The 144,179-nt window shown below is 42.5% G+C and overlaps 1 protein-coding gene across 8 annotated transcripts; it reads left to right on the forward strand.

Annotated features, from left to right (window-relative positions):
- Positions 1 to 338: 338 nt before the first annotated feature.
- On the forward strand, positions 339 to 69,074 carry CSNK1G3 (casein kinase 1 gamma 3). 8 transcript variants are annotated; one of them, XM_084833971.1, is made up of 16 exons: positions 339 to 773; positions 8,614 to 8,670; positions 9,075 to 9,136; positions 11,457 to 11,531; positions 18,724 to 19,149; positions 24,519 to 24,559; positions 29,513 to 29,582; positions 37,526 to 37,674; positions 38,611 to 38,845; positions 41,986 to 42,071; positions 42,173 to 42,257; positions 43,910 to 44,058; positions 45,090 to 45,185; positions 47,166 to 47,261; positions 56,767 to 56,873; positions 66,291 to 69,074. In XM_084833971.1, the coding sequence occupies exons 5-16, from the start codon at positions 18,972 to 18,974 to the stop codon at positions 66,343 to 66,345; spliced, it is 1,347 nt and encodes a 448-aa protein (XP_084690097.1). In that variant the 5' UTR covers positions 339 to 773; positions 8,614 to 8,670; positions 9,075 to 9,136; positions 11,457 to 11,531; positions 18,724 to 18,971; the 3' UTR covers positions 66,346 to 69,074. The 8 variants fall into 8 exon arrangements, with proteins under 8 accessions (XP_084690097.1, XP_084690100.1, XP_084690102.1 ...); XM_084833974.1 differs by lacking the exon at positions 47,166 to 47,261 and adding an exon at positions 58,100 to 58,123 and having other exon boundaries at positions 66,291 to 68,640; XM_084833976.1 differs by lacking the exon at positions 47,166 to 47,261 and having other exon boundaries at positions 66,291 to 69,072.
- Positions 69,075 to 144,179: the final 75,105 nt, after the last annotated feature.

The following is a 144,179-nucleotide window of genomic DNA, read 5'->3' on the forward strand; positions in this document are numbered from 1 at the left end:
CTCCTTGAACGTTTTAAGCGCCGTCCCTTCTTGCTGATTGGTCCGAACCCCTGTCTTTCAAGGTAAGGAGAGAAACCGCCCCGCCCCAGAAACTCCACAGCCCGCTCGCGCCCCTTGCCCCGCGTTCTCGCAGTTCTCCCCTCCGTCCCCGAGGCTCCTCCCACCTCTACTTTTCGTGAGCCATAGCCCCCCGCCCCGCCCCGCCCCGCCCATTTCCCCATTGATTCGAGTTTTTTTTTTTTAAGCATTTCCTCATGGCCGGCTCGCTCGTGGGTGCGTCTCCACCCCTTTGAAGCGGCCCCGCCCCTCCTCTCTAGGCCGCCGGCCGGAGCGGCTGCGAGGCGGGGCGAGGGGGATCGACCGAGCTACTGCGTGTCTTGTCGCTGCTGCCACCGCTGGGGCAACTTCCGCCGCGGCGTCCGCTCTGAATCGGAACCTCCCGCCCAGCCACTCCGTCAGGTTTCGGCCGTCAGCCGAGCAGGAGCGAGGACGGCGGCGGCTCGCCGTTGTTGCCTACGGTCGTCGGGACTGGAAGCCCGAAAGCGCCTCCCCTGCCTTCGTCCCTGCGCCGGCCAGGAGCAGCCGAGGCTCCTCCCCTCCCCTCTCCCTCCCCTCTCCCCACCGCAGCAGCGCCACCTTTCTTCCTACCTTCCCCCCTCCCTTCTCCCGGTTCCTGCCGCCCCCGCGCCCGGGAGACACCTGCACCCTCCCCGCTCCTCTGCCACAGCGAGAGAAGGACAAGGCCCGGAGTCGGCCGCACTCTCTCCCTCAAGGTAGAGTCGCCTCGGAGCGCGGCGCGGGGAAGGTACAGGGGAGGATGCGGCGGCGGCGCGGGTTCCTGAGGAGGACGAAGCCGAGGCGGGAGAAGGGGGCTCTCATTGAACGGTGCACAATGGAGGAGGTGGCAGAAATCGTCGGGGCGGAGGAGGAGGTGTGGGATCGGGGCCCTGCCTGTTGGTTGTGAGGCATGTTGTTGCTTTTGGGAGAAGGATGATGGAGGCTCGTGCTCTGCGGGTGACTTGAGGATGTGTGTGTGTGTGTGTGAGAGAGAGAATGTACCGTGTGTTTTTGAAGAGAGGGAGGCTCGGCTCGGTTTCGTCTCACACGGTGTAAACGGGAGGCTCCGGATCTGGTTAAGGGTGGGAACAAACGTTATGTGCTTTCATAGCCGTGAGTCAGTCTGTTGTGCTGTGGTGTAGGGATGGTGGAAGGGACTGTGTTGTATATGCATAATACATGAGGGTGGATATCACACACACACACACACACACACACACACACGCTCGCGCGCGCGCGCATCTGCCCATCGCCTTGCGGAGGAGTGTTAATGGGGCGGAAGGTAGGGGTGAGGGGAAGGCTCGCGGTTTGGCTGCTCCTCCAACCAGAAAGAAACTGGCAGCGTAATCTTGTCCCTGTGAGGGACGACCCTCAACGGACGGGATTTATTACCGTGTTAAGAAGAGTGTGGGCTGTTGCGAGATTGTTAGATTCCCTCCTTTCTCCCGTCGTCTCCCCGGTAGGGTAGTTCAGTTTGGATTACTGATTCTTGTACTTGAAAACAGGCTCATTTCCTGTAGAGCTGTTTTACTGTTGAGCGTTCTGTGTAGCTGCAAAGAATTGATTGCAGCATTGAAAACAATCCCGAAGAAGTCTCTTTATGTAGGCCTACACCTATATTTCTGCCTGAACGATTGGTTTATTAAGGTGCTGTGCTGGACTAGTGAACTGGTACAACCAGTAAGAGTGAATCGCTTACAAATTGATACTGTAGTGTATTTTAAAAGGGAATATTTTATTTGATTTTCTTTCTGAAAAGTTTGATGTATGCATGCATTTTATCTGAGCCTGTCATATTCAAAGTTGTTGCCTGCAATTTTTGTGTGTCATGTCCAGAGTATTTGGTATGCCTGAGTGCCTAACAACTTAGAATTCTTCTTCCTCTCACTCCCAGACTGTAGACACACTGTGTGTGTGAGGGATGTCCAGTTCTTTTAAAGAGTTTTGTATACCTTTGAGTCCTCATTAATGGAAAAACTTGCCATGGAATCTCAAGAAACACCAGAAGCATAATAAACCAAAATAAAACACCCTTACAAGACAGGTTGTTGTTCAGTTGTTAAGTCGTGTCTGACTCTTCATGACCCCATGGACCACAGCACACCAGGCTTTCCTGTCCTCCCTTCTCTCCCGGAGTGTGCTCAAGTTCATATTCATTGCATCAGTGATGCTATCTAGCCATCTCATCCTCTGCCGTCCCCTTCTCCATTTGCCTTCAATCTTTCCCAGCATCAGGGTCTTTTCCAGGGACTTTTCTCTTCACATTAGGTGGCCAAAATATTTGAGCTTCAGCTTCAGTATCTGTCCTTCCAATGAGCAGTCAGGGTTGACAGGTATACAGCAATATTTCAAACTTAGTAATGATTTTTAGTTCTGAATGGTGTTAGAGCCTCTTCATATGTCACTTTTTTTAGTCCGTACATGTTATAGATATGCCTTGAATACCCACTAAACAACTCTAACCTTTGAAGCAGCTACATCTCTTTAAATACTGAGGGTATCCACTAGAAATTTATCATGTGAAGTGGTCCTGAAACGTCCTGCTTCAGTAAAACTACTGAAGAAGTAGTTGTACTAAGACTAAATCTTGGATTAATATGAAACATTAATTTGTATAACACTTCCCTACTTGTGGCAGTATCAAGTGCTCCTTGGTCATGCTACCTTCATAATATCTCTTTATTAAAATCTTCTTCCTTGTGTCCTCTTCCATGTTTGTAAAGCAAGTTCAGTTTTATATGATTTCTTCCTAGACTACTAGGACAGGTTATGCGACAAATTCCAAAGCTGCTTCCATCTTTTAACTGGTCCTACATCATAACCTGCATTACACTTTATCTTTTGGCACAGGAGGCAAAAACAATATGTACAATTTTGCATATGAAAGTGTATGCAAATCAGAGCTAGAACTGTTTCTCCGTAGTCATTGCTAATATAATTGTGCTAAATAACTTCAGGTGTTCTCTGTAATATAAATACACTGCTAGATTACTGTGTATGAAAGTGGGCAGTGACAAAGCATGTGTAAGAATAATGCTTGGAAAGTTATGGTGTAACAGCATTTAGGCTAGCATCTTACTGGAACTCAGCTTATTGATACTTGCCTCCCATGTGATACTGTAAGTTCAAGGAAGCCCTTGACTATCCTCAAAACTTTGTGTGTGCTAAGCAGAACAGTGAAAACGAATGTTGCATGAGTTGAATTCCACCTGCACAATGGGTTTTCTCCTCTCCTTCTGCCTGCAGCCCTCCCTGCACCCTGAAAATCTGCTCTGGGAATGGTCCCCCAAGTCTCTGGTGCAGATTTTGAGGGTGCAGGGAGGGTGAGCAGCAGTTTTGTCAGCAGGAGAACTTAATTGGATACCACTCAATGTTGTGTAGAGCTTTGAAGCTTTATATAACTTGTACTAAAAATGTGTACCTCAATCCAATAGGGGCATATCCAAAGCTGTGTGTGGTTCCCTTTTGGAAAATGTTGTGTCTTTCATCAGAAAATCCTGTTGGGACCAGACCATAAGCTGATCTGGTCCAGTATCTTGTTTCTAAGAGGGGTCAGTTAGATTTTTTTGTGAAACCCACAAAAGCAGAGCATTAAAGTAACATCAACTTCTGTTTTCTCCCCAGCGACTGGTATTCAGAGGGAAACTACTTTTAAACATGGAGGTTTCATTTAGCTGTTATGGTTAATAGCAGTTGATAGACAAACTCATGGAAGATAGAGTTAACTCACTGGAGCTGCTTGGTCAGATTCTTATGCTTGATTGGATTTGTGTGTCCTTGGAATGATACTTCTTTTATTTTAAGGATTTATAACCTGCATCTTCTTTCAAAGATGGATATAGATTTGATAGGGGAAGTGAAAACTGAATACAGCTGAAACTCCTTTCTTGAGCACATGATTGGTATTGTCAAATCATTCCACACTGACTACCTGCTAGATGCATTCCTAATCTGTGTAAGCCGTTCTATGCGTAACACTTTGCAAGGACTTGGAAGCCACATTAACAGAAATAATACAGAGCAGTCCTGGCATGTACAGTATGGTCCTCTGCCTCCACTCCAGGTTGTGACTGTAATGAGAGTCTCCTTTGGGAGTTGTACAGTGGTCACATAAACATCCCAGGATATAGTAGTAGTACACCCCAGTTGTGACGCAAACATCAGCGGATAATGAAGATATATTTCATATACGGTAGAGTCTGTCTGACTAATACTTTAAAATAGTTGTATCTTGTGTATGATAAAGTCATCCTTGCTTTTAGTCACCAGTAATGGTAGAATTCCATTATATTTGAAAGCAGTGGGAATTATCTTGTAGAAATAGAGATCCTTTTAAGAGACTTAATGGTAGACAGATTCACACATTGTTGGTTGAATGCTAATTATATGACATACCTTTAAGAAATAATGCTTGAACACTATATAAATAGAAGGCTATATATGCGAAAACTACCCTTAGTCTTATAGTTTGATTTGATGCAAATTCTGCTTCAAGTTGTCAGTAGTACTTGTGTCACCAGTATTATGTCTTTTGTATAAAAACATTGAAGCAAAGTTTGTTTGCCTCACCTGTGTAACAGAAATGCCATAGTTGGGATGTTTTTGTCTAGCTCTCAGAAGACTGAATTTTGATTTCCCCAGTTCCCAGCTGTACAATTCTATACAATAACTCTCATTGAACTCAGTGGGACGTACTTCTGAGTAGACATGCATAGGATTGTGCTGTTTGTTAATTTTTCCAGGAAGCACGACTGGCTCCTGTTGACTTTAGGTAAGCATGCTAAGCTTGAGTAAATTTGTATGCTTTGCATGAACTGCTTATTGGATGTACATCCAGCTCTCTTTTTTTGAGGAGCAGCATGGCAATTTAGATTTACAGAAACCCTGTAAGGGAGGACAGGCAAAGACACTGGGCCTGTTCTCATATAACAGTGGCAAATTGTGGGTTAATTAATACAGCATTTGCCATGCCAGGTGTGTTCCATGGCCATTTTGCATGTTCAGCCTCTCATCGGAAGTAGCTGCATGACATCCAGATATGGACACTATAGGTTAATTGTGGGTTAAGCAACCTACAGTTGACCTAACTACTAATTGTAGGTTAACTGTGGGTTGTTTAAGCCACAATTAACCTATAGCTTCTGGGGACAGAAGTCACATAGCAACCTCCAATCAGAGGTTAGTTATTCAAACTGGCCACACAACGTGCTGTGGCAAATCTTGGGTTAAATAACCCACAATTTGCCACTATTACATGTGAACCAGATCATAGTCAAAGCATATCCATGTTCACAGTTGTACATGGCACAAACATAGCTATAGCTATTCTAGGAGAAGCAATAGAGAGGGCCTAAAGAATTACCTTTCATCATACTTCTAAATATACTACCTCTTCTCTTCCAATGGAGGCCCAAAATACTATTAGCTAGACTGAAGAGTTTCACTGACTGCCGTTCTTCTGGTTTCTGAGCCCAATTATAAAGCTCCAAGTCTTGGGACCTAGGAGTCTAAATGAACACCTGCTCTTATACCAACCTGCCTGTTTACTAGGGTCATCTGCTCTTCTTTGGGTGCCCCATGATCAGAAGTGAGGTGGGTGGTGATCGAAATGGGCATTTTAAGCTGTGGCACCACTTTGGCACCACTTTGGCACCACGTTTGTTATCGTTTTGGCACCAGGTTAAGATCTTTTGTTCATCCTGGCTTCTTAGATATGTTTGCCTATTTTAATATAACTCTGTCTTGTGCTGTTCTGTTGTAATGTAATGGATTTCTTACTGATATATTTTTATATGTTTGTAACTGCCCTGAAATCAAATGGTATAGGATAGTATATGATCTTAAAAAAAAGATAGATATAAAAGTGGAGAAACGAAATTGTAACCACGGTAATTACTTAAGTGATCTTTAGTTCTCTTTGGTTGCAGTGTTGTTGCTGGGTCATTCCATACCATATTTTTTGCTTCTGATTTGTTTTACATTAGTTCAAATAGCATTATTTGCTTCTATAATGTTGTTAAGGATGTAGACCTTGCTTCAGTTTGGCTAATGCTTTTTAAAAACAGAAGTACATAATGTTATCTTTTTCTCTAGGAGGATTTTGTTCAACTAAGGTACTGTAGAGAGAACCCAGAATTTTTCATTACTTCATTCAGTGTATGTACATAGCCATTCAACCTGTGGTGAACGGAAGTACCTTGGGAGGGTGTAGGATTTGCTCCCATAGTTTTCACATTAACAAACAAAGAGAAAGCTTTAAAGAAGACTTACTTCTGTTCCTTTGCTTCAACCCTACTATAGGTGAACAGCAAAGGATACAAAGAATGTCAAGGAATTAAAGTGTATTTTAGTAAACTGAAATAATTATGTAACTCTGGCCCAAAGGTGTTTCCAGATGAGACTTTTATTGTACAATTGCCCTGACTCATTCACAGAATTTTACAGAGGATCCACACGTTGTCATCTTCCATTTTAAACCCTTTCATGTTTTCACCACTGCCTCTCCCATCTATTTTCTTACTATAAAAATCTGTTAAGGAGAAAAGACAGAATAGCTGCACAATGTATTTTGATTAGTAGTGCTATGAGCCCTCATTCTCAGAGCACTACCAAGTTAGAAAATTCAGGGAAAATTACGAAACCATAGAAAAGTGTGCAGCAAACTCCATAACAGAATGAAGTATTTCCACATCAGATTTATACCAACCTATTAAACAGAAAATAAAACTGATATATAAACATTAGCTGCTATTGATCCACAGAGTACAAACAGGAAATACATATTTTATTAGAATAGATTCTGTTGGCATTCAGACTTTGCAGTTTATGTAGAATTCATAATCAAACTAGAAGGAAAGATGGCTAATGATCAGTTATAGACATCAAGGTTATTGAGCAATGATTATTGAATAGTTCAGGTAGATAGTAGTTAAATCATGAAGCAGTCTTCAAAAGAAATAGACCACCATGTTGGCAGTTAAATTCTTCAGTTAAAAAAGTTCTACCAGAAGAATTTGTATCTCAAAGGCATTTTAATGTGCGGTAGACTAAGGGTGACAGTTGAATGTCCTAAGTAAAAGTGAAGACTTTGGCTCAGGTGATCACCAGGGGAAACAACGCAGTGTCAGTTGTTTTCCCCCGCCATTCGCACCACTGGGATTACCCTAATTACTTGGGCTGCAGGTTGCTGTGTTGTCTGAACCCGGCGTGCAGTATGGAGATAGTTCATTTTCACCCACCCTACAACCCCACGCCTTGCAGGATGGATTGTAGGGTGGGTGAAAATAAACCATGCCTGTGCTACATGCCACATTTGGACGACACGGCAACCCATAATATAGGTAATTAGGGTAATCCTAATCGTGTGAGTGGTTGGGGCAACAACTGACATCACGCTGTTTCCCTTGGTAATCGTCCAAATGCAGCCATCCTTTTTCTGTAACTGTCAAATTACTTAAATACAGTCTGTTTCAATAGTAGGCATGAACACTCTGCTTCCTAAAAACACATGTAAAAACTTGTAGAACCGCTAGAGTTGTGCAGTTCTGCTGAACACTGTCTTGGTTTTTAGATGTTGCTTTTTAGATCTCTTTAATTGTAAATTAACATGTGTTAAGTACATAACTTAATTTATGAGTGTGTATCATTGGAGAAGCCAATTGATTTCAGTGATATTGAGCAGTACTAGGTCATTTACTTGTATACGAACACCCCAATCCAGCATGGAAGGTAGGTTCACAAGAAGTAGGCTTCCACACATGCAGTTGATGCAGATTCAGATGAACGTCTCCATCCACATAGCAGTGCTTATCTCGGTGTAGATTCACAGCATTGCAGCCAGTTGCTATGCACAATAAGAGCTGAATGAGGATCAAAAGCAACAATCTGAAGAAAAGCTGAGTAGATGTAACAAGCTTCTTACAAGTATATTACAAATATAAGAAATTGCATATACAGCATGGATAGGGAAACTCCGGGCCAGCATTGGCCCTCCAGGCCACCACTTACGGCACACAGTGGTTTTGTATGATACCCCTCCCCCCAAAGGCCCACCAGCTCAGAGTAGGGAAAAGGAGTAAGCTGCTCCTCCAGGCGCTGGCTGAGTCTACTTCACCTGCTGTCCTGATTAGGTATGCAAAACTGGTGCACAACTCAGCTAGTGCCTGAAGTAGCTGTTCCTTGAGGCACTAGTTGAGTATGGTTCACTTCTCTCTTGTTTTCCCCAATTGTGCATGCACACACTGGGCATACATAGGGGCAGGCATGAGACTGTGTGTCTGGAGAAGTGTCTGTGCTTGGGACAACCATTTTGGCAGCCCTGCCTACTGCTGCCATGTGGCCCTGACACACATGTCTGAAACCAATTCAACCCCCGAACTGAAATAGCTTCCTCGCCCCTAATATCCTTCTATTCCTGCATGTACATACCATAAGCTCCCGTAGTTTACATGATGTTACTGTAGTGTTGCTTTGAAAAGAGCGTCATTTCTTGGAGTGTCTTAAGCACAGGGATGTCTGAGTGTTTGTTTTCTTCTTTGCACTTGTTTCCTATTTTAGTTTGACATCCATTGTGATCTGTCACAGAAACACCTGTGCGAAGTAGGAAACCAGGAGGTGAGATGAATAGCTTTTATATTGACCTGTGGCATTAGTAGTAGAAAAGCAGCCAACCTTCAGGGGCATGGCTATGTAAAGAATAAATGAGAATAAATGTTTAGATTTTTTAAGAGTTCAGTTGCCACTATTTGTCAATGCAAATAAAACTGTATAAACCTTTGAACTGAACTTGCTTTACAATGCAGTTCATGACACAGTAGATAGTTTTTGATGTTTTTAACTATGGGGGGTTTTAATACGAGAAATTTGGACTAATTATGTGCTTAGACAATATAATGTAATCTGTTTCAGGGTAGCACTTCACATAGATTTGTAAGTTCAGGATTCAAGAGTGTAGTTTTCTTGGGGGAAGATAAAGAAATATGTTTTTGAAATTGGGTATCTTTTTTTTTCCATTGCAGAAACAGCTAATTCTGAATAAAACTTATTTATTCACTTTCACAGAAGTTAATGTGATGGTCAGGTAACAGTTGTGAGCTGTTCATTGTACAGTTGTGTATATTTGGAATACTGTATTCTTTTGTTTATATCAGTTTTGGATAATATCTGTAGCATAAACTGTGGTGCAATCCTATTCACATTTACCTGGGAATAAGCTCTACTGAACACAGTGGGGCTTGGATCTGAATAAACATGCATAGGATTGTGCACTCAGTGTAATATGTAATGGTTCAAAATTGATTAGTTCAGATTGCTAGAATAAAAATTTGAAAGTATAACAACTATATTAATGGAATGAAGGTACCACTGATTACTCAAAGTATAAACAGTCTCTTTTCAAGTTTAGTTCCCCTCACCTCCCTGCTGAAATTTTAGGCTTTGTATAATATAAAATATAATTTATTTATTCTAATCAGTTTCTAGAAATTGAACTGAGTACTGGTATATAGAATAGCATTTGTGTATTCAGAAGGAAATGTCTGGAGTAATCATAGAATATACTTATTTTGTTAGTTTTCTGTTTATAGACATAACTAATCTTGTGCCATATATCCGTAAACTTTGACTACTTGTTAAACAATAACAAATAAAACATGCGTAATAGGAGACAAGCGCACTTCTTTGAACACCTTGTAGCAGGTAAGAAAGTATTCAGAATAAGGCTGCAATCCTATACCTACTTACCTAGGAATAATTCCCATTGTACTCAGTGGGACTTACTTCTGTGTAGACATGTATAGGAGTGTGCTGTTAGTCTTTCTAAATAGGTTTTTGAGAATTTAGTGCTTTTAGGAGTAAAGTTTCATTATTAAATTGAGAAGTTCTGTGTTTTGAGGAAGGAATCTGTGAAGTTACTTCACAGTTGGTTAGTATCTTCACCTATTTTTAAGCTAAATGCTATTTAGAAAAGCATACAAAATGTTCATTAACATTGGCTGCTTTATTGTGGCATGCACATTTGGAACCACTGGCCACATTCACACATTACTTTAAGACAGAAACCTTGGGTTGATAAACTACTATGACCTAGTTTGCACATAATGCTAACCCATAGTTTAAATAACCCATGGTTAACCCATGGGTTGCTGCTCTACCGAGGGTTTGTCTGGCAGATGTTATGGTTTATTTTTTCAGTTCTTGGATTGTTTGTTTATCTCCTTCACCCACTCCATTTCTGTATCTCAACTGCCTTTCTGGCACTGTAGTTCTGGCATGTAGAGCAACTGGTGTTTTTTAACCACTGTTGCTCGCTGCTTCTATAGCATAGTGAAACAATCCACGAACAGTCCACACATAATGACAACCCAAGGTTTAAACAACCCAGGGTTCACAACCCAATAACAAGCCATGGGTTCTCTTACTGGGTTGTTTGTGGTTAACAAACCATGGTCATTCAAAGATAAACCCTATACGTTTAGCCATCCTACACACAATCGGGATGTGGTTAGTGGAGTTACAATGGCTTTTAATACTGATGAACTTGGTATATCTGACTTAAGAGGTAAAAGATTGAACAAAGACTCATTTGGAGTCATTAGAAGAGCCATGCTGGATAAAGGCCATCCAGGTGTCTCTGGGAAGCCCACAAATGGCATGAAGGCAATAATCCTCTCCTGCTGTTGCTTTGCAATAACTGGTATACAGTGGCACACTGCCTCTGAACCCTGAGGTTAAATCTATCCATCGTGATTAGTAGCCATTGCTAGGCTATCCTCCACTTAAAAAGTCTAATCACTTTTTAAAGTAGGGGTGGGGCACCTGTGGCCCTCCAGATACTCTTGTGCTCTTCCTGCTTGGGGAAGGTAGCGAGAGCAGCAGCCACTTCCCTGCCCGAGCAGGGAGAGAAGAGCCTTTGCATGTTGATTGCTAAACAAAGAAAATACAAACATGTACCTCTCAGCTTCGTTGTAAAAGGTGCTCTGCTGAGAGAGAAAAACAAAAATCACAGCCACAGCATTCAGGAGAGAGAGAAATGGGAAGAGGGGCTAGCACTGTGTTTGGGAGCTGCCAGTGGCATGTTTGGGAGCTGACAGTGCCCTGGGGGCCTTGCAGTGAAGAACACTACTCTATTACGATGGAGAAATAGGGGAATAGAAGCAAGGCCAGGTTTTCAGGGAGCCTAAAGTACGATGACAGTGTAATGTTCCGTACAGCCTCTGGAAAACGTATTGCTGGTGTACTTCAGTTTCTGTTTACCCACATTATAGCAAGTTTACAGAAACATATTGGCGGGACTGAATTGTAAAATGCTAACGGTATCAGGATTTTTCATGGTATTTTAGTGTAACAAAATACTGGATTGGATTGATTGCTAATATTAAATATTTTTTTTTTGTTTTCAGAATGTCTACATATAAAATAGTGTGTGAATTGTGATGGAAACCCCTCCCCCTATGAATACTGGAATATTTTTTGCGGTAAGTGTGGCTTGTAAATTCTATTTTATATGGAGTGTTTATGGAAAGCTGGGAAAGTGAGTGTGTTAGATCTTAAACATATATGTAAGGACTCTGGAGTATATTTGGGGAGTCCAAAGAAGGGAATTAAAATGAACAGCTGGCAAATGAGCTAGTTTTGTTGCAAAAATGTTGAAGTAGCAGTGGGACTATTCAACGAAGTGGTAATGGGAAAGCAAAAGCAATGAGAAGTTTGGTTTTGACTGTGTGTAACTTGATGTTGGTTTCCCTAGCTTTTCGGGAAGTCGTGGTATGCTGGGAAGGCAAGTAACATTTTGAAAGGACAAAGTTCAGAGGCAAGTTGGCTCTGTAGAAAAAGTAAATAATATAATACTAAGATAAATCCCTGGTGCCTTAAAAAAGGTGTTGGTATTGCCTAACAATTTAAAATCTAGTTACAGCTGTACATGATTATTCACACTGGTTTCTGTTAATGTTGAGCATCTGAAAATAAGTTCCAAGTAATTTCACAGTGTGTGTTCTTGACATTGACTCTCCTGAACAAATGTCAGTAGTTGGTTGTTGATGAGAAATAGATTATTTAGCTTTTCTAACTTCTCAAAATCCTTTCCGCGTTGTTGGAATGCCTAGGACTCTGCTTCACTAGTGATATTTTGATGACTTATTACTTTAAATATCAGAGCTCCTTTTCCTCTCATCAAATGCCTACTCTACTGCTTATTCAGCCTGTGGGTTTAGCTCCAGTGGGATTTGGTAGATAGTAAAGGGTATATTAATGACAATGGCCAGAGATAGGCCTGGTTTGTATGATCACCGCAGCCCACCGTGGCTTAAAAAAGCCACAGTGGTGCGCGCCAGCTGCCATTGTGAATATTCAAGCTACAATGAGTGGTTGCCGCAGCCTCCCACGACGTCTAAACTCAGTGCAAGGTGGGTTGTTGCCATGGTTAACAAACCGCCCCCCAACCAAAAACAGCCATGGAAGAGCCTCTTCGGGCATTCTAAAACGTGGCCAAAATGGAAAAGGGCCTTTTCTTAGTAGCCACCCATTTCACTTCATTTGGCAGGAGCATCCAGAGAAGGGCCTTAGAAGACAATCTTAGGGTCCAGGCAGGTATATATAGGAGGAGATGATTCTTCAGGTAGCCTGGCTTTAAGCCATTTAGGGCTTTGAAAGTTAATACCAGCACTTTGAATTGGGCCTAGAAATGGACTGACAGCCAGTGCAGATCAAAAAGTACTGGTGTAATATGTTCATATTGATCAGTCCCCATTAACAATCTGGCTGCCCTGTTTTGGACCAGCTGAAGTTTCTTGACCATTTTCAAAGGCAGCCTTTGAAAATGAGGTTATCAGAGCATGGATAACAGTAACTAGGCTATCTCTGTCCAGATAAGGACATAGTTGGTATGACAGTCTAAGCTGATAAAAGCTCCTCTGTGCCATTGAGTCTACCTGTGCCTCTAGTGAAAAAGCTGGATCCATGAGCCCCCCCAAACTACAAAACTGATACATTAGAGGGAGTGCGGTCCCTTCCAGAACAGGGTGAACATTACTTACCTGGGCAGACAAACCATCACTAACAGTACCTCCATCTTTTCTGAATTTCTCAATTTACTGACACTCATCCAGTCCATTACCATGCCCAGGCACTGATTCAGAACACCCACTGCCTCACCAGGATTTGGTGAAAAGGACAGCTGGAGCTAGATGTCATCTGCATATTGATGACACCTCAGCTCACATCTCTGGATAACCTCCCCCAGTGGTTTCATGTAGATGTTAAACAGCATGGGGGATAGAATAGAGCTCTGTGCAACCCCATAGCATAGCTGCCAAGGCACAGAGCAATAAACCCTCAGCACCACCTTCTGTAATCAGCTATTCAAATAGGAACAGAACCAGTGCAATGCCATACCTCTGACTCCCCTCCTAGACAGCCTGAAGGATGTATCTAGAAGGATACCATGGCCAATGGTATCAAAAACCACTAATAAGTCCAAGAGAATCAACAGGGTCACACCCCCTGTGTTCCTTTCTCAGCAAAGGTCATCCCCATAGGGTGTCGCATAACAATGTTAGCAGTGAGGGCCCTTGCTTCCCAGCTGCTTTCCAGCTGTGTATCCTACAGTTCCCCTTCATGGATCACTGCCTTGTTGTGGCGAAGGGGCTTGCGTAACTCAGTGAAGCCATAAGCTATGCCGTGCAGGGCCACCCAAGACGGACAGGTCATGGCAGAGAGTTCTGACAAAATGTGGTCCACTGGAGAAGGAAATGGCAACCCACTCCAGTATTCTTGCCAAGAAAACCCCATGGAAAGTATCACAAGGCTAAAAGAGATGACGCCGGAAGATGAGCCCCTCAGGTCGGAAGGTGTCCAATATGCTACTGGGGAAGAGCAGAGGGTATCTCCAAGTAGCGCCAGAAAGAGTGAAGCGGCTGGGCCAAACCCGAAAGGACACTCAGCTGTGGATGTGTCTGGTGGTGAAAAGAAAATCGGATGCTGTAAAGAACAATATTGTTTAGGAACCTGGAATGTCAGATCAATGAATCAAGGTAAGCTGGAGGTGGTCAAACATGAGATGGCAAGATTGAACATCGACATCTTGGGAATCAGCGAACTAAAATGGACAGGCATGGGCGAATTTAATTCAGGTGACCATCATATCTACTATTGTGGGCAAGAATCCCTTAGAAGAAATGGAGTAGCACTCATAGTCAACAAAAGGGTGGGAAAAGCAGTATTGGGGTACAATCTTAAAAACGATAGAATGATCTCAGTACGAATCCAAGGCAAACCATTCAACTTCACAGTAATTCAAGTCTATGCCCCAACCACTGAGGCCGAAGAAGCTGAGGTTGATCGGTTCTATGAAGACCTACAACACCTTCTAGAACTAACACCAAAAAAAGATGTCCTCTTCATCATAGGGGATTGGAATGCTAAAGTAGGAAGTCAAGAAATCACCGGGATAACAGGCAGGCATGGCCTTGGTGTACAAAATGAAGCAGGACAAAAGCTAATAGAGTTTTGCCAAGAGAACATGCTGATCATAGCAAACACTCTTTTCCAACAGCACAAGAGGCGACTCTACACATGGACGTCACCAGATGGTCAATATCGAAATCAGATTGATTATGTCCTTTGCAGCCAAAGATGGAGAAGCTCCATACAGTCAGTAAAAACAAGACCTGGAGCTGACTGTGGCTCAGATCATGAGCTGCTTCTTGCAAAATTTCGGCTTAAATTGAAGAACGTCGGGAAAACCACTAAACCGTTCAGGTATGACCTAAATCATATCCCTGATGAATATACAGTGGAGGTGAGGAATAGATTTCAGGGATTAGACCTGATAGACAGAGTGCCTGAGGAACTATGGACGGAGGTCCGTAACATTGTTCAGGAGGCAGCAACGAAATCCATCCCAAAGAAAAAGAAATGCAAGAAAGCCAAGTGGCTGTCTGATGAGGCTTTACAAGTAGCTCACGAAAGAAGGGAAGCGAAAAGCAAGGGAGAAAGGGGAAGATATAGCCAACTGAATGCAGAGTTCCAGAGAATAACAAGGAGAGACAAGAAGGCCTTCTTAAATGAACAATGCAAAGAAATCAAGGAAAACAACAGAATGGGAAAGACTAGAGATCTCTTCAAGAAAATTGGAGATCTCAAGGGAACGTTTTGTGCAAAGACGGGCATGATCAAGGACAAAGAAGGCAGGGACCTAACAGAAGCAGATGAGATTAAGAAGAGGTGGCAAGAATACACAGAAGAACTATACAGGAAAGATCTGAATGTCCCTGATAGCCATGATCGTGCGGTCACTGAACTTGAGCCGGACATCCTCGAGAGTGAAGTCAAGTGGGCCTTAGGAAGCATTAGTAACAACAAAGCTAGCGGAGATGACAGTATTCCAGCCGAGCTATTTAAAATCCTAAAAGATGATGCTGTTAAAGTGCTGCATTCAATATGCCAACAAATCTGGAACACTCAACAGTGGCCACAAGACTGGAAAAGGTCAGTTTACATTCCAATTCCAAAGAAGGGCAACGCCAAAGAGTGTTCAAACTACCGCACAATTGCGCTCATTTCACATGCCAGCAAGGTGATGCTCAAAATCCTACAAGCTAGGCTTCAGCAGTATGTGAACCGAGAACTACCGGAAGTGCAAGCTGGGTTTAGAAGAGGCAGAGGAACTAGAGATCAAATCGCCAACATTCGCTGGATCATGGAGAAAGCAAGAGAATTCCAGAAAAACGTCTATTTCTGCTTCATTGACTACGCTAAAGCCTTTGATTGTGTGGATCACAACAAACTGTGGCAAATTCTGAAAGTGATGGGAGTATCAGACCACCTTACCTGTCTCCTGAGAAACCTGTACGAGGGTCAAGAAGCAACAGTCAGAACCAGACATGGAACAACCGATTGGTTCAAAATTGGGAAAGGAGTACAACAAGGCTGCATATTGTCACCCTGCTTATTTAACTTATATGCAGAGTACATCATGAGAAATGCCGGGTTGGATGAATCAGAGGTTGGAATTAAGATTGCTGGGAGAATTATCAACAACCTCCAATATGCAGACGATACCACCCTAATGGCAGAAAGCGAAGAGGATCTAAAGAGCCTCTTGTTGAGGGTGAAAGAGGAGAGTGCAAAAGCTGGTTTGAAACTCAACATTAAAAAAACTAAGATCATGGCATCTGGCCCCATCACTTCCTGGCATATAGAAGGGGAAGAAATGGAAGCAGTGACAGATTTTACTTTCTTGGGCTCCAAGATCACCGCAGACGGTGACTGTAGCCATGAAATTAAAAGACGCTTGCTCCTTGGGAGGAAAGCTATGGCAAACCTAGACAGCATAGTAAGAAGCAGAGACATCACCTTGCCGACAAAGGTCCGTCTAATCAAAGCTATGGTTTTCCCAGTAGTAATGTATGGCTGTGAGAGCTGGACTATAAGGAAGGCTGAGCGCCGAAGAATTGATGCTTTCGAAGTGTGGTGCTGGAGAAGACTCTTACGAGTCCCCTGGACTGCAAGGAGGTCAAATCAGTCCATCCTAAAGGAAATCAACCCTGACCGCTCATTGGAAGGACAGATAATGAAGCTGAAGCTCCAATATTTTGGCCACCTAATGCAAAGAGAAAACTCCCTGGAAAAGACCCTGATGCTGGGAAAGACTGAAGGCAAAAGGAGAAGGGGATGGCAGAGGATGAGATGGCTAGATAGCATCACTGATGCAATGAATATGGACTTGAGCACGCTCCGGGAGAGAGCGCAGGACAGGAAGGCCTGGCGTGCTATGGTCCATGGGGTCACGAAGAGTCGGACACGACTGAACGACTGAACAACAACAACATCCTACAGTTCTCATCAGAAAGGTTCTGCCCTCTCTCTTCCAGTTAATCCACATGACAGTTTCTTCTACTAGCCATGTACTATAATTGCTGGTATTTCTGTACAAGAAAACAAGGCTCAAGATGAAACATATGAGGCTGTCTCTGGGGTTCAGACGTCATGACTAACAATCCAGGAACGAGACGTTTCAGCAAGCTGATGCAAAGCGGAAGTGATGAGCAGGCAGGTGGCAGTGTGCTTGCTCACTCCCATGCAGCCCTGCCAATTAATGCCTTGTTTAACTCATGAACTGGCATCATGTGTGAACCAGGTCTACACAATTTACGGGTACCTGGAAGTCAAGACTGCTACTGAGTCCATTGCATTTGCTGTGTGGAGGAGGATTTCTATGCAATCTCACATGGTGCTCTGTTAAACCTCTGGAGGGTTGGAACTCAGGAATCATAGAAGACAGTTAATCTGTAGTTAGCATGAAGCTGTTCTGTGTTTACTATTGTAATAAATCAGTGCTTTAAATATTTGCCCACTGTTTGGTAACATTTGATTGGTCAGTTGACAGTGTGTTTTTTGTGTTAGAATTATGTGGATTTTTTATATATTTTGTTCTGTAGAGTGTGTATACTCAGAAGACTTTGTAATGTGAACATCAACTGGTATAGCTAAAACAAAAAAACTAAAATTATAAACTCCAGTAGCCCAAATTAATTTTAAATTTAAAATGTCATAGTACCCTAAAACTGTGCACAAATTTGAATAGAGGTGGGCATTGGTTATTTGTTGCATGTTGATGCAAGTATTGAAGCTGTGTTCTTGCCAGTTCATGAAAATGTATTAATGTATGTTATGTGAAATATAGCTTGTTTATAAACATTTGTATATACTGTAACATCTGATAGCTCTATTACTGAATAAATTCTTTTAGCTGCCACATTTTTTGCAACTTTGTCTGAAGAACCTTAAAAACTGCTGTTGGCACGTGTTGGTGGGTAGCATTTTTACTTGGTGTGGAATCAAATAGAGGGCAGCATCCAATAGGGGTGCTGACTGTGTCTCCAGCACGTGTGCGGCCCATATCACGCACGGCTGCAATGTTGCACTTCTGGGTGCAAGCCCAGCAACCAGCAAAAATGCTCATTTCCAGAAGGGTCAGGCTGCGTCCCTTCCAGAAACAAGTGTTTTCGCTGGTTATGGGACTTGCCCCGGGAAGCATGACATTGTGGCTATGTGTACTACAGGCCACGCACATGCCGGTGTTGAGGCATCTGTTCAGTGCCCCTGTTGGATGCTGCTGTAGGTCTTTGACCTGATGGAACGGCTTCTGTCAGCAGAATGGGGTGACGGTGCTTTCTCCCTCTCTCCTGTAGTCCCCTGCGTTTCCTCAAAGTCTGTTCTGGAGCATTGGGGGCTGCCGGGCGGCGGGAGGGGAAGGAGAGGAGAAGAAAGTCTCATCTGGCAAGTGGAACTTAGTTTGGATTCTGTCTTTAGAAATCAGCAAATATCTTAGTGCGTTGATTTGCATTAATGGGGAGCTCAGCAAATCTTTGAATGTATTTTGAAGGAAAGAGCGACTTGTATATATTGGGGTACTCCAAAGAATAGTTAATTGATGGATCAGCCTGGATATTTTCCTTTGCAGGTATTGTAATGTTCAGGTACAACTGTGGTACAATTAAAAATATACATACAAGACTATGGTATTCTATGAGTTTATTGTTAAAGTAATAAATAATTCGTAAAAAGCTTTTAATTGTTAGTTGTAATATACACCTGTACTACCCAGTAGCATATATAACTTTGTACTCACCATGTTTGTTTAATAAACTGTTGTTCTTGTTACAGAAACACTTTAAATACCAGTAAATGGTGCTAATAGAAGATCTGAAATATTTCTCTCTGTCAACTACCAAGGGAAAATACTTTGCGAATGGGATGAATATACAAACAGTGACTGCCTGCAGCAGCTTCCTGACTCACAGTAACTAGCTGGAGCACTTAACTAGTGATGTTTCCATTTCTACTTTACCCTGTTTGAGTTTGCCTGTCTTGATTGGGGAAAGAAATTCAAAGTGGAGTACCATAAACTTGATATGGATAGCAAAAAGAAAGACAAGGACAAACCGGATGATAGAATGGCAAGGCCTGGTGGACGATCAAGTCACAATCCGCGAGGCAGCGGCTCTTCAAACTCTGGAGTGTTAATGGTTGGACCTAATTTCAGAGTTGGGAAAAAAATTGGATGTGGTAATTTTGGGGAGCTACGATTAGGTAAGACTTTCTTCATCTAAGTTATGATGTACATGCCAGTGTATATGTAGAAATGTATATTGTGATGGCTAGTTGTATCAAAACCTTGTAGTTTAACAGTTCAGTTGGACTGTGATACAGAGTTGGAACTTACTAGTAGTGTAAACATGTGAGCTTAGTCTAGGGACAGTAGACTTTGATTGCAGACATACCAGAAAATAGTATAGCAATTAAATGTAATAGGTCGCATGAATGAGCTCGTACCTGAGTTGTGGTTGGGACAGTGATCTGGGAGTGTACAGTTACAGGCTGACTCCTTGTGTGTGAGGTAGAGTACTTTGATTAACCAGTAGTGGTTGGTCTTGATTTGTGTTGAGTCCCAGGAATAGAAATGCCATTCAGACTTTTTGCTATGAAGCCCTTGTCGGGTAACATGTTTATTTAGTAGATTTGGAGTTAATGATCCTCACATGGAAACACCCCCCCCCCCCAGTTTATTAAGCTAGGAACGAGCATCAAAGTTGCTCCTTCCCTCCATCTCTTGTGCATCGACTTTAGCACTTCTGTTGTAGTTTCTTTAAACCACAGTTTGCCTTTATGTCTGAAATAGGGAACTGTGGTTTAGTTAGTATCTGTTTACTAACTAGATTATGAAATTATGTATCCTGGTTTCAGGTCCTAGTTAGAAAATCAACATTAAACTGCAGTTCCCCATTTCAGATGCAATGGGGAAATTGTGGTTTAAGCAAACTACAATAGAAGCACCAAGGTCAGTACGTGGGGGAGAGTGCAGCCCCAATGGTCATTCCCAGCTTAATAAATGATAGCTTATTAAGGCAGGATCTTTGTCAAAACAAGCCCAGTAGCCGTGCTAAATGTTGGTTAATTGCTATATTTTCTAAATTATTAGCAGAAAGGTGCGGTGTGAGAAAGTATCCAACGATGGGTTAACTCCCACTATCATTTTAAAAAGGCAGGGATCAGTGCTGATAGTTTGTTACCTTTCGCCCAGGACAAAGCCTCTTACTTTTGCTTCAGTCTCTGATAATATCTTTACCTAGCATATTTCTTCACTTTTCTCATACCTGTTTTTTTTGTTTTTGTTTAAGTCTCTTCTGTTGGCTTCCCATTCACCTTCCATTTCCTCCTTGCTGTGTTGTGGCTCTAATGGAAAGCAAACTACTCCTAAATTGGTGAAAGAAAAACCACTCTTTATGTAGTGTGAAAAAATGTGTGGTCTGAAGTAAACAATGCTCTGCACAAGCTGCTCCTGGGATTCTTACTGAGAGTACCCTGAGCATGCTTCCTTCCACCTTTTAGCTCTTATCAGAGACCGTCCCAGAGCCCTTACTTGCTGGCTGCTGTCAGGGCTTTCCCAATACAGATTAGAGACACTGCTCAGATTTCTCCAGAGCCTACCCAAACTAGCTCAAGACACCAATCAGAGTCTTTGTTGGAGCCCGCCCAAGCCAGCTATTGCTGCCATTGGAACCATCAGTTAGAGCTTGTTTCTGAATCCATCCATGCCAGCCTCAGCTGCCATTTGGCCCTTCCAAACTTAGAAAACCTCTGTGGACCATGTCAGGAGCTCCTTGGGCACAATAGAAACATTTTCAAGTGGGAAGCTGGGCTAGTGATTTTTGCCCAATTCCAGCTTTTTTTGTGCCAAAATGAGATGCTGTGTTGGGAGGCACAATTTTAGCATGCCTTTTTCTACAACCAATTTGAATCAATGTTTTTCATTAAGGATTGCCCTCATGGAAATCTGTAGGGCTGCCACATGGCCTGTTTGAAACACCTTCACCAGATCTTACAGATAGGACACTTTTGCCTCCACAGAGGCAACCTTTGGGAGGTGGGTGCTACAGGATGTTCTACTTCTCTTATAGTCTCATCCACTTTAGTTCCCACCCTAGTATTTAGGTTAGGCATCCCATTGTTCAATGCATCCTCACACCAAACAGAAAATAAATTATTGGGCACTTATTGTAAGGTTCCTTCTGGTTTGGTGTGAAGGAGGCATCAAAATCACACCCTGTTCACAAGTTGCTGAATTGCATAGACCACTATAGGACTATTCTCTTACCTTAATGCCACATTCCAACTTCTGTTGCACTCTCTCGGTGGGACAGAAGATTTTTCTATCTGCTGTGTAAGACTGCTCAGGTTATACTGTGTCTAAAGTTTGGTTACGGGATGGAACTAGGGAAGAGCATCTTGGCATTGAGCATAATGCAAACATCTACATTATGTGATCCCTGCCTTTTCATGGGGAGCTAACCATACCTCCTTCACAACAAACCAGAAGGAACCTTCACTTTCAAGTGTCCAATGTTCCATTCTCTTATTAGAATACTATCACATTTGCATCGTACTCTTTCTCCAGAGAACTTGAGGTGACTCAATTAGGTTTATGTCAGTTTACCTTTATAACAACTTCCAGAAAATAGTGAGGCTGAGAGAGAGTGACAAGCCAAAGGTTACCTGATGAGTTCCATTGTTCAGTATAGATTTGAGCTTAAGCTCTTCCAATACAAGTCCAACACTCAATATGCTATACTGCACTATTGCTCTGGAACATTTTTTTAAACAAATTTCATTAATTTCATATTTTCCTTTGTAATTGGCGAGACTTGTCTCACTATTATGCCTTTTTCATTCTGCTGAAATTATTTTCATTCATGTAATCTTAAAGTTAATTTCTTTTAAAGGAAGAAATGAACACATTTTATAAAATGGTATTCTGTAATGTGCTGGATAAAAGCACATGTGCTATCTGCATGCCTATAGAGACCTGGTTTGGATGACACGACAGTGCATCATGGGTTAATTTATGCTCGAGGAGCTGTGTCATATGCTGGTCACCATTATGTTGTAGGATTATTTGAGGGTTGTTTAACCCTCAAATATCCCCTGCTGGCCATGTTTGCATGACATGACAACCTTCTGTCGGGGGTTGCATATTCATAGTAGTGGTTGGCATGCGCCACAGCTCCTCAAGGGTAAATTAACCCACAATGGGCTGTTGTGGTTGTGTGAACCAGACCAGTGTCTGCCTATCGTGTCTTTCTGAATTTTTGTCAGCAGCTATCCTTACCAAACTTCCAAACTGACAGTCATTCCATCAAATGTAAAACAGTATCTTGTACAGCCTTGTCAATAAGTCTACAAAAGGTACTAGCTTGCTTTTTACTCTTCAGCCTGGCAGAGGAGGGACTCTTTTAAAAAGGCAAATAAAAACATTGGCAGGCTTGGTTATCCGGGGGCAGGGGGTATTCACCATCCATGCCCCTTTGGTTTCTGTGTGAGACTGGGAGGGCAGTACTTTGCCTCCGCCATGCCCAGCATAGAATAGCAAGAAGCTGCTGAAGGGAGGGAAAGAGTGCTCTGTCCAGCAGTCTGCTTGGTTTCTACATTCACTATGGAGGAGAAAAAGAGATTCATGACCATTAAGAGGAAGTACTTCTTCAAAAGGCATAGTTAAACTATGGAATTGGCTACCAGAAGATGTAGTTATGTCCACCAACTTCTTTGGCTTTAAATCATGGGTGGGGAATCAGATTGGTTCCAGGGACTAGATGACATCAGGGGGCAGGGCCTCCTCCTCCTCACCTTCCCCATTCAGGGAGGGTGAGGGATGAATGGAACACACTCTGTTGGTGCTTCCAGGAGCTGGCTGAACCCTGTGGTTGGAACTTAGCTGCCTCCTGAAAGTGTGGGTTGAGTGTGCCGCTGACATAGCTTGTCCTTCACCTCCACTCGGGGAGCAAAGAACAAATGGAGTGCACTTGGTCAGTGCTTCCAAGGGTTCCTGAAAGCGCCAGGAGCTTCACTTGTTCCTCTCCTGCCCTGTGTGGGTAGACTGAGGGATGAGCAAATTGTACTTGGCTGTCGCTTCTAGGACTTACTGAAAGCAATGACCAAGTACACTGCCAGCTTTGCTTGTCTATTGCCTGTACCACGTGGGGCAGGTGATGGACGAACAAATACAGTAGCGTTCTCGGCTGGAATCCCCTTGTTACCTCGCCTTTCCCATTGTGCTGTTTCCCCTCCCATTTGTTGTCCTCTGCTGCTCTAAGTCCTTGTTCTTTTTTTCTAGGTAAGTAACACTGGGAGTGGTGTCACTTTGGGGGCTGGCGGGAGGTGTTTCTTTTTTAATTTTGTATGTGTTAAAAATGTGTATCCTGCCTTCCTAAAAAAAAAAATCTCAAGGCAGCTACAGAATATAAATATAACAAGTGCAAATGCAGAAGGAAGAAATGGCCAAACTTCAATAGTTCTAATGTTTTAACATTAAACAAAAAAAATATTTATTGGACAGGACACTCATTTCTGACAATTTGCTGTCAAAGTTAAATGCTACTGATCTACTTAGGAATGTTGAAATTAATTTTAGTTTTAGAAATTAAAGTACTTCAAGTTAACATAAAGCTCTTCATTAGCTCCGAGTTCTTATTAAGAGAAACTTACATTACGCTGAATTGATATGGATTGTGATGAAAAGCTTTAAGTATGGTTTTATTTTAAGAGAGTTATAGTTTAAAATTGTAAGCATTACACATATTTAGGGTTGCTTAGAATGTTATGTGCTTGCATACTATTTTGAGTAGTTCTAATTGTTGACTGAAACATTAAGTGAATTAGAGTAAAAATTGGGGGTTCAGAATAATCAGTTAAGCTTCCTATGACTGTCTTATTTTTTACATGGCTCAAAAGCTTGAATAGTTAATGATGTATTAACAAAATACAGACATTGATTATCTACTCATTATGGCTTGGATCCTAGGGTGCTCCATTACTGATGTAAGAGGGAGGCAATTTTCACCAACTTTCCATCCATCTGCAGCCCCCATACCATTTCTAAGGGTTCCCAATCCAGAACAGAGTTTCAGAGGCCACAGGTGTCTACAGAGGGAAGAGGGAGGTGGGAAAACCCCATTTCAGGAACACTGTTCCAGTCACAGAATGAAAGTGAGGATCCAAACCAGTGTTCTTAGGTTTGTTAATAATTGTAAGCGTGGTGTGGTTTTGTGTGTGCTGAATTATTAGCTGCTGTGGTAGAGGCTAAAGGAGGCTATGCGTTTTAAAATAATGATACATTTCAAATATTGAAATAATAAGATGAACAAATAGATCAAGGTAAAAAAGTGTTAACCTGCCAGCTACTTGACATAAGTTTTGCTTAACTGCTGAGGTTTCTTTACTTCAGTTCCAGTACAGTTTGCTACCGCACTCATTAAATGTTGTTTTTCATTGACAGTTTGATAAATAGAATCCATTTATTGAGGTAAACTAGCACTGCACAGTTTCATCAGCTTTTTATGGTAATAACGTTTTTTCTTGGAACACAAAGGCATAAAGTCTGACATTCTTGTCTTTTATCTTTTAAGGAAAAAATCTATATACAAATGAATATGTGGCAATTAAGCTGGTAAGTTGGCACTAGTTGATATTTGAAATACAAACTCCTAGATTTTCATAAACTTAATGTTTGCTTTTAACAAGTTCTGTTTATTTAGAATAAAAGAGTTGCTTAACATGTTCAAACATACCACTCTTACCAGGGTTGTGGAATTGCACTGTTTACCATATTATAGTATTTCAGTGGTATGAGTGGGGATAACTTCCCTCCTCTCACTTCAATATCCATCACACCCTTCCCCCGGTCTGGGTCCTACAAAATCTTGAAAGCTGCTAGTATTGCACCCCCCAACAAAACACCCTCTCTCCCCAAATTACAGTCCTGGATATATCACATGATCAGATCCCATTAAAGAACACTGACAGCTTGTGTACCTAGATGTGCTGACTGCATCAAATAAATGGTTGACTTCATGGAACAATTCTGTAAGCAATATATTTTCAAGCTTCAAATCTGAATATCTTAACTGTTAATAAGGATGAGATACATTTATTTTATTTTAAGGTTAGCATTTTTTCTTCTGGAGTGACTTACCCATTATGCTTTCATAGCACTACCGTGCTCCATCTTTGATAGCGTGATAATTGTACAAATATAATGGGGAAAATGTTTGCTCGATTTTTTTATTGCATCCCCTTGCACTGTATAGTTTCCCAAATTATGTTCTGGGGCACAGTGATGTGCCATGAGAGGGGCTGAAGTGATCCTTGAGAAATTGAACTTCATGCCATCCCTCATTCTGTTCATGCAGCCATTATTACCCTCCCCATCTCTGCCAATATATAGGTAGAGACATAATCCCAGGAAAGTGAGTAAATATGCACTGGGACACTCTGACACAACCTGCGCTACAGTTGTCGGGGAGTCTTTTAAGTGTCCAGAAAATGCAAAGGCATCCTTGAACCATGACTCACTGGATGAAGAGGAAAGTGGATGTTGAGAAGCAATGCTAATTGGGCTATTGACTTGTAAGAAGGATGCAAGTGTGTGCATTTATATACACACACCTCTCTCCCTCTCTCTGTATATGTAGTGGGTGTCCGTGTGTATGCATGTGCATTCTTTTCATTTTAAGACTAGTGTTTCTCCAGTTTTAACCCAGAAAAATATATGGTGTCTTGGGTAGCAAAGCTTGAGAAACAGCCATAGTTGGATACAAATCCACAGAAAAGTCTTTCCAGGTTGGGGGGCAGGCAGAGCATTTTGCTTGTTCTGGATAATATCCAGTAGTTGTCTGTTTCTGTTGCACTAAAAGGTGTAAATTCCTACTGTGGGGGCTATTTTCAGCTTTTCCACAGTACAGCTATAGCCAAAGGGTAAAGTTATTGATTGCTCAAGATAACCATAGTTAAACTATTTTTTTAAAAAAACAAAAAACTTGGAAGTCTAAAAGTATGACTCACCTTTCTAGATAGATATTTGCCTCTGCTCTTTGATCAGATAATTTCTTTTAATATTCTGGCTTGTTACTTTGCAAATGTAAGCTTTACATAACTGGATCTCATCTCAAGGGTTGAAACTTCTTTCTGAAAACCTGATAGGGTTTTATTGATATTTCCTGCTTTATCTGACAAACCTGTTACCTACCAGTAACTATCTTGGTGTAGCAAGATCATAATATATGATTGGTTCCCTTTTGTAATGAATGGAAATATTATATATGGTATCTGATTAATAAATGTTTATAAATGATAAAGAAATATTTTAGATGTTTCTGTTGTTGAAATCTTTCATATTTAGGTATTGTTAGTTCACAAAGTGATGACATGAGTTGGATATAATTTTATGATTTGAATTAATTTAATTAAACTTCATCAAAGTTTTTTGTTAATCTGAATAGCATTAATATTTTCAAGCTCCCCACTACTGCTCAGATGGTTGGTTCAACACTGAAGTATTGGCAGCTTCCCAAAGGCACCAACATTTCTCCAAGCAGTTTCTGGCAGTGAGATGCAGCAACAGTACAAATTTTCGCACCCTGTTGCTTGCCTACAGGAAATGGCACATAGTACCCTGATGATAAATACCAAAAAATAAACTCCCTGATATTATATAGATCATATCTAAACAGATTCTCTGGGTAGTTGTCTTTGTCTTCAGAAACACATGCACAATCTTCTCCATTCATTATCATAGCATACTAGTGACAAAATCTTTTTACAGGAATAATATCACTGCTTCTAGCTCTCTCCAGCCCCCCCGGCCTTAAGGCTGCAATCAGCCATGTGCACATTTACTTGGGTATAAGGACGATTGCACTCAATGACTTGGTTCGCATGATCATCATAGGCTAAACAAGCCACAGCGGCTTGCTTAAGCCATGGTGCATGCTGAGTGCACTTTGCATAACCACTCATCCTGCTGCAGCTTGTCTTATCATCTGAACCCAGGCGGCATGGCTTGTTTGAGGCTGAAACAACCCTCAACCCAACAACAGCTCATAGGTTATTTGAGGGTTGTTTCCCTCCACAAGCCATGGCGGGGTGGGTGATCATGCAAATCCACACCTGGCATGTGCTGCGGCTTACACATGTTTAGTCTACAGTGATTGTGCCAATCACACCAATGATACGGTATGTACTTCTGAGTAGACATATATAGATTGCACTGGAAGTGCCATTACCAGCAACTAGAGAATGATTTTAAGAAAACATCATGCCACTCATATTACAAGGAGGACCCGTAGAGTAATTTTTGTCACTTTATTAGTATGATCATATCTATAATTTGTCCTGGTTTATTTTTCCTGCTCTGAAAAGATTTAAGGATGTTTTTGAAGTTACGTAGTATTGAACCATTGCTTTTAGCTTCCCCTTCCTCAGGTGTTTCTAGAATTCCAGCCCCCTGCAGTGCTGTGCTAAAGCTGTGAAGTAGCACTATCCTTCTTCCATTGCTATAAACCTAGAGACCCACAGTAATTTCCACTAGGAGAAGGCATTCTTGTGCTTCATTGTGCCAGTTGAGTAATGGTGAGATTACTAGTTTTAGGGATAAAGTTGCTAGTCAGTCCTTTTACCAGTGAATAATATGGAGCAATCTTATTTTCCCCATTCAGTGTTACATAGTTGTTTATATTTCTGCTAGATCTGAGCAAGAACTGCTTTTTTTATCAGGTTTGTGGTCAGGAATGGAGGAGGTTTTTGGTTTTTTCAGCCTGTGGTTTTTTACAGTGCGATGCAAGCCTTTATAGGAGATAGAAGCATTTGCCAATGTGGTGTGAGCTTCTGTGTGACCTTTCCTAGTGAGTCTTGTAGTTCAGCCATGAGTCCCAGGAGTTCACTGAAGTACTGTGTGCTCCCTCCATTGTAGTATTGGTTTATATCTTCCAAAGTTTTTTGGTTTCCTATGATCCCTCCCTCAGAAACTTTTTTGAACTGTTTGGCCTTCTTGATATTCCAGCAGTGTTATTCTGGTGGTATTACCTAAGGCCTTGGATTTTGGGCATGGAGATCTTTATCTTCTTGTTAATAGAGGGAGAAACATAGGCACACATTCCTTTTACCCAGTCTTTCTTGATATGGGCTTTGGGAGAGGATCTGGGGAATTGCACCATGAAAGTAAAATCCTTACTCTCCCGCTACTGCCTTTTCTGAAGTGGTATGATGTGAAAATATGGACTGCCAGAGGTTCTGGAAAGATGAGGGGAGCTGTGCTTCTAGTGAAGAGGGTTTTCTGGAAAATTTTGAAAAGGAAAAATTTCCTATGCAAATTAGGGTAATTTGAACAGGAAATTTTTCTGATGCCCTAGAGCAGCCTTCCCCAATCTGGTGCTCTCCAGATGTTTTGGACTGCAATCCCCAGCATACTTACTATTGGTCATGCTGGCTGAGGCTGTTGGGAGTTGAAGTCCAACATGGCTGGAGGGCATCAGGTTGGGAAGGCCTAGAGAGTGATCTAATTAAGTAAGTTTATTTTACTTGTATTTGGTTAACAACAAAGCTAAAAAAAAGTGCCCCATGTTAATCTTTTGTCCCGAGGGAAAAATTAATGGACACTTGATGTGATTTAAATGTTATATTATGTAAACAATTTATGAGAATGCTTGTAAAAATTCAAAGACAATAGCATATACTTCCCTTAAATTGTTTAAATTTAAGAAAAAACAAAGGTGCAGAAAACTGTTGCTAATGCATTTTAGCAGCCCAAAGAACTGTGCATGATATGCTGACAACTACTCATCTTTAACTTTTAAACTGCCAAGCTTTCCTAATGCTGTATTTGCAATTGGCATCCATTCTTTGTTACTACTGAACTTATGAAACAGAACATTTTATGCAGAAAAATAAAGGCAAGGATATTTTCCGTTTCACGTCACTGTGTACCTCTCTGAACTGTTTCCTTTACCTGTTTCAGAGTTCAGGCCGAAATATTATCTATACTACATTTATTTAAGCATGTATCGGAGGCTCTTAAGTTGCAGGATGCACAAACAGTTGTGTGTCTTGGAGAAGGATCACTTTAACAGCAAATAGGGGTTATATCACTTGGGGCAGATACTAGAGCAGCAAATGCATGCCCGTATGCTTTTCCTGCCTTATACTGGCTTGTGTTCTTTCACTGTTCACTAAATTATGACTCTTCTTGACATTCTAGCTAATTTAATCCTATCTTTGGAATCCTAATGCTTCCTTCTTGTACTTATATGTGTCTCACTCTCCCAAATGTGAGAGAACTCTTTATGAAAGAGCAGTTTTGAAATGGACAGTTCTGTATGTAATATGGAGTACAAATAAAAGGAGTTGTAAAAATAATTGAATTATCAATCTTGTACTATTACAATAAACAGCGTCAGGGATGAAAAATGTCTGGGAAGGAAAGCATGTAAAAATTGGAGAGGCTTCTCGGAGTCCTATACTAATTATATACGCAGGTATAATTATCTTAATTTGTATTAGTATCGTATTAATGTAAGCGCTTCAGTGAAATCTTAGGTTTCATAATTTAAAATCTTGGTCTCTTCAGGAGCCAATGAAGTCAAGAGCACCACAGCTACACTTGGAATACAGATTCTACAAGCAATTAGGATCTGGAGGTAAGTATAATTTAGGAAGTTGTAGCAGAATGTGAATTATTATAAAGAAACAAGCTTATATATTGGTGCATAGTAACACATAATTAATTGGTATGTAAATGCTAATTAATTGGAGTATTTGTGTGTTTTACCAGACATTCGTATGTTTAATGTCTTTAGTACATATTAATGATCACAATTGCTTGTCAAAGATTAAGGGCAAAATTGCACATTTCACTGCAGCTGCATGTAACATCAACCTGATGACCCATTCTCTATAGAAAGAATCCACAAAATTGCTTCTACTCCTGCCAGTGTTTGACATCTGTGTTTACTTTGTGAGGGTGTTCAGAAGACACTTTTTCAAACAGCTGCCAGGGGAAAGTTAAGCACCTCCTTTCTCACATTGCATTCCTAGGCTGCTTTGCAATAGAGAAGGAGCTGTTGGGCTTCCACTGCACGTGGCTGCAATGTGTAGTTGTTGGCCCTATGTGAGTAGTATCAAAGTATAGTACAAAGACCAAACTGCAGTACAACTTGATTAGACAGCTGCTGATCACAGAAGATGCTTCAGTTTTTGGTCATCAGCAGAGATGTATTCAAACTTTATGGGCTATATTACATGTGTGTCTCATATCTAGCATTATGGAAATCATAATCATGGGACAAGGTGTTGCACAGCAACTTTTAATAAACTTGGATAGTACTCCTGTTCAGGGAATTAATAACTTGTTACCTTGGATACAATTGGAAGGTGAACATGTTTCCATTTAGAAACAACAGAGAAACTGAGAATTGCCTCTGTAAAGTTTGAAACTCAAAATGTATATGGAATCCGCTTAAATAAAGAAGATAAGCCAGAACTTCAATATTTCCAATGTGGATTGGAGCAAAAGGCATTGTTTCTTTCTTTCTTTCCTTCATATTTATTTATGATATCTATGCCTCACAAAACCTCTTTGCCTCACAAAACCTATGTCTTCATCTGTGCCTCACCAAACCTCTTTTCATTTCTTTCAGTATTGTTTACTCTTTTGTATCTTTAATTATAGTCCAGTGAAAAATTGCAGGGGATTTGATTACATCAAAATTTCAAGGTGCTGCTTTACATGTGAAAAAGTATGAACACATACACATGGAGGTATTATGTAGATTCTGTATTCTGCTTGCTTATGTTTCATGTTCTCCAAAACCTGAGATGTCATAGTAGTTATGAAAAATGAGTTTCTAGTCTGTCTTTCTGCTCAAAATGGCAGTAGATTAGATGTTTGACATGTAACACAGTTCGGGTTAACATTCTTCATACAGGGTAAACACTTCATGAGTTAGGTAGCTTGTAAACATGATGAATCCACTTCTTATGACTTCTTCTGTGCTACTGTTGCTGTAAGTAAGGCAGATGCCTATTGCAACTGACTGCCTTGGTTGGCATTGATTGTAGAGGAGTTGCATAATTGTGGGCTACCTGAGTTTGAACCACTATAGTGAAGTTCTATAAAAGGGCATAGTTGTACATTGTGTTTTCCACTGTATTAATTATGATGTCTAGACTGTAGTTCTGTGAATAAAAAACTGGATGACAATTCTGACAGCAAAACAAATTTACATGCCAAAAGTATCTTGGAGATGGTATTCAGCTTATTAGTATTATGAATGTTATTTGTTCCTATTCATCTTATGTAGATGGATTTCACTTAGGTATATGGACAGTTTTTCCAATTAGTTGGAGTTACTGGATTTATCTGTTAACCAAATCTGGTTATTCATCTGTTGTGAAAATACTACCATATTTTCAGTCATGGCAGTACAAGATATTTGGCCTCTTTTTTCACTTCCATTTCATCCTAGCTATAATACATGCAGCATGGACCTATGTATGTAGTCCAGTCAGGAGGCGTGCAGGAGCAGCAGTCTTTTGTAGCTAAGGATCTTCTGGATGGTTTTCATAATCTCAGGGTGCCCGCAGCATGCAAACAATGGGCAGGTAGCTGAAGTGGAAGGCATCTAGGCTGAATTCAGGTTTCCCTTGGCTTTGGTGGACTGTGAGAGGTTTTAAGTCTTTGGTCCTGCTTGGCTCATGGTATCTAGTTCTCTGAGTTGGTCTCTGTTGGGATGGCCTGTAATATGTTTGTAATGCTTGTAATATGTTAACAAGCTCTTCTTTCATACTTTACAGTATTGGTCAAATACATAAGAAGGTGCTAAACCATGGGGTTAGTCTCCAGGGGGAAATTGAGGTATTGGTACACCCCCTTAACTAGACAAGACAGATGCTTATCTGTTTTAGCCCTCGTTTAGTGTCATGGTGGAGAATCCATCATTTAGTACTTCAGTGGTACTAAATGCAGCTGCATGACTACTGGTAGGTGCTAAGTGGTCAGACGATGTGAAACCATATTGTGCCAGCCGCACTGGTTGCCATTGTGTTCATGGGCCCAGTTTGAAGTGATGATATTAGGTTTTAAAGCCCTAAACAGTTGGGTCCAAGTTACTCCAAGGATAATCTTCAAGTAACTTCGAAGGATCATCTTCACCCCTACCAACCTGTATGTACTCAGAGATCAGCATTGGAAGCCGTACTTGTGTGCTTGGCTGTAACGGCAATTAGGCCGGAGGACATAGAATCATAGAATAGTAGGGTTGGAAAGCGCCTATAAGACCATCAAGTCCAACCCCCTGCTCAATGCAGGAATCTAAGTCAAACCATCCCTGACAGATGGCTGTCCAGCCTCATCTTGAATGGCTCCAGTGTGGGAGAGCCCACTACCTCCCTAGGCAATTGGTTCCATTATCATATTGCTCTAACAGTCAGGAGGTTTTTTCCTGATGTTCAGCTGGAATCTGGCTTCCTGTAACTTGAGCCCATTATTCCGTGTCCTGCACTCTGAGATGATCGAGAAGAGATCCTGGCCTTCCTCTCTGTGACAGCCTTTCGGGTACTTGAAGAGCGCTATCCTATCTCCCTTCGGTCTTCTCTTCTCAAGGCTAAACATGCCCAGTTCTGTCAGTCACTCCTCACAGGGCTTTGTTTCCAGTCCCCTGATCATCTTCGTTGCACTCCTCTGAACCCTCTCCAGTTTGTCTGCATCCTTCTTAAAGTGTGGTGCCCAGAACTGGACACAGTACTCCAGATGAGGCCTAACCAGTGCTGAGTAGAGGGGAACTAGCACTTCACGGGATTTGGAAGCTATACTTCTATTAATGCAGCCCAAAAGAGCATTTGCCCTTTTTGCAGCCACATCACATTGTTGGCTCATATTCAGCTTGTGATCGACAACAATTCCAAGATCCTTCTTGCTTGTAGTATTGTTGAGCCAAATATCCCCCATTTTGTAACTGTGCATTTGATTTCCTTTTCTGAGGTGCAGAACTTGGCTTTTATCCCTATTAAATGTCATTCTGTTGTTTTCTGCCCAGTGCTCCAGTCTATCAAGATCACTTTGAATTCTGTTTCTGTCTTCCAAGGTATTAGCTATTCTGCCCAATTCTGTGTGATATGTAAATTTGATCAGCATTCCCTGCATCTCCTCCTCCAAGTCATTAATAAAAATGTTGAAGAGCACTGGGCCCAGGACTGAGCCCTGCGGCACCCCTCTTGTTACCTCTCCCCAGACATGAAGGATAGGGCTTTCTCAGAAGTGATCCCCTGCTTGTGGAACTTTGTTCCCATTGATATCCACCAGGCCTATCATTATGGGCCTCTAAGCAGACCCTAAAGACCTATTTGTTGTTGTTGTTCAGTCATTCAGTCGTGTCCGACTCTTCGTGACCCCATGGACCATAGCACGCCAGGCCTTCCTGTCCTGCGCTCTCTCCCGGAGTGTGCTCAAGTTCATATTCATTGCATCGGTGATGCTATCTAGCCATCTCATCCTCTGCCGTCCCCTTCTCCTTTTGCCTTCAGTCTTTCCCAGCATCAGGGTCTTTTCCAGAGAGTTTTCTCTTCGCATTAAAAGACCTATTTACCTTGGCATATAATTACCTTGGTATATAAAGTTAGGACTTTATTGGGTGCTGTTGTGTATATGATGCTGTCTGGTCTTGCTAATTTGATCTTTTATTCTTACCATTGTTACCATTGTTTTATTATGTTTTGTAGGTTTACATATTGCTATGCACCACCTTTTAGGGAATGTTTACCTTAAAACGTGGTTTATAAACCTTTTTAATGAATAAATAAAATAGCAGTAAACATAGGAAGCTGCCTTTTACCAGTTCAGACTATATGACAATATTTTTATTTATTGCATTCCTATGCCGCCTTTCTGGAACCAGCCAAGGCGGTTTACAGAAATTCAGAAAACAAAAATCATAACAAAGACATTGTAAATGATTAAAAACAACTTAAACCATAACAGTTAAAAAGATTAAAAGATTAAAATTCTATCCAGCATTGTCTACTGTGAGTAGCAGAGGTGTTTGCCATCACCTGCTACCTCATCCTTTTAACGGGAGATGGCAGGGATAACATGCTGTCTATCACTGAGCTATGGTCTCTCCTTGGGAAGAGAGCAGGGGATGAATCCTATACATGGTTGTATGAACAGAGGCATGACTGAAATAGAGCATTCATTGAAGAATTTTGGTTATGCAGTGAATTCTGAGAGCATCACAGAGGACAGCATGCCATTTTTCTCATCACTGCACCTGCTATATTTTTGGCATACAGCTTTCAAAGGTGTTGGAATCCTGCATGATCACAAATGTGGCATCATACTAATGGCTGGCTTCTTGCTGATCATTTCTGCTGTAGACTTCGCTTGTGATCTGTGTGGCATTAAGTGAGGAACTTCCTTGCCTTCTGAGTGCTGGATGGCTGTCTCGCTACCTATATGGAGAATAGAAAAACATGGTGATACTGGTGCAGAATGGGTAGCTGTTTTGGGACTGGGTCCCAGCTACTGGGTCTGATTATATTAAGACAGTGCACACCCATGTAGTGTATGGAACTCTGTCTTCAACTACTGTTTGTTTATTTTGTTCTATGTATCCTGGATCTGATCCTGAATGGAAGAGTACATAATAAGTCTTTGGCCAGCACTAACATCAAGCAAATTATTTGTTAATGAGAAAAAGTAGCTTTGCCCCCCACCTTACTCAGTGCATGGGGGAGCGCACCTGGGTTTGGAGAGGTTTGTGGTCAACTAGGCATCTCTTCATGTGCAGTGCATACTTACCCTATGTTTGCTATGGAGGAGACGTTGCTGCTGCTTGTAGTGTAGTGTCTTGTTAAGCCAGTACATACTTTCCACTTACTGGAAGGGAGCTGAAGGTACTCTGTGTGGCCATATGTGTTCGTGCCTAGCATCCCTTGGAATGCTCAGGGAGGAAGGATAAGGGGTGATCAGGAGCCCTACTTTGAGAGATGTAATCTTTCCACCCACCCTGCATTCCCAGTGTGCCTTCACCTTTTTTCTGTCTGTGAGGGGCTTTCTCCTTTCAGCCTGAGTTGGAGAAGTAAAGTTGAGGTTCATCTCAACTGGTTCATCTTTGCATCTGGAGTTCTGTAACAGAATACCTTTTAGGGTTCTTGGAAGACTAGTACTTGTTTGCCTTCTTACTTCGTCGCTAGCCTTGGCTGTTGGTTTGTACAAAGGAAGGACTTGGGGACAAAATGCCTTTCACTACCTCCGCATCACCAGGCCTGTAGTTCTGTAGACAATAATCGACTATGTAGCCCAGTGCTTCTCAAACTGAGGGTTATGATGTGGTTCCTGACTGTGTTGCACAATGAAGGGGTTTTTTTTTTTTTTCATTCTAGGGGCTTTTTGCTTTTGCTGGGCCAAGAGCTCACCACTACTACTGTGAAATACCTTTAAGAGACAGACTTGCTTGCTCCCTCTATGTCATGCTTAATTTCAAAAAATACATACTGTCTATATACATACCTATATTAATATTTTAAAATGAAAAAAATATAAATGTGTTGACTATTGATGTGTCAGCTGTATTTTCTTTTGTAGAGGGGGAGGCAAGGCTTGAAACATAGTTTACAAGTGGGTCCTGTAAAGTTGAGTAAGTTTATAGCTGGATCCCACTTCAAATCAAGATATGCAGAAAGGGCTATATCAGTGCTTCTCAAACATTTTGAACTCTCTTCCCCTGTTGTAGCTTATATACTCCTAGTGTTATGAGTCGTGACTGGCTGCAGAATAGAATTCTGACCTTCAGCATGACTGGGAGAGGTGTGTGTGGGCAGTCACCTTGGGTGAATTTGGTGCCAACAGCTACGTTGCTGACAAATCTTATCCATGACAAAAGGATAATAGGGTACCAGTGGGGCATCAACTAAATGTATTTATTTAATTAAAGTATTTTTACCCTGCTCTTTAGCCAGAAAGGTTCACAGAAGAGCTTACAGATATCAGCGGTAAGTCAGGCCCTGCCTTTAGGCTTATGATCTAAAGACATAACACATGAGGAAAGGGGGATGGGAAGGGAGGAGGAAAAAAGCAAGCTTAATCACTCAATCTTAAAACGTACAGTTCTTATAAAATCAAGCTGGAATAGAAATAGTTTTGGTAGCCTGATGGAACTATCCATTCTTCCCCACCGTGCCCCAGTCTCTGGTCATAGTAGTTGAGTCTAGCTTGGTTATAAGAGGTAACTATTTCAGAAAAACAGCGTAACTTCACTACACCAGTAGAATCTGCAGTTACATCAGCATAGGGGATATAGTAGCAATCCTGTCTTTGTCCAGCTGGTGTAACTCGAGGATAAGGCTGCAGTGTTACCTAACCAATGGTCCTACTTTGATTCCCCCTTCCATTTCTTTACAATAAAGGTAAAATAGATTTTAAAAACTGTGCAGAGAGACCTTTTAGCTTTAAAAATAGTATTGTATTTCTTTGCCCAAAGGAAATTAGTATGCTAGGTTAATTAGCGTTAAGATGCATGATAGCTCTTTATATCTGCTATTGATAAGTCCAGTTTATTGTGCCTTGCAATACCTAATCTGATAGGTACTTAAAAACAGTACTTAAGTTGTATGTCTGTGCTTACATTTCTTTCCCCAGATTTTTAAACAGTACTGATGTTGACACACAGAGATGCAGAGGCATATCATATTGATGTACCTCTAAGAATGATCAATTGAAGAATTTGTGCACTACTAAAATGTGACTATATACATGATCTCCTATAGCATGCTATCATAGCTAGTGTTTCAAAAAATTGCCAGGGGTTAGTTTACTTTTCAGAACAGCTGGCTTGGAGCAAGTAAAAGCTTTAGATCTGGTCTGTACATAAGGGTGGGCTAAAAAAACTCTCACTTCTATTAGAGCAATGTATTATTAGATTCAGGTTGGCTTGGCTGTTCCAATACAAAATGAAATGCTTACCGTAGTGTTCCATGGAATTTAGCATTAGAAATTTGCATAACCTTGATTCTTTTGTAGCAATTAGAAGATGATAAACAATACTAAATCAAGGCACTTAGACAAAATGCTGGAAATTCTAGCTTGCTCTGGTAAATGTTTAAGCGTGAACATTCCAGTGAATGTTCTAACTTGGTATTTCATCTCAATGGGAGTTCATGATAACAGGTAAGTAGACAAGTAATTTTTCTAGGTTAACTGAGGCACTTTAAAAGCTGGGCTTGATAAAGCTTGTGCGTGCATGATTATTTTTGCAGTCAAGTTACTGTGCATAATTACTATCAAGTGGCATATTAAAAAGCCATGATTTAAGTCTGCATACTCGTAGGTTTACAATATTTTAAAGATGGTCCAAGCTACCATGGAAAAGAAGAACTTAAACATTCTTTAGTGATTTAAATCTTTTCTGAAAATTGGCATGTTTTTCCCAGAAGAAACTTAATAGTGATAAGTAGTTTAAAGCTCATGGAAATGTTAGTGTAAGATAAGTTTTTAAAGTATTCTCCACTTGATATATGAGATTCTTTAAGGATTTGAACACAGCTATGTTGCAATTATTGAAATTAATGTTACTTTTTACTTTCCCAGATGGAATACCTCAGGTTTACTATTTTGGCCCTTGTGGCAAGTATAATGCCATGGTGCTGGAACTACTGGGACCTAGTTTGGAAGACTTATTTGACTTGTGTGATAGGACTTTTTCTCTGAAAACTGTTCTTATGATAGCCATACAGTTGGTGAGTATAGTTTCTTTTTTTTTTTTTCCTTAAATGGGCTTTTGTACAACATTAGCTTAGATATTCTTTGAGTAAATGCAGATCAAAGGATTGTTCTCCACTATATTTCTAGTTTAAATGTTTGAAGACAAAGGGTTGAATCCAGAGATCTTATGAGCAGAGAAAACAGTTTTCACTTATTCTCCCACACCCCCTGAAAATCTGCTCCGGAGGATTGGAGGACCCTCAGGAACAGTGTAGGAGGTAGTTTTAGAAGGAAAAGGGAATCCATGAGAGACAGCCGCTGTTGGATCACCAGCCATTCTGCAAATGGAAGGATATCTTCTTTTCATGGAAGGGTTATTCTGAATCGAAGTCAAAATCTTTGTATCGCAGTAAACTCATCAAAAGCAAAACCTAGATCCGGCATAAAGCCACATCTTGAGGATTCTGTATAGTCATTGATAGAAAACGTAGACTTCTGGATCTAGAAAAGCTGAATTCTGTGTGGTGTGTAGGTATGCCTCTCCTAGTCATAGAAACTGCCAAACAGCAATGCAGACAACTCGCACCCCATCCCCTGACCACTGGAAGCTCTCTGGGCTTGTCCTGTCTGAGCTTCTGGCACTTGACACTGCAGCTAGATTTTTCTTAGGTATTAAAGCTTAAAAGTGTCCTCCCAATATGAAATATTTATGGACAGCACAGAATGCCAGGCACTACCTATTTTAACAGAGGCATTAAAAAAACCCTGCCATGTTTACTCACTGAGCATATAACACCGCCTATTCTTGTACCCTGAGCTAAAGCAAGATTTAATAAGAGGAAAGCCTCCATTTTTAATTTGACCCATGAGGAAGCATGTTCCTTCAAGACGGAGAATGCTTGCTTTTATTTGTTCTGTTACTATAGTTCGGGTTAAAAAACACACACCTTTCTTTTTGTTCTATTTAATAGATTTCTCGAATGGAATATGTTCATTCAAAGAACTTAATATACAGAGATGTAAAACCTGAAAACTTCTTAATAGGACGACCAGGAAACAAAACTCAACAAATTATTCATATTATAGATTTTGGTTTGGCAAAAGAATATATAGATCCAGAGACAAAGAAGCACATACCGTACCGAGAACACAAAAGCCTTACAGGAACTGCTAGATACATGAGTATAAATACACATTTAGGAAAAGGTATGTATTCCTTTTTAGAACACAAATTTAGCAGCTTCACTAGATTTCTGTGGCCAGTTCTTTGCGTATTAATAATCACTTTTGCAAACTTGAGTTTTTTCTTGAAAATTTTTGTTTGGTAGTTTAAATATGCTTCGTTTGTTTTATTGAAGCATGCTCAGTGAGGATTACATGTCAAGTTCCAAAATATTAACTCCATTGAGTGCTCAGCTTTTAAAACCTTTTAATTTTGAAAACCTTTTAAAAATGACTAGATAGTATCTTTTCATTTTGTGAAATTTGATTGGCATCAGTGACCAGACCAAATCACGTGCACCACCTTCAGTCAAGTTGTTGCCTTTTTATATTACGGTGCTTCCATCTCTTCACATTAAAGGCTTTATGGAGCAGTAATGAGGGCCTGATAATTCCCACTTCTGCCAATTTGGCCAAGATTTAGACTTCAAAACCATGGGATTGGTACAAAATGTCTATAGCCATAATCTATTGTAATGAAGGAGAATTGGAGCTTCCCAAGTAGAACAATTATTTAATAAACTGCCCTGGAAACTGTTGAATGGCATCAGAAAAATCTATTACAAATTAAAAATTATGCAAATTGCAGCTTTAATATGTGATTGGGAAAGATGCCTAAATATGGTGCATAGTTAATTTAGAAAGAAAGATAAAGTGCATCGATGGATAACTAGTTTCAGCTCCATAAACCATATCAAATATATTTGATGTAATAGAGAACTATAGCTACTTTGCATATCTGAGCCTCATTCAGCAAGCACATGTTGGAAGCTGAACGAGAGTGGATGGCCATCGGCCTTTTTTCCAAGTTGGAAATTGTCCTCAAAGATGAAAAATATGTGAGCTAGTCTGGAACAAAATCTTTATTGAAAATTGGTATGTTTACTTGTCTTACTGTTATCTGTTTAGTAATCCCTCTGCCTCCCCTCCCCACATTTCTGTAGCCATCAGAAATAGGAAAACAATGAAAGCTTGGAGTCATAGAATTCTGACTGGCTCATGGGTAGAATCATGCAGTGGGTTAATATTTTTACACTTACTTGTCACTGTCTTAAATAGCATTTGGCAACTAACCTGGTGTGAAGGACTAATTGTAAGTTTGCTATTTATTTATTTATTTATTTAACAGTTATTCCAATTTTCAACTACAGTTGTTGAAGCAGCATACAACACTTACAAACATATAATAGATACACCAAAAACAACACACTTAAAACAAAAATAATAGAAAAACAACCTGCTCAAGTAGGAACTAGCACCTGTTAATGCCTCCCATAGGGCAGTCAGTGTTAAATGGCCATGTGGTGAAGGGTAAGAATAGTCCCGCTGGAAGAGAAGCAAATGTCTGGTGTTGTCTTTGTCTGCCTACCTATCTTTCTCCAGTCTAATAAAAAAGATTAGCATGTAAATGCCAAGTACTTGTTCCATGTGCTTGAGGATTCCTCCTTCCCTTCCTATCCTTGCAAAGTATACCTTTTCTTTTGAGCTATATCTTTACCCCTCTCCTTTCATTCCAGCACAGAGCAAAGGAATAATGAGGGGAAGCAACCGTTACTGCTATGAAGTTTTGTACACCCTAATACTAATAGCATCTGCGACATACCTTGCATGCAGTTTCCATTATTTATTTACTTATTCAAAATACTATATCCTGCCTTTACCAGTATGTGCCTATGTTACAAAACTCAAAACAAGAAATTATAAAACCAACCCAAATAAACCAATCTTGATCAAAACCATATGAAAACAAGCAGCAGTAAAAATCCAGTTGGGTAAAAGCCTTGAAAATAGAGTCTTTACCTGACTTCTAAAAGATACGTTTTATGTACCAGACAGATGTCTCCGGGGATCCTGTTCCAGAGATGGAGTTGCACCACAGAAAATGCCCTATTCCTAGTTGTCACCTGCCTAAACTCTGAAGGCAGACCACCCAAAGCAGGGACTCTGAGGATTCAAGTGAATAGGCAGGCTCATATGGTTGAAAGCCTCCTGTCCCACTGTTAGAAAGACTGCATTATGAAAGGCATGGCTTGCTTTCCCCCCTTCCTACGATGAAAGTTAACCCTCTAGTTCAGAAGGACTCAACTGTACAGTGTTCTGGGGTTGTATTCAACAGTGGCTTTGCCTTGGCATAAAGCACTTCTGCCTGCTTAAGTCAGTATCCTCCATTTTCACTGATCTCCCATTCTACTGCATCCCACTGTGCCATATTCCATTCTGTTGCAGAGGGTCCCCCAACCGTCAAGGAACAGTAGTTTGGGGTGGGGGAAAGGGTCATAAATGGGTAGGGGGTATTGGAATAAAGTGGGTCCCCCAACTTAAATGAGCAGAAACCTTTTCCGCCAGGGCAAAGTCACCACCGGATACCAGCCCTGGTTTTCTCCTTTCCTAGCTCTAGATCTTATAGATCTAAGCCACAAACAGCTTTCAGAAGCCAGTGCATGGAGTTGTTCCCTGCTTCTTCAAAGAGGAGAAGATGGTGTGCTCCTTCAGAATGCAACTATGTTTGTAAAATATAGGACAAAACTAAAGATGCAATGTACATGCTGTTCTATTCTTCCTTCTCTCTTCCCCCCAAACCCCACCATCCTGAAAGGAGCTATGAACAGCTCTGCATGTAGCCTTGGAACGCAGTCCCTCCTCCCAAATCAGGAAGGGGAAGGCAGGTTTGTAAATGCAGTAAGCTGGGCTTACTTGTTTCCAGGAACAGGGAGAGAAAAAGTCACTGTCCTGCACTATCAGAACACAGCCTCAGTGGTTTTAAGCCTCAAATCTAGTTCGTTGTTTGTTGCTGTACCAAGGCAGCAACACAGTCAGGCTCCTTTCTAGGCAACTTTAAATATATGACTTAGGTAGTGTACAAAAGATAATAACAACAGCAACAACAATAATAATAATTCCTAACTTCTCTGTACTAGGCACTCAAGGATTTTAAGATATATTTTATAGTAAAGAATAGCTTGTTTTCTTTACAAAAGATTTTTAGCTGGAACTATACTCAAGAAAAAGCTATAAAATATACAATACAGTTCTTAAATAATTGTACAGCTTATTTGTATCATTGATTTCTTATGCATCGCATCATAATTGCTTGTTAGTCTTAATATTTTCAATTTACTTTTCAGAACAAAGTAGAAGAGATGATTTGGAAGCTTTAGGTCATATGTTCATGTATTTTTTAAGAGGCAGCCTTCCATGGCAAGGGTTAAAGGTAGTGTGTTAATTCTTTGAATTTGTCTTGTTTCTCCAAATATTGTCATAGTTTCATAAAATGTTTTTGAAGCAGTCATTTTGATGTCTTTTCAAAATTAGGCAGATACGTTGAAAGAACGGTATCAGAAAATTGGAGACACAAAGAGAGCAACCCCCATAGAAGTACTGTGTGAAAACTTTCCAGGTAATAAGTTCTGCTGTTAAAGAACAATCTTTATAGAAATTGCATTGACAACTTTTCAGGCTGGTCACTAGGTTATGTTCCTAATTATTTGTACTTGTAATATCAATCTTAAGTATACATATTTCCACCTCTTATCACTGCCATCTTGGTTGAATTGCTATTAAAAATGTTGACAAGGAAAGAGTTGGTGTTCCTTCTGTTCCCTCGCTGTTTTCATTACTTCTAACAGCTTTTATGAATTGGTGGCTGTTTAAAATTGCTGGCTATTAAATGCTGTAGAGTAAATTCATGGGGGAGACCTTTGGAAGGATCTGTGTGGCCACCAAATAGCTTCCATTGCTAATAATCCAAGAGTGCATCCTGAAATAGTTAACTCATAAGGAGCAAAGGTTTTGGTTATTTAAATAGCATAGCGCGTACACTGTATTCCTGGGGAAATAATAAAACTTGTGGAAAGAGAGGGATGGAACATACAGTGTTGGGATGAAGAAAGTAAAGAACAAGTTAGAATAAGTGCATATCCCTCTGTCATATGAATTTTTCCTTTGTATTTATGGGCAGGCGCAGTAATTTCAGAGTCTGGAAATTTAAAATCTGTTAAGTTTGAAAATACGTGAATTCATTCAGAAGCTCTAAATAATCATAGTTATTGTAAAAGCAGAAGAATGTTTTTCGATAAGGGAATAAATACATGTTTAATAGTCACACTCCAGCCTCTACTACCTGATACAACAATATGGATCATAGTCCTGCAATTTTATAGAATGGGATTAATTAAAATGTATTAATTTTCTTTCTGTAATAATTTTCTTGCTGTAATCTGTTATATTCATGGCATGGAATTGAAATCTTTATCTGCATATATTATGGATGTGTACATACAAAAAGATAGAACTCCCCTGAACATGATCAAAGGAGTAAATGAGCATAGTATGCTACTATGAAAGCTCATTATCCTACATAAATTAATCTAGACAAATTTTGTCCATAGAATCCGGAACACAAAATGTTCCAATACAAAAAATGGATGACACAACAGAGGCTCACAAGAACCTAGACAGAATATTGGAAACTACAAGTGCATGCAAATGGTTTGATGTGGTTCAAGTGCCCCTATCTCTTGAAGACCGAATATATGAAACCAGAATATTTATTACTTGAAGTCAGATTTCAATTCTATGCCATGAAGATGATGCAGAAGAACATCTTCCCTGTGGTTAAAGAAAATGACACAGACCACAGTAAGGAAGATTAATAATCAGTGCTGTAAAGATTAGACAAGTGCCCCAGGGTTCTACATTGTGTGGGGAGCCTCTACAGATAGAAGAATCTCCCCACTTCAGAAGTTCACCCTGAACATGAGGAGGGTAAAGAGAGGGTGGAGTTAATGTGCTTATTCTCGCTGTGTAAGTAAGATTACGAATATCCAAATAGGGCTAGTATTGATACTTATGCTGTGATTGGGAAAAAATTTATTCTCTAGAATCTCTATTTAAATATGAATTGTCAGTTTAGTCTCCACTTGAACTAAATTACACTTTGTAAAAAAAATACTTTTCCTTACTAGGAAGACATAAGTTAAGGATTAAAGTAACTTAACACTTCTGTTTTTCCTAACAGTTAAAATAATAAACATATATTTATTCATGTAGAGGAAATGGCTACATATCTTCGTTATGTGAGAAGACTAGATTTTTTTGAAAAACCAGACTACGACTACTTAAGAAAGCTCTTTACAGACTTGTTTGATCGGAAGGGCTATATGTTTGATTATGAATATGACTGGATTGGTAAACAGCTGGTAAGTACAGTTTAACAAATGCTACTTAAATGCTCCTGAAATTTATGACAAAACCCAAGGGTTAGTACAGAGACTACTTGTCTACAGTATAGCAAATATAGCACTGTAGATAGTTGCAGAAGACACTCCATTTTAATCTCTGTTACTCCTGTTTTAGGCAGAAATTTGATAGACCCTTTGTGTCTTTGAGAGGAATACTGGGGTTATATTTGTCTTTGATTGTATGGAGGACAGATACTGTTTACTCTTTAAGCAGGACTACAGCAGTAGGAACTATAAAAGCTATATCCTGTTTCACATTCTATTGTATGTACCTGACTCCTACCGCTCTGTTTTGCTTCTGTGGTTTAACCATAGGAGCTAATGAAGTCTTGTTTACAGAAACTAACACTGAATTCTTAAATTCATGTTCCTTGAGTTTGAGAATATGGGAAGCTATACAATGTGAACATTTAATCGTGATCTTGTATGTTCATAAGCATTAGTGAAGTTCACAATGTATTAAATCCTCAAGGTTTAGATAGATTTAAATGGCAATTGTATTTTGTGAGCTTTCAGATGCCACTTGCTGCAGTCATGGAAAACTTCCCGTCCTCCTGATTAGGTCATTAACTGAATCATCTTTCTAAGTAGTTTTCACTAGTGCATTCTAATAAAATAGTGTGCTTCCCGACAGTAAGTTTAAACTATTTAATGAATGAATGCTTCTGAGTTAAATGTTTGGAGAGTGCCTTCTAGGATCCTAGAAGAAAATTGTTTAAGATATAAGTAAGTTAAGCTCACATTAGTCTTACAGATAGGTCCACAAAGTTACTAGCCTTCCTTTCCACATATACCAATCTAGTAATTTACATGAGTAATCTTCGTTACAGTGATTATTACTTAACAAAGGCTCCCAGGTGAGTGTGGCTGGCTTAAGTTATGCTATGGATTTTTAAAATACCTTCGATCAGTTTTTCAGAATAAATGTTGGTATCTTTGAAACCTACAGTTTTATTTTACCAGTATTCAGCATAATGTATTGTTTGTAGCCTACTCCAGTGGGTTCAATCCATTCAGATCCTGCGCTATCTTCCAACAGAGAAGCACATCCACACAGAGATAAGATGCAACAGTCCAAAAATCAGGTATGCTGTCCACCAATAATGTGTGCCAGCTTTGTACTGTAATAGTTTTGCTATAGTTTATGGTACCAATACAACAGAAGTGTTAAACATTTACCTTTTGGTTGTATTTATTGAGTATTTTCATGTTAGGCTTTAAATATTTAAATTTATTGTCTGTATAATTCAGTTTGAGCCTCAGTGTTTCAGTCTGTATTATATAATATTAAATCTCCTGCTGTCAGTGCAGACAGAATAAAGAGGTGCTCAACAAATACTGGTACCAAATACTGGTACTAGGTGCAAGATCATCCTCCTTCCACCCCAGCCCCTCTCTTTAGAGTGAATTTCCCCACTTACCTTCACCATGGTTAAATATTATATCAACACTGACATAACTGTGGTTACAGCTAACCAGGGTTCCTGCTAAACCAGGATTTGAACCCAGCTTCAAACTCAGATTTCAGATCTGATTTAGAGAGAACTCTGGTTAGCTTTCTGTTTTTGATGTTATTTCTCATGTAATGATTAATCATTCACTCTTGAGGAGGGAGTACATTGCTTTGTTGCCTCTCTCTAGAACCTAATTTCAACATTAGGTGTTAGCAAAGGGTTTGGAACTTCTGTATATCTCTGTGTTTTCTCATAGTGATGTGTCTTTTCTTAGCAAGAACTTTGTGAAACTCAAAAATAGCTACATGGAAATTGTTTCAGCTCAGCAATAACAATTGTTTGTTGCCGATAAAGATTCCCTTGTGAGAATTTCCCATGTTGCTATAACCAAAAAACCCTTAACTTCTGAACTATATAGTATAATTTTATAAATGTTCTTGAAATAATTGGTTCAGTGCTTGCTCATAGTCTGTGAGGTGCTCTGTAGCACTTACTATATTTTACATTTTCTGAGGTGGTTCAGCCATTTGAGCTGAACTATATTGATTGGCTTTACAACAAGAGCTGAATAAAAATACATAAGAATATCAGATATTAGCAGTAGCTAGCATTCTCACAGTAGCTAGTATTTTTCAGACCCAAGCTAGTGGGTAACAGCCTGGTCTGGCTCCATCTATTCTTTGGTTTCCCTCAGCAGGACAGATAGTCAGTCCCTTTCAAGCCCAAGATGGTGGAAAGGGCATGGTCCAGCTGAGCCATTGTAAAATGACTAAAGGTAAAACTGGGGCTCACTTATGCTTATAAAATACAGGTTGTACAGCCTGGCCCAAGAATCAGTGGGGAGACTAAGAAATGTACATTACTGCAAGGGTAAGGAAACTGGCTTACCAGATGATGTTAAACTGCTACTCCCATCATCCCTGCCCATTGGCATATTGGTTGGAGTTGTTGGGAGTTGATGTCCAAACGCATCTGGAGGGCTGCAAGTTCTCCATCCCTGCATTAATCCTTATAAATATAAGAAATATGGATGCGTAAAAGCTTTAGTTCAAAAATGTCATTTTCCACATACTCTTAATTTTTCTATACAAAATTATGTTACTGTGAACATTAAGTTTTTTATTTGTTAAAAATGTGAAGTTCATTACTACTTTAAAAAAATAGTTTGACAGATTTTATTTTTATTTTTTTAACATTCAGTGTTACAATGACAAAATCTATACTAGTTGAGTGTGCATGTCATGGAAGTACTGAAGCTCTCACTTTGTTTGTGTTCGTCTGTGATATTATGTTGATATTTTTTACAACGGAAAGCTTTTCCCACCCCAAATGGCTGCCCCCGGATATTCCTATTCTGCATGGGGTTTCATGTTTGAAGTTTTTGTTGAGTGACCCCAATTAATTTTATGGTCTGTAAAACAAACAAACTTTAAACATGTCTTTCTGTATTCAGATACATATGTACACGTGTTGCTACATGTGCATAGGTGCCCATGTCTTCTTGTGACGTCTATGTAGAATACAGTTTAGTAGCCGCATGAAGTGTTTAATATGTTCTGGGTTCTTATTCCTCCTCTTCCATGCATGCTTAATGCATTATATAACTGGCAGTCGACAGACCACAGGGCAGCTTGGGACCCCCATCAGGCCAATCCCCATCACTTGAGAGCTCACCTAGCAGCTGACAGACATGGTGGCTCGGTACAGGTATTTTCTGTTCTTTGCATGACTATTTCCACATCTTGATATCCTTGGACACACATGGCATGTGTCTATAGTTTTCTGTTAAAAATTCTACTTCATAACTATGCCCATAACCCAATTTCTTTGCTCATAATAGCCATACTGAAAAGTCATGCAAAATTTGACTTGTTTTCTATGAATGCTTGTAGAACAAGCCATCTGACTTTTGAATGAAATACGTTGGTATGGTTGACTGGATTAGTCTCAAGCTCTGAAATTGTCACTTGGTGGTAATAGAAATGGCAGTACTATTGGGACCAAATGAATTCTGACTAGTGGTACTATTATTTTGTCCTTAATAGTAAAACAAACCAGCCTGTATAATATTTGCAAACTATTGTGCTACTGGAGCATACTTAATTAGGCTTTTTGTCAGTGAGAAACTATTTTGGTATTTTTCTTTTCCAGTCAATCAGATGGAAATGTAGTCAGATTCCAAAAACGTGTTTCCCTGATTCAGGAAGCTGTAAGAACAGTAGAAATCCACATATCAGTTGTACTGTGCTTGTGTAGCTGTCCCTCCGTCAAAAACAGATGATCAGTGCTTTTGGCTCTCACCTTGCTGGCCCTTTTTAAACAGTCAGGAGGAGAATCTCTGGATTGCATTTTCCAGCTCTCCGTATAATAGATGGGTACTGTCAGAGCCACAAGCATTGATTAATTTCTTAGGTGGTGCATGTGTGGTGCGGTAGTACCATAGTTCTCCCAGTTCTGAACGCAACATCCTTTTCCCATGCTCATACTTAGCTGCTTATGGGGAGATACATGAGTTCAAACCTGTTTTCCACTTGGAGAGGTCTCACTCAATTACACTATTGTATTTTTAAAGGTTTCTAATGTTTGTATACCGCCCAGAGACCTTTGGCTATTGGGCGGTATAGAAATGTAATACATGAAATGAGATTAGATTGAATGAGTATAAAAGTAGGTTGTGACTCTGCATCTCCACTTGCAAAATGAAGAAAAAGCAAGTTAATGTATTTATTTCACTTTTACAAGAAGGAATCCCCACAAGGGGTAGACCATATAAAATGTGTGGGGAACTGGCAGCCCACAGTGTCTCCTTGGCTACCCTTTCCTTGCCCCTTCAGCAGTTACGCTTGAGAAAAGCCTCCCGTTGGAGTCAGACTGACTACTGGGTAGGGTTACGTTTTCCGTCCCTGCACGCTACAGTGCCCACAAACATCCTGCCCCTCCTCTGGTGTGGCAGTCAGATTGGAAAAAAGCCTAATGGAAAAAAGCCCATTGATTCCAGTGGGAGGCTTTTTCATGCCTAATTGCTCCAGAGGGGGCATCATCGTGAGTCTGAATGGAGGTAGTATTTGGATGGATGGATGACTGGGGTGTGTATGTGGCTTTGGTCCCACTCATCACTAGCACACGGCCATAGAAGGTTACTGATGAGGGAATGCTGCCGTCAGTATGAAAAGGTTACCCCACTGCAGATACAGTGACACTGGAGAGAAAATTAATTTTTACTGACCTTCTCAAAGTAAGTATCAGATGGAGTGTGAAGATGTATGAAACATATAGAAGCTAATCATTAGAATCCTCTAGCCCTTTAAATGGACTCCCCCAGTCCCTTAGGAAAATTGAGTGGTTGCAGTTGTAACTCCCTGGCACCCCGCCCTCTCTTCCCTGTATCTGAAATAAGGACTTGCATAGACTACTGCATCTTTCCCAGGAACCATATAGGCCTCTGATTGATTGGTGGTCTTCCCTGCCCACTGCCAGCACTCTGTCTCAAATTTTTATCACTAATACCTATCCAAAGCTAATTGAAGCTCTGCCTTTTTTATTCCTCAGCGGCCATGTGTCAACTACAAATCACTCAGACACACGAAGGATACCTTTTTGACATCTTTTATGTAGCCATAGTCAGGATTGGCTGAAATCTGCTATTTGTCCGCAGTGCTAGACAACAATGGAAACAGAATCCATGTCTCATACTGAGTGATTTTAATCAGCATCTGAGACAGGATTGGGAATGGATGATTCAGGGTATAGAAGTAGAGACAATAATAATAATCACTTAACCTCTGGCTTGTTAAAAGGAAATGAAAGGGTTAAATGTTGCTTCATATGTTACCATTTTTTACTTGACCCCAACATCCATGTTAGAAAAGGGATGTGCATTGTAACTAACTGAACTGTAGTTTGTTAGTTTTTTCTGTTGGGCACTGCTGATCTTCATGAAGGACATGGTGACTTATAATGCTGCCCTTATTTTTGCTGTTTCTGTGAGGTGAGAGAACATCCTTGCTCCTCACAGCAGTAGAAATGAAATTAAGAATACTGATACTGCAATAAAACAGTCTTTTTGAGTTGTATTATTTGTCTAAGGACCTAATTGCTATTGTTCAGCAAACTGTTACATGGTTCAGTTCTGTAGTCTTATTCTCTGTGACAAAGATCACAAGCTAGGCCAGTGTTGTCATAGTGATTATTTTATTTATTTCATTTCATTTTTTTCTGCCCAATAGCTGAAGCTCTCTGGACAGTTCACAAAAATTGAAACCAAAAAGTACACAGTAAAACAATACAAAAATATAAAAAATATTAAAATATTAAAACCACAATATAACAATACAACCAAAATAAAACCAGGATAAAATCTAGCAGCAATGCAGAGATTTAAAATACTGATTTAAAACAGCAAAGCTAAAAAGACTAGAAAGCTAAAATACTAAAATGCCTGGGAGAATAAAAAGGTCTTCACCTGGCGCTGGAAGGAATACAATGTGGGTGCCAGGCGAACCTCACTAGGGACCTCATTCCACAGCCGGGGTGCCACAGCAGAAGAGGCCCTCTTCCTGGTAGCCACCTGCCTCACTTCCTTTGGCAGGGGCTCACGGAGATGGACCGCTGAGGATGATCTTAAGGTCCAAACAGCCACATATGGGAGGAGGCGATCCTTCACATAACCTGGCCCCAAGCTGTTAAGGGCTTTGAATGTTAATACTACCACTTTGAATTGGGCCTGGAAATGGACTGGCAGCCAGTGCAGCTGGAAAAGTACTGGCATGATATGAGCTCATTGGCCAGTCCTGGTTAACAATCTTGCTGCCCTATTTTGGACCAGCTGAAATTTCTGGAATAATTTTCAAAGGCAGCCCCATGTATAACATATTGCAGTAATCCAGACAAGAAGTTATCAGAGCATGGATAACTGTAGCTAGGCTATCTTTGTCCAGATAAGGACGTAGTTGGGATACCAGTCTAAGCTGATAAACAGTGCTCCGTGCCACTGAGTTCACCTGTGTCTCAAGTGACAGTTCTGGGTTCAAGAGCACCCCCAAACTACGAACCCGATCCTTTAGGGGGAGTGTACCCCCCTCCAGAATAGGTTGACTATCATCTAGCTGGGCAGACGAACCACCCACCAACCGTACCTCCATCTTGTCTGGATTAAGTTTCAGTTTACTGGCCCTCATCCAGTCCATTACTGTGCCCAGGCCTGATTTAGAACAGCCACTGCCTCACCTGGGTTTGATGAAAAAGAGGTAGAGCTGGGTGTCATCCACATATTGATGGCACCTCAGCCCACACATCTGGATAACCTCCCCCAGCGGTTTCATGTAGATGTTAAACAGCATGGGGGATAAAATAAAGGCCTGTGGAACCCCATGGCATAATTGCCATGGCACAGAGCAATAATCCCCCAGCACCACCTTCTGGAATCAGCCATCCAAGTAGGAGCGGAACCACTGCAGTGCAGTGCCTCCAACTCCCAGCCCAGACAGCCTGTCCAGAAGGATACCATGGTCGATGGTATCGAAAGATGCTGAGAGGTCCAGGAGAATCAACAGAGTCACACTCCCCCTGTCCCTCTCCTAGCAAAGGTCATCCCACAGGGTGACCAAGGCAGTTTTCATTCCAAAACCAGGTCTGACGCCTGATTGAAATGGCTCTAGGTAATCTGTTTCATTCAAGAGTGCCTGGAACTGTCCTGCAACTACCCACTCAAGCACCTTGCCCAGGAAGGGGATGTTGGCCACTGGCCTATAATTGTTAACGTCCTCCAGGTCCAGGTTAGGCTTTTTCAGGAGTGGCCTGATTACCACCTCTTTTAAAGAGGCCAGCACCACTCCCCCTCTCAAGGAGGAATTTACAACCTCCAGGACCCAGCCGGACATCCCCTCCTTGTTTGATGTAATAAGCCATGAAGGGCAAGGGTCGAGCACAGAAGTGGTTGATCGGACTTGGCCAAGCACCTTGTCCACATCCTCAGGCCTCAAAAACTGAAACTCATCCAATAAAACTAGACCAGATGGTGCTCTGAACGCCTCTACCAATGAAACTGCATTAATCGTGGTGTCCAATTTATGATGAATCTGAGCGATTTTATCTTCAAAGTGCTGTGCAAACTCGTCACAGCATGCAACCGAGGGTTCCAAAGTCTCTCTCCCTGGCCCAGAATGTAACAGGCTGTGAACCACTCAGAAAAGCTCCTCTGGACAAGACTGAGAAGATGCAATGCTGGTGGAAAAGAACTGTCTCTTTGCCACCCTCACTGCCACAGAGTAGGCTCGATAATGAGCTCTAACCTGTGTTCAGTCAGACTCAGCAAGAGTTTTCCTCCACCTGCATTGTCTAGCCATCTCCCCTCTTGCTTCATTGCCCTCAGCTCGGGTGTATACCAAGGAGTTGGCCGGGCTCTGCTCAGAGGGAGAAGGCGCTTGTGCACGATTGTGTCAACTGCCCAAGTCATATCTGCATTCCGCAGAGCGACCTGGGCTTCGACAGGAGCACTAGCCATACCAGCAGGAAAATCCCCCAGAGTCCTCTGGAATCCATCAGAACACATTAGCCTCTGGGGGCGGACCATTTTAATAGGTCCCCTACCCTTTCAGAGGGGAAAGGCTGCCAAGAGTATAAACCTCAACAGGAAGTGATCTGACCATGACAAAGGGCCAGATGTTAATTCCTCCACTTTCAGATCACCATCCGCCTGCCCAGTCGAGAAAACCAGATCAAGCGTGTGTCCTTTTACATGTGTTGGGCCAATTACATGTTTGGAAAGCCCCATGGTTGTCATGGCACCCATGAAGTCCTGAGCCTCCCCAGATACAGCAGCCTCGGGATAGAAGTTGAGAACCCCCAGAACCATCATCCTAGGGGGTCCTCAACACCAAGTCTGAGAGCACTTCCATCAGCTCAGGGAGGGACTCTGATGGGCAGTGGGGTGGGCGGTACACTCCCTAACCTGCCCTGGGTACCCAACAAAAGGTACACTCAAGATCTGCAGTGGAATGAGCAGGAAGCCCAGAGAGGGGGATTGAATTCCTATAGACCATGGCAACCTCCCTCCCTGACTCTCGAGCTGGTATTGGTGCTGTACTGAGTACCCAGGAGGGCACAGCTGGGAGAGAGTAACCCCGCCTAGTTCCCCCACCCAGGTCTCAGTAATACATACCAAGTCAGCCCTCTCATCCACAATGAAATCATGGATGAGGGAGATTTTATTTTGGACCGACCTGGCATTCAGCAGCAGCAGCAGCACCAGACTCGAGGGCAAGCTGGTAAGGCTTCCAGGAACCATCTGGCTGGGGGAAGAACCAGAAGAGGGGATAGCCGTAAGGTTTCTTATAGGAGGTAAGGTGGCTCTGTCACTGATGTCTGACACCTCCTTAACTACCTTTGACTGAAAAAGTACAAATGGCAAGTGGCTACAGTATCCACTGGCAGCTCTTCCTATCAAGTGGCACAATTATAGAGATCTGTGAAAAGTGTTATCCTCAAATATAAATTGTGATTTCATGTGCTTCTGTTAGTGGGTTTGTGAGTTTGGTCACATATGTTTGATATGCTCTAGCCATAAGACCTGAGCTAGCCAAGCAATCTGTGATCCAGAGACTTAGATCAGTTGGCATAAAAATTACCCTGGTCATAATTATACTGCAAATGATGTGTGACGACCTTAGAATCATGGAAATGTGTCCTAACGTGGTGTCTTACTCTCATCAGTGATCCTCGGTCCTTGTCTACCCACCTATGTATACCTATTTCTCTGCAGTATTCTAGATGTCCCATCATTTCCTTTATTCATCTTGATTCCTGACAATTTGCATTTTCGGAACAATTCAATCTGATTAATTTTGATAGCAGAAATCTCAGTTTGACAAACAAATCCCAGAAGATGTCCTGGGCTCTTTGTCATTGACATATTTCAAATCATTTTCCCAGGTCAAACCTTCCTAGAAGAAGGGTCCTGAACAGCCAAGCTGTCATTGTTTTTGGATTACAACATTTGACAACCTTATTATAGTATACCTCTACAAAGCATGTAAGAATAAAAACACATACATTTAACCTTCTGTTGGATTTACTAATTATGGATCAGCACAAGCTATCTAGCATTTGATGAAATATTCTGGGTATTTTTCTTGTGTTTGAACATGTAAGCTTGAAATAGTGTTCTAGACTCAGAACTAGAACACTGCCTACATGTATTGCCTATATGGAGATGCATGCATGACTGGTTTAAGGCAGCAGATGTTTACCTATTCTGTGTGGTCAAATCTTTACCTTCGCACAGCCTAAAGAGTCTTAGGCCTGAGTTTGGATTATTTCTCATCCATTAATGCAGCATTTGAGATGTGGTTTTGGGGAGATATGTAAATCCAGATTAGGATTATTAATAGCTGTTGTAATTTGTAACATTTAAATGAAAGTATTCAACTCATGGCTGATCTCAAATACAAATGGTCTGTAAAATAAGAAAAGTAGTTAAAGTTGAATCATTTCGCATATCTGAAACTTCATCTTTGATTATTTACTTAGTCTTCAATGTTGTCCCAAGAACTTCCAATAGATTTGCAGCTTAATCCTGCTGTCTTAACTTGCTGCTGCTGTTTTAACTTCCTTCAGCACAAAGGCTTCTGCCATCTACAACTGAAATACCATCCTATGCCAGCAAATAAGGCACAGCTACACAGTTCTGCCCAACTTGATTTTAATTGTCTTGTTGCGACTGTATTTTTCACATGCAACACATGCTGGCTTTTAGGATGCTACGTAAGAGTCTCTTAACAGATCTACTCTGATAATCTCCTTTTGCAGCACAGATGAATCATGCACAGCTTTGTTCGCTGGCACAGCAGCACTGATTGCTACTAAACAAATACAGAAATGGTGTAGGAGGGCCATGTCCCGGCATCACAGGATAAGTGATGCACCTTTGTACTGTGAGTAGGAGCTAGTACCATCACCAGATCTTTTGTTACACTGCTGTTGCAGAGTGGAGCATAGAGCTGTTTACTTACAAACATAGACTGTATCGCTGTTCCTACACACTGAAGTACTAAAGATTTTCAGTGATGATGAGGAAAGAGGAGCTTAACGTGTGCAAAACAGTGTTTGTTTTTTGTGTTCATTCTTGGACATAGACGGACAGTGTGTACTGTTTCTTCAAAAATACTTTTTTAGCACTGAAGATATTAGCCTACATTATTAGGTTTGGCAGTTATAAAGCAACTGAAAGCATCTTGAAATGGAAAGATTTAACCTTGACTTCGTAGATTAAAAATAGTCCTCTGTTCTCATTTGTCTGTATTTTCAGTAGATCCAAAAAAATAAAAGCCATCCATTGGTAGTGATTATGAGTTTTTAAAAAGTCTCACAAACAAGTGGGTGTGGTGCTTTGGGAAATCTGTCCTCAGTTTTATTCTGCATCTTCAGCTTCCATTAAAGAAAATGAACGATTCAAGTGGTGGGGAAAAATTGACAGGTTGTTTAAGAGTGTTTGACTTAATATGAGACATTAAAAACTTTCTGATAATTTTTGTCTCTCGCTTTAGTTTCTGTAGGCAACATACTGTTCATTGTTAGTGTTTCACTAGCTAGCCTCCTACATTCCTGTTCTACAAAAGTTTGTCTTAGTTCCTGAAAATATCAGCTGAATTGCACTGATGAATTGCCTCTTTCACTGTACTTGCATTGTAGTAACTTGAAACACTTATAAAAGGTCTCTTTGAATTGTGTTTTTGTTTACCCTTTAGCAAATTATCCAGAAGTCTTACTGCTTATTGTAGGAGGTTGATTTCACTTTATATTCAGACTCCGGAACTATTTTTGTAAATAATGTTTTAAGCTTGCCTGTTTACAGACTGCCAGTTCGTTCTTGCTCTAGGGTTATCCCGATTTGCTGAAATAGCTTGTCCAAGTACATTGACATGGGTGCTATACCATATTAAAAATCTTTGTTTTGCTCCTCTTAAAACATATGGTAAAATATGCATTAGTAGATTATGTGAACTTGTTACATTGAAATTGCCAAGTTCCCAAGAAAGTTTATTTAAGAACTGGTCATGCACAGGTGCTTTAAAATTTGAAATAAGCATGGTCTTGGATGCAAAAATTTGTTTCAGGAAATGGGAGTGACTAACATGTTACACACATACAGTTCCTGCTTTTCAAAATCAAAAGTTGTATTACAAGATTCATTTGGAGTTTTGTGTTAGTGGTATTGAGATTTGGTATCATTAGCCAGTGGCTTAGCACGTGAAGCTGTTTAGTAAGGACTAAATCAGGTTTATGTTCTTGAAGCTAACTCCCCCACCCTCCACATAAGTTCTTTCCAGATGTTTGGTAGTAGAGTGAGGCATGTAGCAAGCAAAGGTTTTCATGCAGAAGAAGAAATAACACCTCTTGCTTCTTAGGGAGAGAGCCTATACTTTGGGGAACAAAAGACTTGAGGGGTAATAAAATGCTTGGCAGTATACTACTTAATTTTGTTTTTCCCATTGGAGTTTTCCTGGCACATGAAAAGCGAAATTACCCATCACAGGATATTCATAATACAAGCCTGCACTGAACTTCAGACAATTATGTGCTGTTCCCTTTTAATAGAATAGTGAAGTTACAGCCATGCTTTGCTTCATAGTAATCCTCCATTATTCATTATTATGCCATGCTGTTGAACATGTACTCTATCATTGAGCTGTAGCCTTTCCTGTACTAATTTTTGGACCCCTATTGAAGTTACTCTGTGATACGATTCTCTCATCTCTGAAAAGGACTGATCCCATCAACTACAATTGAAATGCAATATGTATCAATGCTCATCTTTGCTTATGGCAGGATAGTTTCCTCTTAATGATAGTATCTATTAATGTTTATGGAAAACTGTAGTTAGTCCTAAATGTGGTAGTTTTTCACATGCAGTGCAGTCCTATGCATGTGTACTCAGAAGTAAGTCCTATTGAGTTCAGCGGAACTCGCTCCTAGGTATGTTGAATTGCAGCCTTAGTCTCCCCCTCCCCCTTTAAATCACTTTTGTTGTAGATGGCTTTTTCTACAAGCAGTTGGAGAAGTAAAAGAAATGCATGAGGCTTTAAAAGAAAAATGGGTATAACATATGAAATAATGTATTAATAAACTAATCACAAGTCTTTCAAATGCAGTCAAATGATGCAGCAAATACAGGCATTTGTTATTTCATAATTTTTGGAAATGCTTGTAATTGCAGGTTGTAAGCTCAACAAATGGAGAACTCAACACTGATGATCCTACTGCAGGCCGTTCAAATGCTCCTATCACAGCCCCTACAGAAGTGGAAGTAATGGATGAAACCAAGTATGTATTGTTTTAAACGAAATAATCCCTATGTTGACACCACATCTTGTGTGTTGGGTCTGCCAGTTACTCGCTACGACAGTTTTTAATTCTTAAATGTAACAAGCAAGTCAAATCACTTAAGCAGCTTTACTTTGAAGTTGTAAAAAAGAAAAAAAGGGGAGAGGCTTCATTCACTTGCCAGCAAAATGCTTCTGTATTAGATACGATGGTTTTTTCAGATATGAACACCCAAGGTGTAGGGCTAATCACACACTAGTTTCATATAGCACAATATCATGTGCATATGTAATACACATGGAGGGAGGAGGTAGCATGGAAGGGGAGCCTAGCTGTTCTCTGGGGGAAAATGTTTTTCTTTCTTTGTAAACCAAGCTGGAAGTATCCTAAGGAAGTACTTAGAAGCTGCAAAGATATGATAATGAAATTGTGATACTCAAAATGGTATGAGAGAAGAACAAACTCTGAGCATGGGGGCATTTGTGTTGCTTACAATTGATAGTGTTTTGGTACTGCAACCCAGTGGGTGTGTTAATGCCACCCTGTTTCATGCAGCTCTCCAAATCATGGTGCCCCTTGCAATGACAAGTAGGGAAAGAATACCATTTCCCCATTAACGCTTTCAGAATGATTTACAAAAAAGAATGCCACAGGCACAGTCTTCCCCAGGGAATGGTGCTGCATCCATATGTGGAAGAGCCCTTCAAGGACTCAATAGAGTGCTATTTCTTTCCTCCCCCACTGTAGTGCACCAGAACATACAAGGAATGGGAGGTCTGAGAATGTATTCCGTATACTCATCCATCTCTCCTTCTCTCTATCCAAGATCTGCATGTGCATGTTGTAGTGGTAGAAGAAACAGGGCTCTGTTGACACCTAAGAGGATCTCTTTGGATTTTAGAATGAAGCACTTCTGGGGTAGAATCATGGAAATAATTTTGATCTTTGCAACAAACAAGCAACATATGTGCATTTGTTGTACTATATAAACTGTCTGGAAAGGTCCTTAAGCGACAAGATAAATATACAATAGAAGTAGTTTAATATTTGCAATGGCAACATCTGTTTGCTCGCATTAGTTCCCATTAATTTCATTGATACTTGCAAATTCTAGTTTTGGTGTCTTAGTAACTTATTCAGTGTTGTATTATATATGCAAAATGCAGCCCCTTTGCAATGTATAGCATACTGATTCTCTTTCCCCCCTTGTATTTTCTTTGTATTAGCTGCCAGAAAGTGTTGAACATGTGGTGAGTTCTAAAGTACAGGCAGGCAGAAATGGCTCCAGAGCATTTTAAACACAAAAGAGCTCTCAAGAGCAAAGTACAATTGGAAAACCAGTACAAAAGAATTCAGATGACTTTTACTGTTGCTCTTTTTCAACATGAGAAAGTTACTGGCTTATTGAGGAGCACTTTTGCCTGCTTCAATTCTTGCTTGTTCTGAAGTGATGTAGTCTTGGTGTACTTTTGTCTAATATTTCTAAATTTATGCTTTAATATCAGTGCTTATTACAGTTGTTTTACCAATTGGTATGGCACTTTAAAGAGAAAACAATGTTTTCAGGTATTTTAACTTACACAGTAATATCCTAACATCATAAACAATTAAAACATTAGAATGCTACTAAATTATAGTAGATGTTTGCATCTATACTTAGTAAAGTGTTAGTCATTGATGATTTGGTAACTGATAGCTCACTCTGAACAATTGCTCCCCTATAATTTTGTGCATTTCTTAACTTCAGTGATTGGGTTAATCTCAGAATGGAATCTTTAAACAAGACTAACTTTTATTATATTGATTTACAAAAGTCAGCTCTAAAACTGTCTCTAAATGGCAGATTTTCTGAAGGGTTGGACAAAACTTGTCCAGCTTCCTTAGTTTGGTATTTGTATCAGGTAACTAGGAACTGTACAAAGCATTTCTTCATAAGGCTCATTACATTTTATATAACACAATACAGTATAATTTATTTGTTTAAATATAGGCTATCATATTACTATTTTTATTTGAAGTATTTTTACCCCACTCTTCAGCCAAAAAAAATGTCTCCCATAGCAGCTTACACGGGTGAATAATAAGACAGTCCCTGTTCTCAGGTTTGCAATCTAAAAGACCTGATACAAAAGGAAAAAGAATTGGTAGGGAGGAGGAATCATAGAATCATAGGAAGAATACTAACAGGCTCTAGTTTATAGTTATAATAGACAAACTAACATAAATATGTTGGTAAAGGCCATAACATAAAATACATTGACAAAACCAGTGTAAAATTGCCCCTATTAAGCTGCAGAATAAGTACAGCCCTCAGTTGCACCATAACCATGGCAAATAGAATAATAGAATCGTAGGGTTGGAAGAGGCCTACAAGACTATTGAGTCCAACCCCCTGCTCAATGCAGGAATCCAAGTCAGAGCATCCCTGACATAAATAAAACAATCTTGCATGTAAAAATACTACTTAGTCCTTCTCGTTGGGAAAGAATTCATGTTTTTGAAAGATGGACCAATAATATATCCTACCTAGAACTGGGAATAAAATTCCAACCCTAGTGTTCCCCTAAATAGGACAGTACAGTAATGTACCAAGTCTTCTACTAATTAGTTCCTACAAGACCTGGTTTGCACATAATGACAACCCAGAGTACAGGTTGCGTATGGGTTGTCATTGAATCATGCGTTGTTGTTACATGTGGACCGTGCACTACGGTTTAACTATGGGTTGTTAAACCACGAACAAACCAGAGTTCACAACTCAGCAACAGACCATGGGTTCTCCTCATGGGTTGTTCGTGGTTAACAACCCAGAGATAAACCATAGTGCAGGGTTCGCACATAATGACAACCCACAATTCAATAACCCCCTATGATGCAATGACAACCCATACTTATCCTACACTCTGGGTTGTTATGTGTGAACCAGGCCATAGCCTATTTTACATGTCTGCCTTTCTGTAAAGTGCCACAGTTGCTAAGCATGTACGTTGGTATAAAAACAGTAATATCTATGTAAACGGTTTAAACATGATTAGGGTGTAATATATATATGTGTGTGTGTATAGGCTATGAATACATTGTATATGGGAGTAATTTGAATTATCACATACACTTTATATGGTGAAATATTTTAGATTTTTTTCATTAACTCTAATATGTTATCCATATGATGTTAGACTTTGAACGACTGAACAACAACAAAATATTTGCATTGATTTTCATATGTGGAATTGCATCATTGCCTCCTCAGTCAACTGCATGTAGTCCATCGCTCTTGTCCTAATTATCCCCTCATATAACTACCTATATTAGTAAAGTGGGGTTCCAGTTGGACAACATGGGAGTGTAAATGGTAGCGAGGGCAGAGTAGTGCAGGATCTTAGCACAGAAATATTGTACTTCCAGCTGCATATTTCAGGTGGAAATTGTATGATTATGAAAGTTTTTGCTAACTCAGGAGACACTCTCACAAATGGGAGTTGGAAAAACCCATCAAATCTGAGGTATTAATCAAATATATGCTTGCAAAGAATTTTCATGCAGTGGCTAAATGGATCTGACCACTGATGGCATTATATTTTCATGTCTCACATGTGGCACTGTGGACATCCCTTTCAAATATAGTTCAGCCTTCTCAGGTAACTTTGAGAAGCTATTTCATACTGCTTCTGTTCATGTTGATGTCAGTAGAAGTGAGAAGTGCAAATAAATGCAGTGAAAATAAAATCTAGAGAACAGTTGTTTTTGAACTGTGTATTGGCTATGTCTCCATGTGCTAGCTGTCTACATACAGAAGTTGTTTTGTACCACCCCACAGTTGTTACCTTCAGGTTCTCATACCTTATGAAGCTTGTTCATGATTGCATCCTAGAACGGATTTGGAGACAACAACTGACCCAGTCTGAAAGAAGAGCTTGACTCATTTATTCTAGATTTTCTTTAGGTTTATGTTTTCTGAGAGGCTGTACTCTATTTGAAGGAGATGTTCACAATGCCATACACAATACTTGTGGAAGTAATGACCTCAGTAATGGGATTTGCCTATCCAATGCAGAAAATATTTTTTGAAAAGTTGTGTTGGAATATCCCTAAATCTGGTGGTTCTTTCACCATAAAGATGAAGTTAAGCCAATTGGGAGTGCTCTCTTTGACATTAATGAGTCCTGCTTGCTCCATCTGGCATGTGTGAGAGTGACTGCCCCAGGTGATATGCAGACATCCATGTGAATACAACTTCCACCTTAAATGTGCAGCTCATACTAGGAATGGTGCTATTTTTCGCACTGACATTTAAGGTTGTGCACTAGGGTACTTGCCACACTTGCCCTCCTTCCCTCCCTCTTCTACCTCAGAATAGGTGCTCAGGTGGTTCCGTCATACAACAAGTTACTGCTAGCTAAGTGTAGCAGGCAGGGCCTATCTGGGCTAGGGGAGAGAAAACAGTGTTGCTTGAGATGAGAGTAGCTCCCTTAGCCACCAGAGCACCAACTGCTGTGGCTGCACTGGGCTGTGGGGCTTTGCTTGGGTTGGGCAGAAATGAACATGAGAGCCGTGCAGTCTCCCAACTCTCCAAATCAATGTTCTCCTTGTTCTCTCTGAGAATGAGCAGTGTGGAGAAGATTTGTTTGAGGTGCTGGGCAAGACACGCATGTGCTTTGTTCCTTCCTAGCAGATAAATAAAATCACCTAATCTTTGGGGCACTTTTCTCTAAGTGTAGAGTGGTTAATGTTATTAGATAACTAGGAATGAAAGTCAACTTCAAATAAAATACCAATTTGCTTTTAAATCAGGGGTTCACAGCCCGAGCGCCGCACATGCATGGGCACGGGCACGCGCACGCACACACACGTAACTTTAATCAATTTGGATATTTTGCCACCAAGCATACAAAGCAGAGCTCAATTTTGTGAATATCTACTTCAAGAGTAAGTTCCAGTGCAACAGCATTCAGGTATGCAAACTACAGCTCAATTCTGAAATTTAAAGGTATTTAAACTTCAAATATCCAGCAGGGTTTTACTGTTGTTGTGTTGAGAATGTTTTATTCTTCCCAACTACCAAAGTGGTTTGGTAGCTGGGAAGGTGCATATCCTGCTGCCTTTTGCTGCTAGCTCAGAGAACTTGACAGGTCTGTTCACTTCACCCATCTGCTAGTTCAGTGTAAGTTTGCTCTTGTTGGCAGCTGGATCAGTAACTGATCACATCTACAGGGAAGCACAAAAGGGTTTGGGTTCAGCTGGTAGTTGAGTGTATGGGTCTGTTGCGGTCTTCCATATACTCACAGACTCCTCAAGCAGCTCAGTTCAAGCCCAAGGCATGCCTTGAGGCCTATTGCAGCAGTGCACGCTTCCACCAAAATCAGAAGCCCATCCTGGATTCCCAGTCCCAAAGCAAACCATTTGAGTCACCTACCCCTGGCTGTCAGTTACTGTACTTTGCTACCAACCGTCAGAAAGTGAGGTGAAGTTGAAAAAGAAGAGAAGGAAGATAGGAAGCAGGAGATTATGTATAGTTGTGTCAATCTGTGTGCATGCAGGTATGTAAGGAGAGAAGAGTGGGGTAAGGGAAATGGCAAAGGAAGAAATCTTCCTCTCTACCCTGACTTGGTTTCCTCAGTCTTTTCTACATACTCATTTTTTAAAAAAATCTGCCACCTTGATCTACTTTTGTTATCTTTCTTGGAATACCCTTCAGCCTGAGTTATGCTGCTTCTTTCTGGTGCTATCTCCAAGTATCACTTCCCTACCAGGCATTAGCCCAGCCAAGCCTTCAGAGCAGGGGTGGGCAACATGCGCCCCCCCCATCCTCTTGTGTGGTTGCTCCCCTGGTGGTGGCGGACAAAAAATTGTCTGTTTGCTGCCATGGGGAGGGGGGCATCGCTGAATTTGGTAGTGGCGGCAGGAGTGCAGGCTGTAGAGGGGGGATCTGGGGCAGGGGAGTGGCCCTCAGAACCTCTGCAGTTGCCCACCCCTGCCTCAGTGACATGGAAATTGTTTCGGAGTATTGGTAGTCTGCTATTAATGATTTGGGGAACCAGCCACTGCTTCATCAAAACATGTTTATTTGCTTGAAAAGCAGGATGCAGCATACACAGGTGTGGCTGGGGAAAGAACAGCAACTCATTTGCCAGAGCAATGGGTAGGCCCATTCTCTTAATTAATGAAGCTGCAGTCATGTATCCTACATGATTCTCAGCGAGGAAGACAAGGACCAGGGAGCAACAGAATTCTTCTTTCTATGGCCACAGGCAAAGCATCCAATGCTGCTACTCATCCTTATACCTGGGTGAGACAGAAAGGGGAGGTCCAGCTCTGTAAAAGGGGAATATCTGGAGCAGCTTCTGAAGTTGTGTAAGGAACTATCACTAAAAGAAGTTACCAGGATACCTAGTTCGTGTGCCACAACTGAATGCAGTTGTTGCATGGCAGGAGAATATTTCATTCCAGGCCTTGTTTCATAGTTATGTAATTTATATAAATGCCAAGTCTATTTAGGTTCTGCCTTGTAGTCATGAATAATTTACTTGATTGTGTTCTGGAGCACAGAGGCTATGTCAGGAGGTTCTCTATGCAGTTGCAACAGGATTGGTTCAGTCCCTTTAATATGATACTCCTTTTGAGGCAAGGGCAGCTTTTGTGTTCTTCCTATTTCTGGAGTAGGACAACTGCAGAACAGATTGAATCTAGTATGAACCAAGTACATTGGACAATTAAAAGTGCGTTGTTTGCTGTTCTTCCATTTGTTAGAAGTTTGATGCTATCCTGTAAAAGCAAGTACCTAGTTGTAAGCCTGTTATTATTGTTAGTTTTATGCAAGTTACAAGTGGCACCTGAAATGAAACATTGTAGTGTGGAGCGCTCCTCTTCAGGGTGCCAGCTAGACATACTGTCTTCCAGGATGCTCTATTCTACTCCACCCTTTCCTCTTCCCCTGATTCCTCCCCTGTACCCACCCACCCAACAGTTACTCATTGTTTTCTATCTACTGAGCGTACTCAGGTGTGATTGAGCTACTTTGGGAATCTTTTTTTCCATTACATTTTTTCCCTAAAGCCATTTTTTGTATTTGTGTGAATATTGGGGTTACCCCGAGCCTATTCTTGTGCATGGGTGGTACCGTTTTGTTTACATAAGGATCAGCACTTCCCCTCTGTTGTTAATAGAGGGAATGATAAAGCCCCAGGTATCATTTGTTAGCAAATAATATGTAAATTGTGAGAAAAGAAGACACTGTTCAGTGTCAAAGGAAGAGTCTACTTCTACCAAAACTAATGGCATTCCTTCAGTAATATTTTACCTATGCATTAATATGCACTATGTGGCATCTGTGTCAGTCACAGCTGGGGACCAGTTGAGCCACTGTTACTATACTGAAAACCCTTGGTTAACTGTCAGTGTTGTATAGCTGTATAATAGGTGCAGACAGGTTTTGCATTTATCCTGCAACTGTTGTCCTCACCATAGTATCCTTGTGCCATCAAGTACCTGTTACTTTGCACTGACAACTTTTATGATACTGTTGATAAAATAGATCTAGATACAGGTCTCTTCTACCTGGTTTTCAGATGTTTTGTTCTTGCCTCTTTGACATGTATTCATATCCACACCACCACTCCGCCAAACCTCACTATCATTTGATGGCTGTGACAATTGTGCTGTTCAGTGTATAGTTTTTTTTAAAAAAAGTTAATCTAATAGAAAAGTGGCAGATGGAAGCAGCTTTCCAAGAAACAGCTCAGTTAGTCCAACATAACTTGATGAATGTAAGCCTAAGAGAGAAGAAAATGTTCCTGAAAACAAATAGATGGCTAAAGCTGAAGTTGCTATAAGAAACGAGAATTAAAAGCCTACAAGGTAGAACTGGGAAATCCTGAAGTGCAGATGTATCTTAAAAATGAAAGACAGAAAGGTCAAAGTTAGAGGAGTCAGGGGAAGGAGGGATTTCCTTTCCCATGCCTTAGCTCTCAGTCTGAACAAGATTTGACAGTTTCCTTTGTAGGTGGGTAGCAGAGAAGTTGTTAATTAGGCTACATTGTAAGCCTGTGACATCATACAGGGCAGCTTACATTAACATATGTTTGCTCTCTAAGAAGATAGCCTCATAACAAAGATACTGAAAATAGTTGATGGCTGTTTTCACACAGCTATTATGTATTAAACATTTTATAGCCTTTATTACGTTTGACAAAATAAGTTCATGTAAGCTATAAATGCTTTTGTGTGTAATAGCTTATGAGCATGCATTTGCTGTCCATACAGATGGAAATGTTCTGTCTGGTAGGGAATAGGTACAGTAGAACACTGGAACTGTGTGTAGTACATGGGAAGGTGAGGCCCTCTAGTGACTACTTAGTTGGCTGTTACTGCAATTCTTCAGCTGTGTGGAGATACTTGTAAAGCAAACAAAGCAGTTTCTAATGTGTTATGAATGTGTGCCTGCTCAAAGAGACACAAATGATATTAGAATAAGGCATTTATTAGAATTCTCATTTCCGTCAGTTCTGAGGTATGGTGCTTGGAATAATATTCTCCATTTAAGACTAATTCAGGAGCTAAAGTTGTGTGTGTGTGTGTGTGTGTGTGTAGATGCTTTACAACTATCCATGGCATGACAGAACATTTTGGGACGGTCCTTGAACCATGTAGAGATCACATTCTGTCTTTCCCTTATAGAAAGCTATCTTACATGGAGTCAGATCATTGGTTCATCTAGCTCATTATTGTCTACTGACTGGCAGTGGCCCTCTAGGGTTTTAGGCGTGGCCTTACTGGGTCTCTTCTCCCCTCCCCCATTGATACCATTGGTACCATCAAACAGTAAAAGAAGCCAAACAAATATTAGTTAACTACATAAAGTCAAACAAATCCAGAGTCACGTGAAAGCTATTTCTTTACGCCATTCCCAATTTTATCCACATGCTGCTCATGACCATCTAAACAACAAAAAATTCAAATCTGTTACACTCTTAAACAACAAATAATTAAGGACCCTCCACAAGCTCTACAAAGTATATGTACTGCATTGAGATAATGCAGTTGGTGATTTCAGTGTTATATTGAGAGGTAACATACCTAATAACATACTATTTGTCCCCATCTAGTGAAACCAGTAGACAGGAAAACGTCCTGTGTTGTGTTTATTTTTGCTGATTAGAGATGTTTATGATACACAGTTATCAAACTGTATCATTTTCATCACATCTTCATCACACCATCTGTACAGATGTACAAGATAATGAAATGTATTCAATATATGATTTATTATAATTTTTATTTAAAAGTTAATGCTTGTTTTTAACATTCTTCGAACTGACTTAAATTAATTAACTCTGTTTTTAGAGTGTAGAGCGATAATTTGTATTAAATATGCTTTATACTTTTCATTTATATAAGGCAGTTTTTATGTCACAATTGCAGGTGCTGCTGTTTTTTCAAACGAAGGAAAAGGAAAACCATTCAGCGTCACAAATGACTTTGGAAGAAGGCAGACCGTGGGGAATTACTTACTTGTTCATCTGCTATATCGTGATTAGTCATCTCTCTAGTGACCACACGTTTTTCTGACACCCCTGTTTCAATGAGAAGGTCCTCATACCTGCTTTGATTTGGTGGTTCGACATATTTTAGTTTGAATCATCTCTTCTGGAAGCTTTAAAGCTGTGTCAACATGAGTACTTACTTGACCACTAAGATACTGGACCAATGGGGCAAAATGCTGCTCTTTCCTCAGCAAAACTAAACTGTCCTAGAAAACATTAGCAATGATTAGCTGAAGACCAGATATGTCATAAACCTGGCATGTGCCGAGGGTTTTGTGATGCCATATTGAAAGCAGTTGATTTTTGAGAGAACAATGGAAATGAAAACAACAAGACCTAAGCATTTAAAATATGTCTTGCTTTAACATTTCTTTTGTCAGTAATACCTTTGTTGTTTTCCCCCGTCATTGCTTTGATGGTACTGCAATTGCAAATTGTTACCATTAAGTCCTATAAAAAATATGGTACAGTCACTGCCCAGTGGTACTAAGGCAGAAGCAAGATGAGGAGTCATCTGATGACAAATGGCTAAATGCTGTGGTTTTTGTGGGAGGAAGTGAATCATTGTCAGTAAAATCTGGGTTTCAAAATCTGCTTTTGTTGTGCCTCTACTTGAGATGCAGTGTAGTAGAAGTGGTAATAGTGCTTGTACAGAAATACAAAATGTATGTATAATGCAAGTTGTGCTTCCAGTTATGTATGACACCAGTGCTGAAACTTCAACAGAGAGATGCTTCGGGGTTATTAAACACACTACAAGGAAATAACTGTGAACACGGATTAGTAGATTGGGGAATAAATCGGAAAATGTTCATCGAAAGTTAGAGCTGAATGATAACTTTAAAAGTGAAGATCTGGATGTGCCATGTAACAATTTTAGGCCTGTTTGTAAATTATTTTGCTATTTGATTTAAGAAAAGAAATGGAGGTGGGTTGGATGTAATGCTGCCTTTAATGAATGCTAGCCTCTAGTTCCTGATTGCTGCTGGAGTTTCTGGAACTTTTATGCTTTGGTGAAATATTGTAACACTAAGATACAGTTGATAGGATTGGTCAGGTACTTTCCCCATAGCTCCTTGAAGTGCCTGTATTATGAACAAACTGTTCTGTAGAAAAGGCAGTCCTTTCTTCTTTTTTTGCCTCCCAGATTGCTTCATTTAAAGCCATAATGACAGAGGTGTGCTTTTGTCATGTTTAGCTGTCAGTATGAGGAGCTGGAGTAAAGGAAGAAAATGGCTAGACAGATTTATTGACCAAAACTCAAATTGTGTATGTCTTCTTTTAAAAGGAGCATCCAACAGCTAACTTTTAATAACTTTTGTCTATCAGTGCATGCCTTTTGGCATGCTTATTTATTTTTAATATCTCATGGTAACATTCAAAATGTGTATTAAAATGGATAAATGCACACCTTTTGAATTCATTATTGCATTTACAGGGATTATTTTGTAATTTATTTTTTCTTAACAGCCAAAAGTACAGTGCATTGTCTTGAATTAGGTGCACATATGAATACATTGTGCAAATCTGGTCGTTGTTAGTCACCGTTGCTGTTAACAACTTTATTAAATCCTTGATCTAAAAGCTTGAACCTGGCCTATAAAAAGCATAGATTATATGACTTGGTCAACAATTTTCACTCTACCTGTTTGTATTATTGATAATGTCTTAAACTCTCAAGGAGACTGATCTTTATTTTATTTTTTGAGCTGAGAAGGTAGGTGGTTAATATGGCCATCCTAATGTGAACACTTAGCAGTATTTGACCAAATTTATTTCTTCATGATATTTGTAAATACATGCAGTATCTTTCTTATCATGCACCTGTTCAGTTTCATTCTCAAGGGTTTCTTTGGCCTGTACAGTGTTTATATGATCTCAACTCCTTACACATAACAGTGTGTATATTAACCCCATTATGGACTTGAAGATTAAAACAAATATAAAACCTGTTTACTGCAAAGACCAGAATCTCAACACTGCTATTTAGCAATATTTTAAGTACTCCATTTTAATGCTAAGGAAAACCTTCTCCTCACAATACACGACTGGTCAGTAGTAAATTATGCAGTTATGTTCAGGTTAAACCAACAATGTTAGCATTTATATGCTTTTTCCCTGTCTAAACTAATAAAAATCAACATTGCCTGAATGTCTGAATAACAAAACACTTCCCTGTTTAAAATATATATAAAGGATGAAGAAGAAAAAATAAAGGTAGTTTTTTTACTTGCCTCTCCAATCTTTTCAGCAGCATTGAACAGGTAAGATAAGTGATATAAAGTGGTTCCTTGTTATTTCCAGTTATCGGTTGTAGTTTTAACCCAAAGACTACTAACATGAAAAAGATTTAAAAGTTTTAGAATAATACAGCATTATGGCTTGATAAAGCATTGTAATATTGGGGAGATTGGCTCTGCAATATTTCATTCTCATAGTTGTAGCTGATTCTACTGACAAGATTTGTGGAAAACATTGGATTTCTGTCGCTTCTAGTGAAAAGGCCACTAAAACTGACATACTAAATTTGCAGTAATATAGCAAAATGAACAAACTAATATCATGTGCTTATGCTAATCTCCAGTGCCATAAATAAAATAAAGTATCTCAGTTGTAGACATATCTTAACAATTTCAAATTAAAGTTGAATCATGTATCTCAGTTAGGTTTGCACAATTTATTTGTCATTAAGGATGAATGGAGCCCACTACCTACGCATTGTGGCCTGCCATTGTTTTTCTTTCTCCCACGTAGGTGATCTGCATTTTGTTTTGTAGGGCACAAGTTATGCAGGGCTAATCCAACCTGTACTAGTCTGACAGGAGTACATAAAATTTATGAGTAATATATAGTGAAGTGAAGAATTGATCTGATATAGGCAGTCTTTTATTAATTTATAGTGACTTTGCTATATATGGGATTCCAAGCATAAGGAAAACTAACAAAATGTGGAGGGGATCACTAGAATGCACATTGCTCCAGGGCTAACATAAGAAATAATTAAGGATCAAGATTCATAGACGAGAGAGAATAAGAAATACAATGATGGCAAACAAAGTGTCAGACAATTAACAACTTTGAAGGAAAGGATGAGTTTAAAATATGCACAGATTAATAGGAGGCTAAGGAAAAGAATGATAGAAACTACAGGAACCCTGATGTACCTGGTACAGCTGGATAATGTTACACTTTGTAGTGCTGTGTAAGATCTTCTTGCTACCCTTCCCACCACCTGTTGTGCCTGAGGCATACCTGAGATGAAAAGACTACAAGGCAGACCTGTAACTGGCAGCCAGTTACAGGTAGGGATGTTAGAGAATTCCACCACGGATCCCAGGGAGGCTGAATTCCAGTGAATTCGGCCCCCCGGAATCCGTGGCAGAATGGAGCAACCTGCTGCACCACCCCGTGAAAGCCCCGCGAAACGGAGCCTTCCTGGCTGCAGCGGCAGCTACAGCGGCTGCCATTTGTGTCCCCGGCAAGCCGTGATTGATAGGCTACGTAAGTACGTAGCCTGTCACGGCTCAGGGCAGGGATGCAAATGGCATAGCCACCATTTGCGACCCTGTCTTTAGCCGTGATAGGCTGCGTAAATATATACGTAACCTATCACGGCAATAGGAAGGAATGCAAATGGCGGCCGCTGCCATTTGCGTCGGTGTCTTTAGCCGTGATAAGCTATGTATACATTTATGTAGCCTATCACGGCTAAAGACACAGATGCAAATGGCGGTGGCTACGGTGGCCACCATTTGCGTCCCTGCGCAGCCCAGCGGCTGGATGTCTGGCTGCGGGCAGTGGTTCCACCGAGTCGCCATGGAGCGGAGCTGGCCAGTGAGAATTTTGGGGGGAGGAATGGAGCGCCTCCTCCCCACCGCGAATGACCTCATGCGGAATGAGGTAAGGGATTCGTACATCCCTAGTTACAGGTGTTGCTGAAGGGAACACCTCATCCATGGTGAGGAACTGTAGGCCTGAAAAATAATTCAGTCGATAGCATAGGTCTCTAAACATCTCACAAGTGCATAACTGGCATTCCTGTTCTGGAATTAGACTCCATGTCCACCATAGCTGTGTTAGTGCTGTCGGTGACTCTTCCATTCATGGTTCTTTTTATAGCATTTGGTGAGTGGGGTGAGGGTTATTACTGACAATGGCATTACATGTAAACAAAAATCAGTGCTGCCCTTCTCAGACTTCCCTGACAGGTGGCAGCTATACTTAATTCTGTTGTTTCTGGTTCTGCAGTTGAAGTGTTACTATAGAGTCAGATGGTTTATTTCTCCTTGACATAAAAATAACACTTCCCTGCAACACAGCACAATCATATCATGAGTATGTTTTATTGTAGCAAGATAGAGGGAGCACTCGGTATTCCACCTTTTGCACCAATTTGTTGTTCAGTCGTTAAGTCGTGTCCGACTCTTTGTGACCCCATGGACCATAGCACGCCAGGCCTTCCTGTCCTCTGCTCTCTCCCAGAGTGTGCTCAAGTTCATAATTCATTGCATCGATGATGCTATCTAGTCATCTCATCCTCTGCCGTCCCCTTCTCCTTTTGCCTTCTATCTTTCCCAGCATCAGGGTCTTTTCCAGGGAGTTTTCGCATTAGGTGGCCAAAATATTTGAGCTTCAGCTTCAGTATCTGTCCTTCCAATGAGCAGTCAGGGTTGATTTCCTTTAGGATTGACGGATTTGACCTCCTTGTAGTCCAGAGGACTCGTAAGAGTCTTCTCCAGCACCACAGTTCGAAAGCATCAATTCTTTGGCACTCAGCCTTCCTTATAGTCCAGCTCTCACAGCCATACATTGCTACTGGGAAAACCATAGCTTTGATTATACGAATCTTGGTTGGCAAGGTGATGTCTCTGCTTCTTACTATACTGTCTAGGTTTGCCATAGCTTTCCTCCCAAGGAGCAAGTGTCTTTTAATTTCATGGCTACAGTCACCGTCTGCAGTGACCTTGGAGCCCAAGAAAATAAAATCTGTCACTGCTTCCATTTCTTCCCCTTCTATATGCCAGGAAGTGATGGGGCCAGATGCCATGATCTTCGTTTTTTTAATGTTGAGTTTCAAACCAGCTTTTGCACTCTCCACTTTCACCCGCAACAAGAGGCTCTTTAGATCCTCTTCACTTTCTGCCATTAGGGTGGTATCATCTGCGTATCTGAGGTTGTTGGTAATTCTCCCAGCAATCTTAATTCCAACCTGTGATTCATCCAATCCGGCGATTCTCATGATATACTCTGCATATAAATTAAATAAGCAGGGCGACAATATACGACCTTGTCGTACTCCTTTCCCAATTTTGAACCAATCGGTTGTTCCATGTCCGGTTCTTACTGTTGCTTCTTGACCCTTGTACAGGTTTCTCAGGAGACTGGTAAGGTGGTCTGGTACTCCCATCTCTTTAAGAATTTGCCACAGTTTGTTGTGATCCACACAAAGGCTTTAGCGTAGTCAATGAAGCAGAAATAGACGTTTTTCTGGAATTCTCTTGCTTTCTCCATGATGCAGCGAATGTTGGCGATTTGATCTCTAGTTCCTCTGCCTCTTCGAAACCCAGCTTGTACTTCTGGTAGTTCTCAGTTCACATACTGCTGAAGCCTAGCTTGTAGGATTTTGAGCATCACCTTGCTGACATGTGAAATGAGCGCAGTTGTACAGTAGTTTGAACACTCTTTGACATTGCCCTTCTTTGGAACTGGAATGTAAACTGACCTTTTCCAGTCTTGTGGAACACACTGTTGAGTGTTCCAAATTTGTTGGCATATTGAGTGCAGCACTTTAATAGCATCATCTTTTAGGATTTTAAATAGCTCAGCTGGAATACTGTCATCTCCGCTAGCTTTATTGTTACTAATGCTTCCTAAGTCCCACTTGACTTCACTCTCTAGGATGTCCGGCTAAAGTTCAGTGACTGCACTATCATGGCTATCAGGGACATTCAGATCTTTCCTGTATAGTTCTTCTGTGTATTCTTTCCACCTCTTCTTAATCTCATCTGCTTCACTTAGGTCCCTGCCTTCTTTGTCCTTTATCATGCCCATCTTTGCACAAAACATTCCCTTGATATCTCCGATTTTCTTGAAGAGATCTCTAGTCTTTCCCATTCTGTTGTTTTCCTCCATTTCTTTGCATTGTTCATTTAAGAAGACCTTCTTGTCTCTCCTTGCAATTCTCTGGAACTCTGCATTCAGTTGGGTATATCTTCCCCTTTCTCCCCTCCTTTTCACTTCCCTTTCTTCCTCAGCTACTTGTAAAGCCTCATCAGACAGCCACTTTTGCATTTCTTTTTCTTTGGGATGGATTGAGTTGCTGCCTCCTGAACAATGTTACGGACCTCTGTCCATAGTTCCTCAGGCACTCTGTCAGGTCTAATCCCTTAAATCTATTCTTCATCTCCACTGTATATTCATAAGGGATATGAGTTAGGTCATACCTGAACGGTTTAGTGGTTTTCCTGACGTTCTTCAATTTAAGCTGAAATTTTGCAAGAAGCAGCTCATGATCTGAGCCACAGTCAGCTCCAGGTCTTGTTTTTACTGACTGTATAGAGCTTTTCCATCTTTGGCTGCAAAGGACATAATCAGTTTGATTTCGATATTGACCATCTGGTGATGTCCATGTGTAGAGTTGCCTCTTGTGCTGTTGGAAAAGAGTGTTTGCTATGATCAGCGTGTTCTCTTGGCAAAACTCTATTAGCCTTTGTCCTGCTTCATTTTGTACACCAAGGCCATGCTTGCCTGTTACCCCGGTGATTTCTTGACTTCCTACTTTAGCATTCCAATCCCCTATGATGAAGAGGACATCTTTTTTTGGTGTTAGTTCTAGAAGGTGTTGTAGGTCTTCATAGAACCGATCAACCTCAGCTTCTTCAGCATCAGTGGTTGGGGCATAGACTTGAATTACTGTGATGTTCAATGGTTTGCCTTGGATTCATACTGAGATCATTCTATCGTTTTTGAGATTGTACCCCAGTACTGCTTTTCCCACCCTTTTGTTGACTATGAGTGCTACTCCATTTGTTCTAAGGGATTCTTGACCATGGTAGTAGATATAATGGTCACCTGAATTAAATTTGCCCTTGCTTGTCCATTTTAGTTCGCTGATTCCCAAGATGTCGATGTTCAATCTTGCCATCTCATGTTTGACCACCTCCAGCTTATCTTGATTCATTGATCTTACATTCCAGGTTCCTAAACAATATTGTTCTTTACAGCATCGGACTTTCTTTTCACCACCAGACACATCCACAGCTGAGTGTCCTTTCGGCTTTGGCCCAGCCGCTTCACTCTTTCTGGCGCTACTTGGAAATTCCCTCTTCTGTTCCCCAGTAGTATATTGGACACCTTCCGACCTGAAGGGCTCATCTTTCGGCGTCATATCTTTTAGCCTTGTGATATGTTCTATGGGGTTTTCTTGGCAAGAATACTGGAGTGGGTTGCCATTTCGTTCTCCAGTGGACCACATTTTGTCAGAACTCTCCGCCATGACCTGTCCATCTTGGGTGGCCCTGCACGGCATAGCTTATGGCTTCACTGAGGTACGCAAGCCCCTTCGCCACAACAAGGCAGTGATCCATGAAGGGGTTTGCACCAATAGGTGAAGTATTTTGTGTCTTTTGTGCAAAAGTGCTGATAAAATTCCAAGTTGGATATTCTAAATATACAGTCTGTAATATTGTCACCAGTGTTCACAGAGGTAATCACCCTTGAAACAGTCTGTGCCACTTAAAGATGGACATATTGTGATTAGAGCTACAAAACCATATAGTAGCTTTAATCACTGTAAAAACCATATAGGCTAGATATTGAAAAGCCCTGGAAGTGGTTTGCAAAACTAGAAAACAGCATTAATGAAGAAAATGACAACTTTGCATATCAGGAAAATAGATCAGTGGAATAAATTGATAATGGAAATGATAATTTTGTTACATAAATTAAGTCTAGCTTTGTTGCAGATGTATACATAATTGTTACCAGTTCGGAGTATAACTCTTACTAGATGTTGATGGTAAAGGATCATTCCAGATTCATGGGATTTGCAGGTGACTAGCTATCAATTTTACTCTTACATTAGCATCTGTGGAACTGATCATGTGATGCGCTCAAAATGCTTCAAGACAGAGAGAAAGTAACAGTGGTGAAAACACATGGGATACAGATAATTTTGTCTACTTTGGGTAGATATCATCTCTTTGTTTGAATAATCCACACAACAGCCCTGGTTTTGTTGAGTTGATACAGTGTTTGGGTGATTAGTAGCAAATGCCAAGCATTTTACAGAATGAGTTTGATTTGATACATAGATTTTATGGTCTGCTACAGATAATTTTAATATCTAGCTATCCAGCTTTTCTGTGGTCTAAAAGTGCTCTAAAACTAGTTTACATGGACTAGTTTAAGCACTAGATATAATGAAGTAGCCATGCTAAAAGCAATGCAACATGACTATAGCATCCTTCATATATTATGCTGGTGGTGTGATACACAAACCACCTCTTAATTTAGCATTTGTTATCTATCCATAGAATTAGATGTCTATTTCTAAAATGCAAGGATTATTTAGATATACACAGTTAACTGATTCAATATGAAATCAGAAATTTTAATAGGTGAAGTACAGTGAAATCCTACTCAAACTTTGTAACTGGTAATACTGAACTGGAAATCAACCATGGTTTTTTTTTTTGTTATTTATTTAGAACATTTGTATCCTGCCCTATATTAAGATCTCAGGATGGCGTACAGATAAAATCAATCTAAACAGTATAAAACAATAAATTTAAACAGCCAAAAGCTTATTATACCATTAAACAAGCTAATACCAATTAAAAAAATCTAAAACAAAACAGTGTGCAACTTGAGGGAATGCATTTAGCCCTCAAAGGCTTTGGTAAAAAGCCATCTTTTAATTTGGTGCTGAAATGAAAACAGTGTGTGTGCCAATTGGGCCTCCAAGGGAGGTTATTCCACAATGGGGGTGCCACAGCAGAGAAGGCCCTCTCCTACATCCCACCATTGTGTCTGTCTCTCACTGCACTGGTGAGATGCAGAGGAGGGCCCCTCCAACAGATCTCAGTCCTCCGGCAGGCAGATACAGGGAGAGGCACTCCCTCAAATATTGAGGTCCCAAGCCGCTTGGAGCTTTAAAAATCATCACCAGAACCTTGAATTCTGACCAGAAGCATGTTGGCAGCCAGTGCAATTCCTTTAAAACTGATGTTATATGATCTTCACAAGATGTTCCAGTCAACAGTCTAGCTGCTGCATTTCACACTAGTTGCAATTTCTGAATTGACTTCAAGGGCAGCCCCATGTAAAGTGCATTGCAGTAGTCTAATTGGGAAATTGCCAACACATGTACTACTGTGTCTAGGTTATCCCTGTCCAGGAAAGGCTGTAGCTAGTGGATCAGCCAAGGCTGGCTCCAAGTAATCCAGGCCATGGAGTTCATCTGGGGCTCCAGTGACAGGGATGGATCTAGGACAACTCCCAAGCTATGCACCTGCTCCTTCAGGGGGAGTGCAACCCCATCCAGGACAGGTCCCTTACCCAGTTCCTGGACTCAGGAGCCACCATTCCACAGAGCTTCCATCTTGTCAGGATTTCGCTTCAGTTTATTGGCCCTCATCCAGCCCACAATAGCCTCCAGGCCCTGGTCCAGCACCTTTACTACCTCAGCCGACTGTCGACAAGGAGAAATAGAGCTGAGTATCATCAAGGCACTGGTGACACCCCACCCCTAAACTAATGACTTCTCCCAACGGCTTCATATAGATGTTGAACAGCAATGGGGATAGAATAGAATCCGTGGCACCCCACAGCTTAATAACCATGGGGTAGAACAGGAATCCTCTAATACCACTCTCTGGAATTGGCCCTGCAGGTGGGAGTGGAACCACTGTAGTACAGTGCCACCAACTCCCACCTTGCAGAGCCAATTCAGTAAGACCCCATGGTCAATGGTGTCAAAAGCCGCTGAGAGATCCAGGAGGATCAACAGGGTAGCACTCCCCCTTTCACCCGGAGTAGGTTGTTAGAGCAACCAAGGCTGTTTCAGTGCTGGACCCTGGCAGGAAACCAGACTGAAATTGGCCCAGATGATCAGTTTCCTCCCAGAAGGTCTGAAGCTGCCCAGCCACCACGTGCTCAAACACCTTGCCCCCAAAGGGAATATTAGCAATGGGGAGATAGTTCTCACATATGTCTGGGTCCGGGGAGGTCCTCTTCAGGAGAGGGTGCAATACAGCCTCTTTCATGGTGGCAGGCACCACTCCCCCCTGACTGAGGCATTTACCACTCCCTGGGCCCACCCAGCCAATCCACCCCTCCTAGATCATATAAGCCAAGATGGGCAAAGGTCAAGCTTACATGTGGTGGGTCAGACTGATTCAAGTGTCTTGTCCATATCATCAGGCTCCAACAACAAATTGAACCCAGGAAACACAACCAGACGGAACACTGGACACCTCTCCAGGCTCTGTGATAACTGTGGCATCAAGTTCTGAGCGAATATGAGCAACTTTCTCCTTGAAGTGCCTAGCAAATTTATTACAGCAATTGACTGAGGGTTCCAATCCCAATTTCTCTGAGCTCTAGCCAGATTCCAACAGGCACTTCACCAATCGACCAACTCTGCTGGGTGATATTTCAAGGATGACATAATAAAGGTGTAATAAGATTTTTTTGCTGTTCTTACTGCCACATAATAGGCACAGCAAAGAGTCTTTGCTAATTTTCAGTCGTACTCACTCTGAGACCTGGCTGCGCCACCTGCACTCTAGTTGTTATCCAGCCCATTTCATTGCCCATAGATTTTCTGTAAACCTTGGGAGTGATTGCATCGATGGCCCTTCCCATCTCACTGTTCCATAGTGAGACCAAAGCCTTGATCAAATCGCCAGCCCTATCTGCTGGAAAATCCCCCAGAGCATTCAGGATTCCATAAGTCTCCAGGGATTCCGTAAGTCTCCAGGGACAGACCATCTTAATCGGTCTCCCACCCCTGCATGGAGGATCTGCGCCCTCCAAACCAAGCTTCAGAAGGAAGTTATTTGACCATGACAATGAGGTTGTTGGACCCCCCCCCCCCAAACTCCACGCCAGATCATCCTTCATTCGCCCAACAGCAAAACCCAGGTCCATTGTATGTCCTGTCACATGTGTCAGGCCAGTGACGTACTGAGACACCCCCATGATTGTCATGAAGTCCTGAATGGGCCCCATTGTGATAGCCTCGGTGTGGCTGTTGAAGTCCCCCAGAACCACAGTCGTAGGGTTCTCCAGCACCACCTCCAAGGCCACCTCACCCAGCTCAGGCAGGGAGATTGCTGGGCAGTGGGGTGGGCTGCCAGCAGCATACCTGTTCTGTCTCTTTGCCTAGCACAAGGTACAGATCCTGAAAACTGGTGCTAGGATGGATGGATTTCCTTGCGAAGGAGATAGAATCCTTATGGATGATGGTAACTTACCCCACCCCACTCCAATCTAGGTTAAACTCTGGATTTTTATTGATGAGTTTCTACAGGAACTCTAAATATATAGCGGTGGATCCCACTCCCTTGTTTTTTGTACAAGATTTTGGAATGTAAAATCTAATGGACTAAATACATTTGGTTAAAACTTAGAATGCTGTTTAAAATTCTAGGAATTATTTAATAGATCTCTTCATTGTTTGGAACATTCTGAATGGATGCTTGCAGTAAGACTTGAGGATGAAATACTAATCACAGCTTGTGGATTCCCAAATGAACCAGGCAAAATGATTCAGGAAAATATCCTATTACCATGTTAGTAACGTATTAATTTATATGACACAGTTGAAAAACAAGGAGTTTTCAGTTCCTTTTAGAAGATGGTGTGTTTGACCTTCATGGTTCTGAAATAACAGAATATTGGCTCTCCGGTAGCTGTAATACAGCAACCCCTGGTAGTGAAGAAGAAAGCTTGAGGTGAATAAATACACAGTGAAATCGTCAAGTCATATTTCTGAAATACCTCATATCAAGCATTAATAAATGTAAGAAATGACAGTGAAATATAATTAAATTTGTACCCTAAAGGGCAGACCTCATTTCCATCACTATAATGTACTTTAAGGCAAGCTTTTATATATCAAAGAGATTTTTGTGGTTGTGATAAAATGTAACACATTAAAACAACAACATATGTAGTTGACAGACTTTGGTTACACCATGTGGTTTACGACACAACCTTATGCATGTTTAGACAGGAAAAAGTTCTACAACTCACAGCATTCCCCAGCCAGCCACGCTGGATGGAGAACACTGGGGGATGTAGGCCTTGTTTTTTGTCTAAACATGCACAAGTTTGTGCCCTTAGAGACTTTTTTGCACAAACTACTTGCCCTGAAAAGCTCCCAACTTGTCTTTATGTCAGTGACTTCACACATTGCCAACATCAAATTTCAGCGGCATCATTCAAAACAGTGATATTTTAGAGACACAATCCTAAGATCTGTAAACATATGAAAGAATACTAACACAATTCCCATTTCATAATGTTCAACTAGCCACTAATGTCCTGGTTATAGGGTGTACCCCGTCACATCTACAAAACGACCCCCCCCCGAAATCCTTCCTCTCGAATATTTTGCTGACCAGTATTGGGTTGTATCACTAGCAGAATGGATTTCTCCCTCCCCCTGCAGCCTATCCCACCCCACCCATTGCTCTAGAGGGTTGAAGAACCCTCTGAAGTGTGCCAGGCGAAGAGGAAGGAAAGGTCCCTCTTGTTGAGCACAAGTCTAGCATGACATTGGGTGAAGCCCAATGTAAAACATTTGAGTCAGGTAGTCCATGGTCTTTTCCCAGTATCAGATAACTAGTACCTAAACCAGTTTAACTGTGTTTCAGCATTGATTAGGGATGAGTGAATCTGTGTGTTTCACTTGCTCCCACGTTTGTTTGTTTACACTAGTTCTTTCCAACCTGTTTTACGAAGAGATTTGCACATTTCGACAAGTTATTGAAAGGGAAGTAAATGAAATTCTCACGCATCAGTGCTCGCCCAATTCAGCATTGCCAGAATGGAGAGGGCCACCTTGTATCTACTGGTCATGTTGCTGTTAAAGATGTCAGAGAAAAAAAGAGATGGCGATGGTAATTCAGACATTGTTAAATACCCAGGGATTCAGAACTATAGACTTTTAAGAGCAAAAGACTCAAAGGCCCGGTTTGCACAAGAAACCATCCAGCGACCCTACAACAGAGCATGGGGGTGGTTAAGAAGCCAGTGAGGCTGGTTAACCATCCACACCTGTGCAACCCTTGTCAAATTCTTCTGCCCGGATGGATGAATCTATCAATTTTGCTTTCTCACAATCAAATTTTTTAAATCTCCCATTTATTATGAAACTTGCCAGTTTTGTCAAGTTCTTACTAAAAACTGAATTCAATGAAATTCTCAACCACCTCTAGCATTGATACATAATTAACAGGAGCCTCCTGTAATATATCTATTGGTGGACTGTTTCATCCCAGACAGCTGGCATATCAAGGAGAAAGATTCCAGCCTAGCCATGATGACATAATTCTATTTGTGCAGGGAGGTTTGGGGTTTGTTTTTTGTGTACTTGTACATTTTTGTTTTTTGCATTTGGGAAAGCATTAAGAAATGTAATTTGACTGCACTCTGAGCTGTTATGGCCAGCAACATGATCTTCTGATAGTGTTGCTTGGCTCTAATACCAGGCTCTAGTTTTTTACTGACCTGGTTTGCTGTCTGGCTGTACTGGCCTTTGATATTCGTTTTATATCGTTTTAGAGCTGTACATGTGCTTAGGTGAATCCCAGGGGAGGGGGGAGACATGGGGTGCCCCTATTGGAGTAATCTCAGGCAGAGGGAGGTATAGCATTGAGGGTTGGACATGTCAGGAAAGGGAAAGGTGGGACAAATATTTGAAATCTGTCCCATCTTTCAGTCTTTCCCCAGTCCTCAAAATCTAGGTTGCCCTATCAGTCCACCCTCTGATCTGTTGGAGCTGCTTTTGAGTGCCAGGTCAGTCCATAATAAAACAATTACTATCCATGATTTGATTGTGGATGAAGGGGCTGACCTGGTGTGCATTACTGAGACCTGGGTGGATGAGCTGGGTGGGGTGGATCTGTCTCAGCTTTGTCCACCTGGGTACGAAGTGCAGCAACAACCTAGACTGGAGGGTCGGGGGGGGGGGGGAGTTGCTGTCACCCATAAGGATCCCATCTCCCTCACAAGGAAACCCATCCATCCTAGCACCAGTTTTTAGGGTCTGTACCTTGTGTTGGGCCAAAGAGACAGAACAGGTATGCTGCTGGTATACCACTCACTGCACTGCCCATCAGTCTTGCTGGCTGAGATGGTCTCAGAAATGGTGTTGGAGAACCCTAGGACAGTGGTTCTAGGGGACATCAACATCTGTGCCAAGGCTATCCTGACAGGGCCTGCTCGGGACTTCATGGCAACGATGAAAACCCTGTGGGTGTTTCAGTATATCACTGGCCCGACACATGTGGCCAGACATACCCTGGACCTGGTTTTTGTTGTTGGGCGGATGAGGGATTATCTGGTTGGGGGGGGTCAACAATCCTGTTGTCATGGTCAGATCATTTCCTTGTGAAGTTTGGATTGGCGGTAGCAGATCCTCCGTGCAAGGGTGGGGGACCGATTAATATGGTTCCTGCTGCCTTGAAAGAGACTGTATTGCACCCTCTCCTGAAGAGGACCTCCCTGGACCTAGAGGTGTGTGAGAGCTATCACCCCATTGCTAATATCCCCTTTGGGGGCAAGGTGCTTGAGCACGTGGTGGCTGGGCAGCTTCAGACCTTCTGGGAAGAAGGACCTATTTCAGTCTGGTTTCAGACCAGGGTCCAGCACTGAAACAGCCTTGGTTGCTCTGACTGATGACCTACTCTGGGTGAAAGACAGGGGGAGTGCTACCCTGTTGAGCCTCCTGGATCTCTCAGCGGCTTTTGACACCATTGACCATGGGGTCTTACTGAATTGGCTCTGCAAGGTGGGAGTTGGTGGCACTGTACTACAGTGGTTCCACTCCCACCTGCAGGGCCAATTCCAGAGAGTGGTATTAGAGGATTCCTGTTCTACCCCATGGTTATTAAGCTGTGGGGTGCCACACGGTTCTATTCTATTCCCCATGCTGTTCAACATCTATATGAAGCCATAGGGAGAGGTCATTACGAGTTTGGGGGTGGGGTGTCACCAGTGCCTTGATGATACTCAGCTCTATTTCTCCTTGTCGTCAGTCGGCTGAGGAAGTGAAGGTGCTGGACCAGGGCCTGGAGGCTATAATGGGCTGGATGAGGGCCAATAAACTGAAGCGAAATCCTGACAAGATGGAAGCTTTGGATTGGTGGTTTCTGAGTCCGGGAACAGGGTAAGGGACCTGTCCTGGATGGGGTTGCACTCCCCCTGAAGGAGCAGGTGCATAGCTTGGGAGTTGTCCTAGATCCATCCCTGTCACTGGAGCCCCAGATGGACTCCGTGGCCTGGAGTACTTGGGGCCAGCTTCAGCTGATCTGCCAGCTACAGCCTTTCCTGGACAGGGATAACCTAGCCACAGTAGTACATGAGTTGGTAACTTCCTGATTAGATTATTGCATTGCACTTTATGTGGGGCTGCCCTTGAAGACGACTCGGAAGTTGCTGCTAGTGCAAAATGCAGCAGCTAGACTGCTGACCAGAACACCTCATAAAAACTATATAACACCAGTTTTAAGGGAATCGCACTGGCTGCCAATACGGTTCCTGGTCAGAATTAAAAGTTTTGGTGATAATATTTAAAGCCCTAAGCAGCTTGGGACCTCAATATTTGAGGGAGCGCCTCTCCCTATATCTGCCTGCCCGAGGACTGAGATCTGTTGGAGGGGCCCTCCTCTGCATCCCACCAGTGAGAGACATACACTATGGTGGGACGTGGGAAAGGGCCTTCTCTGCTGTGGCAGCTCAGTTGTGGAATGCCCTCCCCTTGGAGGCCCCATTGGCACAGACATTGGTCCCATTTTGGCACCAAGTAAAAACAGGGCTTTTTACCAAAGCCTTTGAGGGCTAAATGCATTCCCTAGCACACTGTTTTAACTGTTTTAGATTTTAACTGGTATTAGTTTGTTTAATAGTTTAATGTGTTTTTAGGTGTTCAAATTATTTATTTACATTGATTTTATCTGTAAGCCGCCCTGAGATCTTAATGATATAGGGTGAGATAGAAATGAAATAAATAAATTATAAGATCAAATGTGTTTCATCCAAATTGGTATGCTGCATCTTTCAGATGTCTGAATATAGTCTCAGGGGCAGTGTCAAGGTAGGCATGATCGGGCTCCTGTTCAGGGCCCACATCCCAGCAGGATCCCACTAACAAGAGGCCCCTGAACGTCCTCTTCTGTGTTGCAGCCTGATTGTTCACCTGCCTCTCGCTCTGAACCAGGCAATAGCAGTGGTGAGAAGGAAGAGCAATGCCAACTGGTGGCAGTAGCAGTGCCAGGGAGGGGACACACTGAGGGTACCTTGCCTGAGGGCCCTCAAGGCCCCGGAGCCAGCACTGTGTAGCCCATTATGTATGGCTCTTCCAAAATGGATGTCCGTTCAGAAATTATGTACATTTTATTTTGAACAGCAAAGGCAAAAGCAGCTAGTGGTAGGGGGAACACTAAGCCTACGTCCCCACACAGAGAAAGATCGTTAGCTGAAACTCAGCAGACTGTTCCATGAGGAAGGGGACAGGAGAGTCATTCATAAAATATATTGCACACCAAAGGCGATAATATACCGCAAAGTTGTGGCAAGATATGACAAAGGCAAGCAGTGTTAGTTAAAATGGGAAGTAACCGTCTTTCTTAGTGCCATCATGTAGTACACAGTTACTCAGTGACAACAGATAAACCTGCTCGCTGTTCCTTGAAAGTTTAAGGCACTTCAAGTGGTCCTCCGTTGGAAGGTAGGGAGGCATTAACCCAAGACATCAATTTTGACTCCTTGGTAGTTTTTAGAATGCAGGAAGCCTCCCTTCTTCCCCACCTTCATTATGAAACAAACGTTTGTAGTGGTACAATACCCACCTGATAAAATCTAAAACAGTAGTAACCAGACCCTTCATTGGAATCATTTTCCATAAGTGGAACATTCTGGATATGGGTTAAGCAGTGGGGCCCAAACTGCATGGCTTCTTCAGACAAATGAATTTGAGATCCAGTTGGCTGTATATAGAGAGCCACAAGAGGCAAAAGAAAAAGCATCTGCAATGAACAAGATGCTCCTGTGCCCTCATATTATAGATCTGCCACAAGGGATGGTGATGGCTACTAGGGTTAGTTGGTGAAGTCCTTCAGTGGTGGTCCTTGTGCCCCAACCATCTGATGTCTGGCAGGTGTCTACAGAGAAAAGGGCCTACTTGGTGGTGGTGCCCCGGTGGTGGAAACCCAGGGAGGCTCACCTGGCATCTATATTGATACCTTTACACTGTCAGGCAAAGGTATTCTTTAAATTTTTCCCAGGATTTCTAATCATATGCAAGTTGCTTTTACATTCGTTTGTATTTATTTTCTTTCTGCTAATAGCTGTTGTTGTTGCGCCTACAATTTTCTAAGCACTGTGCATATATTGAAAGAGAAAACAGCCCCTGCCCATAGGCTTGCAATCTAATAGACATGATGCTAAAGGAAAAAGGACTGGAGAGGAAGGCAAGCATTGGAGCAGCAGCTCCCTCTATGGCTGGTTGGTCTTGCCCTTGCCACAATGATTTTCTTGGGAGGTGGAGAGTGCAGCTTCTTGGTGGCTCTTGGCCACCTAGCTGAGAAATGAGGCCAGCGAGTGCTGTCCTTCAACTCTGCAGCCCCAGAAGCAAGAAAAGCAACATGCTGGAAGGCCTGGGCAAATTTGCTTGGCACCACGAAGATATCGAATTTGGGTGCCAGGCAATCTCCTGGGGAATGGTATTCCATGGAGCATCAGAGTGGGGAAAATCATTATTTTCTAGTCACTCTCTTCCTAACTGAAGAAAATCGGGAGGCCTTTAGACCAAGAGAGGTCCCGCTCAGAACCGCAGTCCAGATCTGGCCCTCCTGGGATCCCAATCAGGTGGCTGTGCCCCCTTCCCCCTGACCATCCATCATTTGCTGGTTTTCAACTTTTGCATGTTTTTTTTCCTAGTACTGCACTGAAATTTCTTCCACATGTTTTTCAATCATTCTCATTCAATTTGATAGAAAAGAAACTGTTTTAAAAAAGAAATTCAAAGGAGGAGAATTTTTTGGGAAAACCTCATGGGTTGGGTTTGGGGTTCCTATGCTTACCTTATTTAGGAAGCAATCCTACTGGAATAGGTGGCCACCTCCAAACTTGGAGGCGACTGCCTGTACAATGCAGAGCAGGAGAAGCATGAAGGGGATTGTCCCCTCTGCGCTTTAGCTGCTCTGCATTTGCAGCTAGACAGCCGATTTCGGCTGTCTACCCGCAGGAAGGTGGAGCAGGGGAAGCAGTTGCCGGATGACATGTTGGATGCGTCATACTGGCATTTCTGCCTTCCCTGCCCTGGAACGCCCCCTATGATGCCCTGTTTTTGCCACTCTGCGCTCCTCTTCCAAGTGTGGAGCGTGGGGCCATTCCAAGCTGCCTGTGAGGCAGCGTGGGAGGTGGGGAAGGTTGGTTCTCAGGGAACCAACATATCCTATATGAGTGTCCTGTCTGTCAATAATCTCTGTGGCAGCCTGTAACCTCCTTGGCTTCCCACACTTCAGTTAAAGCCATCATGAGGAAGACGTCATGAGGCAATTCCTCCCATGGGGCTTTTTCAGTTCAGAAAGTGCAGGTGCCTGGGAGGCTGCAAAGCAATGGAAAGATGGATAATAGAGAAAGAAAATATACACAGCATCCTTGGCCACCTCGCAGTGATTAGCTCAAAAATACAACCAAAAGAAATTCAAAATTTTGCCTCAGAAGAGTGGAAGCCTCAACACAGTTGATGCGGTTGCCACCTACTGAAGCAGTGCAACAAACCAAAAACCCATAGGAATAAAGAAAAAAGCTGTGCTACAACCCCTGCCAATCATGAGCCCTATCTGTGAGAAACTGTTGGCAAATTTCGCCTGCCCTAAGAGAAATCTGGTGAAATTGCCCCCCCTTCTCTGCCCACAAATAGGCTGGAGAATTCTTAGAGGCCGTTTGTGCACAGCTCTAATTTCTCCCCACATTTTGAAAGGTTGAAATGCCTCTCCTAGGGCTTAGTCAATGACAGTAAGAGCTTTAAACTAATATATGCTGGTATTTTTGGCCCTGCCCATTTTGCCTTTGGCCCTGCCCACCACTAGACTGTGGCCCCTGAGAACTTCTCCCAAATTGAATTTGGCCTGTGGTCTGAAAGGGGTTTCCCACCCCTGTTTTAGACGGTCATGTGTATTACTCAGTTGTGAAGCACACAACTAAAACTTCTCTTCTTCCACCTCCCACTGCCATGCCGCGCTTTACAGCTTCTTCACCATTCCTGATACGTTAGAACGACAGCAACAACAAAACTGTGTGCCAAGAAACCACTCTGAGCATGTGCGGTTTGGCATTTTAAACTCATATAAATCATAGTGCCATCATGACTACAGGAATAAAATACAGCTTGCATCTGCTGGCCTGACATGCCCCCCCCCCCCGCACCTGCCACTCTCTGGCGGTCATTTGGGAGTCTGTTGAGGTGTAGAGCCCTGGACTTTGGCCCCAAGACCCTGGCCTAGCTGCACCAGGGCTGACCCAGCAAATCTTTTCTTGAGTTCTTCATACAATGTCCCATTTCCCTTGCTAGGGCAACTCATTTTAAGCCTCATCATTTATACAACCCAGCTTTATTTGTCAGCAGTTCAACTAATAGTTTTGCCACTTGATGGCAGCATTGCCTATGTATTTGAAACAGACAATTCTATCTCTCTCCTTCTACCTGGTTAAACACTGGCTATGTAAAAAGATTGATAGCAATGCAAATGTATTTATAACCACTAGAGATAGTCACCTTCCACCCCAATTAGCCCCTGAATTGATTTAGTGAGGAAAAAACATTTATTGCTGAACAGCCCTACAGATTTGTGTAGCATTATTTCAGTACGTTTTAGGAGAAATTTGTATAGAAGAGGACCTCCACATGTATTGATAAGCTCAATGTAATAAGATGGCAAATTAGAAGTAACTTATGTATGGTGGAGCGACTGATGTGCTGCATAAAATGCATCGAGTAGACTGCTTATGAGGAATTTGCAGAATGCGCTAAAATATTTCCATTTCATCTCTGTGTTTCTGAAAGACAAAGAGTTGCTTGGAATCAAAGCACCAATGTACAAAAAAAAAGTATTTCTTTCTGTAAGCTAGCAGAAATCAATTATGGTTTTGAAGTGAAGTCTTACTTCTCAAATAAGCTACCCTGGTGGGTTCTAATCATCTAATCCCAGGTGATTAGAATGGCAACTTTTCTTTCTTTGCAAGGAAACAAAAACTTTAACAAACCCATAAATATGCTAGCAAAAAAGCTACTCACATGAAGGTTTAAACAGCAAGCTGATGGATTTGCATAGTGAACAGTTAAAACACAATTTACAAGGTGTGATAGTTTACGACTGGTAGTCAGAAGGATTACACCCTCCCTACCCCACCCTACCCCAGTAAAAACAAGCATGAACAAGTTTGGGGTAGATTCAGTTAACTTTTTATTGCTGGTAAAAAGGCTGTTTATCTAAGGCTGGTCTTCTCTTAGTGAACATTGGATCGATATTGTAAAAAGCTATTTTCTAGCTATAATGTAAATAGGCTGTCTTGCTCAAGAAGTTCAGTGTGAACAAACAAGAATTGCAGACAACTCCATTCTGCTGTAGCATAAGTCCATAAAGCCAAATCAGTGTAAAATCCAAAAGGACGATCAGGCTTCAGTCTGTGAAATGTGTGTAACAGAGAAACCTTTCCTCATGCCCTCATTGCATCATATTGACTCAAGGACACTTTTAAAACTACCTCTGGATTTGTTTGATTTTAGTGCAAGAAGAGATCCATTAGCTGCCACAAATCAGTAGGACAAAAAAGGGCTGCTAATTCAAGCCTAATTTCTGAATATTTAAAACTAGGTATGGAAAGGCACTCTCATTCGCATGCTGATTCCAGTGTTGGTGGCTTTGAATAGAATTTAGAGTTGCAGGCCATTCACAGATGACTCTGCTGTATCTGACAGAGATGGGGAGGATCAGCTTGAAGCCAGCATTGGTACCTGGTATTCCTAGCCAGCTATTGGGTCCCAGCTTGTGGAGGGTGGTGGCTCCGATGTCAGTGGGGCAGTAATCCACCCCAGGTTTCGGTCAGAACTCTAAAGGAGCTATCCGAGGTGCTTCACAACACCTTGACAGAGTCAATCGGCATTCATGTCTTGGCCTCCCCTCTTGCTGGGCAGTGGGCAGCTACAAGTCGCTTTTTAAATTTCCCACAATGGCTTAGAGAAATACCACGTTGGTTATCTGGCATATTGTGGGGTATGTGAAATAGCAGCGACCCAGTGCCAAACAGAGATGCCCTCCTGTGGCCCACCCAGGAGGGCCACAGTCACAGAAGGCGTGTGTGTTTGTGTGTGTGTGTGTGGGGGGGGGGCTTCAAGCCTGCAACAGGCTGTTGAGGTGACATTTTATGCTTGGCTGGTCTAAACATGCTGGTTGTGAAACTCCCTCCCCTTGGAGGCCCAATTGGCACAGACATTGGTTTCATTTTGGCGCCAAGTTAAAATATGGCTTTTGATCAAAGCCTTTGAGGGCGAAATGTGTTCCCCAAAGTAGCACAATGTTTTAATTGTTTTAGATTTTATATTGGTATTAGCTTGCTTAATGGTTTAATGTGTTTTTAGCTGTTTCAATTATTTATTGTTTTATACTGTCTACGTTGATTTTATCTGTGCACCACCCTGAGATCCCAATGATGTAGGGTGAGATATAAATGTTTTAAATAATAAATAAATAGGATTAGAAAGAGGACAAGAAAGAGATGGAAAAATGAAGGTGCAGGGAGAAAGAGAAAGAGGGGGGAGGCCTGACAGAGGATTTAAAAAGGGTGTTCTCTTTGCAGAGCCCAAGTTAGCTTCCCTGAGATTCTTAGATTTCTCTTCTCCTGCACATTTGTGTAAAGCTTCCAGGTACCAGCTCTATGTAGTGCTAGACAGCAGTAGGTGGTGTTTTACATTTCTCTCTATTAAGAAAGTAATGGTTGAGCATATGGGCCATATGGAGATCAAAATTGAGCCATTTAGCCTGATGAGCCTTACCTGTGATTGCACTACTTATCGATATAGCACATGGCCGGTATGAGGGATGTAGGCAGAGGCCAAACACTATATGCAACTTAGTGTCAGTGAGAGCTAATGGAAAACATTCAGCTTATGCCCCCCCCCCACATTCCAAATTTACCATTCAGATTTTGAAAGAGAAAAAATAAAATTCAAAATCTGAATTTGCATTTTCTATTTGAAATTTTACCTCTGAATTCAAGTACTTGCTAGCATCTCTTGATTGTTATGATGTTGGTGAACACTGAATATTAACTCTCATAAGCTGCCAGACATTAAATATAATTGCTTATTATCTAGCAAGTAATTTCATCTAACCATTTCATTCAGATATTAAATAAATACTATTGCATTCCAACCATCAAGTACTGTTAAATACAAAATAGCATTGCATATCAGCTGTCAAATTTCAACTGTCAACTATTAAACATTGAAATTTGGATGTCAAGTACAGGTATCAAATATCTGCTGGATGTCTGGCTCATATTCTGGCATTTGGATAATATCTGAAGCATATTCAATGTGAGAATCTACAGAGAACTTTTAAGGAGAATTTTTGGAAACATTCTTTTTAGCTCTAGTGCCTGTACTGCTGAGGCTATGTGGTTCTTCTGTTAAGCTGGAGGGGAAAAAATCATGCTGTCTAGGAAGCACATGGTGATGGTTGGACATCTTAAATGGTTGGTAATTTTTTCCATATACCAACATCAACCAATGTGAAGATGGCTTATATCAGCCTTCCTCAACCTGGTGCTCACCAGATGTGTTGGGCTTCAACTCCATCAGCCCCAGGCAGCATGGCCAATGGTCAGGAATGCTGGGACTAGTAGTCAAAACCATCTGGAGGGCACCAAGTTAGGGAATGCTGCCTTATGTGATGAATACAGGACAGTTAAGACTTTATAGTGGGACCTATGCCTAGGAAATAGATACAAATTCAGTTCTTCTGGAAATATTCTTTATGCATGTGAAAGAAAAGTATTCAGCATGCATTCCAATATGCCATCACCACTGACATGTCAGAAAAGCTTTGGATGAAGAATGGTTATTGTTTATTGTACTAATTAACATTTGTATACAAGGTTTCTTCCATGGAGCTCAGGACGGCACATGGAGCTTGTCTCAATCTGTTCTGAGAGTGAACCAGCAAAAATTCAAGGTTGATTCTTGAATCATTCAAATTCTTTGGTTTGAATGTTATGAGTGTTAAATGGAAACATTCAGCATGGATCAACTTGCAGTTCTGTTGTGTGAAATGCCAAGAACCCCAATGTTTACAGCAGCACATTGTCCGTAAGCTTAACTTTATACAAAATACCTGACTCCAGATGGCAGGGTGCTGTGGCTGATTTTTTAAAGTAAACCTTTATATGAGGCTGTAACTTTGCATTAAATATTTGTAGTTTCATCCTGTTCTCCCACAAGAAATGACTGGTGATGGGCACAAAGGAATGACCATTCAACAAAGGGATAGTGGGGTGCTTGCAGAATGAAGGTGAGGATGAATGAAGAAAATAGATGAATGCCCTTATCGAAGGGCCAAACTAGACATGACATGCAGTTACATGCATCTTTCTCCCAACACATCTTTTTTTCTTTCAGTTTTTCTTTTTTCATACCAAAAGCTGTCTAGTAAATCTATGGATATGAATGGAGGAATGGCAGGAAAAGTGGTCACTTGCATTGTTTCTTTCCTGCTACTTGTCTGCTTAAAATTGCTCCCCCCTGCATCCCAGCTGCTATTCTTCACATAGAAGAAACATTTCAGTATTTGTATCTTTTCTCCTGGGGGAGAAAGGCAAAAAGCAGCCGGGGAAACAGATTATGGATCCAAGAAGTTTGATGTAAGCATCTTTGAAGGCTGGCCAATAAAGACCCCTTCACACATTACAGGCATGAAAGGTGCTCTATGAGATCAAGAGGAAGCATGTTAGATGTGAATGTCTGTATGGAGAAAGCTGACACACGTAGGCTTCTCTGGGAGCTGAAACCCTGACTGTGCTGAGTTCGAGCTCCCAGGGAAGCCTGCAAATATAGACACACCTTTGTCCATAGGTTTCCCTGTAATGAGTGGGTGTCAGAGGCAGGGCCAGGTAAGCTGGGTAGCCCCACTGCCCTGATGCTCCTAGACTACTTGAAGCAGCCTTTATTTGTATAACCCATGGAGGGGGCTCTCGTTTTACTTAGCCATGCCTATGAAGGGTGGGATTGATCAACTAAGTTTGTCAACTGTTTGCTGCCCTGAATGGAAACAGAAGAGCACTATTGCTTTTGTACAGCTCCAGTTCATTTAGTGGCCCTTATGCAGGAGTTGTGCCTAGTAGATTATGCCTGTAGTCTATTAAGAATTCTAGGAAAATAGCAATTCATTTCTAATGTTAAGGGGTTAGATCCAATGCTGTCCATCTGCCAGCAGAATGGAAATTGTTCACAGAATGGATTTCCTCTCCCCTGCAGCCCCCTATGTCCCCCCCCAAATCTGCTCCAATGGGTTGGGGGATCTTCTGGAGCCAATTTAGGGGCACATGGGGGGGGGCAGGAGAGCAAGGGAAGCCCTGCTGTGCGAGCAGAAGTCCACTTGTGCGGCAGTGGATTTAACCTAAGGTTTCCAGCTTCACATATCAAACAACTACAATAAAATAAAATAAATGAGGTTGGAATAGCAATACCTAATATTAGCCAATATTATCTGGTGGCACTGTTAATTAATTATTCAGATTTATATACCGCTTGCCACAAAAGTATCAAAGCAGTGAACATAAAATACAATGGCATAAAACCAACAATAATATAGCAATAAAAACAACTCAATACAATTAATTAGCAATAAAACCACACACTCTACTGTGTGCGACAAACCATAGCTGGCTGGGTGACACTTTAGGGAAAGCCACTATAAAGAGATGAGTTTTAAGAGGATGTCTGAATGTCAGAATTCTGAGGGCCTGCCTCATATTGACTGGTAAAATGTTCCAGACAGTGGGTGCTGCCACACTAAATGCTCTACTACAAATGCTCCTGGGGCAAACCTCTGGAGTATGTGGCACCCTCAGAAGTGCCTCCAATTGTGATGGTTCAACCAGCCAAGTTCCTGCTGAACATTGGAACAACTAGGAGTTTCAGTAACATTAAAAGAATGGATATGGGAAAAATAAAAGAATAGAAAAGAGACAAAAAGAAACAAAAGACTCTCCAGATTAGTCCATGCATCTGATGAAGTGGACTTATGCCAAAATGAATTTGTTAGTCTTAAAGGTGGCACAAGACCCTTCGTTGTTTTTTCTGCAATGGACTAACACAGCTACCCATTGGAAAAAGTATCAAATAATTTATCCAGACAGGGATGCAATAATAGGGATATGGAATAAAGTTAGACTGCCTCTAGTTCTGGGTATGTCACCTCTGATGCCCCCCTCCCCCAGTAAATCTTTTCAGCAAGATAAGGCATCATTTGATTAGGATTTATGGGGAAAACATCTGATTCCATATCTGATTTTTAAAATATGTTTTAAGAGTTGCCTTGTAAGAACAAAGTATCAAGAGATGATGGCATACAGCCAATTTAAATATATTAGTTGCAAATCTGATAAGGGTTTGATATTTAAGATCTATAATACGTTGTTGGAAATAAAAGAAGTCGCGTGTGGCATTAAAAGTAGATGCAAAAAGATGTCCAGTATAACTACCAGTATTACTCAACATTGGAGTAATATTTGTCTAACTGGTACAAAAGACTTCATGGATGTTGGAGCTAAGGAACATTTGTATAAGATCTTATATGTATGGTTCGTAACTCTATATACGTTCTGAAACACAGATAAATATGTTGGAATCATAATCATAAGTCTGAAGTCACAACTATCAGTCATCAATGGTGCATTTGCAAATGATCTCTTCCACTCTAGTCCAAAAGTTATTCATCTCTGTTATTGCTCTCCACACAATTACTGGGTGTGAGTCAGCAAAGATCTTCAGTGGGAAGGGCATTTGCTATGATGTTTGAACATAGAGAGGCCTTTGATCTGTTCACTGATCTTGAGGATGATGTCATATTATCAGACTCAAGCTATCCTGAACATGAAAAATTTGCACACCATCTGTGTGGGAAAACTTCAAAGGATACCAGTCATGCCTGATACAAGCTTGCAAGATCTTAATTGCTAGAGAAAACAGTGCCGCTGACCCATTATGGTCTACACCAAAACCACAAAAAAGGAAGCAAAGAGTAGGCTGTATAAAGATGTATGATTAGATTAACAGGAAGAGTGTTCTTTATTACTTGTATGCCATGACTAGTATTTAGGACAAAATATGTTTTCCATCACCTTGATGACTAGAAACCCAGTATCTGATAGTCTATCGAAGGCTTTGTTTTGTGGTTGCAAGTGAAGAGCAGTTAAGGAAGAAAATATTCCTGACCTGTCATGTTACACAGACTCATACACATGTGGGAAGTGTAAGAATACTTTCAAAAAAGGGGATAGGTTTCATTCTGGATTACAGGGCTATCTAATGACAATGATGTTGAAATAATGGGATGCTTTGATTTTTAGACTGGAAAATTAAAATATGTTTGATCCTAATCACTAACCAACAGTTATAAACATAGGATGCTATAGTGGTTGCTTTAGACAATTAACTCCCCCCTTCCATTTTGCCAGTTCTTATTTTGTTAGAAATTAAAATATGCTTCCATTTTGACATATGGGGCTGATTTTGACATTGCGCCTGCCATTGCAATGAATTCGGTGTCCCGTTGGGTTAAACGCTCTTGCATTAAAATGTGATTATTCACACTCACCCATTTTCCCTGTTGCAGTGCTTCATCGAATGCGCGAGCTCGGTTCACACTAGAGCGCTGTGCTGTTTTCCTGCTGTTTTCCTGGGCGCGCTTGTCTGATCTCGGATGCTAAGTGGGGTCGGCCTCGGTCAGTAGTTGGATGGGTGACCGCCTGGGAATCAGGCTTCCTGCATTGAGCAGGGGGTTGTTCTATCCCGAAGGTTCACAACTTCAAATCTTCAAAGATCATGCCTGAATTAGAAAAAAAAACATCGCGGAGAAGCCCCGATTCTGCAAGGATAACGCCTTAATTAAAAAAAAAAAAAATCTGCAGCAGAGGATAGGAGGGGGTAAAACTTAATCTCATTTGAAGGGATAGAACAACCCCTTGCTCAGTGCAGGAAGCCTGATTCCCAGGCAGTCGCCCATCCAACTACTGACCGGGACCAACCCCACCTAGCTTCTGAGATCAGACAAGTGCGTGCACATCCAGCCCTTTGCTTGTTGCTGAGGAAACAGGGGCTGCTGAGGAAGCTATGCAATCAGTAGTAGCCAGAAGAAGACATGGGGCCGTCGAGAGCTGTGATTGGACAGGACGGAAATACAAACACCGCCGTATATGGACAGGCGGGGGAGGGAACTACGACCGGATACGGTAGTGAAGGCGGAAAATCAGAGCGCATTAAGGGGAAATGTCGGGATATTAGGGTATTGAAAGCAGGAGCACGGAAGTGGGAAATTCTGGTTCCAATTCGAGGCGGGTACTGTGTAGTGTGAAAGGCAGGTGGTGAAACCTCATTGGAAGCGAAAAAAGGTGGTAAGTGTAGATCCAGCCTAAACATAATCTGTAAGTATTGTGTATGTTTTTTTTCCTATGGGCTAAGGTTACATAGGTTGTTTCTCTCTTACATTGCCATTATGCAGCATTTTCCTTTAAAGCGCATGCAGACATTTGGGTTGGATGGATCCTAAAATAAGTGAACCAAAGGATGTTCATGGAAAGAAAGTTACTCATCCCCTCTCGCACCCCACCCCCTGCAGGGACCTGTGCTCAAAAAGCTTTTCCTGGGCAATGTGGGGTGGGGCATGGGGTGGGTGGGGGGTGAGGACAATGTGGGAGGTGAGGACAATTGACCACAATAGGGTTTTGAGATACAGTAGTTGGGTCAACTGGGGAGGGGGCATTAATATATATATATATAGTCTTTATATTTCCACTAGTTGTTTTAAGTAGGCTGTGACTCTCTTTCAGGGATGCTGAGACCCCGTGGGCCTAAATTAGGCAGAAATTAAGGTATACCCCCAATCTCTTAAAACAATACAGTGTAAAAATTGATTTGAGGGCTGTATTTGTAAATTTGCGCCTATTAAAACCAACAACAAAAAAACAAAAACAAAACAAAGCTGCAGAAAATATTGAGGAGGCCAAGGTCAGTAGGACTAAAAGGCTCTGTAAATCCACTGTGTGAAAGTGGATCCCTAAAATAAAGTGGGATGAAATTCACTTTCATGGTTCATGTTTTTTTTTCTAGTTCACCTCTTTGCTTGTGTCTCCAAAATACAGAATATGTGGTATGACAGATTTCCGAGAGTCTGTTCCACCTATGTGGAGCAGTCTATCTTTGAATATAGTGTTTGATGTTTGGCTGTCTTGATTGTGAATGGGCCTAGCAGCACCTGATCAGAGGCATAACAAATGGGGTGAATGTTCCTTAATGGCTTGGAAACCTCTCTAACCTTTTGGAGTATCTGGTGCCCTTCAAACAGATGTTTGAAGGGCACCAGAGAAGGTGGAGAGTATTATAATTTGCCATTTGACTCTTCAAATAGAGGAGAGTCCTCTGTAAAAGAGAACACATGGCCACCCTAGATGGGTAGGAGGCTCATTTAGGACTATGACATGTAAGGAAAGATGGCTTAACTCTTTCCTTCTGCACTGTGGTCCTGATGAAATCCCCAACCCGCTATTTGACATGAAGGCCATTGGCGTTAAACCCCATCTTCTCACAGTCCTGCTCCTGACTGGGCCTTCCAGCAGCTGTTATTTACAGTTTTAAAAGATACATGCAGTGGCAGACTACACATTTAATGTCACATGAGGTTTGCTGAAAAGGAGCTGTTTATTTGGGGCTATGTGGTGTTTGTGTGTGTGTGGGTCCTTGCTGTTGCTTTAGGAGTCTGATGCAGTATTAGCAGTTGTGCAGTTCAGTCTGCATGTTTGTAAAAAAACCAAATATTACAAAGACACTATACACTTCAAGTGTACCCTGATCTAAGCCACACCTAACCCTGTAGCATTGCCTCTGGATTTCTCATTGCTTAGGGAAGCAGGGGGTGCATAACAATTTTATCTGTGGAGATTCACTAGCATTAGTTTTCTGTTTATACAGAAGTTATGAATATGTAACTGGGAACTTAAAAAAAAAATCAATGTGTATTATATATGAATTGTATATTTTATATTTGATTGCAACCTTACAGAAACCTTTAGCATTTTTCCAGCTTACCCCAAAATCTATGTTTTCCATTTGTGTTCTGAAGGCTAAGATTTCTGTTCAGTACATATAAAAACTTGGATCATCTAGTTAACCAGATAGAGTTTATTTAAAACATAAAGGGATAGTCAGCAAACTCCAATTGCTCCCGAAAAATGCACGCACGCACGCACACACACACACACACACACGGCAACTACCCTGCCCCCAAAGGGAGGTGCTCTCAGGTGCTGGTCTTGCCTTTAAGCCATTTTTTCTTTGACAAGTCTGGTTTTGAAAGTATAGTGAAATATAACTAAGCATTGTTGCTTCTTTTGTGGATTCTTATTGCTTACCAAATGCCAGCTTTTCAGAGAGCAGGTTAGAACTGAGACTGTATTCCATGTCATCATAGTTAAAATAAGGTACTTAGTAGAAGAACTAGTGCACTGTAGCAGATAACGGGGCTGTTTACACAACATGCTAACCTACACTCAGTGGTTGAGTGTGGGTTGCTCTTGAACTATGGGTTAGTGTGTTGTCTGAATCCAGGACATTTTATGTAGGGTAACTTATTAATGATGCAGTGTGGCTTGTTAACCACCCTGAACAACCAAACAACAAGCCATGGGTTCTCAAGGTGGCTTGTTCGAGAAAAATAAGCCACACTTATTTGTGGCTAACAGCCACTCTGCAGAAAACGTTCTGCGTTCAGACAACATGATAACCCACAATTCAACACCCATCCACATTCAACCACTGAGTGTGGGTTAGTGTGTTTTGTGAACCCAGTCAATGTGGTGGACTTGGACCAGGAAAGACCTGGAGCCAAATACCTGCTCACAGTGGTGACCTTGGGCCACTCACTTTGGGGCTGTTCACACAACATGCTAACCCACACTCAGTGGTTGAGCGTGAGTTGTTTTGAGCCATGGGTTGTTGTCTGAACGTAGCACATTTTCTTCAGGGTGGGTTATTGTGCTGTCTGAATGCAGCCAGGGTGGCTTGTTAAGCATGCAGGGTGGCAGTTAACCACCCTGAACAACCCAACAGCAAGCCATGGGTTCTCAAGATAGCTTGTCCGAGAAAATAAGCCGCACTGCATGGTTAAGAAGCCACCCTGGCAGCTGGTTGCGTTCAGACAACACAATAACTCACAGCTCAATAACCCACAGTTGTTTTGAACCTTTGAATGCAAGGTTCAAAACAACTCACACTCAACCACTGAGTGTGGGCCAGTGTATTGTGTGAACAGCCCCTTTATCTTAGCATATCCAACCTAACAAAGTTATTGTGAGGCTAAAATGGGATAACCCATTTTGTATCAACAAAAGCTTTTTAGGGAAGGATAGAAGATGTTCTCATAATTTCTTTTTTTCTCTGTTCAGTCTTCTTCTAAAGCTGAGCTGTGTGGTTCTGGTGTGTGTTATTGTATTCTAGCTTTGATTTTTTCAATATTCACTTCAACAATACACACAGTAACATGGAATGTTTGAAATTCTATTAAACAAGGGTGTGCTATTGTAGGGCTAAAGGGGAACAACAAATGATGTTTATCGTTTGCATGAAGCTATGGCTCAAAGCTAAAGGGGAACAGAATTATGTCCCCCCACTGAGTTCTGCTCAGGGTCACTGGATCCTTTTAGAGAATACCAACAGTCATGAAAGGCAAGCTGTATTTTCTTTTTTAAAAAACAACAGCATTAGTCTTACATTATAGCTTCACTTTAAGTTGTCTGTCACCTTGCCATCTCAGAGAATGACAGTCCGCACCACATTTCAGCTCAAAGCACCTTACAAATCTTAATGTACTACTTAGTCAGGTATAAAGGCATAATCATCTTACAAATTGGTGTGTCTTGCTTTTTGGGGGACTGATGAATCATTTTCAGTCCATTTTATTTTTACAACTCTCTTTGCCAATGGCTATAAAAATGAATTTTCCCTCCTTTACATTTTATGTTGGACTCTGTTTCCTTAATACAAATCCTTTTTCAATTCTAGTTTCCTAAATGAATGTTGTAGGGTGTTTATGAACCTTCCTCTTTTGGTTACATTTTTATTCTTCCCCTCATGTTTTCCATGGGCTTCCCCCCTCCCCCTCTAATTTGGCTGAGGTGTAATTAGGTATGCATTAATCTTTTGTTTTCAACTAGCTCATTTGATTGGTGCTTGTGAAGAATTTGTTTCCATGGTAACCCAGGCTTGTAGGGAGAAGACTTGGTAAGTATGTGATTTAGATTGTTGCTGCTGAGTTTAATTGTATGTAAAATGTGGTCAAGTTTGGACAATTTAGAACGATAAGATTTCAGAGGGCCGGATTAACCACTGTGCAAATGCTTTTATTGTTCGAATTGTGCTGTACAGTCAGTAAAATACTGATACTTCTCCATCCTCGCTTTTCTTTTTGTTATGGGTATAGTGGTATTCAGGGATACAATTTAGAAGCTCTCAAGTACTAATCTTGTATGTGTATTATTTTCCAGACCCAATTTTAAAAGAAATGATGCTTTCATGATGCTAATTCAAAGATCATAAAGGAGAACTGTGTCTCTTAACGCTTCTGTACCACAGGGAGGTGAGAATCATTGCTAGGGGAGGCAGGAGGAATTCCCTGACAGCCTTTCCTTGGTGGATCCTGATTGACTAATGAAGGACAGTGATAATCAATCCTATGCTCTCAGTACAACACACGAGCTCCTTTATGGTATTTTTCAGTGCAGTATCGAAAGCAGTAACTATTGGTTTCTGCATGATTTGATGCTCTTTCTCATGAAGGCTGCCATCTCCTGAAATCCAACATTCTGGTATGTAGGCAGGTTCCTGCAGCTAGAATCCTGGGAAGTCAAGGGGCAGAGCCTAGGCACCTGGAGATGGAACCCAATGATAGACACTGTTCATTTGTGACATAAGCCCACCCACTTTTTCCTACAGCCCAGCTGATCAGCCATGAGCTGGGCAGCAGGAAAAAGACCACTGATCAGGATCATTGATGGGGTGGTGGTTAAGCTCGCTGTTCCTGCAATCCTGATACAGCTGAGATCAGGGCTGGCCTACCATTAGGCAGAATGAGATGGCAGCCTTAGGCAGCAGATCTTGGGTGCTACGAATATTGTGGATTGTGAGATACTTTTCATCCCATTGGCTGCTCATCAACAGATTTGTATTTTTGCCAATTTCCCAAATTTATGCAAATTCACATTTGCACAAATCCGCACTTGTGAAAATGTGCAACACCCCCAAAATGTGCAAATCCTCCCAAATGCACATTTTCATGCTTCAGCCAATGGGGGAAATGGGCATTTTTGGCTGTTTTTAAAAAAAATTAAATGTATTTGTCTATGACTAAATGTGAATAAATTCCAAAAAGTAAAAAAAGCAGTCCACAACTCCACGGAATCCATGCAACTTGGGGAAAGCTGGTCTGCTGGGGAATCGATGGGGTGGGTTCATAGAAATCTGAACTGATTTGATTCCGTTGTGGATTTCCCCAACATCCCTTCGCCTATCAGCCCTGCATGGCCAATGATCAGGAATGCTGGGAGTTGAAGTCCTAAACATCTGGAGATCTACTTTCTGCCCACCCAATCTACAGGACCACCCATCCCGTTATAAACCTTCTCAGTTAGTAAGATGTGCAGTAGAGGCCCTTTTGAGAGCACCATTACTCACAGAGGCCTGCTTGCCTGGTACACCTGAAAGGGCTTTCTCCTGTGTCACTCCCAGTCTGTGGAATGCACTCTCTCAAGAACTGCAATTGCCCCCACTCTTCGCTTTTAGAAAGGGTGTGAAGGCACATCTTTTTAAATCTAGCATTTTAAATTATGTAATCATTTTTAGGTTCTAATGCTTGACTGTTTTAATGGTCTTATTTTTAGTGCTTTAAGGTTTTATTATTTTAAATTGCAGTGCACCACCTTGGTGGCTTTTTAGCAAATAAGGCAGTATATAAATGTTAATAATAAATTAATATGTAATAATAAAAACAAGTAACAAACCATGGATGAGTAGGCAAGCAACCTGCTCACTGCTGCAACAGTACAGCCCCATTAGAAGCCAAGGGTAGCCCGAAATGGGAACATTTCCACCTGTCATCTGGCTCCCTTCCTCTTTTGAAATTGTATCTGTGTGCTTGTGAACCCTTTAAAAGCCTGACTCCCACATAGGGATGTTGCAGGAGTCCAAGAGGGAGGTGGAGTCCAGTGGACTCCCCCTGCTTGGCCTCCTGGACTTCAGTCCACGGACCACCATGTCTGCTGACTGCTTGTGCCCGCCGAGTCAAGTAAGCATGGCAGTCCCCATTGATCTACCAAATGGCCATTTTGCATAAAAATGCCACCTCATTCTTTTACATAAAGGGCCTTTTACACAAAGGTAGCCACAACGCAGCCATTTACACAAGATTACAGGCGTTAATGGGGCTGCAGTGGCTTAGTGGTTAAGACGCTGAACTGCAGACCGGAAGGTCGGCAGGACAGCAGTTCGAGACCTGAGTGCCGCGTGACGGAGTGAGCTCCCGTCTTCAGTCCCAGCTCCTGCCAAACTAGCAGTTCGAAAGCAAGAAATTGCAAGTAGATAAATAGGTACTGCTTCGGCAGGAAAGGTAACAGCGTTCCGTGCACCTCAGTGTTCATCATGCTGGCCACATGACCACGGAAGCATCTTCGGACAGTGCTGGCTCTTCGGCTTAGAAATGGAGATGAGCACCACACCCTAGAGTTGGACACGACTGGCTGGGGACACCTTTACCTTTTTACTGGCGTTAATGGATCATTTATGCCTGTAATCTTGATTAAATGGCTGCTTTCTGGCCGTGATTTTCATTAAAGAATGAGCCTCCGTTTTGTTCAAAATGGTGGCTTGCTGAAGGATTGGGGGGCTGCACACTGGCAGGGGTCTGGTGAGCAGCACTAAAGGCAGACTTGGGTGAGTCCATCCATCCCTACTCTGGCATAGTGTGCCAAATGCAAACATATACAAAACATATACAAAATTAAATGGGAGTAAAGTTGGAGCAAAGGAAATAAACATGTTCTCCAAATCCTCAATTATAAATGCGTGTTGTTGGTTTTTAAAAACTAGCTGGCAGGTGGCCAAAAACCAAGAGAAACTGCTCAGCGTGTGATAAATTGGCCAGTTGGCAATCTTATTTCCCATCCTCTCAGGCACCTTTCAAAGCGTAACATGGACCTGTGTGGCCCTTTTCCCTCAGCCTCTCTCTTTGTTTTGCTTTTCTTGCCCTTCAGTGAAAGGCAAAAGTGTATTCTGGCTGGCTATAGGTTTGGCTTGGATTTAATTTATGTGGGGAAAAAGCTTGGACAGTTCTTTGAACAGTGAGAGACTTTCTATGTCCATTTCGGAGAACTACTGCTGCTCAAAATGGCAGAATGGCAATGTGGTCAGAAAATACATGTGTATTTCTGAACATCCCTGTTTTTTGAGAACGTACTGTCTAGACCACATTGAAAAGAAAGCTGTTTATGTGGACCACCAAGCCAAATATTAACTCTAAGCTTGGCCTAGATCAACATTATGCCCCGCTGCCTCCTGTTCTGTTTTGTAAGGCTATAGCTTGTAGGATTCTTATGGGGATTATTTTGCTAAAGACCAGTCTGATTAGACTTGGATCAGATTGTTGGATTGTGTTCAGCATTTACTTCTGCTGTGTTTTGTTTGGTGTAGAGATGTGAAGCCCCCTGATGTGGATGTGTGGCACTGAGTTTTCCCTACAATTGTTTTACAAAGAGTAATGTATTGGCCAAAGGTTTGTAAAAAAAGAAGAGAAAAAGAAGTCATAGTGAGCTGAAAAACGAAATGTAACATCAACTTTAACAGAGATCCCAACGCCTTTACAGAGCAGTCTGTGATAATGTGAAGCAATGGAAGGGGACAGGCAAACAAACCTTACGTACCACCTCAAAGAATTATGCCAAATTACCTTGGCATAGAACAGGGACGGGCCGACTTCAAGTTTGCAGGATCTGCTTTGTGTTTTACTTGAACTCCAAGATCCATCAACTGGATTCAGGTATAAAATAAGGGAGAATGGATATCATACACTTAGAATTATGGAACAGGGTGCCTTTGTTTTCAGAACCAGAGCACAGTTCTTTCAGCAACAAAATCCACTCTTGGTTTTCTTCATTTTAGCAGCCTGATTTAGGGTGGAAGGAGGAGCCTTGTTGTTGCTGGTATTGTTAAACACTTGAGAGTCAGAAGCCCTTGCTGATCTACCACAAATCACCCAGAGAACCACCAGAAGATCCTGATCTACCTGCTGCCCATGCCAGCATAAAATACACAATAGATGAGAAGCTTATTGATGAGCCTGTTCACATGGTCACAGCGGGGGAAATAAGCCACAGTGGCTTATCTCTCCTGCCACACATGATGGTGATGTGCTGGGGGAATTAATGTAATTACCATTGGCAATGCAGTTTCCCATGCCATGCAAACCCAGAGAGGGCAGTTTGTTGTCATGGTTAACAAGCCACCCCAGAGCCCTAAAACAGGTCATGGATTCTGGGTACGTTGTTAACCATGGCAACAAGCCACTCTCCCTGGGTTTTCATGACACGGGAAGCTGTGCTGCTGAGGGTAATTATACTAATCCCTCCACTATGTGACCAGCATGCGCAGGATGGTTAACAAGTGACAGTGGCTTATTAACTACCCTGTGACCGTACCAACCAGGTCACAGAGTCAGATTATCAGTCTGTCTAACTACACTGGCCCAGTTCACACGATCACAGGGTGGTTAACAAGCCACCTGTGTGTGCTGGTCCATGCTGGCCAGGTTTACATAATTACCCTTGCCACCATGGCTTCTTGTGTCATCTGAACCTGGCGAGGCTGGCTTGTTGGGATGGGTAACAAACCACCCAGAACCTATGAGCTGTTGTAGGGTTGTGGGGTACTTTGTTAGAAGTCAATCTGGCCAGGTTGGACACCATGAGAAGCCACACCAGAGAGGGTAATTATGCAGATCTGGCTGGCTCACCACTGGCAGGCACAGGGTGGTTAACAAGCCAATGTGGCTTGTTAGCCACCTTGCAATCATGAGAACTGGGTCACTGGCCCAGTGTGTACAACACAAGTAAGGCTGATAAGCCACAGTGCTCATTAACCACCCTGTGTGTACAAACCCGGTCACTGTGTGGATGGATCAATGTGTATTGTCTGCAGTGTCCAGCAGCTACTCTCCAGGGTTTCCAACATGAGTCTTTTCCAGCCCTACTTGGAGATGCCAAGAATTGAATGTCGGACCTTTTGTAAGCAAAGCATCTGCTCTACCAATGAGCTACAGTTTCCTCCTTGTGGGTACAGACATAAGGAAAAGGGAAAATGCACTTACATATGGGAGCACCTGCAATTCCTTATTACAAAAGTGTTCTGGTGGCCTCCCGATGTGTTGGACTATAACCCCCATAATTCCAAGCAAACATAACTGGTGGTAGTTGTAGTCCAACACATCCAGAGGGCACCAGATTGGGGAAGGCTGACATATGGAATAATCTGAGTGTAGGCTAGCCTTCCCTAACCAGTCCCCTCCAGATGTTTTGGACTACAACTCCCATCAGCACCAGCCACCAGACTACAACTCCTACCAGCACCAGTAAATGAAGATGGGATTTGTAGTCCAAAATGTCTGGACAGCACCACATTGGGGAAGGCTGGTGTGGACTAACATAACCCACCAAAGACTTCTGGGAAACAAAAGTACTATAAAGCCTTGCCATTAACATTCATGGTCAGATTTTAAAAGTCTGAGGTAGGCACCATTTCAAAGCTCCTGAGTTGCACATGGGGAACTCTCAAATGACAGGTTTCCCATTCATTTCAACAACAGCTGGAGCAGCACCACTGGCAGATTGGGTGCCTTGAAAGCTGCATGAGAGAACCTTCCTGCACATACGGCTGCTGGAGTATGGTGTCAGTGCATATTTGGACAAGAGTTGGTTATACTGCCACTCCTTTATAGCACATGTACAGCTGCAAACAGGAGGAGAGAATGAGAGAAGTTAAATCCTTGCAGAGAAAGGAAATCCCTTGAATATTTTACAGTCGGGTCATACAAAAGATCAGTTGATGGAGGTTAACTTTGACATGCTGTAATACAAAGTGAAATGCCATTAATGTTTAATGGGTATATTTTTCTGTTTGAGCCAGAACTCTCAGTCACATTCATTTTAGTTCAGCTGAACCCTTTTAGACCCAAGAAGCAATTATTCTTGTAAATGTGCCCCTTCCCCCTCTTGTTTTAGTAACTTTTCAGGGTTTGTTGCACCTGCTAGCAAAGTGCCACATTTTGGTTCTTGTTATTTTTGGAAAAGGAAGGTGCCATGCAATGAAGTAAACCATATTCGTGTTAACCTTTCCAAGTGCCTGGATTTTTTTAAAAATGGAAACAAGGGTTCTAGCATTTTCTTTTACTATTCAGCATTACCATATCAGATTCAAATTTCAATGATGTGGAAGAAGATCATGAATAAATAGATGTGAGTGCAAGAAAGTTTTTTAAAAAAATGTATCTTGATTGTCTTCCAAGGAGCTCAAGGTGGTGCATATAATTTCCTTCATTTTATACTCAGACCAACCTTGCAAGGTAAGTTTAGGCTGATGGATAGTGATGGGCCCAAGGTCACCCATTCCATTTCATGGTTGGGTGGGAATTGGAACTTGGGTCCCCCCAGGCCTAGTCTGAGACTCTAATGACTATTTCACACTGGCTTTCAGTTCCAGGAACCTAGTCGCTCTTATTTAATTACCCCAAGAATTTTCACATATGCAGTGAAACCTTACTTATCCCAATTTCTTTGGGATGAAAGCCAACTCAATCCTCAGTCAAGCGAAAGATAGTAATCTCTGAGACCTAATCCATGGACTCTTGTGTCAGTAGCAAGCTACCAAGAGAGGAGACAGAGGGAAGTGTCTCGAAGATTATATTTGGTATGCATACTTTACAAGTCTTACTAGCATTTTAAGGCATTTGAGATGCTGTCCTGCAGAAAGTATTCTAGGAACTTCTGTGCACATGGAGGATCTTATTCTTTCTTGTCACAACCAACCAAGTAGGCTGATATTGTGCAATAAGAAAAGATGTAGGAAGAAGCTGTGGACACTAACATTTCGGTCAGTGATGCTTCAAGAAGGGGCCCACATTAGCCTTTCACTCCATCCTTTCCTCTCCTATGTTACAAGGGTGGGAAACATGCAGGACATCTGCAAAATGCAGCCCCCACCACCTTCCAGCTGCCCCCACAGTCCCTCAAATTCATGTAAAAGTGTTTTTTAAAAAAACAAAATGCAAAATGGTATCCATAATGGTATCGGAAGTTGACCCCAAAGGGTCAAAATTAGCTTTCCCCCTGGCCTCGTGTGTGTGTGTGTGTGTGTGTGTGTGCGTGCGCGCAGCTGCAGGGCAGAGGGAGGTACAGGGGGCAAAAATGGACCCTGGGCCTCCCAAAGTTGCCCACCCCTGTTATAGCTGAATCCTAAGCATGTGTTACAATATATTGTGTACAGTATACCTCAAAACCCTTGAGCACACTAATATAAGCATTTTCACCCATGACACCGAAAGCACATTTTACTTTTCCTGCAATGTACATGTTCCCCACAACATACCTTCAGTTTTAAAAATGGCTTACTTCTTTCCATTTCTCATTAACTATATTCACATATGTGCCTAACTAAGGGTCAAACTACATTAATTGCGTAGCATGTAGCTGAGGTTTAGCTTTGTTTTTACTCTAGAGCAAGTGTGCATTGCCCCAATTCAGATTGGGGCCACTGCACACCAGGAGGGGGGGATTAAATTATTTTCTCCCATGGTTTGATTCCGGAAATCACCCCCTCCCTGCACAGGGGTTAAAACAACACCCTCTCAATTGATGCCAATGGAGACTTTTTTTTCTTTTTTCTTTTTGGACGTGTGTGTGTGTGTGTGTGTGCATGCATGTGTGCATTTTGGGAAGCAAACAGTGAGGGAGGAAGGTTTAATCCTTCCCTCCTGGTGCACGGTGGTCCCTTCTGAATCAGGGCCATGGGCACTTACTCTAGAGCAAAAATGTTAGCCTCAGAGACATGCTACACAATTAATGTAACATGTAGTTTGACTGTAATACAACAGACGTTCAAAGGGACTTCTAATGTCAGTTGTGGGGGAAAAAAACATTTGCAGAAGTACACAGAATACATTAAGACCATTAAGGGTGCAATCTTATGCATGTTTAGACAGAAAAAAGTCCTACAACTCCCAGAATCCTCCAGCCAGCATTGCTGACTGGGAAATGCTGGGAGTTGTAGGACTTTTTTCTGTGTACATGCATAGGATTGCACCCTAAGGCTGCAATCGTAAAGCTGGCCAAAGGCTAGCTGGGCAGATGTAGGAAGTGGTGTAAGTACCGTTCTGCCAGCAGGACAGCACTTATGTCCCCACAATGCTGGCAGAAAGCTCGGTCTGTGTAGATGTACCACTGCTGGTGTTTTACTGGCAGAAAGAGCCAAAATGGGGTTTATCAGAGGCAGCCTAGGATTGAAAGACCCCTAGTTCCCTTGATATGTTCAAAACAAGGTTCCTCAACTGCACTGGTACTAGAGTTTGTGTAGTTTATTTCTTCCTGTTGGGGTCTATGAGAGGGAGGGAAACAACAATAAAAAAGCAACAAGAAAAGCCTCTTCTCTGGTTCTCCTGTCTTTACCACAGCAAACCAGCAGGGCTTTGGATATAGCAATTGCTCCACCACAGAACCCCACCCCACCCCCACAATGCAATAGGATCCATATTTACCTGAGAGTAATCCCCACTGAACCCAGTGACACATCTGAGTAGACAAGTTTAAGATTGCACTGTAATTCTTGCAGGCTATGAATCCACTCATTTCTGCCTTAACTTGGGTAAGGCCAAAAATCCCAAAGAGAAACAAAAGAGGAGAGTATGGTAATTCAGGCGCTCCTTTCCATTCTTTGGTCTTAGTTCTTGCCTCTAAATTGCATAAATTCTTTTTTAAAAATGAAACTATACACCACCTTTGAGCTTTCCCAAAGCAAATCTCCAAAGGGCTTCATATGGTTTGAAACAAGGCTATTATTACAGGATAAGTGATCTTGTCATCAAGGCCTCATGGAGATCTTGAAAGCTGGACCACAATTTTGTGCATATTTGATTAATCCTAATGAAGGTATTGCTTGCCTGTATGCTTTTTGAATAGTACTGAAATCCTGCGACAGCTGCCATTAACTCTGCTAGTCATTTTGATTCGAAATTCAGTATCACATCACAATATATATGCTTGGTAATGATTGGTTAGCTAGTTGTACGTACGTGATTAGGATACTTGGGGCGGGGGAAACAGTGAATACTGGCCCACTTTCCCCGGTGTGTGCCTGTGTATGTGCACATTTGTGTGCTTCTTAATATATTATGTCTTTTGAAAGAAAAAGGGTTTCTAGATAATCATTCATTCATTCATTTATTTCATTTCATTTCTATACTGCTCAATAGCCAAAGCTCTCTGGGCGGTTCACAGATAAACAGTTGACCCCTCCCTCCCGCTGCCGCAAATTGAGAAATATGAAATGTGCTAAAAGTTCCTCTTTGGGAATTGCTTCTGGATAATGAGTTCATGGAACTTTATCTGTCTATAAGACTGCATTTGGTTCCTTGCAAGAGTCTATTGGTCCTTGGGGGTCTAAAAGAAGCCAACGGTGACAGCAGTGCTTAAATCAGTGTGATGAGGTTTGCTGCAGCCAGTTTTTCCATTGTGTGGAGTCACATAATGGCTCTGTCATTGCACATTTCACTGTCTACCTATTGTTGTACATTGCTATGTGCAGGTAATCCTGATTTGAAGCTGTCAGCCCTTAAACTGTTCCATCAATGAAGTTATGAAGGAACAAAACAGATTTCTCCTTTAGACTTTTGAAATTCTTAATCTATAAGCTCACCAGGGTACCATTATACTACACCAATCACTTATCCAAGCTTGTGTCTTGGAGCACAAAGTGAGCTATGCATTCTTTGTTTTGATTTAGATGATAATCGTGTTCAAAATGGGCGTTAGGCAGGTACAGCTACTGTGAGGCCACAAAGTGCCTTGGGCCACCAGTGGGGGAAATTGAATTTATTTTGTGGGGGAAGTACCCAGCATGCACATTTTCCTATTAGAGTCCAAAAAACATACATGCTGCTGGCACTGTTGTGAAATCCAACAGTATAAAGTGAAATCCAACAGAAATCTGCTGCTCTGCTTGATCAGTATAGTTTGCTTTGGGTCGCTGCTAAGACAGCAGTGTAGCTACCATAATCAACCTGCTTTGCTCTTGTTTCTTTGTACTCTAGTTCTTATTCACTAGCAATGAACTTACAAAATAAGGTTTATAAAACCAAGTCTTCATACAATTCTGTAACTAAATCTGCTCAGAGCATTCAAATTAAAATATTTAACATAACTTCTCTCTCTCTTTTTTGCCATCTAATTTTTGGCGCTGTAAATATGCTATGAAGTTTAATTGCTTTTCCTTGTTATTTTGCATGCAGGTTAATTGTTCATCTTGATACAGAGAGCAAAAGAGTACTATTTTTTTAAAAAAGCAACAGCCAATTTCTACTTGATGCTGGTGTGTCTCTTCCCTGTTAATACTGAACAGTTGTGCTGAGCATTTGGTAAGAATTAGAAATGAAGTCATTTCCTTTTATTTTCTTTGTCTCCAAGGAAGTACAGATGCCTTTGTGAAGGCCTCTTGGCTATCAGAAGGTATTGTTAGTATAATCTCTTTGAAGTACCTGACTATTTAAAGTATCTATGAAAAGTTATTTTGTTCAAACCATGTTCAACTTAGTGTCTTGTTCTTGTAGCATCTACATTAGGTTGGCGCCCTTGTGGATCGCTGGCACCTACTAAATTTAGAAATCGTCATTAAAAACAGCCTTTAGTAACCAATACTCAAGACCACTTCGCACTCGACATGTTAAAGGTATGCACGTACCACATAGGCACAGATCTACATAATGTTTGAAATGACGCCAGAAAGGGCTGGAATAATTACATATTCTTCTCAAAGTTCTGTATATTGGAATATACTTAGCTTTAGATCAGGGCTGGGTAACTTGTGGCCCTCTGGATGTTTTGGCCTTCAACTCCCATCAGCCCTAGCCGGCATAGCCAGTGGTGAGGGATCACGGGAGTTGTGGCCTTCCAGAGGTTTTGGCCTACAAGATGCCTGTCCCTGCTTGACATTGTAGTATACACAGTCAGGAAAGACTTTTGTGGCCATTTGGCCATTGCAATATACGCACATCTTCATGCAGAAGGTGGATGTCTGTGTATATGAAACTGATATGAGATGCTGCCCTCAGGCACTTCATGGTGAAAATGTATCTTTGCATCAAGATGCCTCATGTAACCCCAAACTGTCAGTTATATTTAATCTGTATTGAGGAAAGGTACTGTCCATGCTCTAGTTCTCAGCACTTAGATTTGTAAACGGTATGTTTTTTGCCCTCCTCTCAGTCCTGGCAGTGGAGAGGAAAAATGCAGACTGTTTGCTCAATCAGTAGCTGTTTCATTTCTGCCCACAGTGACACCTGAGGGCCAAACTACTCATTATGGTAATCATGTAGCTGAGGCGTGTCTTTTTTAACTCTAGTGCAAGCACACATTGTTCCTATGTGGATTGGAACTACCATGCTCTGGGAAGGGAGGGTTAACCCTAATGAAAAAACGCCTAGATTGATGATGTTAGACAAAAGTTCTTGACAATAAATACTTCTCTTAACGCATTTCAGGAAAAAAATGGTGGCGGTGAGGAAGGTTTAATCCTCCTCTCCTGAAGCATGGCGGTCCTGATCTAAATTGGAGCCATGAGCACCTCCACTAGAGTAAAAAACAGATAAGCCTCCTTAGCTGCATGCCACACGATTAGTGCAATGTGTAGTTTGGCTCTCAGTGTAGGAGGAACCTCATCTGCGTACAGCAAAAAATTTTTTTTCACTTTTGAGTTTCCATCTGCCGTGACCTTGATTCCGATGTTAAGTCTCTGGTCCCAGGAAAATACCAATCAGAAGCAAGGTGTCTATCTACTTCCTCCAACAATATGCCGCTTTATGCCCACCTGGTTTGGGAACATTTCAGGCCCTATGATTAAAGGGTTAATCTGAGACTTCCAGAAACATTGACCATCTGGGCATGTCATCTTTATTGATGTATTTCTTCCCAGTCCATCTTCTTTGAACTCACAGTCATCTTGGGTCATATTTGGCCGTATCCGCCTTAACGCTTCCTTCTAGTCGGGGCTCCTGCTTATTGCAAAAGGCAGCTGCGGTTTTTTATTTCTTTCAAAGCCAGTCCTGCAAAGTCAGAGAGGTATTATAATGCCATGACATCAATTAGCATAGAATCATGATTTCAGGGTCTTCCTGCCCACATGTCAGGGGTCTGCAATATAAGTATGGGGTCTTCTTAAATATGAGTCTGGGGTCTTTTACAGGGTCTTCTTGTAGAGCCCCTCATGCAAACCATCCAAGCTGCACCTAGATGGGCAAAATCACCCATCTAGGAAAAATAAAAAACGTAGGGTGGCTGGAGCACAGAGGTGAGGATCGCCTCCATGTACGGCTGCCCTGTGTTGGATACTCGGCCGCCTCCAACTTCGGAGGCTGCCGACTATGAAGACAGGATTGTGCCCTCCACATACAAGCTCCTGCTTCTTATTGTTGTCATTTTAAAAACAAACAAAAAACAGTTTATTGAGAAGTTTTTATTAGTTTTATACCTGACCTCACCCCAAACTCCTAGTACAGAAAGTATAAATTGCTAATAGGCAATAAAGATTAATGCCCATATCCTTGAGCAGAGGAAATACTAATACGACGGTTTAAATCTGTGGTAAAGATATGCCTCTATCTTAAGTGTCTTGTGGTTTGGGGAATTTATTCTTAAAATGGGATGCTGAAACCTTGCCTGTACCAGGTTTAAGTGTCCTATTTTAAGAATAAATTCCCCAAACCACCACAGGATACTTGAGATAGAGGCATATGTTCACCCCCGTCTGTGCTGGGTTGAAGGGCAGGCAGCCACTTGGGGCGGAAGACTTAGGCAAGTGCCAAAGGTTTATAAACTCAGCAGTTGAAACAAATGCTAGGAATAGTTCACCTTTATTTATAAAGCTGTGTGGACAGTGTTGCATTAACATTTTTCTGTTTATAATTCATGGGAATTAGTGCCCATTCAGTAAACACGGTGTGTGCAAATTTATCATCTTATGTTAATGGAGAGACCATCCAGCTGTGAGCCCTGCAGTACCCGGACCCTGTTCCTCTGCCTGGCTCTTCTCCACCTGGCCTGGGAGGGGAGGGCAGGGCCCCAACCTGACTCCAGCTGTATAGGCTGCTCCTTTTGTTGGCAGTGAGTGCTGCAGGACCCAGACCCTGTTCTTCTGCCTGGCTTTCTGGTGGCCTGAGTATGTGCCTGGGAGGGAGGACATTGGGCCAATTGGGGAGACCTGAGGGGGAGCCAATCCTAGTGATGGGTAGAGGGAGATATGGAGTTGTGAGGAGGACTTGCCAGGTAAGGGGAATGCAGCCCAGGCAGTTAATGGCTGTGTTGTGTTCTGGTCCTCCCCACATATTCAAGTTTGGTGGTTGCCCTATCAGCCTGCCTTTGGATCTCTGGATGCTGCTTTTAAATGCCAGATCGGTTCAGGATAAGCCCCCTCCCCATCCATGACTTAATAGTGGATGAGGCGGCTGATCTGGCATGTATAACCAAGATCTGAATGGGTGAGCATAGAGGAGTCTGTCTGTCCCAGCTCTGCACACCAGGGTACTTGGTTCAGCATCAGGGAAGGCCTGAGGGCCGGGGGGGTGGGGGGGTTGCTGTCGTCTATAGGAATTCCATTTCCTTCTGCAGGCTCCCTGTCCATGTGACTACTGGTCTGGAGTGTTTGCACCTTGTGTTGGGCCAGCAGGACAGATTGGGGACTCTTTGGTGTACCACCCACCCTGCTACTCAACAGACTCCCTATCTGAGCTGACGGAGGTGGTCTCTGGTGCATTGTTGCTATCCCCCAGACTGTTGGTTCTGAGGGATGTCAACATTTGCACTGAGGGCACCTTGTCTGGGGTGGCTCAGGATTTCATGGTCTCCATGACAGCCACAGGACTGTCCCAACATCTCATTGTCCCAACACATGTAGTGGGGCAGACTTTAGACCTGGTTTTCTCAACTGGACATGGAGATGGTGATCTGAAGGTGGGGGACTTTGCATCAGTCCCTTTGTCATGGTCAGGTCACTGACTGCTGAGGTTTAGACTTACAGCAACTTTTCCCTTCTGCAAGGGTGGGGGACCTATTAAGATGGTCCGCCCCCAGAGGCTAATGGATCTGAATGGTTCCCAGAGGGCTGTGGGGGTTTTTCTGGCTGATACGACTGGCACTCCTGTCAAAGCCCTGGTTGACCTGTGGAATGCAGAAATGACATGGGCAGTTGACACGATCGCTTCTGAGTGCCCTCTCCAGAGTAGAGCTTGTACGGCTCCTTGGTATACCCCAGAGCTGAGAGTGATGAAACAAACTAAGAGATAGCTTGAGTGCAGGTGGAGAAAAACTCCTAGTGGATGCAATCAAACCCTGGTGCATGCCTATGGCCACGTATATCCAAAGGCAGTGAGAGCAGCAAGGAAAAATATTTCACTGCCTCTATTCAGTCATCCATATGCTGCCCAGTGGAGCCTTTTAGGGTTGTCCAGGTACATTCTGGCTCTAAGGATGCTATGGAACCATCTGAGGCCTGCTGTAATGCACTGGCTAGGCACTTCCAGAATAAAATCTCTTGCATCCGCTGGGACTTAGACTCCAATATTACTGCAGGTGAATTTGCTGAGGTATCCACAGCACAATCTTGTCCAGTTTTCTTGGATGAGTTTCAGTTGGTACAGCTCGAGGACGTGGACAAAGTGCTTGGACAGGTTCATGCAATCACTTCCATGTTGGATCCTTGCCCCTCTTGGCTAATAAAAACTAGCAGAGAGGGAACAGCCGACTGGCCTAAGGAGGTGATTAATACCTCCTTGCGAGAGGGAGTGGTCCCAGTAGGGGTGGTGGAGAATTCCACCACAGACTCCCATGAGGCCGGATTCTAAAGAATCCAGCCCCCCAGAGTCCGTGGTGGAATGGAGCACTCATCTCCACCTCCCTGTGGAATCCGTCCGGGTTGGATCCCTCTCGACGTTGATCCTGCAGAGCCAGCTGCCTGCTCCGCATCACTGGTGAAAGTCGATACGGCCGGTAGCCATTGCCGTGCTGTATCTCTGTATAAGTAAGTCTCCGGATGCAAATGGCATAGTGGGCATCATCTGCAGCTGTAAAGCTGGTAGATTAACCTAAATGCAGCCATAAATGGCTGCATTTAGGCTAATTTACCAGCTTTACGGCTGCAAATGGCACCCACTACGCCATTTGCATCTGGAGACTTACTTATACAGTGATACGGCAGGGCAATGGCTGCTGGCCGCCAGTATTGACAAAATTCGCCAGCGATGAGGAGCTGGTGGCCGGCTCCGCAGAATCAACATGGAGTGGAGCTGGCCTGGATGGATTCCGGGGGGAGAGACGGATCACCTCCCCCCACGGGCGGATTCCCCTGCGGAATGACAGGTAGGGAATCTGCCCATCCCTAGGTCCCAGGCCGCCTGAAACTGGTGGTGGTGAGATCACTCCTGAAGAAATCCTCCCTAGACCCAGAAAACCTTAATAGTTATAGCCAGTTGCAAATGTTCCATGCTTGGGCAAGGTCCTTGAACTCGTTGCCGACCGGCTGCAGACACTCTTGAACAACTGAATCCTCTTCCCCCATCCCAGCTGCTTTTATGTTTAAAGATCCAGTCATAAATTTCCCATGTTACTTCTCTCTTGGCCTAAGAATTTATTTTTTAATCGACAGCTGTACTAATTAAATCTTATTTTACAAATGAAACCATGGCTATTGACCAATATATAGAGTAACATACATTATGTATTAATGTATGGGAAGACATTTATATTTCCACGCACAGAGACCCACATTTGTGGAATGCTGATATTTTGCAGGCATCTGATAGCTTGCATTCAGGAGGAAAACTGTTCAACGTGTGTGCTTTGTTTCACAGTAATTCATCATTGTGATGTTCCATTTGCATTCTGGGAGTGTTTATTTAATGACTCCCATGTTAAAAATACACTGTCACAAAATCAGAGCTTTAGATATTCAAAATCAAACTATCTAGGGTCACACTGAGCTGCCCACAAACTATTTATGTTTAAATTGGGCAAGGAAATGTGACCCTTGTCCAACTCAAATATAAATGTTTTGGGGCCAGCTCTTGACCTTTCAAAATCCAACAAAATTAGAAACCAGTGGTATTAACCATCCAAACAAGAAACTACGCTTTTGTCTCACTTTCATTGAATTACACTGCAACTTTAATAATGTCAAAATGTGTACTGTTTCCAATATCATGATTAGAAACATTATTGTTATCCATCTGATAACTACATGCAATTTAGAAAAAGTCACCTAGATAGAAGGTTCACATCCTAATTCAATCCAGACAATGCTGCTCAAGAAAGAGTGGTGGGGAGTTACAGTATGCATACAGATATGAAGGAACCTTGTATTCTCCAATTTCTGCCATTCTGCTCAAGGCCATTTATAACAGATCCAAATGCTGACTTTGTTAAAAACAGAAATCGTGGTGGGACAAATGGTGCTGAGAGTGATTGATTAAAATTCAAAACACTATAAGGAATGATTTGTTTGGCATACCCAGTAGGAAACTGTTATTTGTTAAACTTATTATTCATTTATATAGTCCTAGGGGGAGGGGAACAAAACCAGAATCTCTGCATAGTACCTGGATGATCACACAGAAATGAATGTAGAGCTTTGAGGTGCTGTGAGATCACTGGCTTGCTAAAGAACAATTCTCCATTGCTATATCATAACTTTTGACTAGGGTTTAGATTGTATTACTAAATCAGCAAGGGAAATTTAGCCTGCATGTAATCCAAAGCTATGCAGAGAATTGCATATTAAAAAATACACATGCAATATAATAAGTGTTCAAGTGGCATTTCATTTCCTACATTCTGAACAAATGCACAAATATCATATGTCAAAACAGCCAAGCCAGCAAAAGTTAGTGTTTGTTATCGCTTTTTATTTACTGGAGTAAGAGGCAGCCCTACACCAAATGGCACACAGGCCAAAGAACGTCTTCAGTACTGCCCCTCCATTCATTCAGCTTTGGAATACTTCATTTTAATTCATTTGTAGCTGACTTCACAACCTTGATGCATGATTTGCATCCTGGTCATGTTGTTGTTGTTGTTATTTACATTTCTATATCACCCCATAGCCAAAGCTCCCTGGGTGGTTTACAGAAGTTAAAACATTAAATACAATATAAAATTTTAAAGCCATTTACATAAAAGCACACAGACAATATACACAAACAACATATAACTAAAAACAACTTTGAACTGTCAGTCATAACTAAAGACACATCCAGGACCAATTAAAACTCATCATGTGCTGCCAAATGCCTGGGAAAAGAGATAGGTCTTAACCTGGCACTGAAAAGATAATAATATTGGTGTCAGCAGACCTCATTGGGGAGCTTATTCCACAGATGCAGGGCCACCACTGAGAAGGCCCTATCCTTTGTTGCTGCCTTCTGAGCTTCCCTTGGAGGAGGCACTTGGAGGAGGACCTTAGATACTGAACGTAGCATATGGGTAGGTTCATTTTGGGAGAAGCGTGCTGTCAGGTATTGCAGCCCCAAGATGTGTAGGGCTTTATAGGTTAAAACCAGCACCTTAAATGGAGCTCGGAAGCATATAGGCAGCCAGTGCAAGCAGGCCAGAGTCTGTCTTATACATCTGTATCTTCTGGTCCCCATTATCAATCTGGCTGCTGCATTTTACACAAACTGCAGCTTCTGAACCATCTTCAAAGGCAGCCCCATGAAGAACGCATTGCAGTAATTTAATCTGGAGGTTACCAGAGCATAGACAATTGAAGCCAAGTTATCCCCGTCCAGATAGGTCATAGCTGGGCCACCAACTGAAGATGGTAGAAGGCACTCTGTGCCTCTGAGGCCACCTGAGCCTCAAATGACAAAGATGGTTCCAGGAGGACCCCCAAGCTACAGACCTGTTCCTTCAGGGGGAGTGCAACACCATCCAGAACAGGTTGAATACCCTCCATCTGGTCAGCAGAACCACCCACCAACAGCATCTCAATCTTGTCTGGATTGAGCTTCAGTTTATTAGCCCTCATCCAGTCCATTATTGCACTCAGGCACTGGTTCAGCACATCCACAGCCTCATCTGAAGAAGATGAAAAGGAGAAACAGAGCTGTGTGTCATCAGCATACTGATGATAACACACTCCAAAACTCCAGATGACCGCACTCAATGGTTTCATGTAGATGTTGATCAGTATGGGAGACAAAACTGACTCCTGTGGAACCCCATATTGGAGAATCCATGGGACCAAGCAGTGTTCCCCAAGCACCACCTTCTGGATCCGGCCCTCCAAGTAAGAGCAAAACCACTGCAATGCAGTGCCTCCCACTCTCAACTCAGAGAGCTGTCCCAGAAGGATACCATGGTTGATGGTATCGAAAGCCGCCAAGAAATCAAGGAGAATCAACAGGGTCACACTCCCCCTTTCTCCCAACATAGGTCATCATACAGGGCGACCAAGGCTGTTCCTGTGCCAAAACCTGGCCTGAAACCCAATTGAAATGGATCCAGATAATTGGTCTCATCCAACAGTGTCTGCAGCTGGTCGGCAACCACTTGTTCAAGGACCTTGCCAGCCGTATCGACTTTCGCCAGTGATGCGGAGCAGGCAGCCAGCTCCGCAGGATTGACGTCTGCGGATGGGTCAGATCCCTCTCGACGTTGAGCCATGGTCTGAATTGGGGCCATGCACATTTACTCAAGTCCATGTCCTAGCTCAGGGCAGTAATGTGTATTGCTTCCCTGCTCCCTACCCCGCCACAGATATATTAAAATCTGTTTTGGAAAATGTGTGATTGGCGCTCTGCATGTCTATTTTGCAGCCAGTACACATGTCAGTGGAGAAACAGACACTGTATGGGGCCATTCACATATATTTCATGTACTTTTTTTGATAAATATGCTGGCAGGGGGATTGTTAGCAGGTGTGGGATGAGGGGGCTCACTTCACCCAAGAGTGCAATAGAAACCTTGCAGCCAACATTACAACATGGAGGGGAAAGTCTGGAAGATCAGTCAATGCCCTCAGTATTGGGGATGACTTATAGCTCATTTGTTTGAAAGAGATTGCTGATTGTCTTTATTTATTTTTGCTTTTCAATTTATTTCTCACTAGATGCTTCAAAAAAAGCTTCATCGTTATGCTTACTGATGCCCTCCTGGAGAAATTTGTCAAACTCCTATTTAAGTGATTTTTCTGTACTTCTACTGTCATTCTGGCACTTCTTCCCATTCATAACCCTGTGTGTGTGCACAAAACATTTGTCCTGTTCTTTTCTTTCACATCATCCATAAAAGCCATTTGTTTTCAAATTAATTACTCTTTTGAGCAATTTACTGGCTTGGTTCCCTTTCCCATCATCTCCTCCCTAAAGCCCTGCTTGAGGTTTTTTTCCTTGCTCACTGAATGTCAAGTTTGTCAGTTGTGTTCTCTTTCCGAGACTTGTAACCTCAAAAGTCCTATCACATAAGCAGGGCTGCCCCTGGCTTCCTTTGAAATGGCTGATTGGTGGTGGTTACAAAAATGCAGCCCAGTAATAAATCTATTCAACTTTGCACTTTTGCCTGTGTGTGTGCTTTTCACTTCAAAGCCACATATATATTTGTAACTCAGTCTTTTGGTTGGCTTCAACAACAAGAAGATTATAGCACCATAGATGTGACAGTAAAAATCATTCATCTTTAAGGTGCCATAGGATTCATTCATTCATTCATTACTTTTCTGTACCACCCAATAGCCAAAGGTATCTGGGCAGTTTTGAACTTGAGCACGCTCTGGGAGAGAGCGGAGGACAGGAAGGCCTGGCGTGCTATGGTCCATGGGGTCACGAAGAGTCGGACACGACTTAAAGACTGAACAACAACAACACCAAATCTGGGCAGTTTACAAAGATTAAAACCCTAAAAATACAATATGATAATGCAATATAAAACCATTTGCATAGAAAAATATAAATAAATTTTGCACAGTCAACAGTTAAAATCCAAAGAACCATTAAATATCTTAACATATGCTGTCAAATGCCTGGGGGTAGAAGAAAATAGAGGAAAATCTTAACCTGGTGCCAGAAAGATAACAGTGTTGGTGCCAGGTAGGTCTCATTGGGGAGAACGTTCCATAATCAGGGGGCCATCACTGAGAAGGCCCTCTCCCTTGTTGCCATCCTCTGAACCTCACTCAAGGGAGGCATGTGGAAGATGGGCTCCTTATTGCTTTGCCAAAAAATAAAATAAAATGTGACTATGGCTATCTTTTTAGAATTGATTGGACTTGTTTTCAAGATCAGATGGCATGTGCACTGGTCTGGCATTAGCACTTGGCATCATTGGGCACCTAAAGAAAAACAAGTGATGAAGTCACACCAGCACCTATTTATTGTGTACTGTGCCCACCCGATGTTTTGGGGAAAAGTCTCCTCCAGGGGTTGCATGAGTGCTGATGTTAGGGAGTTATTTCTCTCATCCCTTCAGATCCAACTCCAGATGTGACGAGATACTAAAAAACTACATTGGTGGTGACAGTTCGCAAGACTAAGTGGAGAGAGAACCTCTGTTTGGCAATGCTAGCATTTTTCAGTAACTCGTCACTTTTAATAACCTTGTCATTTGATTTTCTTTTTGTGATGGGAGTGCCTCCCTGTTGACAGTTCGATTCTTGGGGACTTGCCTGCACCTCAGCACATAAGCAGGGCCCTCCATTGACACCTGCCTTCTACTCCCCCTGCCGCCCCATGTCGGGTAACTGGGTCTAAGAGCTGTCCACCATTTCAATTTCCCACAATGCCCCTCAACGTAGGGCTTCACCAAGAAATTGTGGCAATGTAAATGGTGGTTGGCTCCCAGCTACTTGGGGAAGATTATAGTGCTGCTGCCCACCCCTTACCTGTGTGTCATCAGGATTTCGTGCGGGACAATTTTCTGGCTTTGAAAAAGACAAGATACGCTATTGGCAGCTGCCATTAGCATCTCTTGGGAAAATTACGGCCATAATTTGCATTTTTTAATGCCATTTGTGGCCATAAAGCACTTACTCCTACATACATTGCAGCTGTAAAGAGCTTACTTCTACATAAATTGTAGCCATACACACTTTATGGCCACAATTTACTTAGAAGTTAGCACTTTACGGCCATAATTTATGTAGAAGTAAGTGTTTTACAGACGCAAATGGTGTAAAAAATGCAAATGATAGCTGCAGTTTTCCCAAGAGACGCTAATGGCAGCTGCCATTTGTGTATCTGACTTTTTTAAAGCTGGAAAACTGCCCCATGAAATTTCGAGGACACGTCAGGGCGCTGGGGAAATCCGGTGAGCCCCAAGTGGCCCAGGTTTCCCTGTGGTGGACCCCCCACCCGACCAGACATCAGGGGATTCGTCCAGCCCTAGTTGCTACCAGCTGTGGGTGGGCAGGGCAGTTAATGAAAGCAATGGCTGCGCTACTCCTGAGGCTCCTCTTTTCAAGGGCCTTAGGTGAACCAGAGTGAAACCTGCCCGGGAAAGCCCTCCCCATTCTGGCCCTACCTCACCTGAGCCAACTGGGGCTCTGATTGGCTCCAATGATGTCTTGCTGGGTGGCACCAGTTTTTCCCCATGCCAGTACCAGTTCCCTCTTTTACCTGCCGCAGGACCACACGTGCTCACAAATGGCAGTTTCCTGGTAAGCAATGGAATTCAGCTTATCTTTAAACCTGATTTGAACTGGACAGCCCTTCAAATGGATGACACCTTCAAAATAGAGGATAGTCCTCTGGCAGCCTTTCAAATAGAGGGTTGTCCTCTGTAAAAGAGGACACATGGCCATCCTCTGAACTTGGAGGTCACCCCCAAAGCAGGGTGCAGAAATCTGGCAGCAACTATGTAGGAGAAAGCTGAATAGAAGATTTTAGTTGTACATCTAGATTTGGGGGTAACATTTCCTTAAACTTTCGAGTACCATTTTAATTTGTAAAGGCATCCAGTTTTCATTTTGTTCTTCCATTTCAGAAAATGTTTTTGTTACATCTCAGAAGCGTGGTAGGAAAATATTTGCCAGATATACAAATTTGGATCCCCGGTTTTCTGAGTCAGAGAGGTAAGTAGAAAGAACCTGTAACATTTTGAACCTGAACCTTGAATCTAAAACAGGCTACTTAAAAATCTAAAAACAAATCAACATCAACAAACCAAAGCAGATGCTCTAGGCAAGCAACTCCACTTTCTTTACTTCAAAGGCCTACCAAGCCCAGCCCTAGAAAAAGATAGGCCTTATGCCATTCTCTACCTAAATGAAAGAGAGGAAGGTATAGACAACCCTAGGGAGGCCATCCCACAGATCTGGGGCAGTGAGATGTGGCTGTGCTCTATACCTCAGACAAACTGACCTCCCACACAGAAGAGATCCTTGATGATGGTCTTAGCAGATGAGTGGGCTCATATGGGAAATGGCGGTCTCTTAAAGATGTGGGAACCAGACAGTAAAGGGCTTTAAAAAAGGGCCCGGAGGTTCATGAGCAGCCAGTGCAGTTGGTGCAAAAACAGTTGTATATGCTCTAGCTTGCTTAAGCCAACTGATGTCAGGCTGTGGCATTCAGCACTACTTGCACCTTCCAGGCACCTTCCAAGGGCAGCCCCCAGATCAAGTGGATTACACTCGTCATCCTTGAGGTTATAGGCCCAGGCAATTGTTGTAACTAAGGTCCTTGCTGTCTAGGAAGGTCACAGATGAGATACTGGATATAACCAATAGAAAGCAGCCCTGGTTACCACTGCCACTGCATTGTCCTGTGTGACCACACCCAGTGCTATATGTACACCATTGATAATGAGAAAATCCACTGTTCCCAAGACTGCAGGCCTTCTAACTAGTATCACTCCCATATTGTTCGGATGTAGTCTCAGTTTGTTAGCCCTCTTCCATTTGACTCTAATTGCTAGTCACTCATCCAGGACTATGGGTGCAATTCCTAAAGTTTAACAAACTAGATGTGTGAGTTGTCCTTCAGTTCAACAGTTCAAAATGTATTGGTCATTCTTAGAGTAGACCCATTGAAATCAATGACATTAGTTAGCCATAATTAACTTGTCCCATTGATTTCAATGGGTCTACTCTAAGAATGACAGTCTGGATCCAACCTAGGTCAGCAACTGCAGTGTAGGGTGGCCATGTGTCCTCTACTCCAAGGGCTGTCAGAGAGCAGCTATCGGTTTTGAAGGTGTCCTTTATCTGAAGGGCTTTCCAGTCCAAGTCTGATTTAAAAATAATGGACCAGAGAAGGGAGAGCAGCAGAGCACTTGGAGTCGCCCATCAACAGTGAGCTCCTGGGCAGCAGACTGAGCAGGCACACAGGTCACCTGGCCACAGTCTTCCACACAATGGTGAGATGTACTGTATATTGATTTAAATGACAGTAATTATGTCCAAAATTGCATCTATACATATATATTAGCATATGCACATCTGTGTCCTCTTTTTTGTGATATATCTCCTTTTTTCTTTCTTTCTTGGCAATGCATAAGTGGCCATTCTAATGAAATTGTTCTAGGTACATTGCACACAGTGTGGTGTCTTCAGTTACTTACATGTGCTCTAGTGATAAGGAGCATTTCTACACCGGGCTAAAATCCTGCATCTTTACCAGGGCTTTTGGCTTCCATTTTAAATGTAGGATCATGACGGACTCCCTTAACATGATCTTCCCTTCCCCCCCTTTCCCCCTTATCTGCATGTTCTATATGTTTCATTATACAGCCACTAGATGGCACTGTGGTCTAGCACCTCTTATTGAGGGATTTCTTCTTTTCACTAGGGAACTCAATGCGCTGTAATTTGATAGCTCATTGTCTCTGATCTTTAAAAAAATGGGATAAAGGTCATTTCACATGAGAGACACCATGGAGGTTGATGATGTCATGTAAAGGACCTGCAGACCTCTGTGAGTAACCAATCTCAATAGCAGGATTAAAGCCCTGTGTGGAGATGCCCAAGATGTATCTATACCTTTCATTTAGAGACAAACTGTACGTTGCCTTTAATACATAACATGCAGCTTTATCTATTCTTTTCTCTCTTTTTTTAACTCAAAAGTAAGCATGGGGGACCTGATCCAGCTCAGAACCCTAGGGTATGGGATGAGGTGCTTTAACCCCTTGCCCCCAATGTGGTCCTGATCCAGATTGGAGTCTTCCCATGCCTGCAATTTGCATAGGAAAAAGCCCAATTGATGCATGCTTACATCTGAGTAAGAAAAAAGAACAGCCATAGCTGCAAGCTCTGGATTAAGAGTAATGTTTATTTTGGCTCTGATTGTGTAGTGCACATGTTTAGTTTCACCCTTCAGAAACGGAAGTTCTAGAGACCCTGGGAAAGGGGCTGAACCCTGAGGAATAACAGCTCCAGCAACAACATTTTAAGAAGGCATTCCATAAAGGCAAAATGGGGACAAAAAATATTTACAAGGGGCAGGAACCAGACAATAGTTACTGGTGAACAGGAACAGCTGGAGCATATGAAATTGACTATATCTAGTAAGAGACTGAGTGTGTTCAGCAAGTCTAGGCTTTTCAAAAGGTACCTGGGATATCCTGTATCATAATTTCCAAGCAAATTGCTCATCTCAATTTTAATGCAGAGGCAAGAATGCATTGCTCTGTCCTTGTGCACTGTTTATTTTCTAACTCTTCTCCAGGTTCAATAAATTACATATTTGTTTGTTTTAGTGGTTTAAAAAAGACATAAATAAACAAACAAACCAGAGTCCTTTGTCATGTGTAAAATGGTTCGTATTAAGGCTTTCATAATACCCTTCAGTTTCTGTGTTAAATTGATGTTTAAATTGGAATAAAAGTAAAAAACCCTGGCAGTTTAGATAATTCACTTCATCTGGTGGCCAGCTATGTTAACAATCACATCATATGCCAGCACTTACATGAGATGAAAGGAGTCCCTGGGGCAGTGGAACTGCATTTTAGAAGCAGAGTGAAAATACAGTTATAGTCTGTTTCATCATTTCATTCTGCAAAATGATAAATTATTTTAACTAGAATCTGAAAGGTTATGTTGCGGGTTATTTAGGGCAGATTAGTTTTGGAAAACTGAATGTCAATTGTTGATCAGTATTCTGGACAGGAAGTGTTCAGCACAATGTCAGCAAATTGTCTTTTATTCCAGCATATTGAGCACTTGGAGGAAATGGCATATTGTTAGCATATGAATAACATCAAAGCCTCACATTGCAAGATAGATTTCAGCCTCCTGAGATAAAATGCAAGGACTTCATTCTATGGATTTAAGTGCCTATCCTGCCTGCTTGAATTCAAAAAGTCCTCCCTCCCATAGGCTAACTGAATCTCCTCACTACACAATTGGTTCATGAATGTGCATTTCATCACACATTTCCGGGCCCAAATGGTCTTTTCTTACATAGAAGATAAAAGGGCCGTTTGATTTAAAAACAAGGTTTGCATACAATGCAACAGGGAGCAAGTGCATTGTTCAACCCCTAGCTTCTGAAATGGGGAGAATCATGACACCCAAACCAGCAGCTATATGGTCCAGAATATTTTGAAAATGTGGAGCGCACTGAAGAACACAACGGGTGCATCTGGATGCAATGCTAAAACACAGTTTAGGGCTGCGAGAATGAGCCTGGGCAAGTCTTGGGGCCATGCGCCGTCGCAGCATTCCCCCTCCCCTGTGCTCCTCCAGCATGGCCATGAAGAGGAAAGGGGAAGTCTGCATTTCCATCTTCAACTGTCCGCGGTTCCCCCAGTGACAAGAGGCCCCTGGAGACGCTCTTCATCTTCCCCATTGCAACCCGTTTGTTCGCCTGCCTCTCTCCCTGGCCTGGACAACGGTGGGGGTGAGAAGGAGGGGCAGTAGATGCCCCTGCCGACGTGCTCACTGGCTCTCCGCCTGTCAAGCAAGCAAGTGGGAGCGAAGATAAGAACGAAGAGGAGGTGCAAGAGCAGCTATTTATAATGGCAGCAAGATGCAGACTCGGGGAGGCCGAGGTGAGGCTCTTACCCAAGGGTCCTCCGGAATCTGATTAGTGGTGCCAAACTGCTTCGGTGTGCTCAAGAGGAGACTTTGCACCAGGAGAGGCAGGGATTGCATGCACAGGGGAAGTGTTGCTGAGGCTGGCTTTCATTTGGTAACTGTGGTTAGCAGGGTGCCAGGATGACATCTGCACCACCAGCCCTATGTAAGTTTCACTGCTCCACAGGTGTCTGAATCTGCATGTTACACGTGACCAACAAGTCTTCCCTACAAGACAGGAGGATAGAGGAGAAAAAGTGATTCAAGGAAGCTCGCGAAATAAGGGCTTTCTCTTAATGTCCTCCTGACAGTGAGAAAATCTATCTCTGTGGGGGGCTGTTTCAATATTGAGCTGACATCTGCTTGGACAGGTGCCCCTATCAGCATCCCAGCGCTCTGAATATGGTATGATTGGGCCTGAGTACACTGAACCATCCTGGCTATTGGCTCTTATTGTTTGAGTCAGCAGGAGACTGAAGAGGACAAGACTGCAGTTCACTGATGTGTTGAGAAGGCTACAACCTTGCCAATTCTGCTCCCTGCTGACATGACGAATGGAACCAAGACGAGAAAGCAATGGAACGGCGAATATGTCATGACTGCATGAAACCCTCCAGCCAAAATTGCTGTCATCCAAATGTCTGAGGAGTGTAACTTGAGGTGATGTTGCAGCCTTTACACTGGATGGTTGGAAGGCCCCGTGTGTCATCTTCCCTATGACATCCTTTCACAAATACATTGTGTTAGGAGGGGCTTGGTGTGTGTGACATTTTGGGGGGCTGTTACAGGGTTGTAAGGGGGGATTATTTACAGCTGACAGAGAAAGAAAGAAAGAAAGAAAGAAAGAAAGAAAGAAAGAACAAACAAACCAACAAAAGACAGAAACCAAACCTGAAACTACAGGAGTTTCCTCATAGTAGGTTTTGTTTATATAAAAAGTATCCAGGCAGGAGTTGAATCTAAAGCCTTTACACAGCTTTCCTCAACCTGGCGCTGTCCAGATGTTTTGAACTACAATCCCTATCAGCCCCAGACAGCACAGTCAATGGTCAGGGCTGATGGGAGTTGTAATACAAAGTATCTGGAAGGCACCAGGTTGAGGAAGGCTGCCTTAACATAGTAGGTACTCCTGTTAATGTGTGTCATCTCCAGATGCATGTGTGTGTATGTACGTATGTATGTATTTATTAATTATTACATTTATAGATCCCACCTTTTCCCCTCTTGCAAGGAACTCCAGGTGGCTTACATGTTCCTCTGCCTCTCCATTTTATCCTCGCAACAACCCTGTGAAGTAGGTTAAGCTGAGAGTCAGTGACTGGCTCAAAGTCACCCACTATGCTTCATGGCCAAGTAGAGACTAGAACCCCTGTCTCCTGAGCTCCAGTCCAACACTCTAACCACTACACTACACTACACTGGCTCTCAGTGTATGCATATGCACGATCTGATATATGCACGTAAAAAGGATCTTTTAACCTTGACAGTAGCGCATCTTAGCAGATTTGTCACAGTGACACACTAACACACAGGTTCTATTCCTCAGGAAGTTGGTTGACTGATAAGTTAAATCAATAGTGTGCAACTCTGGGGGCTCTGAGGGCCAATTTCAATCCCCCACAGCACCTGCTCCCCTACTGAATTTCAGTGGCAGCAGCAGCAGCAAAACAATCAGCAGTTTGCCACCATATTTTGGCGATGAACTGCAACGGTGACCTAAAAAGGCTTTAAAGCTAAATTTGGTCTTTTTAGACCACTGTCATAATTTGCTGATGAAATTTGTTAGCAAACTGCCAGTTTTGCTGCTGCTGCTACTGAAATTCCATAGGGGTGCAGTCCCTGTTGAATAATAAATTTGGCAGTAGCAGTGGTTGGAGGGGATCACACTTAAGGCCAGGAGGCTGCATGCAGCCCACGACACACATTGCCCACTCCTGCTGTACACAGTGATTACACTGAGAATTAGCTTGTTGGTAATAGGTGGTATATGAACTCCAGTAGGACATTAATTAATTCATATATAATTAACAAACCTATGCACACTAAGCATACAAGGCAGAAGATCAAATTGAGACAATGCAACTCCATATGCAGGATTCAGGGGTGGGGAATGATGGGACTTGCTGTCCAATACAGTGGGGAGCACCAGGCTGGGGAAGACTGTCCTATACTGTGCAGTGATGCAATAGATTCAGAGTGCAACGCATCAGAAGCATAGAGACGACCCTGAAGATAAGACACGGTATGCCATTGTTTTATAAAACGCTCAATAAAGTAGACCTTATCTAGTACTCTGGGATGTTTACGGGAGGAGGTTCTTTGGGTTTCATTCCTAATTAGTTAAGACCCTAATCAATTCATGATGCTTTTGGTTTCCCATCTGCAAATCTGAACAAAATAGGAATAAGACTGAAATGCTGAATTTATTGTAAGCATATGAACATTCTTGAACAGAAAGGCTAAGATAACAGAACATATTAATTCATTGCTTGTCTTCTCCTAACATGCTGAGTGAAAATAAACTGTGTTATTAAAGAAAGGTAATATCATCACTTTTTAAAGCCCCCCGCCCCCATCTAAGCATTTAAGATCTAAGCAACAATAGGGTGTTGTTGTTGTTGTTTTTAACTACCAGGATTCTCTGGCATTATTTTCCATTAAGAACCCCATAGCATGGCACTCATTCTGTAGTGAATTAGAATTTCACTAAATCATTAGGGTTTGATTCCACTGCTGTAATATTATTGATTTTTCTCTTAACAAGCAGAAAATGCTAATCAATATCATAAAATGGTTTAATGGCTTATTGGTTACTTTGGATGGTTACATTGCTTTCTGGAGTGGGGTACCCACCAGTCAGGATGCCTCAAGCCTGTGCCTTAGCATGGCTTTTTATTTCACATCTAGTGTCAGTGTAGGAAGTTAGCTGTTCTTGAGAACATAAGCAGAGCCTTGCTGGATCTAAGCAAAGGTTCATCTAGTTTAGCATCCTGTTTCCCACAGTGGCCAGATACCTTGTTGTTGCTGTCCAGCCACTGGTCTTCATTTGATAGTTATATCGCTTTTGAATGTTGAGGTTGCACAAAGCTCGCATGGCTAGTGGCTATGATAGACTTACATTCCTCGAGTCCATAATCCCCTTTTAAAAATGATTGATGAAGGCAAGTGACACTTGGGACTGCAGTCATCAATACCCTGCAAATGTCAAATCAGAGAGTGGTATACACGTACAGGTTTTAAATAAATAAGTAAATAAATAACGCAAGCATGAGCCAGTCCTAATGGCAGAATGTCAGGTTTCCTTGGCAAATACATGTTCCCAAACTCAAATGTGGGGCTGAGTATTTATAGGGGAGAATTTAGAGGGGACGCTTGGGAGAATAAATTATCCTGAAAAAATCCATTTAAAATCCAGTAAATAACAAAAATAATAATATAACTCTTCTTCCAACTATCGATCCTCCGCTACAAATTCTTCCATTTTGGCTTATATCTAGTCTTACTAGGGAAAAAAAAAGATGAAGGAAATCTCAATGGAGATTTGGCAGCTGGGGGAAGAATTAAGCATCCTCTATCCTATCCACTGCATATGCCCACATTCACAAAATACGGCATGCAGGCAACCCATAATAAATATATGTTATTATTTGCTACATAATAGTATGTACTTCTACCTTCAGTCTTGCACTTGGATGTTCTCTTTTAGAGACTTTTCACAGGTCATATGATGCAACAGAATCTGTCTTACAGCTAGCTATTGCCCAATCTGAGAAGCTACTGCAGCATTGCAAATTACTGTTACACTAGTGCAATACTACATTTTTGTTGCCATAGTGTAAAGAGCAGGCTGTGCTGGCAAAGTCCTCGGCACAGCATTCTGGCTGTAGGGAAGAGTCATGACCAATGGCAGCTTCTGTAAATGATATTATATGCTCATTGATGCGAACCTAAGCCATGGCTGACAGTGTGACCATCTCAACAGGAAATAAACGGATGGTTTGTTGGTGGGCTCAGATCATTCTGCCACCCCACTTGTCGTGGTGATGGTGCAGTTAATACTACCATGCCTATCATTTATCCTTTGGGCAGAACAGGTCTTGCTACTGTTAGTTTTCATAGTACAATTTCTGCCTTATTCCCAGAATCAAGATTCATCGTGCACCCAAAACAACATTTATGGAATTTGCTGCCACAAGTTGTGGTGATGATGGCCACTGGTGCCTGCTTGCCTCCTCCCAATTCGCCACTCATACAGCAGCCTCCACCCTGTATCCCTTTCCTTGGTGTCCTCCAATCTTCAGGAGAGGAGTTTGGAAGGGGACATGGTGGCTGCAATGAGGAGAAAGGGGAGGAGAGTGTCCACTGGATATGAGTGTCCATTGAACATGATCCACCCAGTGATGATATTACGGAACATCAGTAGAGCCAATTTGCTCATTTCCAAATCACGTGGGACCAAGTGATGAGAGGAATCAAGAGATGTTATGGACACATGTCAACAAACTCCTAGGTTTTTCTCCTTTAGCAAGCATAAAAAAGCATTCCACATTTATTTATTTATTTATTTATTTATTATTTAATTTATTAATCGCCCATCTGGCTGGTCACCCAGCCACTCTGGGTGATGTACAACATACAATAAAACAATAAAATTCTACAATAAAAACATGTTCTAAAATACCCTAACCCACCCCAAATGCCTGCCTGAACAGCCACGTTTTTAATGCACGACGGAAGCTCATTAAAGAGGGGGCATGACGGAGTTCCCTAGGGAGGGAGTTCCACAGAGTGGGGGCCACTACAGAAAAGGCCCTCTCCCTCGTCCCCACCAGTCTAGCTGTCCTGGCTGATGGGACAGAGAGAAGGCCATCCGAGGCTGATCTTGTTAAGCGGCCTGTCTGGTGCTGCTGGAGGCGCTCCTTAAGATAGGCTGGGCCTAATGTTAACACTACACATTAAAATAGTGTTCAACAAATAGTTGGTCTTTGTATTCAAAGGGTGAATACCTATTCTCTGGTTTCCCATAAAGCTATCTGGCTTTTAGAATGACACATTCCAATAAACATTAAATAGCTTTGCCCTCTTGAACACCTGCTTATTGGACGATTGTGTTTTAAATGTCTTTTTATGACCTGAAAAGTAATGCCTACTATAGAAGCTCTTGGAAATATGATTAAAATTAAGAGCCTATCAGCATTTTCATTATGAATCTTGATTTCAAAGGGTTTATAGCTGTGCCTTTTCGAAATGCACCAATATGAACCTTGGAGATACAGTGCAAGCTGTTCTTGGCTTTTTCATGTCCAACAAATCAGAGTTTCAGTTGTTTCAGATGCTATTTCCCTCATACTGTAAACATTTTCTCTTCTAGAAAGGCATTTGATTTTACAGGCAATTGGTCCCATGTGTGGGTTTGTTTTCTTTTATTGAAACATTTCAAATAAATGCTTTTAATAGAATTTTAATATGTATTTGCAAACAAACATCTGCATCTGTTTAGAAATAATTCAATTATGCTAGAAAAATGCTTGTTATTTTTGATTAATGATAACTTTGCACAAAACTCTTCACCCATTGTTCTGGATTAGTTTTGCAAGTTTAAAAAAAAAATTTCATTCTATTTCATTTACTACATTTACCACCACCCAATAGCCAAAGTTCTTTGAGCAGTTTACAAAACTGAAAACTGTAAAAATACAATATAATAGTATAATATAAAACCACCTACATACAAGAATATAAACCAATTTTAAACGATCAACAATAAAAATCCTAGGATCCATGAAAACCTTATCATATGCTATCAAATGACTAGGAGTAGAGGCAAATCTTACCTGATGCTGAAAACATAAGAACATAAGAAAAGCCATGCTGGATCAGACTGGTCCATCTAGTCCAGCACTCCATTCACAGTGGCCAACCAGCTGTCGACCCGAGGAACCCACAAGAGCACCCTCCTGCCCATGTCCCCCAGCAACTGGTGTACATAAGTTTACCACCTCTGGTACTGGAGGGGTTGGCATCAGAAACCTCACTGGGGAAAGCATTCCATAATCGGATCACCATCACTAAGAGGGACCTCTCCCTTATTGCCATCCTCTGAACATCCCTCAGAGGAGGCACTCGGAGGAAGGCAGATGATGATCATATTGTACAAGTGTGTTCCTAACTGGCTGCTAGAAGTATTTGTTTCACCTGTCTATTTTTCCCTAGCCAGACTTTTCTCTAAATTTTGTAGCTCCCTAACCCCACAACTCAGTAGGTCCTGTTGTATATGTACGACATAGTGATATGACTCTGTTGGCCTGTCACTTGAAATTGGTTAACATCAGTCCCCTCATCATTGTGTACAAACGTTTGCTGTTCATGGTGGTAAAATGTATGGTAAGTTTCTATGATGACATTGGACTGCCTGGTAAATTATGGGCTCTTCCACGTTACAATATATGGCAGAAAAAACGGCTGAGTAATTTGTCTTTCTTCTTTTCTCCAGATGGTGCTTTTGTTCGAAAGGAAACTTGTGTATCTTTTCCATGATCAGAATACACAAACTCCATGGGTTATACCCAAGGTGGCTTTGCACTAGTGGAAAGTCCTTATGCTTACTTTTGAGGCCAACCCTCCTCACGAGACAGAGGACGCTGCCGCTGCACTGCTGCTGCAACTGACAAAGAGGGCGCAAGAAATTCCAGCTGAAATGGCTGGAACGAGGAGGCAGCGGGGCAGCGCGGCCTAAATAGTGGCCGGCTTGACCCGCCCCTTGGTGACGCCAGGGGCGAAGGCCAATGGCCTTCGCCCTTGTCCTGTCCTTCCCCCCTCCAACGCTAAATAAGGGCAACGCTATTTGCGTTGCCCTTATTTTCGCCGTAGTCTACGTGAAGATTTAAATAGACTACAGCGACCAAATAAGGAACGCGAATGGCGGCTCCCTATGGGGGCCGCCATTTGCGTACGCGCTTTTTTTTTTTTTTAAGTCACCCGTGATAGTCTCCGTGACGATTTACGTAGCCTATCATGGCTGACTTTGCAGATCTAGCCGTGATAGGCTACGTTAATCATCACGTAGCCTATCACGGGGGCGTTTTTTGTTTTTTTTTAAACTTTTTATTTCGCGGCCGGGCGAGGCGAGGCGCCTCCTCCCCGGCCTGAATTTCGGCCGGGCGAGGCGGGAAGCCTCCCCCCCCCCGGCCTGAACTTCATGGGGAGAGCAGCGAAGCGCCTCCCCTCCACCGTGAAAAGCTGCGAGACCAGGTAAGTGGCTTTTGTGCACCCCTATATGCAGGTGTCATTTGACCCCACATTGCACTGGGACGCCAAAGATCAGGATCTTTGGCTGCAGTTTATGACCCCTGCCAGGCCGGGTTTTGGCTAGGGATGGGGGAGAATTTCTCCCCGAAACTTCAACTTCAGTGCCAACGCATTCGGCCCCCCGAAATCGGTGGTGAAATTCTCTGCCCCCCCCCGGGATGGGACTTACCTTTCACGAATGTCCCTCCCGGCGGCGGGTCCTGGTGGCAGTTCGTCGGGTCTTTGTCAGGGGCGGGGGCGGCAGCCGGTCTTTCGACTGGCTGCCGCCGCCGCCATTACAAGGAAAGTAAAACAAAAACAAAAACCCCGTGATAGGCTACGTAACGATTAACGTAGCCTATCATGGCTAGATCTCCAAAGTCAGCCATGATAGGCTACGTTAATCATCACGTAGCCTATCACGGGTGACTTTGAAAAAAAATAGCATTGCCCTTATTTTCGCCGTAGTCTACGTAAATCTTTACGTAGACTACAGGGACCAAATAAGGAACACAAATGGCGGCTCCCTATGGGGGCCGCCATTTGCGTACACGCTTTTTTTTTTTTTTTCAAAGTCACCCATGATAGGCTACGTGACGATTTATGTAGCCTATCACGGCTGACTTTGGAAATCTAGCCATGATAGGCTACGTAAATCGTTATGTAGCCTATCACGGGGGTGGGTTTTTTTTTTTTTTTCGCGGCCGGGTAGACGGGGCGCTTTGACCTGGCCTGAATTTTGCCGGCGAGGGATGGGGCGCCTCCCACCCGGCCTGAATTTCGGCCGGGCGAGGCGGGGCGCCTCCCCCCCCTCGCATGAACTTTGGGGGGAGAAGCGAAGCGCCTCCCCCCCACCGCGAAGCAAGCTTCAAGGACAGGTAAGGGACTTTCATCCATCCCTAGTTTTGGCGAGCGATCTGATAGTGGGCACATATTAGCTAAGCCAATGCCCGCTTCAGCCCCTAAGGCTGGGGCAGGACAGGTGGTTCAACACAACGCTCTCTGTTGGGAGTTTGGCTCCAAGGGCGTTTGCTTTAAAAACCCATGCAGATTTTGCCATGTGTGCTCCATTTGTGGGGGACAACACGCCTTCATTGGCTGCCCAAAGGCCAAAGGTCAGCAGGGCCCAAATCGGGAATGGCAGGGTGGTAGGAAGTCTGGGGGCAGCCCACAACCTCTGCCAAAAGGGGCCCCATCCAATTAAGTTGGGGCCCCTACGGCACCTTTTGAAGCACTACCCACTCCGGGAGGACGCCCACTGCTTGGAAGAGGGATTTTCCCTGGGTTTTAGGATTCCGTTTCGGGGCCAACGCCAGGCCCAAATTTCCCGGAATCAGAAATCTATTGCAGGTTTCGAACAGCTAGTCTTCGATAAGATGAATAAGGAAGTGGCCACGGGGTGGGTCATTGGTCCATTTGATTCCCCTCCTTTCCCCGACCTCAGGGTCTCCCCTTGCGGCATTGTGCCTAAAAAGGCCGCCGGTGAATACCGGTTGATCCACAACTTGTCCTTCCCCAAGGGGGAGTCCATGAACGACACCATTCCTGAGCACCTGTGCTCTGTTCACTACATGCCGTTTGACACGGCAGTATCCATGGTGAAGGCACTGGGCCCTGGGCCCTCATGGGGAAATGCGACATTAAATCCACATTCCACCTAGGAATGGACGAAGGGGACTTACTTGGTCCCGCAGCTTGCTTCGTGGTGGGGGGGAGGCGCTTCGCTTCTCCCCCCGAAGTTCATGCGAGCGGGGGGTGTCTTCCCGCCTCGCCCGGCTGAAATTCAGGCAGGGGGGGAGGCTTCCCGCCTCGCCCCCGGCCAAAATTCAGGCCGGGGAGAAGCACCCCGTCACGAACGTCAACAGAAAAGTAAAAAAAAAAACACAACGCCCCGTGATAGGCTACGTAACGATTTACGTAGCCTATCACGGCTAGATCTGCAAAGTCAGCCGTGATAGGCTACGTTAATCGTCACGTAGCCTATCATGGGTGACTTAAAAAAAAAAAAAAAGCGTACGCAAATGACGGCCCCCATAGGGAGCCGCCATTCGCGTTCCTTATTTGGTCGCTGTAGTCTACGTAAAGATTTACGTAGACTACGGCGAAAATAAGGGCAACGCAAATAGCGTTGCCCTTATTTTCGCCGTAGTCTACGTTATCTTTATGTAGACTACAGCGACCAAATAAGGAACGCGAATGGCGGCTCCCTATGGGGGCCGCCATTAGCCGTACGCGCTTTTTTTTTTTAAAGTCACCCGTGATAGGCTACGTGACGATTAACGTAGCCTATCACGGCTGACTTTGCAAATCTAGCCGTGATAGGCTATGTTAATCGTCATGTAGCCTATCATGGGGGCGTGTTTTTTTTTTACTTTTCTTGGAATGGTGGCGGCGGCATCGAAAGACCGGTTGCCGCCCCCGCCCCTGTCGAAGCCCTGCCGAACCGCCGCTGCGACCCGCCACCGGGAGCGACATTCGGGAAAGGTAAGTCCCATCCCGGGGGTGGGGGTGGGGAGGGTGGGGAGAATTTCTCCCCGAAACTACTTAGGGGGGCCGAATACGTTGGCACTCGGCCCCCCGAAGTTTCGGCGAGAAATTCTCTGACACCCCTAATTTCTGCCTCATGCCAATTTTCCCCGATGACTTCGACCTTTTGGGATTCAGTTTTTCGGGTCAGTTTTACGTCAACAGGGCCCTACCCATGGGATGTTCCGTGTCTTGTGCTATGTTTGAGAAGTTCAGTTCTTTTTTGGAATGGGCTCTGATTGATAAAACTGGGTCCCATAGCATCGTGTACTATCTTGACGACTTCCTATTTGCGGGCCCATCCGGCACCCCTCAGTGCTCACGGCTAATGCGGGAATTTTCTGCCCTTGCAAATGAGCTGGGTGTACCTTTGGCGAGGGAAAAAACTGAGGGCCTTTCCCCCACTATTAAATTTTTGGGCATAGAACTGGACTCCGTGAATCAGTTGTGTAGGCTCCCAGCCAACAAATTACAGGCCCTAAAGGACAGGATACTGCACATACTTCATTCTAAGAAAGTCATGCTGTTGGCAGGAAGTTGTTGGGCATCTTAATTTTGCCTGTTGGGTAGTTGCCCCGGCAGGGCATTCCTTAGACGCCTTTGTAATGCCATGCGGGGTCTGCGCTTTCCGCACCATCACATTTGGGTATCATCAGCCACGAAAGATGATCTTTTTGTGTGGCTGCATTTCCTTAATACATTCAGTGGCGTTTCCTTCTGGAGGAAGGAGTTACTACTGGAAGCAGAACTGCAGATACATTCCAATTCATCTGGGGCCCTAGGCTTTTGGGTTGTGTTTCGCGATCGATGGTGCCACGCACATTGGCCGGCACAGTGGTTAGCGCTAGGCATGGGAAGAAACCTTACCTTCTTAGAGCTCTTTCCGATATATGTTGCCATGCACCTATGGACAGCCCAGCTTGCTAATTCTGTTGTGCATTTCTGGTGCGACAACCAAGCCACCGTCTAGGTCATTCATTCTTTGTCATTGCACAGCAATAGGGTCATGGCCTTGCTTCGGGCTTTCACTCTGCAGTGTCTCCGGTGTAATATTTTATTCCATGCAAGGCACATTCCTGGCATGGATAATGCCTTGGCTGATGCATTATCATGTATCCAGGTGCAGCGTTTCCAAGAAATGGCCCCCTGGGCACGTACTACGCTGGACACCATGCCAGCCACTGACTCTTTGGGAAGTTGGCTGGAAGAGGCAGAACAGGCCATCCTGCAGTCCTTAGCCCCTAGCATGAGAGCTGCTTACGCCAGGTCAGGTAGGGAGTTATTTTCATTCCGGGTGGCTGCACATCTCCCACAGTGCTGGCCAATACCAGTTTATCACTTGCTGCAGTTTTGTATGGATGCCCACAGGCAGGGTCTAGCGGCCCGGACCATCGGGGGTAGGCTTGCTGCGCTTGCCTTCTGGTCTAAAATGAAGGGTGTAGCAGGTAACACTATGGACTTCCAGGTCTGGCGGATGCTTCAGGGCTGGTCCAGGGGGTCCCCGGTGTCTCCTGACCCTAGACGCCCTCTGTTGCCAGACATATTGCTGGGCTTGTGGGATCTGTGGCCTTCCTTGTGCAAATCTTCTCATGAAGCCACTTTGTTTCATGCTGTGGCTCTTACAGCATTCTTTGGGGCATTCAGGACATCGAAGTTGGTGGTGTCTGCTAGGGGCGACCTGTCGGGACGACCCTTGCAGTTTAATGACTTACAGTTTTCTCAGCAGGGGGCCCTTATTCGGCTTAGGAGGTCCAAGACTGACTGGGGGGGAGGGGTGTCAGCGTGTCCCTGTTTCCAGCCCCTGTGCTGGACCTCTGTCTGGTCACTGCATTGAGGGACTTTCTCAAGGTTTGGGGAAATCTGCCCACCCCCCTTTTTTGCCATAGAGACTCCTCTCCTTTAACCAAATATCAGTTTTGGGCAGTCACACAGCGAGCATTAAAGGCGTTGGGTTTGGGTACTCTTCGCTTCGGCACACATTCCTTCTGGATTGGGGCCGCCTCCACCACTGCGTCTCTGTGGTTCACATCAGACAAAGTGCAGTCAGTTGGCAGGTGGCGCTCCAAGGCATATCGGGCATACGTGAGGCCACTGCTGGGCCTTTAGCCTATGTGGACATTTCCATTCATTGCTTTTCTTGTTCTTCTAGATGGCTGGAGTGCGAGTGATCCAGTGAAGGTGCTCATCTGCGGGCACGGTATGGTTTTTTGGGCCGGTCAGAGGGCCTTCTCCAGCTGCAGATCCCAGCTAGGGCTCAGCCGCTATGCCACCATTCAGTGGTTGGGCAGACACGGGATGCGTTGGGAGCGCCTCCTGCCCACGTTATTCCAGCAAAGGCTGGTGAAGGTTCCCCCACAGATTCTGGTGCTGCGCTTAGGGGGGAATGATCTCGGCCTGCTGAAGGGCAAGGCCCTGATTCTTCAAGCTTGGGAGGACTTGCAGCTGATTTGGCATTGCTGGCCAGGAATCACCATTATCTGGTCCAACCTGCTGCCTAGAGTGGCCTGGAGGGATGCTTGGATCCTCGCGCCATGGATAAGGCCCGTAAAAAGGTCAACAGAGAGATCGGGAACTTTCGAATCAAACAGGGCGACCGGATCGTCATCCACCCCGACATTTCTCCTGCTCGAGGGATGCTCTACAGGGCGGATGGTGTTCATCTCACCGAACTAGGCAATGATGTCTTTTTGGGTGATCTGCGAAAGGGCATTTGGGAGTGTTTACTGCGCAGGTGGGGGGAGAGCGAGTAAGCAGAGGCTTCTTGCCCTCCTGTGGCAGCTCTGGGCGGGCACTCCGCTGGGGGAGAGGACAGGTGAGCATTCATAGGCACTGTTTCAGGTGACTGGTAAGGCCTGAGGCTTCCGGCTCTGGGTTTTGTGGCCCCAGTTGGGAGATACGGCTTACCTTTGAGGCCAACCCTCCTCACCCACTCGGGTTCTGTGGCTGGAGGGGGGGTGACAGGGGAAGGTCTCCCAGCCCAGAACTGGGTATGTCCGATTGGTGGACGAGGGTGGACGCCTCGCCACAGACAACAAATGCCTCACTCTACACCTGTAATGTTGGTCTTGTTGGTGGTGTGCCCACCGGTGCTTTCTTCGCAGATTGTAATCTATCAATAAATGTAGCCCTGTTTTATCCCAAATTGATTGGTGTCATCTCGTCATTTCTCCCCCTGTCCACTCACAATGAGTGTTTACCAGTCCTGCATGCACACAGGCTATCTTAGATTCTTAGCATAATAAAAGGAGACCACATTCTTTTTCAGTGAAGAAAAGGTAAAATAGTTTACTCATGATATTCTTGCATATACAGTGTAGGTACAGCGTGGAGTTTCAAAGTGTTTGTTCAGTCCATCTTGTGTTCCATTACACCAGCAGGAGCGAGACAGCAAACACAAGTGCTCCCAGCAATGGTGAAGGTCAGAGAGAAAAGGGGAGAGGGGAGAAAGGGGAGGAGCAAAAGGAAGAAATGTCAGGAAACCACATTGTAAGCTATAGAGATTCTAAGGCTACCTGTGGTCTAAATTCCCATGCATTAACTAATTGCAACACTGCCCCCTTCCAGTAACTTGCACATAAGGTTGCAATATTCCCAGCAGGTGTAGCATGTTTATAATAACAAAGACAAAGTTGGGCAGAGTAATCCTAAACTGGCCTGGTAGTGGTATTGGTGGTGTGTGTGCGGCAGGGGCAGGGGGTGGGGGTGGTAGAACCACCATTAACTAGGTCCTGCCCAGAAAGGAAGGGGGCATTCTTTTTCTTTTCCCCATCTCCCATTGCCTCCAATGGAAGGGAATTTGCCATGATAGTTCTTGGGCTGGCATAGTTTTTGGCTCTGTTTGGGTGCACATCAGAACAAGGAGGCGTAGGATCAGGTTCCCAGCCACCCAAATCACCCCCTTTTGGCCCCATGGCTGGTGGGGCATCCACAGTGGCAGAAGGCTCAGACACTTTTCAGGGAGGACTTCCAAAGGCAGACTCAACTTGATCTATAAAGATACATTGCTTTGACAGAGCAGCTGACTGGAAGATAAGGAGTGGGGAAAGATAATGAAAGAGAGAAAAATGAGGAAGGATGGGATAAAGGGGCAGAAGGGGAGAAGACACTGGGCTGATTTGCATGATCAAGCAGCCCACCGTAGCATATTTAACCCATGGTAGGCTGCAGCATAGGCAGGCGGCCATTTTGAATATTAAAGCCGTGACCACGGCTTGTTGTGTCATCCGTTAACAAACCATGCACAACCCCTAAATAGCCTATGGGTTCTGGGTGGGTTGTTAACCATGCCCCCCCCCCCCCGGTTTGCAGCTTGAATAGTCAAAAGTCTCCCAGCATGTGCAGCAACCTACTGTGGCTTAAATAAGCAATGGTGGGCTGCTTGATTGTGTGAATCCAGTCAGTGATAGACAGAGAAGGTGGGAAGAGAAAGGGGAGGTGTGGGTAGAGAAAGGGAGAGAGGGAGAAGATAATGAGGAGGCATGGCCTGTACACTACCACATCTTGCCTAAGTCTCACTTCCTGAAGTGCTTATTCTGGTAACAGAAGGAGACATGAGTTAGAAAGGCATCCATGACAAGAGACAAATAGGGGCAGCCAATCAGCTCTGGGTGATGCTCCCACCTTCCTGCAAAGATGGCCAGTAGCAGGCAACCTAACGTGACTTATGGGCTCAATTGGAGCTTATCCGATCCTAGCCTCCCTTCACAACAGTGCACACCACAGCACGGTCTGTATAAAAGGCACCAGAACCTGAGCAGGAACCCCAGGCTACTGCCGCCACCACCGCCGCCACTGATCCTGCCCATGGCCTGCCTTGTGCGTGAGGAGCTGCAACTGCCCCCCGATGCATGACAGGTGGGAATGCACTTAAGACAGCTTTTGTTTTACTGCTTTTGCTGATTCTAAGCTGTAAGAAATATTTTGAATAGCCATGAGGGGACGCAGCAGCTTGCTGGCCATGAAAATGGAGCCCAAATCTACCACCCAAGTAACTTGCTTCATTCTGCCTCATCATAGCCCTGCCCCCAAATTGCTAGAGAACTAGGTCTTTTCTGGAAATAATAACATGCAGTATTATCACATGGGGACACTTTCTTAAGATACGTTCCGATTTCTTTATTGCGTTAAAATTGATGGGAGAAATCGCCTTTAGAATGCTCCTATTAATTACTCCTTCAGCTGCTCTTCTCATTAGGAAGAGAGCAATGTTTTGGGATTGAAACTATGCTTTCTTGCTTTGTGACTAATGCATTTTCACTTGTATGAATTACTTTCATATTACTGTAGTGGTTCTGAAACTTATCTGAATAACATTTGATGTCCATTATCTTATAGTGTAGGCTTTTTGAAGTTTTGTAGGCCTAGTAAAATTCTTTGGGGATAGTATCATTGTTTCAAAGATTCCATTACAGTTTTTGAATGTACACTGGTTTTCTTCCTATAAACAAAAAGGCCTCCCCCGCAGCTTTATTTGTACGTATCAAATTATCAGTCTATATGGACCTAGATATATTGCTGAGACATGTATATACATGTTTATCCAATGACAATCTGCCAGCTGGTTATCAGGAGCTTTTAATAATGAAGCATACTCCAGCCCTAAGAGGAAATTTAATACAACCCAGCTGAATATTTCTTACAGCCTATTACGTCTTGTACATTTGGCATTTTTTTTAACCTCCTCAAGGGAATTGGGCTTTAGAATAAACTCTTTGCCATGTTCCGTAGAAAAACACTCGCTATTGAAGAGTGAGGAAACATTTTGTGTTCAAAGGATTTATTAATGGCAAACATCTCTCAACGTTATGAAAACTTAAGGATTTATGAGGTCCATTTGTTAAGTGTGGTTGTAAATGAATACCGCATGTTTATCTGAAGTTGGCCTGGAAGCTTTTCTCATTTTTTTCTCCAAGTTTGAATTGGGTTGCTTATCTCAGGCTGATAAAAAAAACAACTGTCTGAATGGAAACATTTTTCAGTGGCCACAATAAGTTGCCACAATACTCTAGCTACTCATTAATTCAGGGGTACCATGACAGATTTCAGTTGTGGTACAGGGCAAGGTTAGAAGTAGATTTAAAGGACTGTTCTTGGATATGTTCAACTGGCAAAAAGCAGTGTAATTTAAGAACATCTGTTGTGGGTACTTTTTATATCTCATATTAACTATAGCATTTTTATCAGTACAAGATATTCAGCCTTGTATTTCAAGCAAAGGGGTGTGTGTTTTTAATTATTATTAACATTTTAAGATTTGTTCAAAACATTTATATACCACCTTGTTTGCTAAAAAGCCATCAAAGCAATAAACAAACAAACACATGGTTTGTATGTTTGCCATGCATACTTTGTACACTGGTCCATTCCATTGTTTACACAATAATCGTACAGGACCAGTGCATTGACTAGCAGTATAGGTTTATCCAAGAAATATTCACATGTACTTTGAAGCACAGGGTGCCGGTGGGGGAAGCTCCCTAAATAGCACCACCACACCTCAAACCATCTGTTTGTGAGGTGCATATGTTATGAGACAGGGTACAAAACGAGTTCAGGACACAGTCCTTGTCTTTGACTTCCTTAGCTATATATTTGGGTTGGAAATTCAGGCAAAGCTATGCAGATTTTTCTATTCTACTATAAAGTGCAGGCTGTCTCAATATTTTAGTCTCCTTATTCTCTGAGCCAGAAAGACAGCTGTTTTCTCCCCTAGTATAAAAAAGTAGATGCATATTAAAACTGTGGTTTCTGGCTGCCATCCAGTAAAATAAGAAAGTGTACACCTGTCAACCCTTGGCAAGCAACCATAGGCTTTAATTTTTTTTTTTTTTAAAGAATTACTAAGTTTGTTCCATAGCATTCTTTCCCTGATAAATAAACCCTGGCTTCATTTCTCTCTCTGTCCATCACTCCTCAAAAGGCATAGATTTTTCCCTCGAGGCACAGAAGAATTAAGCAATTGTACTACTGCTTCTCATAAATAGCTTACTTCTAGAGAAGATCGGTTTTCACGCTAGGCTTGCTTTATCAGTTCTTTTCTTTGGGGAACATCCCTCCCCCCGTGTTTTGTGCATAAGCAGTTGCTCCATACAGTTCTCTGCTTTCCTAAAGGCAGTCCAAAAGCCCCCTTAACGAATGGTCCCTTTAGCAATCAGTTTGTCAAATCGCGTTCAGATTCTTCCCACCCTTTCTGGTACTGTGCTGTACTGTACTGTACTGTGCAGCTACTACTCTTCTGAATTATATCTTCTTCCTTTTTAATGGCTCAAGACAGAACTTTTAATGTATTGTTGTTTAGCCTAGTTGCAAAATATTGATCAAACTAAAAACATGCATTCCCACTCAAAATTTCATTCAGGTATTCCTTTGCAAGCCCAGGAAATGTGAAGCGGTGAAGGTGAAACTTTATCCTTGTTTCCTGTTGGTCATGTGATCTGCATGTAGGCTCTGAAGCGCAGTGCTGTGGTTTACTAGCATTGTGAGCTTGCCAAGATCACGACACGAAAGGGGAACTTGAGGACAGAATTACAGTCCTAACTCTGCATTTCTTGGCTCACAACCAGACTATTAATACTATGTAAACAAAGCCTCTCCCTGGTGCACTGAAGGGTGAGGAGTTCAACAAAAGGAGACAGTTTAAAGCATTTTCTATTCCAGCTGACATGATTCTCTTCTTCTTTCCCTCTTATATCATGACCCTCCCAAAGTTAAAAGTGCCAACTGGGAATTCCACTGAAACAACCTCTTACTAAGGGTTGTTGGAAACTTTGAATATATTAATCTGAAATGATCTGTCAGGGGCTTAGAAGAAGGGAATCCAAGTGAACATTAATGACTTTATCCTACTTAAGCCAGAACAAAACTGCTGAGCCCAGCAATTTGAGATTCCCACAGCATCACTGACTATGTTTTAGTTCATGGTACTAAATAGTTTCCATTAGTTTGAACCAGGGTTATAAAACCTACTATCAGTTTAGTTTATAGGGCATTGTGTTTCTGAGTACCGTTTAACAGGGTGTCACAAAAACGTATACATTTCCCACGTGTTCTTACATGGCAGACAGATTTTTCTCAGAACAAGGCAGTGCCCCTTACCCAGGATACTAGAGAAAATGGAACTGATCAGAAAATGGAAATAGAGGACAAGCCTCAGATGGGTCTAAGTATAAGAACTGTAAGTCACAAGGAAAATAATAATAATGGTAATATTAATAACCCATTCGTTAACAGTTTGCCATAGTTTAAAAAATGCACCACAGTTTGATAATGGATGGGAAAGAGAAGGTTACGGATGGGAAAGAAAAGGTCACAAATGGGAAACTCAGATGAATTCGGCTCTGTAGAAGTGCATTTTCATAGCAACATCTGCAGTTACAAGTTACAAACTTAGATGCATTTAGTTGTGTAGTTCATAGTAATGTTTAGAATTTCAAACTGTGGAAATCAGGGGTCCCCAACCCCCGGGTTGTGGACCGGTCCCGGTCCGTGGCCTGTTAGCAACTGGGCCACAGGGGTGTGCAAAACCCCCTCATCTTGGGTCCGCGGGGGTCAATGGGGGGGAGGTGATCCGTCCCTCCCCCCCCCCGGAATCCTTGCCGGCCTTGGCCAGCTCTGCTCCGCAGCTAGTCCGCGGAGCTGCCAGCCAGCTCCAGCTGCTGGCGGACTTCTGGCTGCTGGGATGCAAACGGCGTAAATCTTTACGTAGCTGATTACTGCAAAGAATAGGGACGCCAGCAGAAAACACACACCCCCCGGTCCGTGGAAAAATTGTCTTCCACGAGACCTGTCCCTGGCGCCAAAAGATTGGGGACCGCTGGTGTAAATGTAATAGCGATATGGGAAGAATGGGCATGTATCCATTTATTTTAGCTTCCTAAATTATATGATTGTATGATAGAAAAGTCTATGTGCATGGGTCTAGAATCATAGAATCATAGAATATTCATAGAATATATCATAGGGCTGGAAGGGGCCTACAAGGCCATCGAGTCCAACCCCCTGCTCAATGCAGGAATCCAAGTCAGAGCATCCCAGACAGATGGCTGTCCAGCCTCATCTTGAACGCCTCCAGTGTGGGAGAGCCCACCACCTCCCTAGGTAATTGGTTCCATTGTCGTATTGCTCTAACAGTCAGGAAGTTTTTCCCGATGTTCAGCCGGAATCTGGCTTCCTGTAACTTGAGCCCATTATTCCATGTCCTGCACTCTGGGATGATCGAGAAGAGATCCTGGCCTTCTTCTCTGTGACAACCTTTCAAGTACTTGAAGAACGCTATCATATCTCCCCTCAGTCTTCTCTTCTCAAGGCTAAACATGCCCAGTTCTTTCAATCTCTCTTCATAGGGCTTTGTTTCCAGTCCTCTGATCATTTTTGTTGCCCTCCTCTGAACCCTCTCCAGTTTGTCTGCATCCTTCTTAAAGTGTGGTGCCCAGAACTGGACACAGTACTCCAGATGAGGCCTAATCTCATCTAATCAGTGCTGAGTAGAAGGGAACTAGTACTTCCCAGGATTTGGAAGCGATGCTTCTATTAATGCAGCCCAAAATAGCATTTGCTTTTTTTGCAGCCACATCACATTGTTGGCTCATATTCAGCTTGTTATCGTCAACAATTCTAAGATCTTTCTCGCTTGTAGTGTTGTTGAGCCACGTATCCCCCATCTTGTAACTGTGCATTTGGTTTCTTTTTCCTAGGTGCAGAATTTGGCATTTTCCCCTATTAAATGTCATTCATTCTGCCCAGCGCTCCAGTCTATCAAGATCACTTTGAATTTTGTTTCTGTCTTCCAAAGTATTAGCTATCCCTCCCAATTTTGTGTCATCTGCAAATTTGATCAGCATTCCCTGCACCTCCTCCTCCAAGTCATTAATAAAAATGTTGAAGAGCACTGGGCCCAGGACTGAGCCCTGCGGTACCCCACTCGTTAACTCTCCCCAGCTTGAGAAGGTCCCATTGAGAAGCACTCTTTGAGTCCGATTCTGTAGCCAACTGTGGATCCACCGGATCGTTGTTTCATCTAGCCCACTTCGAGCTAGTTTGCTCATCAGGATATCATGGGCCACTTTGTCGAAAGCTTTGCTGAAGTCAAGGTAT

This window comes from Heloderma suspectum, chromosome 2 (assembly GCF_057233095.1).
Source record: "Heloderma suspectum isolate Gila_16-S chromosome 2, 16-S_ref, whole genome shotgun sequence".
Taxonomy (NCBI): domain Eukaryota; kingdom Metazoa; phylum Chordata; class Lepidosauria; order Squamata; family Helodermatidae; genus Heloderma; species Heloderma suspectum.

What these genes read in the sequence shown, in the direction of transcription:
- CSNK1G3 (XM_084833969.1), top strand. Translation starts at nt 18,972, where the DNA reads ATGGATAGCAAAAAGAAAGACAAGGACAAACCGGATGATAGAATGGCA. An exon ending in AATATGTGGCAATTAAGCTG is followed by an intron (nt 24,560 to 29,512) that starts GTAAGTTGGCAC and finishes TGGTCTCTTCAG; the next exon opens with GAGCCAATGAAGTCAAGAGC. An exon ending in ACTGGATTGGTAAACAGCTG is followed by an intron (nt 44,059 to 45,089) that starts GTAAGTACAGTT and finishes TATTGTTTGTAG; the next exon opens with CCTACTCCAGTGGGTTCAAT.